Source organism: Semicossyphus pulcher, unplaced genomic scaffold, assembly GCF_022749685.1.
Source record: "Semicossyphus pulcher isolate SPU_LCO1_2020_fin unplaced genomic scaffold, fSemPul1.0.p SCAF_14, whole genome shotgun sequence".
Taxonomy (NCBI): Eukaryota; Metazoa; Chordata; class Actinopteri; order Labriformes; family Labridae; genus Semicossyphus; species Semicossyphus pulcher.
This window is the reverse complement of record NW_027211648.1, coordinates 11,436,787-11,558,682: the sequence shown is the minus strand read 5'-3', so window position 1 is coordinate 11,558,682 and position 121,896 is coordinate 11,436,787. Positions and strand designations below refer to the sequence as shown.

The 121,896-nt window shown below is 43.3% G+C and overlaps 3 protein-coding genes across 3 annotated transcripts; all 3 read left to right on the top strand.

Annotated features, from left to right (window-relative positions):
- The first annotated feature begins 3,972 nt into the window (after window positions 1–3,972).
- Window positions 3,973–58,573, top strand: aqr (aquarius intron-binding spliceosomal factor). The gene is made up of 36 exons (XM_069662382.1): window positions 3,973–4,051; window positions 4,517–4,621; window positions 5,439–5,495; window positions 5,609–5,649; window positions 5,744–5,779; window positions 5,870–5,990; window positions 6,142–6,282; window positions 6,910–6,978; window positions 7,143–7,243; window positions 7,357–7,433; window positions 8,339–8,403; window positions 11,130–11,246; window positions 11,338–11,451; window positions 12,176–12,279; window positions 15,653–15,755; window positions 17,420–17,540; window positions 17,975–18,116; window positions 20,123–20,301; window positions 21,214–21,381; window positions 23,993–24,162; window positions 25,038–25,279; window positions 25,443–25,592; window positions 26,214–26,283; window positions 28,398–28,508; window positions 28,998–29,107; window positions 32,105–32,240; window positions 35,649–35,858; window positions 38,246–38,383; window positions 38,481–38,552; window positions 39,247–39,434; window positions 39,555–39,726; window positions 45,108–45,278; window positions 51,869–51,954; window positions 56,325–56,499; window positions 57,747–57,857; window positions 58,190–58,573. Exons 2-36 carry the CDS (start codon window positions 4,538–4,540, stop codon window positions 58,454–58,456), a joined length of 4,419 nt encoding a protein of 1,472 aa, XP_069518483.1. The 5' UTR covers window positions 3,973–4,051; window positions 4,517–4,537; the 3' UTR covers window positions 58,457–58,573.
- Window positions 58,574–72,525: 13,952 nt separating this feature from the next.
- LOC138590956 (actin, alpha cardiac muscle 1-like) lies at window positions 72,526–75,316 on the top strand. The gene is made up of 7 exons (XM_069661404.1): window positions 72,526–72,561; window positions 72,997–73,135; window positions 73,408–73,732; window positions 73,813–73,974; window positions 74,090–74,281; window positions 74,766–74,947; window positions 75,025–75,316. Exons 2-7 carry the CDS (start codon window positions 73,007–73,009, stop codon window positions 75,166–75,168), a joined length of 1,134 nt encoding a protein of 377 aa, XP_069517505.1. The 5' UTR covers window positions 72,526–72,561; window positions 72,997–73,006; the 3' UTR covers window positions 75,169–75,316.
- A 1,472-nt stretch (window positions 75,317–76,788) lies between these two features.
- Window positions 76,789–79,918, top strand: LOC138591215 (gap junction delta-2 protein). Its single transcript, XM_069661734.1, has 2 exons — window positions 76,789–77,207; window positions 77,919–79,918. The coding sequence occupies exons 1-2, from the start codon at window positions 77,137–77,139 to the stop codon at window positions 78,760–78,762; spliced, it is 915 nt and encodes a 304-aa protein (XP_069517835.1). The 5' UTR covers window positions 76,789–77,136; the 3' UTR covers window positions 78,763–79,918.
- Window positions 79,919–121,896: the final 41,978 nt, after the last annotated feature.

The window sequence follows — 121,896 nt, the reverse complement described above, 5'->3', positions numbered from 1 at the left end:
TAATGTTTACCTTATTGGCCAAAGAATTCAGATGTTACGGTCCAAAAGGCATGGTTTTCTAAATTAAGCACTATAACACCTAGGTCGACATGACATGCATAAATGTCATCCACACATGCAGCATCTGATTTCGAGGTTTCATTTGGCGATGGCACTAGTAGCAAGTTTTTTACAGACATTCCTGCAAGAGTGTTTTTGCTGTCAAATTATCATTATTATTTTTACTATTATTTCTCAATGTTAGTATTAGTTGCAGCGCTAAGCAGACTATGCCGATGTGTATTCAGCAGATGAAAAAAGGTTTACAAGGGAAATTAGTGAAATTATGAAAGTAGTTTTGTTCAACCTTAGAAGTTAAAATGAAGTAATACCACAAATCAGCCGATTTAAATGTATTTCAATCATATCAAAGCACTAGATTTCAATTTATTATTTATAAAATTCCACATTTGAGAGACATTTCTGTGTTGAGTTTTGAATCCACGTGTTTTTTAAGCAGGAATAGCAGCTGAATTACAAAGAAATCACATGTATGAAAACATTAGAATACAAGCCAGCGAACTCAGCTCTGCCGCTAACATTCAGCGCCCATCAACACTTGTCGATCATCACTGTAAACATAACATTCAGTCTTTCAGCGGGCATGTTTTCATACATGCACAGGCACTGCCACAGCTTTATCATCACGCCCTAATCATCGGCAATGTGATGGCCTATGGCAGACACATTTCTTTGTGTCTTTACCGCCGTGCTTCCTCACAAAATGAATAAAGACAGGGTGACATTTGGTTTTCTCATGTGTTTTGTCAAATGTACATTTTCTACCAAGCTGACCTGCAACCACTCTGCAAACAAACCGGCTGCTGTGGCTAACATTGTCCTTTGTGCACAGTGTACCAGCCTGCGGCCCTTGTCATTGTGGCCTTGCACATGGACTTTAACTGTGTGTTTCTTCCTCCAGGCTAAACAGGCTGATGTCTGTGACTCTCTCTTTCCCCATAGCAGTGAAGCTACAGTAGAGGACCCGGGCTCAGGAGCGGCCCCACTGCACGAGCCGCCTCCTGACATTGTGGTGTGTTTGCCTCAGTGGCTGTGGGTTTGTTTGTTTTCTTGTTTGAACCCTTTTTTGTTTCTTAATGTATTGTTTTCTTCCCCTGACATACAGTGAAAGCATGTCTTTATGTTCACAGCACTGATTGTATGGAACTTGTTTGATCTGCTGAATAGCAGGCTGTCACATGCTATTGAGTGGTGTCTGCTGCCCTCTTGTGTTCACTTTGAACATCGCCATTTAGAATCATAAAAGCTTTCAATAAAATGTGTACAGTATTTTCAATGTAATTTCAGTTCAAGACGCATTACAATTATAAATATCTCTTTTCTATGAATACAACATACAACAACATAAATCTAATTCAGTAAACACTTAGTATATTATTTTGCTATGCACATAACATCTTTACTCTTCTGTCTGTGCAATGCAGTGACTTGTGTATAGTGCTCTCATAAAGGCCCTCTCCACAGAAGTCATTTTGACATGTCACTGTGGGGAAGGCAAGGCAAGTTTATTTATAAAGCACCATTCAGACATAGAGCAATTCAAAGTGCCTTACACAGTTGAAAACAGAGCATTATGACTAAAATACAGAATACAAAATATAGTAAAATATCAAAATAGGTCAAATTTGTTATAAGTTAGTTTATTTACGCTGACTCAACATGATAAAAAAAAATACATACCATTAAATAAGACCCTTTACATTGAACTTATGTAATAAAATCAGATGGAAACTTTCTATGTAATCAAAATACATAAAGTCACCATTAAGCCTCAATTATTTTATTGAGTGTATGTTGGAAATAAAAATGAACTTGCCTTTATACAAATCAAATCCTTCCTTTTAAGAACCAGTTATTTTTTTGTATTTTTGCATGAATAGTTACTTAATCAGTAATGGGTATTGGAAGTGATTCATTTTGACGAATAGATTTCACTTCTACTTGACTACTGACAGCATCGTGGACTGTGCTAAAAGTTTCAGTAACAAAAAACACCAACATGTAAGAACAGCACATGTTCTCTCACAATAAGCAGAAACTGAGGCTCAAACCAGAGACAAGAAGTCAATTTTACAGGCTTTGAAAAATTGGGTTCAGAGCCCAGATACTAGATCAAACAACTGAATCTAGAAACGACACAAAATTAAATCTAGAATTTTTGAAACAAAACTCATGTATGTAAACACTTAAACACAGGCAGTGTTTTGGCATGCAGGGTAAAGGTTTGAGGATCAAAATGTCAACGTATCTACTAGTAATTGATAGTTTACAGTACATGAGGAGTAAACAAATCTGTACATGTCAAACTAGATGAACCCTCAGTTTATGAGGGTTTATGGCTGCTGTCAACACCAGTGAAATATCCAACACCCAACAGCACTGGCCTGGTAGAAAGCTTTACAGTATGTATGCTGGATATTTTCTTTGGCTATGTACAGAACCAGTTGAGACGTTAATGTGAAAAGAGTCTACTCTACACATTCTTACCTCATAATAAAATATTTGTTTTTACAGATGCACAATTTCATTATAGTTGCCAGATATATGCACCTATTGTTGGTCTTGTTGTAACCAAGTTATGACAAAGATATAAAAATATTTTGGACACCATTACTAACACAAACAAAATTGAACACTCATTTGTTGTTAATTTATCAAACTTTCATGTTTTTCAAAAATAAAAATAGCATTTTATGTTCGAAGCAAATGGGCATATGCATATGTTCTCCTCTGTTCTCCTTGGTTTGCCAAGGACAGGAACCAAATGTTATAATTCTTGTTTCCCACAGTATATTTTAAGGGACGTGAACGCTTGTTGCTAGGGTGACGTCAGTTAGCCTCGTTAGCAAGAAAGCTAACAAGGCTCAGACGTTGCCTATTCATAATGAATACGTTAGTTATAATAGTTCTTCAAACATATAAAATTATTCATTTTAACGTATACCGGCAAAAGATTTCCGACGAGGTTTTGACTGTGTTGTTAAGGCCTATTATTAGCGGGAAAATGTCAGTTATATGCAGTTTATGGAAATTATTGCACAGTTTTCCTTTACTATATTCGACATAATACATACAAAATAAACTGAAACCATTTTTTTTATTAAGCTTCAAAGAAATAAGAAATCATACATTATTTGAGTGTTAATTAACTCATAGCAAGTGTGTAAGCATAATCACACTTTTAATAAAATCTGTTGTTTTTATTCACAATTCAAAGTGCTTTACAGAGTAAACGACAGAACATCAGGAACATTAAGAACATTAAATAAATATGCCAAAATAAGACATTAAAATACAGAATATATCAAATTTAAGATCAATAAAGTACATAAATAGCTAATAAATTAAAATAATTAAGTTAAACTATATAAGAAGTGATTTAACTTATAAGGCAGCAAATAAAGACCTGTTTTAAAAGAGCAAACAGAATGCCATAACATACACTGTTTAAAGCTTACAACAGACCTCCTACAGGATCGCGTTTTAACCAACAACCAGATTGTAATAAACCAGCAGCAGGGATTAATACACGTAGTTATTACACTATAATGTTATCCACTATGTCATTTGATTCAAATATTTTGTGTCTCCCCTAAGATTTAAGAACACACCTGCGTTTTTGATGATCATGAGTTAAGTTTGTATTATGGCTGTGTAATAATGTGGACATTTATAATACTTCTGTTGCATTTTACGGTTCCCAAGGTTATTTTTTCAAGCTGTTTATAAAATTTATATGAAAATTGTTTTAAAATTAATATTTTACAATTACTTTGTATTCACGAGTTAAGACATCATTTATTTGTTGTTGTTTTTTTAAATAGCCTGTGATAAGTTTGACAGTAGGAACGGAACACTTGCTTTTGTTCCGGGGGACGGTCTTCGAGGCGTACCCATTCAGGAAGTCAGTCGCATACATCGCGTTTTGGTTGTGTACATGCGTAACCGACCATCCAGCGGCAGATAAGCTCATGCCGAAATAAAAATAAAGGTTGGTGAGCTTATTTTATGATACATTTGTGTGAACTATGGTACCAACAGTTACGTAATTGTTAAAATGAATGTCTAAGCTAGCCTCTTACTGCTACTTAATTAGCTTTGCTGATAAAGGGAACCTGCTAACGTTAACGTTTAGCTACTAATTTTGGTATTTTCCAACGCTATATTAATAATGACAGATTACAGGAGCCTCGGTTTGTATATAAGGATTATTTAACTAAATATAAGGCCTGTTATTAATTATAATATTCATAATTGCACAAACTTCACTACTTGTTTTTCTTGACCAGCTGAAGTTTTTAGCCTAGCGTGCTAACTTTCTCAACTCTATCTTTTGTGTATAGTTGCCACATTAAGCTATGAGTTCATTACAAAAACAAAAGGTCAAAGTCTTTCGGTCTCAGTAAGTAGTTACTATTTATTTCAAAGAAAATAATGTTCCCGCTGTTCCTGATAGGCATCATTGAAGCTGCTTGAGATGGCCACCACGGAGAAAGAAACCCCGTCTAAAAAGGCTGCAGCGCCTTCTGTGTCCCAGATTAACGCAGAATATGTCACACAGGTAATTTTTGTACACTACGTGTGTGTTCAAAGCACAGAGGTGAAATATGTTGATCCATGCTGTTTCTTTTTCTTCAGAAGACTGAAATACTGTCGTTTCACCTGTAGTCATTATTTTATATTTACGTTACATTGTTATAAGGCTGTTAGGGGAACCTGAACTGTATTTGCATATAAGATGAGCTTATTACATCTTGTTTCATTCTACTGTATATGAAACGTACCAATGTGTGGAGACCTGCTATAGAGAAATTGAGGATTTGTGCTGTGGATCACATCATTTTAAGAGTAGAAGAGAGTTAATCTGATAACGTTTCCCTCTTTAATTTTTATTAATACCAGAGGAATATGTATGTGAACCAGAAAACCACAAAGTATTGTTTAAGTTGTTTACCCATACACAATACTGTTGTAGTGGCGTTCCGTCCATAAATCAAAAAAGGCCACTGATGAGCCCTAGGCACAGTAAGGCTAGACTGAAATTAATGACAGGAGATGTAATTCGGTTTTAAAATGTTTACTTAAAAAGTTTAAATTACACTTTGTTGCACGGTAGAAAAGCTTTATGCTCATGTGCCTACGCAGCTCTCATAGCAACCCAACTACTCATGACACTACTCACTATTCTTAAAGGAGCATTATGAAACATTCAAGATCAAATTATACATGCATTTTTCTTCTTAAGGGTTATAATACAACATTAGTTGTGCTATAATAAACTACATGGCTCTTACACCTGTAATGCATAATTTCTACCAACTTCTATGTTTCTTTTTGTATCTTCATGCTGCTTTGTTTTTGCTTGTATCTTGTTTCAGTTGGCAAATAAATACTGGGCTCCTCATGCAAAGAATAAACTGCCCTTTGACCCAAAGGTGAGTTATATGCATAGCTGCAATTTAAAGGTGTCGTATGGATTGTGTGTGCGTTTTAACTGTGTGTTTACTCTCACTCCTTCAAATGTTAACATCCTTTGCTATTTGTTTAGGTGATGGAAGATGTTTACGAAAAGGAGATTCTCAAATCCAAGTAAATACATATAGAGCATCTTTAACTCACGGCCGTGTTTAATACAATGAAGACTTTTTACACCCCATCTGTCTTCTTTCTTTCTTTTTTTCAGATTTGCCATCAGAAAAATTATGCTGCTTGAGTTCAGGTGGGTTCTCTTATTAACTTTACATTTTTTTAAGAACAAAAGCTGCAACTTTGTGGACAGATATTTATACATGACTATCTCACCTTCCAGCCAGTATCTTGAGAACTACTTGTGGGTGAACTACACTCCTGAAGTGTCCAGCAATGCCTACCTCATGTCCATTTGTTGCATTGTCAATGAGAAGTTCAGAGAGAACGTTCCAGCATGGGAGGTAAGGAATACAATACCTCATTTAAGTTTAGACTAGTAATCATTGCATGGCAACAGAACAATATTTTTTTGCGTAACTTTAGGACTTTATGTTCACCTTTTCTACTGTTATTACTCAAATTGATGCTTTTTTCCCTTTTGGTGTGTATCAGGTATTCAAGAAGGAAACCAGCCATTTCCCATTCTTCTTTAAATGTGTGATGGAGGCTGTATTGGCAGGCGAGGAGGCTGGCCTGACTCTGAGGGAACAAACTGTGCTGCTAGTTTTCCTGGACCACTGTTTCAACAGTCTGGTGTGTACCACTAAACCAACCATTAATGCCTTGACTCAGTGGAGAAGTATTTTACTTTGAAAAACCAAAAGTGTTATACTGCAACTTGTAGGGTCCATAAGATGTCGATTATATATCAATACCATCATTACTGCAATTAATCAGCTCATATTTGAGGCCTTCTAACCGTTGTGCCTTTCTTTGATGAAATACAACTTCAAGGAATTTCCATCAGAATTTTGATAATCAAATCTGTTCGCCTAAAACTGCTTTAAGATGTATTATTTCCCTTTTAATAAAAGGAATCCCAAAATGCCTTGTTGCTCAAGCTGAATGTAAACATTAAGGCAGTTATTAGTAACGTCCACTAGGTGGCAGTAGCAGACTAGGCAACACAACTTGGTTAAGTTCCCACCCATCTGTATCATCCACCGCCGCATTAAACCACAGGGAAGCACTGCAGATGTCTCACTTTAAAAATCTGCTGTGATAGCCTGCTGCACTTTGATTGTATCCTATAAAGGCCTCTAAATATTTTAGTTGCAGACTTTTATTATGGGGGAAGTGTAATAAAAATCTGTCATACACAGTGCATTCTGACAACTCTCTCTCTCTCCCTCTCTCTCCATCTTTGTGCCTCCCTCCCAGGAGGTAGATTTGATCAGAGAGCAGGTGCAGCAGCTCATCTCTCTCCCGATGTGGATGTGCCTCCTACCAGTAAGAAGTCAACCCATTACCCTTATTATGTTTTTTGGCTGGTTATTGGAGCCAGTCATGTAATGATGTTGTTTGATAATTTCTTAGGAAAGAATTGCCTCCTTGCTGTGACACTAATACTTCAATACAATTGGCTCCTTTTTTTGTCTCTGTCACGTTTACAGTCCAGACTCCAACACGAGCTGAAAAAAGTCCCAAAGCTGCAGAAGTTCTGGAATCTAATCAAGAAGAAATTTGATAAGATGGATGCTGACGCTGCCGAGCAGTAATATAATTTTCTCTGCTTTTGTGTTCGGATCTATACAGACTAGAAAATTGTATTTTGTGCCTGATAAGTGTCTAAGCGTTGCTGATTTGTTTTCCTTGTGTGTTCCTCAGGGCAAAGAAGGAGAGGACTTTCCTCTCAGCTCTCATTAAGAAGTTTCTTGGCGTTCTGATGTCGATTCCGCCATCAGGTAAACAGAGGAAAATGCATTTATTCCCCAATGTTGTTGTAAACAACATGGACGTCATTCAGCAAAAAAATACCATTAGATCTTGGCTCTGTTTCAGTATAACAATGTGCATCCCTAGTATGGATTCCTACTTCAAAATGCAGAGTTCATGAATAAGCACGACTGTTCCTGTGTAGTTGCTCTTTGCATGTGCTCTCTACCTTTTCCAGCACAATTAATGTACTTAGATTTTTCTAGAGCATGCTCGGTGTCAGGAACCACTTCTCTCTCGTTCTCCATGTTACCTGAATGAAACGCAATATAACCCCTTTTCATCACTTTTCCGGTTGCACCGCTCCCTCCTTTCTTCCTGATTCGTGCAGATGCCGAAGGAGCATGTGCTCCAGCTGCCATACAGCCACCGGCGCTGACTACTATGTTGTAATGCAGGCCGACACAGAGGCCCCCCCACCTGAATGCTAAAAACAGAACATGTGTATCTGTGAGTTTAGGTAGAATTCAAACCCGACAGAGTAGATTAAGATCTGAAGCACAGCAGGATCCACGTCACTCTGATACGTGCTGCATGCCTCAAACTTTTAAGTGCACGCACACACTTGAATGCGCACATACACACCGGCATGCTTAATGAAGGCTGAGGAGGACCCAGCATGCCACTGTGCTGGCAAAGCAGTGTCTCATCGTGACGCTCACATACTCAGCATGGCACCTTGGCGTTGTCCATATGCGTTTGCCTTCCTCTTATCCTTGATAGTTCCACAGCCTCTTCTCCTGATATAGCTCACAGTTCCCTGTCTGTTTTCGAGCCCTGTATGTTCATATAGCAATTACATTTTTAACTGACAACATTGCCCGATCTGAAATAAAGTTCTCACCTCCCTGATTACCTCCTTCCTCTTCCATAGGGGCGATATCCATGGACAAAGTACATTACTGCGAGAGATTCATTGAACTCATGATTGATCTGGAGGTAAGACACATGAAATCTTTTACCATCTTTATCTTGACTTCTGAGATTGGAATGCTTTATTTGAAATGCAGAGTTTAAGATGATGCACTCAGTCTTAACACAGACATTAGTTTCCACCTTGTATGTGCACCAGAGGAGCGTAGGGCTGCAGTGTATTTGCTTACTCATGATCTCCTGATGAAGGAAGCGGCGCAGACATCCGTTCCTGCAGAGCTCGTTTTTGCTTTTTGTCCTTCACATTTATAGCTAACTCAGGTCAGCAGACAGCACATAAACGTTGAGCCTCAGCTCCACTCAACGCGTCTGTGTCATTGCCGTCCGCAGAGCTGTGCAGTATTTGAAACGGAAGTCTTTGATGGGAAGATGAGAGGTTATTTTCAACCTGATGGCTTTTGACATTAAAAGGTGTCGAGTGACGTGGAGTGTCTTCCCTGTATACAAAAGGCTTGTGACCTGAGACCCACTTTTCTCTGGAATAATCACCTGAATTCATTTGAAATGTCTCACCTTTAGTTCTTATTTCATCTGCTGTGTGTTGTTGCTTAAAGGGGACTTTTTTTTTTAGCTATGCAATCAATTTTCTATTATTCTAATGTGCTTTTGAATCAGCTGAAATGTTGGCGACTTGACAAGTTAGTGCAAGAAGGCGGCCTGAGGTGAATGTCGGTGAATGACGATTGGTCGATTTCACTGAAAGCGAGTTTCTACGTAGAAACCTGCAGCTGTTCTGAACGGCCCGTTTCAGAGGCGACCTTTTTAAAAATGTCTGGAAAAACACAGAATTATGCAGTTTTCACTTTTTCACTGTGAACAATAAACACCCAAAAATGTGAAACCCATACAGAATATGAGAATATCCATTTTAAAGATATGACCCCTTTAAAATATTGAGGACATATCTTGCTGGTGTAGCAGGTAAGAAGAGGGCATATTGCAAATACAAAACAAATCGTCCAACAATCTGATCGGTTTGTTTTCGGTGCAGTAGAGAAAACAAAAAAATGTCGAAAATAACATTGCTCTCTTTTATTTTGAAATGCTTAAACACTAGTTTCACTAAGAACCTAGCAATTCTTCGTGTAACAGTTTATGGATTCAACAAAATTAATAACACAAATTACCACTCCGTAACAGAAGATGTTCGAGTCCCGAGCTGCAGTGGCAGGCTGCATTAATGCTGTGGGGACCTCATTTGACAATGATTGCTGCCCGTTTTGCTTGACAACGCTGCAGCTGATGGACAACTAGCACATTGCTGATAACAACTAATGCATTGGCAAAACCGCCGGGCTGAAGCTGCATTATTTCTTTTACGCGTGTGGTCAACATAAATTGTCTGATTCGGTTTGAGGCAGCAACAAACAGAGCAGATTGGGATGTACACACCGTTACATCCCTATTACTTGGCAGTGCTGGTTTAACCTGAGTCAATGCGTTGTTCCTAAAAAGGGTTTCAGTTTTTTGTGATGATAGTTTAGTGGCTGGAGTTGTCATGCTGTTGTAAATACTATAAAATGTGAATAATGCCACAGTCGCCTCAGTTACAGAGTAAGACTTGGCGTTTGCTGTGTGCTCAAATAGCTCATGAAGACAAGAAAGCTTTATAAACTCTCATCATACAGCTTCATTTAAAAGGATTAATTAAAGAAAATAGAATTAGACGTGGGCTTTTCAACCTTGCCAATGAGGTTGTCTATCCGAAGCGAAGACACAATGTCACATTAGAGCTCCGCTGCTGCTGCCTGCGCAGATCTCCCGTTACAAGCGAGGAAGCTCGATAGATTTCATCTGGCTGCCTGCTGACAGGCCGGCCTTGCTGTTCCTGGCAGCGGCTAGTGGCCGGCCAGCTGACGGTCTCCGGAGACATCTCCTGTCCTTCAGCGCTATCCTTTTACAAAGCCTCAGTTGCCTGAAATCCATACTTCCCCCCTCTGATGACGACCAGAAAATTAATGCAGGGAAAATAGATCCCCGTTTTTCATGCCTGTTTCATGCCGTCTGTCAGGACCGCGTTGAGATCAAAGATGGCTGCTGGGTATAAAGCTATCTGTTCTCCCTGCGTGTAGGTATCACTCGCTGCACCTGCTGCCTTTGAAGAGCCGTTTTCTGTGAATAAAATAATAGATATTCCTTCTTTATGTTGGTGTTTTGCAATTTAGTATTCCATTTCATATTCACAATGCAGTTTTTTCCTGTGCAGATCTTCTCTTTCTCTTACTCCTTTTGTCGTTCTCTCACGCTGATTGTCAATTCGTAAACACGTTCTGAATTTCTTTTTTATATATCTCTATGCAAGCAGCCTTGTTATCTGCTCTTGACAGGTTTCCTCTGTGCTTGCCTTCATGTCATGTTTGTGCGCTGCAACAAGCAAATAATTAGCGGCTGTGGAGGAGAAGGACCTGTCTTCTTTCTCCCCCCGTCTTCTTCACATCTCACTGTCAGTTTCCCTCTTTGTTTGTCACTCTATCATGTTTCAAAGCAACCCCAAGACAAAAAAAGACCATGGATCGATAACGTGTATGGTTAATCGCGGTCCAGATGCTGGGAAATGTAGTTATTATTGAGTCAATTGATTCTTTTGACCCCTGAGTGTTCAATGCAATATGTAATCCTTGTTTCTGTTATGTAGAAGCATCAAACAGCTGCTGCAGAAACCTAAACGTTTTGTATTAAAGCTAAACTGTAAGTGTGTCCTCTGCTATAAACATATTATCCTGTGCGTCTAGGCCCTGCTGCCCACCAGGCGTTGGTTCAATACAGTGCTGGACGACTCTCATTTAGTGGTCAGCTGCCATCTGTCCAGCCTCACCCAGAGAGAGAAGGAGGGACACCTCTTCTGCCAGGTACATCACACACACACACACATATTACCACGCACACATGAAATCTTCCTTATCACCTCTGCTAACTTCTGTTATTGCCTCATCACTGCAGCTGCTGGACATGCTGAAGTTCTACACAGGGTTTGAGATCAGTGACCAGACAGGAAATGCCCTGACGGGGAAGGAGATGACAACGCTGCACTATGACAGAATCACCTCCCTGCAGGTAAAGACGATACGTGAAGAGGGGCAGACAGACGTGCAGTGGCATATTCCTGCAGCTTTCTTTGTCCTGCGGGATTTTGGTTCTGCTGTTGTTTTTCATTGTTTTCTTTGGGTATTACTGTGCATGAGGTGTGATAATAGGTGTTCATAGGTGTGATAATAAATGTTCGAACGGATAGTCCAGCCCATTTTTCTTTTGTGTTATTCCTCAATAATTTAAAGGAGCAGTTCGCCCCTGGAAAAAGGCACTGTCAGTCAAAGCTGGTGTTCCCTGTAATCGATAGAAGCAATAATATTTAAATTTGGCTCCATAGCTGTGGATAAAAGTTGTACAAACAGCTCATGGTTTCACCCATTCTACATTCCTACAACACCCAGCATGCATTGTGCCCCTCCCTCTGAAAGGAACGGCCCAGCGAGAGACGCTGGAGTGAATGGCTCAGATGATGCGTACGTAGTCTGGCGGAGGTTTTCCAGGGCCCATTGGCAAAGCGGATAGGGTCCTCCAAGGGCACAGAGCCAAACTGCATTTTTTCCCACCATTAGCTCCCCATAATGGCATGATAGAACTGAGGTTGAAAATAGGTGAACTGGCCCTTTAAGGAAAAGGAGTTAAATAGTATGAATATACTGTATATATATAATATAATATATTTTTGCAGGCATTTTGTATATTAGGACATGACTCTGATTGTTTTGCTCTGTGTTGTTTCTCTCTCTTGCAGAGGGCAGCTTTCGCTCATTTCCCAGAGTTGCAAGACTTTGCTCTGGCCAACGTGGCCGCAGTAGACACCCGAGACTCCTTGACCAAACACTTTGGGCATCTCAGGTAAATCAAAACATCCGGAATGAATCATGAAATGAACATGTACGCTTGCAGCTTGTTGGCACACAGATGGAAGGAAGTGGTGGGAGGGTATGCATGACTGGACCGAACTGAACTGTTTATACTCAAATACTCGAGCACCACAGTGTTTAGCTACCTGACGACTGATGTCCAAATGTAATTCATGTCTGCCAAGAGGTGGTTCACCCTTTTAACCGTTCTGCCTCATGAACAAGTACTTACTGTATTTTCAGGGACACATGCAGACTATCTGCCTATGTTGCAGACTTGCAGTATAGCATCAGCAGCGCCGTTGCTGCCTGACTTCCCTGCTAAATGGCAGCTAGTGAGCCCTTGAACAGGCAGCTGGTACCAGCCAGAGAGAGAGGCACGCCTCATTAATTTAATCGATTTGCAGTGGCTTGAGAATAAACTCTTTGAACAGCTGTGTTTGTCAGATCATATTAGCTTGCCAAAGAGCCAAAAGCACCCACGCTTTGATGAACTGGCCTGCGTGTGGTTTTTTAACTTGTACACATGTGTGGAGGCGGTGAATAGACATTGATTTGTTGGCTGTTTGTAATCACTTCCTGGCTTTTAACCTTTCTTGGCATTTAATATGATAATAAAAATGTTTGGATTATGACCTGAGCTTTGAGAAGGTCATTTAAATCAGGCTGTTTTTGCTCTTTAACGCCCTCTAAGTGAGTTACTGATTACCTGTTGTTTGTGGAGTACGCCATGTCTTTATTTGTCATGATTGCACTGAGGTGCCATGTTGGAACAACATGAATTTCCTCTTTGCAGTTGATTTTTGTGTTTCCATCACCTCTTTTTAACTTCTCAAGTGGATTATAAGTGCTTAAAACCCACTGTACGTTTCTTTGAGTCAGGCAGAGGGTTATGAGCCAAGCTGAGCTGAATCAGGTAAAGAATTAGCTGAACCATTTCATGTTTCTCTCGAAGCTCTGCTCCTTTTCCCAGAATTAGGGTTTTGAATATAGCAGGAACCGCATTGTTCCCGGCTCCGCGACTGTCACCGAAGCAGCTCCTGGGTAACTCCAAATATGCCGATCAGATTTAACGAGGCACTTTTCATCCAAACAACTCACGCTAATGCCAGTTTATTCCAGCTGCGCTACCCACAGGCTAAGCTCCCAGTCACCCGCCGCTCTGAATTTATCCGCTAAGTCCCTCAAACACACAAACGCAGCATTATTGCATAGCCTGCCCACACATAAGCACACCCATTCTTCCACTCTCGCACACACACTTCTATCAGTTACATAAAACGTGTTGAGTGTCATTTCAGGCCAAAGAATGAATTGACTGAGAGATCAAAGGGTGTGTAAGACTTTGTGTGCTTGCAAAAACTGAAGAGAGCCCTCACTACTGGAGATGTCACAATAATTGGTGTAATTAGTTTTGTGGATTACTTCTTCAGCAGTTTGCCTGTCATTGGAAAGACTGTTTAGATTTTATCAATTTCACTTCTGATTCAATTGTGGATCTATTTCTGAGAATATTATGTGATGACAGAAAAAATACAGCGAAAGCTTGAAAAACACATTTTTTTGGACAGATTTAGGTTGCTGTAAAAGCTGTCATAGTTTTGTTTTTCTAACAAATATGTTCTCAAAAAGAGAGAATTGTTGTGCTTGTGATGTTACATTGTGGTTGTGAGTACACAAATGTCTACCTAGCTGAATGCAAGTTCTCTTATCTGACCGGATAATAATAAAGTTCCATATTATTGTTAGGGATGCACGATATTATCGACACATTATCGATATCTGCAGATTATAGCTTGAAAATGACACATCAGTATCGGCAAATATGTCATTTTTCTGCCGATAAAACAATGCTTTAAATGTCCCGAAATGCTCGATGATTCCCTAAAAAAAATTTGACACAATGCTACAACATTAACTCGGCATGAGTGTGCGGCGCACTGCCTGCGCAAAGTTATCACAATACACAAATAAAGACAATGAAAAGATGTTAAACAACTCTTAACTAGCTAAAAGTTAGCTCACATTTTCGTCATTTTACCGGACTTAACAACATCAAACATGCCGAAAATACACTCACGGCCAAAGCTGACACTAACAGAGTGTAACATAAACATCAGTGCAAAGCTAATTTACATATTCATGGTGCACATACGATAAAAAGAGTCACTCGGCGGTCACTGATGTCTCCGTAGCAGGTGCAGTAAACAAGTCCGGGCATGTCTCCCTCACTGCCGTGTTTCAGGGGGGATGCTGCATTCAGGTGCGCTCAGAAATATGATCAGACACGTGACCTTTTGTACAACGCCTCTTCTGTCTAGCGTGAAGAAGGGTGCAAGATGTCTGTGGTTTTTGGCCCCTACAGTAAGAGTAGGCATGATATCGCAAAAAATCCATTATCGTGCATCCCTCATTATTGTAATGAACTTGCGGCCTAATGTGTAACCCAGAATCTCAATAAGGGTCAAGACTTCATGCTAGAGAGGAAACTGACTGTAGTCCAGTTTCTGTTATGTCCCCATCGTTACCTTACCCTGCCAGTAGCTCAGCTGTCAGTCATGACCCGGTCCAGTCATCTTCATTACTCACAGTGAGTTGTTGTGCTGCTGTTATTTAGTTGCTAAGGGAAGAAATGTCCACATGACCAATGCCAGGTCATCCGCTGAGCCACCAGACTGCAACATTGGCAGAATTGCCACCCCACTGCCCAAGTAGCAGAAAGCATGCACATACACGGATACAGTCAGTCAGCACCACGTGTGGCTGTCCGGGCTTGTCACAATGTGTCCAGGCCCTGTCCTTCGTTGTGTACCAGACCCTGCCTGTGTCAACCTGATTAAAACAGGTCTGTATGCAGAGAGCCGTGCCTCAGCTTTCCGAGACGGAGATGCGCTTTGATTTTCATAATCCTGTCGCATCAGTGCACCCCGGCCCCTTAACACACACATGCTGACAGCGCAGGAGTGCAGTGTCAAAGCAAACAGAAGTATTGCTTTGTGCGGCAGTGCTAACAAGTACAAAGAATGTGAGAGGGCTGTGTATCTTCACACATGCAGTGGTGTTGCTGTCGTTTAAAAAAATAATCTTTTTAGAAGAGAGGTCATGTTCCGGAAAAAAGGCTGGACCTACACATCATTTCTTTCTATGAATACAATGCACCAAAGTAATGATATGTAGTAATTACTGTTGTGGACAGACTCTCAGACTGTCCCTGTTGTTATCATTATCTCCACGATTTCAGTCTGTGCCAAATCATTGTCTTTGTACAGGAGTTAGTTATGGAGTGTGCCAGCCAAATGTGTAATTTGCAAATGCAAATCTTCTTGTAGACTCTAACCCCTTGTTTATCTCATTTTTCTCCACAGTCCCAATACGCTCCACCGGGTGGCCTCGTACCTGTGTCTGCTGCCAGAGCTGCCTGAAGGCCAGGACACCTCCCATGAGAAGGAGGTTCTCCTTGAGCTGCTGGTAAGTAGTGTCAGCTAGCGTGTTTAATTATGTTTTAGGATTATCAAGTACATATCCTGTTAAGTTACTTTGATACTTAAGTCTGACACCTCACAATGGGATTAATAGCTGATAAAGAATTATCAGGTCCATCTGGTACAGTGTAATCTCAGGTAGGAAGCAGACAGGTTCATCATTTTGGTTCTAATTTATCCACAAGGGCCGTATTTGGTATTTTCAGTTAAATATGATTCTATACCAAACAATATTTAATTAATTAGACACGCTTTTCTAGTCCTGTGACCACTCAAAGCTGCTTTCACACTTCACGTCACATTCACCCATTCACACACACATTCACACACTAATGGCAGAGGCTGCCCAGCTGTCAATCAGTCATCACATTCACACACCAACCGGGAGCGATTAGGGGTACATTGTCTTGCCCAAGGACACTTCGACATGTAGACTGCGGGAGCTGGGGATCGAACCGCCAACCTTCCAATTGAAAGACAACTGACTCTACCACTTATCCACAGCCGCCCCTGAAATTGATTACATGAAACTACTTTAGTGAGTTAAGGGGCATGCTGCAATAGTTCAGGTACTATGTGCTTGTCAACTTGCAGCATGAAGGATGCATAATTGGTATCGGTGCTCGTCTACAAACAACGTTTGACAGTAGCTCACCAGTCAGCGCTACGGCATAATAGGTTTTGTGTTTTTCATTTGAAAGTCTTTAATTGGACCTCGACCTTGGAATTCATATAGTATCCCCTCCTCACTGCCCGTCCCTGCTGAATTTTCCTTCTAATCCAATTACAGCTTTATGGCTGATGTCACAAAGAGCCATTTCTTTCTTTTATTTGTTTGTATCTCTTGAAAGGCTGGAGCTAGTTTGATTGGTGCCCCTTCCTTTGCTCTCCCAATTTCCCTTTTTTCTAAACCCCTCCAGGACACTACTGGACCCTTGTCCCGCTAGTCTCCCCAACACACACTCATACATGTGCTGTAGACCTCTTCATCAAAGTGGGTGTTTCAAGGCTGTCCGGTGGTTATTCATAATTACCCACTCAGACCCTCCCCGGGTCCTCTGCGAGAAGCGATGGAAAAGAGCTGTTTCATAATTATGTGATTAGATGGTTGCAGGAGACAATGTCAGGGGACTCGTTTGTTTGCGCCTGAGGTTGCCCCCAACAACCAACGTCTCTGACCGTGAGAGTTTGATAGGAAGAGGGCCTCAGGACTAAAACTCCACCACATGGTAGCAAAACAGTCGTACTTGCTGCAGAGAAATACTCATAAATATGCTTGGGGATGAGGAACAATAGTTGTTTAGAGGCAGTGCTGCTTCACCAGTGCCAACACGTGGTAGCACAATAGAGATACCTGCAGCCTGCAGTAGAAGCTCCCTCTCTACCAGCATGTATCCAAAGAATATCCTTGGGGTTTTGACTATTGATTGCATAAATGACACATCTGAATACGCTATCCTTGGCTTCGGAAATTATAATGGCCGTTTTCCTCAATTTTCTGATTGATTCGACATGAAAATTGGCCCCAGATTAATAATTAATGCATGTAAGTGTGATTTGCAGCCCACAATCAATCAATAATCAATATTTTGAAACCAAATTTTTCTGTCTTTGTCCTCTCCGTTGCTCTCTCCCTCTCTACGCACGCAGGTGTCCCGCCATGAGCGCAGAATCTCTCAGATCGAGCAACTTAACCAGATGCCCCTTTATCCTACGGAGAAGATAATCTGGGATGAGAACATCGTCCCGACGGAGTACTACTCTGGAGAAGGTGTGTGTGTGAATTGTGATTGTCCTTTGCCAGTGTGAGTTAATGTGCGCTGGAGCACATTCTAATTCTAATTTCAGAGTCTAGCCGGTGTCTCATCCTCGTAAGTACACTCACACCTGTTATCCCCCATCCTAAGGGCACTCATCTGCCACTGAGGTGGCACCTTTTTCCTTGGGGAATCCTCTTAACATTTATTTCAAGGACACCTTTAACAGCTCTCATACACCCTTTGAAATGTAATCAACACCCCTTAAGCATATTAATCTTTGGCTGTAACATGTAGACATTCAGTAGTGTGTGAGAAACAACAGATAGATAACTTGATTATGGCCTTAAATTGACTCACAGTAAGTGTGTGTATGCAATTACCCACATATTTATATCATTATATAAACTCCATCTATCCATGTCTGTCCACTTGTTTCTGTATTCAGGCTGCCTCGCACTACCCAAGCTGAATCTCCAGTTCCTGACCCTCCATGACTACCTGTTGAGGAACTTTAACCTCTTTCGTCTGGAGTCCACCTATGAAATCAGACAGGACATAGAGGATGTGGTGTGGCGTATGAAACCATGGTGAGATGTCCTCAACGCTTTGAACTTACATGAAACTTAACTCAGAATCTCCCTTTTTCTCTTGGTACAAAAATTGAAATTGTGTGATTAACGTGTTTGAACACGTATTTATTTGTGTTGGTGTCACATAAATAGAGCCTGTATGATATGGGATTTTTAAGACAGATATAATACATTTATAATGGGGACGTTTAACTGATTACCGATACCTGACAATATAATGAATTTTTGGGCTGTAATGAAAATTTTGCACCATTTTGAGACTAATAGGTACTCAGATGGCTACTTTCTAAACTTTATGAAAGAATATTTAACGTTATTATGCATTGTCAATAGGGGTGGGAAAATTTTGATCGGCAATATATCGTCGTCCTGACTTGTGGAATACAATGATCGATATGCTGATGCCAAATAGTTTTATATTTTTACAAATAAATGGCGCTCTAAACGGATTTCCTTCATGACTCGGACAGTGGTGAAAAGAAGTTAAGAGATGCGCCAGCCACTTTTTAATCCAAAGTCCTAATTTGGTCTATAATTCTGTAAACTTAAAGGGCCAGTTTGCCGATTTTCAACCTCAGCGCTATCATGCTATCATGGGAATATAATGCCATTGTGGTAGAAAAAAATGCAATTTCACTTTGTGCCTTTTGGAGGACGCTATCTGCTTCTCCAATGGGCCATGGAAAACCTCCGCCAGATGACGTGTTTTACGTCGTCTGGCGGAGGCCAGGGAGCTTGCGAAACTACACTTCCTCAATCTAGGACGCCCGCCTCTGATGTCATGTGTCGTTCAAAATCGTCAGGTTGAAAATGTAGACTGCAGACCTGAAGATTTTTAAGACGATCCGCCGGCATATTCTCGTCGTATTTCGGATTCTGTACCACTCTGAGCCATTGCCTGCAGCTAAAATGGTAGTATTTCACTCCGGCGTCTCTCGCTGGGCCGTTCCTTTCAGAGGGAGGGACGCAATGCATGCTGGGTGTTGTAGGAATGTAGAATGGGCGAAACCACGAGCTGCTTGTACAACTTTCTCCACAGCTATGGCGACAATTTCAAATATTATTGCTTCTATGGGTTACAGAGAACACCAGCTTTGACTGACAGTGTTTTTTTCCAGGGGCGAAATGCTCCTTTATATTTGCAGACACCAAACTGCAGTGAATAAATACATGAATCCTGTGCTTGACCTTTTTAGGGGGTATATTGTATTCTTCTTCAGTTAATTACATATCATGATGTATCATTGTATGATTTTCTTGCAATATATCAATTATTGCAGAATCACTGTATCATGATATTATCGTAACGTATCATGAGTTACCCTGCGATTCCCACCCCTATCTTTAAACCAATTTTAGTGCAGAATCTGTTGACATGACACCACTTCTAAATCACCCCAGTAATTGTTTTCTGCATTATATGTTCTTTAAAAAACTTTTTCATAAAGGCACATAATGGAAAAATATATGGGATGATAATGATAGGCCTTTATCAGTATTATGGCATTGGTCCATGGAAGTTATTCTTTGTTAACATGGGATTTGATAACACAAGATTTGATATGTGTGGAAAATGTTTTTAGGGATGTACTCAAGAGGAATTGTTAAAAGCCCCATGTGTAGTAATAATAATAATAGCTACAATAAGTGTCATCATATAGAACTTGAACCCACTGACATTTCTTCATTAACTAAGCCACACTCACTTTGTCTTTAACTTCAATGGATGAAGATCCTCGTCCTCTGTCGAGCACTCACATGGTGGCATCGCACAATGATAATATTTTATTCAAAGACTGTGACATTTGGCACACCGCATTTGGAAACCCACTGCTTAACATAATAAGTGCTCCCATTATGTCAAGTGAACTTGCTTGTTGTCGCTACAAAAGTAAATAAGTAAGCAATAGTGCCATGTGCTGCCCTAAATCCAACTGATTTCACTCTTGACAGCAGCCCAAAGCGCTTGTCTCACTTCCTGTCGTGTCTGTCTGTCTGTGCAGGCAATCGGAGTACGGTGGAGTGGTGTTTGGGGGCTGGGCCAGGATGGCTCAGACCATCACCTCTTTTTCCATAGTGGAGGTTGCCAAGCCAAACATAGGAGAGAGCTGGCCTGCCCGTGTGCGAGCTGATGTCACTGTGAACCTCAACGTGCAAGATCACATCAAGCATGAGTGGGAAGGTAATCATTTGTGTGTGTCTGTCCATCATTATCTTAATTTATATTGCATGTGCAAATCTAGCTCTCTTACATTCTCTGCTGTTTTTTTGCAAAGCATTATGGGAATGAAAATATAGCATACATACTTCTTCTGTATTTAGCCTAGCTCTACATTTTCTTCCTCTGGTTCCTCTTTTTGTGTCTTCTAACACAGCAGTTTATAACCTCCATAAAGTCCTCCCCTTCCATCCCACTGAGCCTTGACTCATGACCCTTACCTGCCTCATGTCTCCGTGAAGACATGCCATCTCTGCGTAGCCTCTACCCGCCTCTTTGTTTTATTCTCTGATCGTTTTTCTTCGTGCCTCTCCGTGTGGCCGATAGGGGCCCTGTAGATAATGTTAACAGGAGCTTGTCAGCCTTGAACGACATTGATTCACTGGGAACATAGAACGCACAATGAAGCCTTCGGCAGGCTGACTGCTACAGCTCTCCAGAGAAAGATATAGGATATGTTCACACGCCACTGTATGCCAATGGTGTATGGCATTAATTAATATGAAATAAATGGGCTCTTTCAGGGAGCTCGTGCTGCAGAAGTAATGGAGCGATCACTGGATTTTTTTTAAACAGGAAATCTAATTCGTCCCAAATTGATGTCTTATACCCGCTTTTATGGCTTTACTTTTTTTTTCTTGTAATTCAGTTGAGATATGAAGTATTACTTCCTTCCATCCACTAGCCCTTTCCCCAAAGTGTAATTAGAGCCTCATGTTTTAAAGATCAGGCAAAAGCTGACAGGGCGGTTTCTCTCCCATCTCCAAACCCCGCCACACTACTACTCATTTTCCCTCCCCTCCATCACCTCTCCTTATCCCCGTGTGCTTTTGTCTCTCTCTCTCTTATTCATTTCTCCATCCTCGTTCCCTACAGGGCTGCGGAAGCATGACGTTTGCTTTCTGATCACGGTGCGGCCCAACCTGCCCTACGGCACGCGCTTTGACCGGCGCCAGCCCTTTGTGGAGCAGACCGGCCTGGTGTACGTGAGAGGGTGCGAGGTGCAGGGCATGCTGGACGACAAGGGACGCGTTATTGAAGAAGGTAGGCTCACATGTGTCCCTGCCTCACACACACACACACACACACGACATCCTTCTACCCATCATACCACCTTTACACAATCATCACCAAAGACAGATTCGGGAGAGAGGGTCAGGTTGCTGTTGTCATGGTGACTGGCACAGTGAGACCTGACCTGTTCACATTAACATTCCATTAACCTGAGGTCGACAACAACACCTGGGAGCTTTGGGCCCTGCCCCCTGCTTTATTTATTGGATTTAACTGAAGAGCTGCATTGGCTATATGTGGATGGATGTGCTTCTGTAAGAGAACACCGAAATGTGCTTCTCCTGCAGAACACAGTCGCGAGTCATCAGGGTTTCTCCTGCCTCAGAAGGGGACTTTGGGATGTGACGATGCAAGTCTGTGTTACCTTATTTCACAGAATTTAATTAAATTCATAAAATATCCTAAGAAAAGATCCTAAATTTTAATTAAGTTATACGTTGGATTAGACGAGCTGGTCCTCAAAGGCAGAATGAGTTTTGAAAGTTTTCATGTTCTCATTATTTGAATTAAAGTAAACGAATGAGGGAGCGCCATCAATGAGAATAAAACAGGAAATACATTTTTTGAATGTTTTCTTTACAAAGTTTATGTTGGGAAACACAAAAACACACAAAGCCGCACAACCCTGCAGAAAGAAGCAAACACTGGCTTCATGCCGATTCATAGAAGAGAGGGACAGGACAGTGATGTAACCCGGTCGTCCTCGCTCTTCTTGCCTCAGAACTGGGAATTCGAGTCCATTAAAACCAATGCAGCTTATCCAGCGTCGACCGCATGTGTACAATACAGCGACTGTGGATGACAGAGGGGGAGTCGAATCTTTGTATTGAAGTTTGTATTGTATTGCCTGTTAGACAGTTGATTCATTTTTATGTAAACCTTCAGAGAGGATTTGAATCACTGGGGGGAGTTTTCTTTGGCGCTCATTCAAATCTCTTCTAGGCCTCAAATAAATTCTCTAAACGGGGAAAAAAAGGTTGCCATTTAGGAACCACTCACCGCACCTCTGAAAGACGGTCTCACAAGCAGCAATGAGTTATCCTTTAGATTTGAGCACAGCTTGATATTTCATTTGTTAGCTACCATACATCGCTAATGGAAGTGTTCACATTTGCTGTGGTCAAATATAAGACTCTTACCCCTTTCCCACCAAAATGAGCGTGTTGACGCTGGTTTTTCTTACCTGGAAAGACCCGCTGATAAATGCCGATCTGTTCCCATTGCCCATGGAGTATACTCCTTTCGGTCTCTTTTCTGCTCCTTCACACATGCCGGAAACAGGGGCGATCAATAAACTTCCCCTCTGATCAGAAGAAGCTCTCTCACCTTCCATCTTGAACAGAACAAATTCGCCGTTGTATGTTGTTCTGTATTTACGCGGCCAGAACCTCAATGCGAGTCACAGCATCGCGCCGGAAAGGGAGCGGAGATTAGCGTGACGACCCGGATTTTGTGTTCCCATCATTGCCAATCGGAGCCGGGTCCACTGCAGTCATTTGACCCAGGTCTGAATGCAGATTGTAACCTTTCCCACGAAGCAAAAAAGCAGAGTGTTAGCTGGCTTTAGCTGCTTTTTGGCCCGTGGGTAAAAGGGCTTCTGAAACCGTGTCTTGTGTGTGTCCACACAGGAGAAATCCTCTCAGTCTTTCCTGGAGAGTAAAATATGCTTACAGGATCTTCTCTACTGTGATTCCTCCCAACAGCCCAAAGCGGTCAGCTCACCTGAGTCGCAGCCATGCTTATCTAAGTGTTTCCCCTGTGAGAACATGTGTCCACGCATAGAAGCACCCAGTCCCCTCTCCTCTCTCATCTGTTTGGATTAAATATGCAGCGGGCCGGGCTTTCTAAATAGACCTGCTGCTGGGGAACATGCCCTGCCAGTGTCGGCTTGGTTAAACTTTCAGTTCCCCAACAGGGATAAGTGGTACTCTGGCTGACTGGGTGAGGGGGGTGATGTCACATAAATCACCAGGCGCTTGGTGAAGGTGAGAGGATACACAAGCTGAGAGGTGCATTTTGAGACAATGGGGCTGTTTTTTCCACACAGCACGGCCTTTGCTGGACTCTATTAGTGTAGCTTGCTTGGAACCTTGGCTTAGCTGATAGTCATGTATTGATGTATTCCCACCTTTTTAACTGTCAGTGTAAAACAGTGGCACATACTTGTTTTAACTGCTCACACACCTTTGGCCCAGCTGTCCACATTGTAATCCCATGCTGTTCAGGGTGTAGCTTCCACTCCTAAGCTTTCACCTCACTCATTTTAGTAAGGGGGATTTGATGATCCCCACATAGCTGTACACAGACGACATACATGGATGGGTGCACACACTACAGGCTGACAGGAGTTCCACTCCCCTGGTCCGTACCCTGCAGCTCCGTACAAGAATCTATTAAGACATCTGAAAGCTGCCGGTCCTGCACGACACAGGCTCCCTGTGGTAGCAAGGCTGAAACCTATGGCCTGTCAGTGAGGCATCTACATTTAATTCCTGTTCAAGGAAGGCAAGGGGAGCTCTTTCTAAGTGTTTTTATTCTTAATATAAGGATAATAAAACCTCTTCCTAACACTCTCATCTAGGACCTGAACCGAAGCCAAAGCTGCGAGGAGACGCCAGAACCTTCCGCGTGTGGCTGGACCCGAACCAGTACCAACAGGACATGACCAGCAGCATTCAGAGTGGCACCGAGGACCCGTATGAGACTTTCAACATCATCATGAGGCGCAAACCCAAGGAGAATAATTTCAAGGTTTGGACTACGCGCCGAAGCTTACTGTAGATTGTGTTTGACTGCTTTATCTTCAGGCCTTGAGCTCTGGTCCCACCAACACCACCCGTGAGTGATGTATCGCACATATTACACTCTCTTGGGTATTGCAGCTGTAAGGTTGGGGCCAGGGCAAGTCTGAGATTACCACCCACTCAAGGCCCTCCCAGTGATCTCAATGAGAGACACTTCTCACTGGATATTCATGCGATACGTGCCCCCTCCTCTCTCTCACCTTTAAGAACCCCCCTTTGGCAGCTCTGTAGGTAAGCAGGTGCCCTCAGAAGAACCCTGCGTTGATAATTTCACAGATTTCTAGCAGGTCATAGAGAAGTTATCCGCGCGAGTGTGTGAAACTTTTGTTTGTCTTATGTTGTTTAGCTCCATTTTGTCCAACTTTTAAACATACATCACCTCTATGCTTTTCAGTACATTCTTATTTGCGAGCTGCTCATTACAGCTTTGTCAAACCTGCGTTTTCTAATTCCGAACACCCGTCTCCCGCCACAGCACCGACAGATGAAGTGTTTCCTTTTTTTTTATGAACTTAAGAAGCGAAGGAACTAATGAGTATTCAGGAAACATTCTTCTCCATCTTTGATGTGGGACAAAGATGAAAGTAAACATGTCTCCCTACCCAATATTTGATGCTCGGGGTATAAGACAGGTTGCAGCTCATTAAAATATAATTGACAGACATACAAATTACCTGCTGTCCCATCAGCCCACAACAAAGCTATTCTTATCCAGCTAAACCCCCTCACATGGGATTGTTGTCTGACGCTCTTTATTCACTTAGATACTTTCCAATCTATGGGTTCCGTATCTGTTACATGCTTCTGTTTCTTTTTGTGTAGGCAGTGCTGGAGACCATCCGAAACCTGATGAACACGGAGTGTGTCGTCCCAGATTGGCTTCACGACATCATCCTGGGCTACGGCGACCAGGGCAGCGCGCACTACTCCAAAATGCCGAACCAGATCTCAACGTTGGACTTCAATGACACCTTTCTGTCCCTGGACCATTTGCGTTCGTGTTTCCCGGGTTACAAGATAAAAGTCACAGAGGAGAACCGTGAACTGCAGGTCTTCCCTTTCAGGTGAAAATCAAAACATCCAATAATAAAAAGATGAAGAGATTTTAGTGAGGCTCGCTGTTGTGTAATCTGAATACTAAATATCATATTACATAACAGTATTTAATATCACATTATACTGTGGTCATAATAATCCCTCTTTTCCGTCTTCCTATTGCTGCACCAGAATCAAGTTTCCCATCCCAAACAAAGCAGACAAAGGGAAGAAGAGAAAGGCTGATGAAGAAGCGGAAGACAAAGAGGAAGACATGACCTTGATCGTAGAGCCCTATGTCACCCCTAACCGTGGGCCGTACCCCTACAACCAGCCCAAACGGTAAGAGGTCAAGGTCAAGACTCAGGCCCTGCCTTTCACAGTGTAAGAGATTCAGGGTCAAGATGTTGTTCAGTGTCACTCTACCTCTTCAAATAGCACTCTACCCACAGTATTCAGTAGCATAACAAACAGCACAAGTCGACAGCTTATTATAGGTGCCTGTGCTTGTGTCCAAGGTATCTCCTCTGACTTGTTTGCCATGTCTTGTGGTGTTGCTATTTTAGTCGTTGTTATGGCTACAATTATAGATGGAAATTTATATGCAATTAAAGGTGAAAAGAAAAGGCTCTTAACACTCCGGTACTAATTATAAAACCACATAATAAGTGCCCTTTGTGAAATTTTAAGACTCATCTGGTGGTGTTTTAGCATCCCCAGTTTTCACTTTGATATTTAAATCTTGATAACAACAACTTGTCCCTGGGGAAACTCAGGCTTAACAATCTCTAAAGATGGTCTCAAAAAAAACAACACAACCGAGCCTGCGGCGTTAAGCGTCGCTTTTTTTTGTGAAAAACTAATGAAAGCTTTTGAACACAAATGTGTTTATCAGTCAGGGCTGTTCAGCATCTCCAACTAATTCTTCATTTTACTCATATCAGCAATGTACATCTCTTACAGGAACACAATTCAGTTCACTCCTACTCAGATTGAAGCCATTCGAGCGGGGATGCAGCCAGGACTCACCATGGTGAGGACTTTGTGTTTCATGTTTTACTGTATATGAGTCTCGGTGTATTCCAACACAGAAAGATCTGCAAGATATAATGGATCTATTTGATATAGAAATTGCAACTGTTATGTTCCCTGAAGATGGTCAGGGGATGAGGAGACACTAGCGAGTTGACGTCCACTGACTGACCCACTGGCACTCGCTGCCTCCTCTCTCCTGCTCTTTATACACCTGCCTTGATTGCTTAAAGGGCCAGTTTGCAGATGTTCTACCTCAGTCCTATCATGCTATTATGAGGAGCTAATGCCATTATGGTAGGGAAAAAAATGTTGTAGGAATGTAGAATGGGCGAAACCACAAGCTGTTTGTACAACTTTCTCCACAGCTATGGCGCCAATTTCAAATATCATCGCTTCTATGGATTACAGAGAACACCAGCTTTGACTGACAGTGGCTTTTTCCAGGGGCGAATTGCTTCTTTAAAGATACAATCTCGAAGATTTAAATTTTTATGCTTCCCAATTTAACCAGACGTCTACGGCTGGCTCCCTTTGTCATGGTTCTAACTCTTGATTTTCCTCGCTGACGGTCGCTTTCCTTTTTAGACTGTTTGCCTTCATCTGAGCGTCGAGTTTGTTTCTTTTTCTTTGGATTTTCACTTATTTCTGAAGTTGTATCTGTAGTCATCGATCTTTTCTTTGTTTGTTCAGCCATAGTAGATTACTGTTTACCCACAACATTTACAGAAACCGGAAAAAACAGCCGCTTAGCTCCGCCTACCCTCTCTGGCAGACCAACCACTGCTGGGTGATGGAAAACGTGTCACTAACTGGGCGCTGCTTGTGATTTTTTTTCACAGACACCCAGTCCATAAAAATACTATATACTGCAAATGCAAAGGCTTTCATCAGTGGGCCATAGGCTCAATCACCATTGTGTTACCTCATGTATCCCTAGGCGTTATGCTGTCTGAGCAAAGACTTTAGTCAGTCCAGTGAGTGCTGATACTGCTGATGCATACTGCTTCAACTCGCTGTTATAAAGCCAAAGATTTGCAACATTCATCTCAGTGATGCACACCAAGGGAATTCCCACACAGTAAATATGCTGCTGATCGGTGTCCCTGTTTCCATCACTCTACGACAAATTTCCCTGAAAGCTTCTCTGTAATTTTACCTTTCTTAATGAAACAGTCAAACACATAAAAGGACATTGGATTACAGCTTTATATGGATACACGCAGTCCATACTCACACACACAGCTATGTCATTCCAGCCTGCTATCGTCATTTCAAGAGAAATATCGCACACAGTTTTGACAAACGCGCCATTCTGATGTGGTGATTGGAAACTGGCAGCGGGTGTGAGTTATTTATTGTGCTGCCAGCCGAGGTAAATACGGCAAGTAGGCTATCAGCGGAGTCGTAAAACAACTCTGCATGCATGTCTTTCTCCTCTCCCGTCCTCACCCCCTCTAACCTTCCTCCTTGGCGTATGTCACGGTCATTAGCAGCCACAACAAACGCACACTACCTCCCGGTCTTCCTGGCTTGGCTTTCATGTTAGGGAAGCCAAGGCGCTGATTACTGATTTATGCAGGAAAATCTAATTGTGCTTACTGTTGTAGCAGAAATTACCCACCTGAGATACTAACACCAAACTGTTCCATGAATATTTATTTAGTAAATTAGATCTTTTCCTCATTTTCAAGTGAATATTAGGATTATTACCTTGTTAACTTGTATTGAGAGTTGATGGATTACTGGCATTAAGATGATCAAAGAGGAGGCTTGAAAGATAAACTGTATATGTCCCCTTTATTTTTCTCATTGTTCAGTAGCTCTCTTTGTCTTTACTCATCCGTGCAGTCGCTGGGTCTTTGCATGCCAGGCGACACCTCAGCCTTGTTGCATTGTGTACATCTTTGCGTGGCTAAGGATGGGGCACCAGCCTAGCCCGCTCTGACATGCCCATGGCCAACCTGTCACAACCACTAGGGTGTCTCCAAGGCTAGCGCCTTTGCACCATGACCTAACTTCTTACTGTGCTTTTATTTTCTTCTGCCTCTTACTGTTAAAATGTGTTAATTTCTTCCTTCCAACCCTTCTCTACGCTTTCTTCTACGCCTCTAGGTCGTTGGACCACCAGGCACAGGAAAGACGGACGTTGCTGTTCAGATCATCTCGAACCTCTATCACAACTTTCCTGAGCAGAGGACCCTTATCGTGACGCACTCTAACCAGGTGAAGCAGCCGCTCACACAGCACAAGTACACACGAACCAACACGCAAAGGTTCCCCAACACCCTGCTTTAAAATGTGTCTGGAAAATTTAGAGCTTGTACTCAGATCTGCGCATTAATCAGCCGATAGTTATATTCAAACCATGGAGGAAAAATTATAATCTAAGCTCCCTCGTGCCCCGGTCTTCTCCCCTCAGCATTTAATCATAAAGTAATCTGCTGCTGTTTTAAACCAGTGGAAGCTTGCCAAAAGGAGGAAATATATAACGATGAAAGACCTTACTTTTGAGGAAAGTTTCCCCCTAGATTTATATTCCTTATGCAGTAAAAGACTTGCTTTATATCTTGTGAAATACCTAAAATATATTTCAAATAATAATAATGCTATATTAAGATTGGTGAGATTGAAAACTGGAAGTAAAAGCAGGTGTATATGCAGAACTAGGGTTGATTAATGACAAAATATACACATTAAATCCTTCTACACCAGGCTCTGAACCAGCTGTTCGAGAAGATCATGGCTCTGGACATCGACGAGCGCCACCTCCTGCGTCTGGGCCACGGAGAAGAGGAGCTGGAGACTGAGAAAGACTTCAGCAGGTGGGGACAGGTGGAGAGGGAACAAACACACACACAGATAAACCTTAACAAACAGAAACAACAGGGGACATTTGAGACCACTCGAATCACACATGAATGGGTGGAAGTGGATACAAAAATGGTTTGAAAACTAGCGCATATCCGCTTCAGTTTGATCAATGAAGACAACGCACAGGTTCAATCAATACCGCTTATCCTGTTCAGGGTCCAAGCTGTCATTGGGCAGGTGCCGGGGGACACTCTGGACTGCCAGTCAATCTTAGGGCTGATACATATATCACTTTGCCACCAAAATTAGTGTGTTGACATAGGATTTTCAGGCCGGGAAGTCCCGCTAATTTTCCCATTGCCAATTGGGTATACTCCTTTCGATCTCTTTTCTGGTGCGTCATTGTCTGACGTCACAAACGCACCGGAAAACAGGGGCGAACAAGAAACTTCCCCTCGGAACAGAAGAAGCTCTCTCACCTCGCTGTCTTGCCAGTGTTGCTGCATCTTGCACGAAACAAAGAACAAATTCGGCGTTGTATGTTCTTCTGTATTTATGCGACAGCAGGCAATACTTCAATGCGCGTCATAGCATCTCGCTGGAAAGGGGGCGGAGATTAGTGCGTCGACCCGGGTTTTGCGTTCCCATCAATACCGGGGCGATAATTACTGAATGCTGATTGTTAGCGGGTGTTAGTGGGTTTTTTTTACCCTTTTGGGAAAGGGGCACACAACCTTTCACGCTCAGAACATGCTAACTCCACACAGAAAGGCCCTCTTGGTTCAAGCTGGGACTTACAAACCAACAGCGCTAACCACTGCACCACCATCATGGCAGAACGAAATATAAAAACATGCATTAAACAAATAAATACTATTTAAAGTATTTAACGTAATGTACAAATCATTTAAATACTGAACAAAATGTTGAGCAGGGAAGATTCTGGAGTATTGTTAGCATTTTCCCAACGCAGGAATACATTTTAATGAATAATTCATTGAAAACAATATGACTGAATAATTAAATGAATAAATACATGAATACATAAATAGTTTCATGAATAAATACATTAAATGACTGTTATTTAGTTATTTCTCAGGTGAAGGAGCCCTCGCAGAGCTGCTCTTCCTCACAGAACAAACGGCCTCACACAAGAACCACTAGAGTCCTGTTAAGGAAGCCCCAGTACTTCCCAGCTCTCTCACAACCGTCTTTGTGTAAACTCCACCATATGTGTGTGTGTGTGTGTGTAATGCCTTGAAGGATAGTGACTCAGTCCTTACTACTGAGACATGCTGAGATGGAAAAGGAGACTTTGAGGAGGGGGGGGGGGGTGCACTTTAAGCATTCATGACAAATTTGAGAGAGTGAGATTATCTCAGGATACCCAAAACATTTACAGTTCTACATGACTGCTGCTATATTTAACATCATTATAAGATGAATCAGCCTGAACCTTTTTACTAGCAAAGCTTTGTAGCCTGCTCCTGAACATAAATAGCTCAGCGGTATGTAATATTAATTAAGGATTCATGCTGTTACTATTTAAAGTTTTCATATAGCCTACATTGTTAATTACCACCTCATCCATCTGTGGCACCGAGCAAATTGCACCTTATAGCTCTTAGCAACACTTCCCCACGAGGAAGGGAAGGGAGGGGTGATGCATGTCCCTCATTTGCTATATTCTGTGCATGACTTCAGCTCAGTGTGTGCGTATGACTGTAGTATGGATAGCTGTGAACAGGAAGTGGAATCGGCCCATGGAAGCAGTCTGTTACATTCCTAAATTATGCAGCAGCACGGACATAAAAGAAAGAGCTTTAGCTTGCAGCAGTTAATATGTTCCCGCCTGCTTGGCTGCCTCATAACAACATGCAGACTCCACACTCCTTCCACCCCACTGACACCAGCGAGAGGAGAGATCCAGAGAGTTTTAATTAACGCTGTATATGAAATGACAAAATGGAAGGCAGCGCCTAACAAAGGCAAGGCTACGGCGCCATTAATTAACAAAGCCTCCCTGCATTTCTTGATGAATCTTGTGCTGTTTTAATGAGGCTGAGAGTGCAAGATGGTTTCAGTGTCGGGTTGATCTTTTAAAATGTTTAGTTGTGGACATGCTCAGGTTCAAGGACGGCGGCTGCTGTATTCTGTTTTCTATTTGTTGGATTTTACAAAAAAAAAAAATACAATCCTCTCGACAAGCGCTGTTGTTCACACCTGTGCGTCTATTCTGGGTTTTTCTGTCTCGGTAGCCGAATACAGGTCGTCATCCTGGGAACAAGGTCACTCCCGGTTTTTATTTAATTTTAGTCAGGCAAAACAGGCAGAGAGCTGCGATTGTCTTTGCGTCATCTGCTGACTGAGGATTTTTTGCAGAGGGTCTAAAAATAGAGTTCACCTCTAGTGTTACCCCGTGACCCCTCCCACTTCCTGTCGTCCTGTGCATGCTGCGTGCCTTGATGCCACCTTATAATTACTTCTAAGCTGTATTGTTTAGCTGCACAATAGGATGCATGATAGGAATTAAATAAACCTTACGTGCAGTCTAAGATCTCCATTGCCCACTATAAGCCTCTGTACTCCATCAGGTCATTTTAACAATAGAATGTAATGTTACTACTTCCTAATACTGCGTGTCCTCAGGTGACCTGCTTTTTCAGCACCTGCTCACGCTCAGCCAAGGACACACATACAGTTGTGGCAATTGCGACCAGAATCCCACATGATCAACTTAGCAACACATAACAACCATTAGATCAATAGTAACAATATTAAGTCTGTTCTAGGACCATGCTGATATATTTAACAACCCAACGCCACAGTGGGATTGTTTATATTTGAATATTAGCACAGTTAAAAAGTGTTTCTGTAGACACCAGCTTAAACCTTAAACATTAATTGTTGTATACCAATTTATTATTTCTTAACCTATAATAATTTAGTCTGTTTACACCTATACTGTTGAGATTGTGGACTAACTCTGCTGTGCTGCATGTCTCCAGATATGGCAGAGTGAACTACGTCCTAGCCAGAAGACTGGAGCTCCTCAGGGAGGTGGGGAGGTTACAGGAGAGCTTGGATGTCCTGGGAGATGTATCTTACACCTGTGAGACTGCTGGACACCTCTACCTCTACCAGGTAAGACTATAACTTATACCCCTTTTCCACTTAAATTTAGCGGGTTGACGCAGGTTTTTCAGACCCGGGAAGACCTGCGTATAGATGTAGAGGGGGCGGAGATTAGTGTGTCTAAATGTCTAAATCTACATGCCGATTGCAGCCTTTCCCATTAAGCAAAAAAGCCAGGTGTTTTGACCAGTGGTAAAGCGGCTTAAGTGTGTATTTGTTCTTCATGTGAGGAGGGAAAGAATCACAAAATGTAATTGTCACCCAATACTGCATAGACCTAGCATCAACTGTGCTCTAGGGATGCACGATATTATCAGCACGTTATCGGTATCAGCCGATATTGGCTTAAAAATGAACTATCGGATATTGGCCAACACGCCGATATCCGCCGATATAATTAACCGATAAAATAATGGGCTGCTGCATACTTGATTAAATGCCCGACCTCGGCGCAATGTCCCCGGCGTGAAGAAGACCTGCGCGGCGCAGCGTGATGATATCTCGTGTGTCTACCTGCAGCATGAGAGAGTTAGAAGCCAAAATGTCCGTGGTGTGGAAGTTTTTCAAAGTGTCCGAAATAGATAGCAAAACTGCTATTTGCAATGACTGCTCAGCTTCGGTGATGCGAGGAGGAGCCAAGGCAAAGTCTTTCAACGCTACAAACTTGATTAACCATCTCTTGACCTGTCACCCCGACTGTTGTAACAAATGTGATAAGAGTTTCACCATTATACTGTACGCTAATTCCAATACAGAAGAGAGTTGATGATCTCTGCAATTAGGTGTGCGGGAAAAAAGTATTGGTATCTTTAATCGGCTCAATGAGTTGTAAAATATCGGCATATCCGATATCGGCAAAAAATCCAATATCGTGCATCCCTACTGTGCTCTATATTTAATCACACTAAATATTTTTGTTATGTCCTAATAAAATCACTAATTGCACAAGTCATTGCAAAAGTCCACATGATTCTGCAGTCAGCCTCTTCTCAATCCAACTATTTCATCTCTAATTATCCCTGAAATTTCTGTTTGGATGTTCAACTTGATTTTCGCAGAGAGAGAAAGAGAGAGAGAGAGTGTTGAGGTAAACCGAGAGCTATGTTGCAGAATTAATTGGAATATCTGTTTTGTCTTTTCTGTTCCCCAGACATATTCATGCCAATCAAATCCTGAGCGTATTAAACTTTCCATTCCCCCGGTCTCGCTGCTGCTTTTTGCCAAAAACCACAAATACTCAGAAGCAGTTTCAACACTTGCTGTTTATTCACCGTCCTCTTAGACTGCAGGAGGAATGCCACAGTGGACTATTGCTGCTGAGCCTCATTAGAGGGGTTCTAAAACAGGCGTTATTAACATTTGTTGCATGACGAAATGTGAGATGTATCTTCAGTGTTAATATCCAACCTTTCCTCTAAGGAATTATTATATCATAACAGTAATTTAAGACATGAAAAACAGTGTAGAGTTGCCAGTGACATAGTTTTCAGCAGCTCTAACTACACCCTAGAGCAGCTGTCCGCTGATTGAAAGCCTTAGTAAACACTTGTATACCGTTGCAGTTACCGGAGCTCTAGTGTTGAAGTTCATGTCTGATCGCGCTCATAGTGCCAGATTTGCACCTTGCCAGAAGTCCGTCAGTTGTCTCTCTCACGTACACCACTGTGGTTCCTTCTAAATGTGATGCTGCATGCAGATTGGATTCTCCACCCACACTTCATTTTAGCTGAGTTCTTGTGTTTATTTTAGCTCTGAAAACTCGCTGACAGTGTAGCTCTGTGACATCTGAAGATGTAAATGTCAAGAAGTTGTTAGCGTGGTGAATCTGTCACTGTGCACAGACTCGATGTCTGGCAGCTCTCAATGCTAACAATACAATGGAATGGTGTCGAGGGCTGGTACTTAATTGGTGCCAGTTCCTGACGGGTCTGAAATATTGACAAGCTCATGTACGAGCAGGGCTGCTATCTGTATATGTAACGTTAATTTATTCAAACGCAGCCTAATAAAGCTGGCAAATTACATAATGTACTGTTATCAAATCAAATTTTATTTGTATAGCGCCAAATCATAACCAGAGTTATCTCGAGACACTTTACAGAAAGAGCAGGTCTAGACCGACTCTTTGTTATGCTATTTAAAGAGAGGCCCAACATGAATCACCATGAGTAGCACTTAGCAATATTCGGCACATTGGCGAGGAAAAACTTCCTTTTAACAGGCAGAAACCTCGAGCAGAACCAGACTCATGTTGAACAGCCATCTGCCTCGACTGGATGGGCCGAAAATGGGATAGAAGGAGATGCAGGATAGAGACAGGCAAAGAGAGCAACAACAACATATGTTCTTGTTACAACAACAACATATGTCCTTGTTACATGATCAACAACAGACACATACTTATGGTTACAATGCCAATAATAGTGGTAGACTAGGGTGAAGATTAACAAAATGAATAAATAAATAAATTAGCGAGAGAAGCAGAGTAATGACAAAAGGCTGAGGTAATCGTAATTGTAACAGTTGTTATGTTATTGTTACTGTTATGATGACATGCTACAAATGTGGTTGGTTTTAGATTGTGTTACTGCATGTTTACATTCTGGGCTTCATGGCTGACAGGGCAAACTATTAAAAAGTTTAATGAAAATGCAGCTAAATATAATATAAGTAAAAAGGAAGCTGCATGTTAAGGAGTAACGGAATCTGAAGCAATGCAGGATGACTTTAGCGGCTGCGCTAACTACGTCCTCAGGACAGCCTTTATTTCAGTTGCTAGTCTTGGTATTTATCCTTATCAATATTGATGTCAGTATATAATAGTCTAAAAGTCTAAACAATACACATGTACACATAATGTCGATGTTTTTTATGCTCTTAATAGTCCGTACAGACAGACACTTTGCGTGCCATTAAGTCGAGTCCTCCAGCAGACTCATTAATGGTAAACTTGTTTTTCACAGGAGGTATTTATAGAACTAGGCCACCCTGCTGTTTGGTTGTAGCTGGTTTATTAGGTGCTCAGCGGGGGCACCTGTATATCAGTGATGTTATCTATTCTCATTTGATTATTTATGTGTTTTTTTGCTACGGTCAAATAATTAAAGACAAAATACTACAGGCACCATTTAGGCCGCACAGAGCCATGCAGAACACCCGCTGTGCGCTCGTACTGCACTTTGCTACAACTTTGATAGACGTCAACTAAGCGGAGGCTCGTGTAAAGCATTAATTAAAACACATGAGAAGTTATTGTCTAAAATTAAACACCGCTGTGCTGCCGCAGTCTCTAGTGAAAACGGGTAAGACTTTTGTTTCAATATAATTTCGCTACTGCCAGTCACGCTCCACCTTTTAAGCACGAAGTAAGCTTGCATCAATTCATAAGGCATGTTTTTGTGATCCCCCCCACTACAGGTGATTTCCCGCTGGGAGGAGTACATGAGTAAAGTCAGGCCTAAACAGGGCAAGAAAGTGGAGGTGCAAGCTGTGGCTGCACTATTTCCCTTCCACAAGTACTTCTCCAACGCCCCGCAGCCTGTGTTCAAAGGGCGCTCGTACGAAGAGGACATGGACATCGCAGAGGGCTGCTACCGCCACATCAAGAAAATATTTACCCAGCTGGAGGTAGGAATAACACACACTGGCACACACACGTGAGCTCCCTCGATGTAGAGCAACATCAGTAGGCTGTATGAAGGTGACTAAGTTGCAATAAGCAAAGACTGTATTATTTATATTCAACATGTTGTTTAATGTGCTTTACATTAAATATACAGCATACAGTGCCAAATAATATCCACATAAGCACACACTAAAATCTCCCATACATGAGTGACTGTGTCTTCCTGGCCACCACAGTGACAGGTTGTGTGTACTGAAAGTGATCGGTCAGACACTGTCTGTGTTTTCTGTTTGAAAGCAGCTCCTCCGCCGTGTTTGCACGCCTCTAATTATTAATCATCACGTCCCTGCTTCAGCTGCAGGAGTGAGTCATTATATAAGATACTGAACAGTACTTGACTGTTTATTTGTATATGACGGCAGACCCCTCTGAAAAGATAAGCGGTGCAACAAAGTGATGAAAGCTATTACTGCTTATCTTTTACCTCCTCCGTCACTCTCTTTCGCTCTGTTTGGCACTCCCAAGCACACAGCCCTATGTGTTATGATTCCTCCTCAGTCTATCGAGTATTTCTAAAGGGCTAACAATAACGTTTCAGATTTATGGGAACACCAAGAAGGTCTCTGAAAAGCAATAAAGAAGTTATTGGCTGGAGGTAATATCCCAACACGTGTGGTGACCTTGATTTATCTGGCTGGCCTCTGTATCACTGCATCGCAGCACCTCTCCCTCCTCCCTCAGCCTCACCCATCCTGCAGTGAAATCTGTACGCCCATTAAGAGGTATCGCTGTCTGCGGTGCGGGGTAGACACAGCTACATTCTGCTGAATTAGCTTTTCTGTCTGCTTTTTCAAATGTAAAAGCAGTTTAAGAATAAGCAGACGGAAGTAGGAATATCCTGACAGACAGACGGACAGGGAGACAGTGTGCCTCCTGGGCTCCTCCTGTATAAACATCTTTTTCCTTCTCTGCAGTCCCTCTACATCTTTCATGCTGTTTACCTCCTTTGTGTTTCTTTCTCCCTCCCCTCTCCTCTCGGTGTCAGTGAATCCTTACCATCTTGATTTCACCCTTCAACCGCTCTGGAGCCACGGGGGTTAAAAATAGGTCTCATCAATAATGCATGTTTTGATTGGTTTAATATTAATGCTAAAATAGTAACACATCAAATATTTATACCCCAGTGCTGTCCAAGTCTACTTCTGCCTGCCGCTATCCCTTCCTTACCCCTACACAGCTGGTGTGGCGACCTGAAAATAGCATGCCTGTTTACTCATGTCCCCCATCCGCGCTTCCCCCAAAGATGTATCTGTGTCGCTGCATCATGGGAAAAGAGAAGACAGTGTTTCCTAATGAGAATAGAGAGCAGAGGGATTATGTTTTAATATGTTTGATTATAAGGAATGTGGGTTGTCATCACTTTTATGTCTTGTAGTTGGGAGTTATGGGGCATCTCAAGGGAGTCAAAAGTGGAGGAGCTATTATTTCGTTAGGGTTACCACTTCCGTTTTCTAAATGTGGGTAGACAAAGATGTATTAGTTGCGCATCCGATTATTTAACTATATCCTTCTTTTTTCTATTAGAGGTGTAATTACCTCACCCTAGATAATCATCTTATCCATCATCTCTGACAGTAATCGTCCATCATTTTGTCAGTCTATCATTTAAGTTTCTCCTCACAGCCCCGCTGTATAAAAACACAAAAGCAAAACTTAACTTTTCTATTTAAAGGGCCAGTTCACCGATTTTCAACCTCAGTCCTATCATTCTATTATGGGGAGCTAATGCCATTATGGTAAAAAAATTGGCTCTGTGCCTTTGGAGGACGCTATCCGCTTCTCCAATGGGCCCTGGAAAACCTCCACCAGACTACGTAAAAGGCGTCATCTGGCGGAGGTCAGAGAGTTTGCTAAACTACACTTCCTCAATCTAGGACGCCCGCCTCCGATGTCATGTCTCGTTCAAAATCGTCAGGTTTGAAATGTAGACTGCAGACACAAAGTTTTTTTAGGTGATCCACCGGTAAATTCTCGTCGTATTTTGGATTCTGTACCGCTCTGAGCCATCGCCTGCAGCGATCAATGTCCTTGACTGGTAAACAGTAGTATTTCACTCCACCGTCTCTCGCTGGGCCGTTCTTTTCAGAGGGAGGGGCGCAATGCACGCTGGGTGTTGTAGGAATGTAGAATGGGCGAAACCACAAGCTGTTTGTACAACTTTCTCCACAGCTATGGTGCCAATTTCAAATATTATTGCTTCTATGGGTTACAGAGAACACCAGCTTTGACTGACAGTGGCTTTTCCAGGGTCAAACTGCTGTTATTCACAGAAGTCGTTAAACAAGTAGTTTTTAATGACCTTTTGTGGTTTCTGTTTCTGCCCTTGAAGGAGTTCAGGGCCTTTGAGCTGCTGAGAAGTGGACTGGACCGTTCCAAGTATCTGCTAGTGAAGGAGGCTAAAATCATCGCCATGACCTGTACGCACGCTGCACTCAAACGTCATGACTTGGTGGAGCTGGGATTTAAGGTAGACTCTCTAGATTTGACATAAAGACAAAAACCTGGTGAAGCTTGTATTTACTGCAGTTACGTAACTGATTAAAGCTGCTGATTCTTTTCACTAGTATGACAACATCCTGATGGAAGAAGCTGCTCAGATTCTGGAGATCGAGACTTTCATCCCCCTCCTGTTACAGGTAACCCTGTCCTGACTAATTTGTACTTATTATGTGGAAACTCCATGTCTGAGGCTGTGCAAGGCCTAAGCACTCTCATCGCCCAGTTTAATCTTTAACTCAGGACTCGGCCGTTTCCTACCTCACTTTCGCCTAACTTATGGGCTCCAAACACACTAATGGTGCTTGTCTTTGGTAGTTGTGCCTAATTGTCCGAGATAGTGCTAATGTTTGTTTACAGATGAGATCGTTAAGCTCATCTAACAAGCTCGCCAGAGCGCTTCTCTTTATCTCTTTTGTCTAGTGAGCCATAGTCGGAGGCTTCTGCAATGTGTACGTCACACAGAAACTGTTTATTCCTCCTGACCACACTTAGATTATCCAGCTATTCAACCCCTATCACAGATTTCAGAGATTAAATCAGCTCTTAACCTGCGATGGTTTGTATATCAGACTTGTCAATTAGCAAAATCTGGTAGCATGACGTAGATATGATTATAAAATCTGCACTGGCTCTCTGACGTGGATATTTGATATTCTAGAGCCATTAGACAAAACTAAATTCAATAAAGTTGGACATGATGGAGTGCACAAGGATGGTATACGTGAACATAGCTTGTACTTTTCAGTTGGACCTGTACGGTGTATTTCACTGACGTTTTCTCTGCAACAGGATTTGTTACGACTCATTTTTTCTGTCTTCCGGTCTCTGCAGAACCCAGAGGATGGCTACAGCAGGCTGAAGCGTTGGATCATGATTGGAGACCACCACCAGTTGCCCCCTGTTATCAAGAACATGGCCTTCCAGAAGTACTCCAACATGGAGCAGTCTCTCTTCACCCGGTTTGTGCGTCTGGGAGTGCCCACCATAGATCTGGATGCACAGGGCCGTGCACGTGCAAGGTTTGTAACCCTGGCACAACATGAAGCTAGAGTTTTGAACAAAGTAATGTCACAGAGGATGCAGTGATTGCTCTCCTCATATAAAGGACATAACTAGAGTTTAATCTTTCTGTCCCACAGCCTGTGTAACCTGTACAACTGGCGCTACAAACACCTGGGGAACCTGCCTCATGTGCAGCAGCTGCCTGAGTTCCAGGTCCCCAACCCTGGCCTGACCTTTGACTTCCAGCTAATTAACGTAGAGGACTTCAATGGGGTGGGAGAATCAGAGCCCAACCCTTACTTCTACCAGGTCAGTCGTAGTAGTAGTACACATATCATTACACAAATACACACACAGCCCAGTGTTTTTTTTTTGTATTAAGAATGTACAGCATGCAGTAATGAATTTGTGTGTCTGCTTACCATGTAGATTACACATTTAGAGCCTGTGTCCATAGCAGGGTTTTTTGCCCTGGCAGTCCCTATTTTCAACACAAAACCAACTCAGTTCAGCCTTTTCAGCGCTCAGTTTTTTGTCATTGCACTCAAAGCACTATTAATTTAAAGAAGCCAGTGTCACTTCTCCCTCTCCAACCAATCAAAACCAAGAAGGGGCGGGACTTCAGATATTACCTTTGTCAACAATACTGCAGAAATAGAATAATCCTTTTGTTTTTTTGAGCGTACAGTTTCCAGGTGTAGAGCTGCTGCTTAACGATCACTACCAACGGAAGCAGAAGTGCTGCCAGACTACTTTCGTAACCTAGCAACAGTAAGCGCCGGTGAGAAGTGCTCTGACATTAAGGTTGTTGCCGCTGCCAGCGCAAAAAAAGCCGTTAGTGGACACAGGCCCTTATTATATGATTATTTAAGTAAAACTGTGACTTATAAACTTATCAAATCAACTAAAATTATTAATTTAATGAAATTAGGAACAAATTAATAATAACGCTAACGAAACAAAACTGGTATTTAATGCTGAGGCTAGAGATGTAAATACCCTTCACCTTACAACATGAAACTGCACAGTCCCATATGCACTATTTCAATTAACACGGCTGACTGACCCAAGGATTTTGAATTCTAATCTAGATTTCACAGGAAGTCAGAGCAGGGAGGCTAACACAGGAGAGATGTGATCTCTTTGCCTAGTTCCTGTCAGCATTTTGTACCAGCTGAAGAGTCTTTAGAGACTTATGAGAGCAGTCTGATAATAATGAATAACAATAATCCAACCTAGAAGTAACGAATACATTGACTAGTTTTTCTGCATCGTTTTGAGACACTTCTTATTTTTGGCTATGTTGCAAAAGTGAAGGAAGGCTGTCCTTGAAATGTGTAAGGTGAAGGACATATCCTGATCGAATAGAAACACCAGTGTTCTGTATATCAATAGCACAGGAAAATACACAATGTAAGAAAAGCAGAAATAGCCGTGTAATAGAATTTGTGGCAGTTTCCAAGCACAATTCATCCACTCCTTTACACAGATACACACACTTAGTTCCACCAGAGCAGATAACTTCATTCCTTCTCGGCTTCCATTTCCTCTGAATCGCTTGTTGTACAGCACTTCATTCATTTTTAAATCTGAATGGTTCAGCTACCAGTCCATATGATATATTCATAACCCTGCTTAGTCTGCAGCTATAACACTGGCTGCCCAGCTCAGACCAGTGGGTTTGTCCTTCACAACAGGAGCCAGATTGTGTTTCATCATGTCATTGCTGAGACACTCAAGACTGTGTGTGTGTGTTGGCGGGGCGAGCAGGGTTGATAGAGGTGTTAAAAAAACAGTTTAATTTGGCACCACACCAATGTTACTCTCAAATTTAGCAGCAGAAGTGTCCAGTATGATAGTAACATTTTAAGTAGTGAAATGTTTGGGAAAAGAAACATGGCACTCGTTGCTTTATTTAGTGGTTCTGTGGATAAGTAAGGGAGGTAACAAAAACATCTCTCGTATCAGTATCTCGGGGTCTTGGATCGTGAGATTGACAGGCGGATCGATGCGGCATCGGCAATAATGCGGTCGTTGTATCGGACCATCGTGGTGAAGAGGGAGCTGAGCCTGGAAGCAAAGCTTGCGATTTACAAGTCGATCTACGTTTCCAACCCTCACCTACGGTCACAAGCTTTGAGTAGTGACTGAGAAAGAATGAGAGATAGGGTAAGGAGCTAGGGAATTCTGGGGGAGCTCGGAGTAGAGCCGCTACTCCTTCACATAGAAAGGAGCCAGTTGAGTTGTTTCGGGCATCTGATTAGGATGCCTCCTAGGCGCCTTACTTTTGGAGGTTTTCTGGGCACGTCCAACTGGGAGGAGACCCCGGGGCACTCCCAGAGCTCGCCGGAGGGATTATATATCCCGTCTGGCCTGGGAACGTCTCGGAATCCCCCAGGAGGAGCTGGAAACAGAGGGACGCCTCGGTCACCTTGCTTAGCCTGCTGCCACCCCAACCCGTCCCCAGATAAGCAGAAGATAATAGATGGATGGATGGATTTCACAATAAACACAGCAGTTGCTATGGCAACACAGAGTTTGGTATGAAAAAGCCTTAATTTCAGGTAAAAGTGAATTTGTCTCAAAGGTTAATAACTAAACACAGTAGAGATTTGTGTAGAAGCTGCATGGCCGCGAACACATCTCAGTGCTCCATTAATGCTGCTGCAGCGGTCAGCTGTGTGTGCGCTCATGTCCCTGAAGCTCCTTATTGTTCTTAAATCCAGACCATGTGTTCTTCTCGAGGCACCGGGTCACATGAACCTCAACTCCATTTGCCCGTTGCCATTTTCAGGCTCCTCAAGGGAATTGCTAGTATTACTCACTATGGCGGACACGCACACACACACACACACACACACACACACATGCTTAAATGCACGCACACTCTCACTCACACACATGCACTCTCCCAGGAACCAGAAGGGATAAATCGGACACTAGAGAAGCAAATGTATCCAGTGCTTGCTGAATGCCTGTCACAGCTGAACAAACACTGCCACAAGCCTGCTTTGCACTTAAACAGGAGCTGTGCACCCATCACAAGCACGCGTACCTGCGTGCACTCAGACACTCCGCGCTCAGACGGTCTGTTCCCGCTGCTTCGCCTCATTTGTTGCAGCACTTTCCATATTGAGTCTCAGCCTCATTGATAGTATTTCCCAAGTTGTCAGATGGCTCATAAAGGGTAAGATGCTTATCTAAATCCACATCTTCTGTTGTTAGAAAACGGCTTTTCTCAGCCACTAGGCTTGTTAGGCGAGGCTTTTCTGCTTCACAAGCTACATTTTAAAGTAACATAAAAGCAAAAAGCTTTGTGGGCTTCACTCGCAGGTAGTCTAGAGTTATACCTCCCATTATCTCATGTCTCTCTCACATCGCTATCCTCCATCTAGTCTCTGTCTTTTTCATCCCTTCCTTTTCTCCAGTCCTCACGTAGCCTCGGGCCATTTAGCTCAAACTGCAAGGCTTAGGTCTGACCTTGTTGATATGATTAACACGCTCTCTGGGGTGTTGCAGCATTAGATCACATTTATGTTAAATATGTATATGAGGAAGGCAAAGCTGAAAGGCCAGCAACATGTCTACTTAGATATTTCTCCCTCTGTGGGTGTGTGAGACTCCTGCATGTGTTTATGGATCCTCGTGACATTTTTTTTTCTCTGCAGCCAAACTGTGAAGCCGCTTCAGCAGGATTTCTTTTATGTATTCAGACGCACGACTTGAATTAGGGGCTCGCAAAAACACTCTTCATCCTAAATATTGAATGAAGTGGGGTCCTCGCTTCTTTATATCCTCGCTCATACCTACCATTTATTCGTGTGGTCATTAATGTTGTGAGTTTGGAGACAGGTAACAGGGGAGGAAGAACAAAGGCTGTCACTGTTTTTGATGTGTTGACTCCAGTGCAGCTGGATAGGGAACTGTTGATGAAAGCTGCATACATTATTATCAAAGATGTGAGGCTGCAGTCCAGGCTTAATTGAAACAGGATGAATAATGCATACTCTTTGCTTTTTTATTTATTTATTTTTTTTGGTCAAATTTGAAGGGCAGAGTTGAGCCTGGGTGCCAGGACGCACATGCTGAGGAATTTGTTGATTGTAAAGTGGGTGAATGATGCATGTTAGCCCTCACTCAGTCACACTGGGAGGTGACGTTGGCCTGGAGGGGCCTGGACTTGTTGGAAATTGAGATAAGAGATCTTTAATTATAGAAGATTGGTGTTTTTTTGCATGTTTAAGACAGTGTTGTTTTTCTTTTCTGAGTGGTTGCTTGTCTGCATACACTAAAAATGTATTTTAAGTACTGGGCCACGTACGCAGATATTTTTCAAAACAAGTTTTTCCCTCCTTCATTTCCAAAAATTACCCGTCCACACAAGCATGGTTTAAAAAAAATCCCTGTCCCAACGAAAACGCAAAAACACAGAACACAAACAGAAACAATGTCATGAGAATGCCACACCAGCAGGCGGCGATATAACCCGGTCACACAAAGAAGAAAAAGAGAATCGTGGCCAATCAAAAGTCTGAAAAAATCTACTGCTGGGAGTAGTGCATCCCAACGCCTCTGTTCCTCAGCAACCTCCGAGTAACTGTACATATTAGGGATAGACCGATTATCGGCGCCAATATTCGGCATTTTGATGCATATCGACGCAAATCTGACGGCCGATAAGAGTTCATTTCTTTGCAAATGTTATTTAACTTTGTTTTATTTACTTAATAAAACTTCAGGAAGTTATTTAGTTATTTATTTAAATTTTCAGTTAAATTTACAAGAGATGCTGCTGACCCTGGGAACTCCCTGCGCTTTTTGTTTGCTTGTTTAATAAACATGCTTAAAGGCATTTAAACAAAGTTAAGTGTTGGAGTTTGTATTATACAAAATTTTGACACCAATATTTTAACTTTTACTGCAAATTAATATCGGCTCCAAATATCGGTTATCCGCCTCCTTGACTACTAATAATCGGTATCGGTATCGGCCCTGAAAAAAACATATCGGTCTATCTCTAGTACATATGTGTAAACATGTACAAAGTCATGTTAGCAAGGTGAGAAGCATCACTCTTTTTGTCACGTCCGTCATTTTGCAAGGCTCACAGCCTGACGTCACAAGCCAAAAACGCAATTTACCCCGTCTACACGTCTCCGTGGAAACAGAGTTTCTAAAAATCTTCTCCTTTGCTGGAGTTTTACAAAAGATCTGTTTTCAGTGACCTAAAACTGCATTTGTGTCTGGACGAAACGCAAAGAAAAAGCTACGTTTTGAAAAATTAACATGTAGACATGGCCTTTGTAATAAAACTGTTCAGAGCCACAGCCACATCATGCCACACACCCTCCTCTCTCTCTCTCTCTCTCCATATAGGGGACCTCAGATTTGGACATTTGGTCCCGGCCTGGCTTCTGGTGGTGTTATGCTCTGTCTGAGGCAATTAATTCCAGCCCAAATCAGACGGTTACTCGTGTGTAAATGATGTGGCTTTTATCTGGCTGCAGAGTTACGCACTTGACAGGCGAGAAAGGGCAACAGCAAGATGCTAAAATACCAGGGAATGAGAACAGCCAGGTCTCAAACACAGCAGACAGCTTGACAGTGCTGTCTATTAAATCACTGTATTGTAAAACATTTTGTCTCATAGGTTTCTTACCCCCTCCTTTTCTCTCTCTATTCCTTTGCAGAACCTGGGGGAGGCCGAGTACTGCGTGGCTTTGTACATGTACATGCGCCTGCTTGGCTACCCTGCTGACCGCATCAGCATCCTCACCACCTACAACGGACAAAAGCACCTGATCAGAGACGTCATCAACCAGCGATGTGCCGGCAATCCCTTCTTTAGTCAGCCTAACAAGGTAAGGACACATGCACCGGCTGTTTTTAGCATTTATTATACTTGTTGAGGTCAGTCCTCTCTTTGTTTGACTGTTATTTTGAAAGTAAACGGTCTTGAATAAACCGGAAAAACTATTATAAACATATTTTGGTTCCAGACCTCTCGATCAGCAAACACGTCTCCGGTTTGTTCAGTTATTCAAATAGAGTGAAACAAATTCAGTCTTGTGTCTTCTGTCTTTTAGTGCGGTTTAAGTAGGTTTATACATTTTAACTACATGTTGTCCCATCTGCCCTTGTCCCTGTGGCGTGATTTCAATACCTCTTGAATTAGAGGATCTGCATAATTGTTCATTTTTCACTCTCGTATGTGATATGGCTAAAATCTTTTATCATGGTAAAAGTACTTTTATTTGATGTACCTGATTCCGATTATGATGCAATAATTGTTCTGTGCTTTCAATAAGGAAATGTTTAAAGAAGCCACACCGTACTTCATCTCATATTTGACTATTCTTTCAGCTGGGAATTCAATACAAACAAAACCACCTGCTTCACATGAGACAACACTTGAGTTAAAGACAAGACTGAAAACAGTGAAACTGAACATCTATTAAAAAATGCAGCTTTACGGTTCATGAGAAACATAGCTTGAAGTCCAAAAGGTTTTAAAGATATAATGTCGAAGATTTTCATGTAAATAAATGTCTGTTAAGTCTCTATCTATCGCTGGATGAGGTAACACAATGGTGGTTGAGTCTATGGCCCACTGATGAAAGCCTTTGCATTTGCAGTATTACAGACTGGGTGTCTGTGGCGACTTTCGCAGAAAAAATCACAAGCAGCGCCCAGTTAGTGACGCATTTTCCATCACCCAGCAGTGGTTGGTCTGCCAGAGAGGGTAGGCGGAGCTAAGCGGCTGCTTTTCCGGTCTCTGCAAGTGTTGCGAGTAAACAGTAATCTACTATGGCTGAACAAACAAAGAAAAGATGGATGACTACAGATACAACTTCAAAAATAAGTGAAAATCCAAAGAAAAAGAAACAAATTTGACGCTCAGAAGAAGGCAAACAGTCTAAAAAGGAAAGCGACTGTTGGCGAGGAAAATCAAGAGTTACAACCGGAGCCAACAGTGCACGTCACACATGTGACACTGTCTGGATATCTGGGAAGTGTGCTCCCGCAATTACCGTTTATCGCCACAGGTGCCGCCAAAGAGAACGCAACTGCGATCTTCAAGATTACCACTTTAAAGACACGACTGAAAACAGTAAAACTGACCTTTTGAAAATGGAAGCTTTAAGTTTCATGAGAAAAATAGTTTAAAGTCTAACAGGTTAACAGATGACATGTCCTACTACTCCACATTAGTCCAAATCATGTTACCTTGCAAGGCAGCTGGATTTGCAAGACATCCCATGAAATCTCCAAATCACAAGAGAATAGCTCTCATGGTGGCGGTAACAACAGTGTGTCAATTGTCTAAAGGTGGACACATTTCTACTACCCTGTTGTAGGTCATTTGTTTTCCACCCTTGCTTTTATTTGCTCCATCAAATCATGGGACCGTATAGACTGCGGCAGGTCATGAGACCCGAGTAGATTAGATCATGTTGTGCACTCTGTCCCTAACAGATTACATACCAGCCGGCTGCATACCTTTGTAAATCAAACTCACTGAGGTGTGCAGTGGAGGGAAGGCTTTAAGTGTGCATAATTTCAGAGTGGGTGTTCTGCTCATCCCCGAAGAATAGCCTTAGATTGTCTCCATCCAGCCCACGGTATCTCCCCCCCAACCCCCTCTTCTCTCTCCCCTCTCTTTCCATACCTTTCTCTGTGTTCAGCCCGCTGGCACCGTTTCCCAATCCGTTTTCTGTTTGCGCTGCTAAATGCTTTTACCCGCTCGCCTCAGGTTATGCTTTTACTCATTCTACCATTCTTTTTTCTTCCCCCCACCCACATTCACACACCTTTCTTTGGTCTCTGTTCTTTCAGGCTCTCAAACACTTAACAGGCGGTATAGGCATGCCAGAGAAAGTTGCAAGAATGGAGTGGAAATGACAAATCTCCAGTTAGTTGGGAGTGTTATTGTGCCATAGCGGGAGAGGCTGCCAGATTATGTTGTGTTCATCAAACATTTTAGTTGTTTTTTCTCTTGCTTGTGTGGTTTGAATGGTGAGCAAAGTGATTTTCCCCACTGGCCAATTAAATTTTAGTGTCGCAGTTCTATTGGTCAGCCCGAACGTACTGAATGTAAGCCCGAATTCAGTTTGTTTTAATCTTTTGGGGGTTTTATCGGGGAAATAATGCAGCTGTTATTCTCAATTCTTCTTTCTTCTGGCAACAACTATCCTAAAAGGAGCCAAAGCATTGATGGGTTTGTGCGTCTCTGGGTGGTTTCCGATTTTACAGGCTGATGTAAGACTTAAATCAACAAACTCTTTTCCTCTAACACATAAAAGCACAAAAACAAGTTCCAGCTTGTTTCTGTTTATTGATTTCCTACCAAGCAGAAAGCAACTGGATCATCGTTTCGTCTTTGTGTGCGTGGCGCTGATCCCATGTTGTGTCTGTATTTTGTGCTGTGCAGCGCTACCTCGTTGCTTTGTCTTCAAGAACATGTCACACTCTGACAGCTTGCCAGAAATTGTGCTTGGTCATGTAAAACGTCCCGCAACGTTAAGACATGAAGCGTCAGTCATTGTGCTCATGGGCTTAGTCAGAATGCATGCCAAGTGATAAAGTGACTGGGGTGACAGGCTCGCTGAGAAGGAAGATGCCCGAAGAGGGAGAAAGATGAAAAGGAAAGAAGGGGGGCTCTTGTGGGTGAAATGCTGAGCAGCTGAAAGGTCATGGCGCTGAGCATTGGGTCCACAGTGTGGCTGACAATATGTCACAATGGCTGAAGCCAAGCAGATGTCACCAGACAGACCATTTTGCCATGATTATGTTAATTAGACAGAAAAGGAGAGAAAGGCCACTTAGCACCAGGCGACACAAAAAACACACCAGCTTAAGCTCCCCATTCCTCCTGTGTCTCTCCTCCGTGTTATCAACAGAAAAGCAAGTCTCGCGCTTCTTCGTCAGAACCAGGATATGTTGAAATAGATGGGAAAACATCTCACTAACATGTCCCAGCATGCCTTATGCCAACAGATATTATATCCAGACACTTATGTGGATATGTGAATCATCTACACCCTGTTTTCCTGGAGAGTTTCTTCTGAAAAGTTCCATAATGTGGCGGTGTAACCTCTTCACATTCCAGGAGGTAATTGCTGTGAATAAGACATCGCAGGATAGGATAGAGTGAGTCACAATGAAAGGCAGGGGAGAGGTCCGTGCTTCAGCTGAGATAGTATGTCATTGTCTTGATGACAATAAAGCCGCTTTCCCACTGGTCAAAAAACCCAATAACACCTGCTAATTCCCGGCTTTTATGCTTAATGGGAAAGGTCAAATGACTCTGCAGTCATGATGCTATGCTCCGTCGGTAACTTATGCGACTCTGCAGTCATCTCATCTACAAATTCCGCCCGTCACCGTCTGAGCAGCGCTCGAACATCGTTCCAAATTTGACGGCGCCGAGATTACTAAACAGACTAAATGAGTGATAGATACAATAAAGACCTAACCAACGTAACATCTTCACTGTTTACTAACCCTTTCTCTTTCGCGTTTGTGACGTCAGACGGTGACGCAGCAGAAAAGCGACCAAAAGGAGTATACTTCACTGGCAATGGGAAAAGAGACAATCTATAAGCAGGTCTGCCAGGGTCTGAAAAACCTGCGTCAACGCGCTAAATTTAGGTGGGAAAGTGGTATAAGGAGGAGGGCCAAATAATAATCAGTCAACTGCTTCTATTAGCAGCAAACTGCATGATTATGTGGCTTTAGCACATTCTGTATATTTGTGTGTCTCATTGGATCCACACACATGCATGTGCCACAATGACATGACCTCTGTAACTCACTCCCTGGAAGATTTCTCATAAATAACTAAACACCATGCAAAATGCTACGCCTTGGGGGAGACTCTCTATCTAGGCTTCATTGTCACTGTCTGTGGGCTAATAATAACTCAGTCACTCTTTAGCATCCCTTCTCTGCTGAACAATCTGCACTGTTATGGGTTTAAAACCGTGCATTTATACCCACTTTAAGTGCACCTCTACAGCCTGCTTCAACAACGGCTGTGCCTGAGTGTGTCTGTATATGCCACATTTTTGTGAACATGTGCATGCATGCAATCCACGGCTGTTTGATTCGAACATGCAGCCTGCGACGCCTCATGCTATTGTAAAAGCGACATATTGTTGCCTCTGGTGCTGCACCTGTTCTACATAGCAACAGGGAGACGTAAATAAATATTGGACTACTACATCATCAGCCCCATCTCTACCTCTTTTTACTCATTCTCACACTCCCCCCCCCCCCCTCACACCCTTCCTGTTAGCCCAAAAAGGCTTTTAAAGGAGGTGCAAATTAGAGTTCACTTAAAGTAGCGTTAGCTAATAGGCGGTAACCGCAGCCACAGGATGATTTATTTAGCATGGTTGATCCATAGGTTGGTTGCTGTAGTTCTGGGTCTGTGTGGCTTCTCAATGGTAGCTGATGTCCTATTGATCCACTTTAGAGAGCAGATCTATAGAGGAGAGGCTAAGGCTTAGGTTTCTTATATCATGTAGTCCATATAGCCACATTTGTTTTGTATAAGTAATAACAACTTAAGGCCTGTTTTCTTCATGTAATCTCTATTTGAATGCAGTTTTACTTTATGTAAGGCTAACAGTACTCTTTCTGATTTGGACAATCGTTTTTGTGCTGACAGCATAACACCACAATAGTGGACCCTAGACTCGCCATGTCTCTGATCATCCACCTGTCATCTCTGCGTATGTTTTCTTGAAATAACATTATGCCATGAAAACATCAAGTAAATATAGGGGACAGTCAAATCAGTAAACGCCTCACAATAATAAATACATCTGAAATATGAGTCAACTGCTGTGTAAAAGAAAAATGTATATAGAGCATGTAATAGGACATGCGTTGGTGTTGTACAATAACATGTACAACCAGAGGGCTGGCTCAACAAAGCCTCAAGACTGATGATTCATCTGTGAGAGTTTCATACCAATACAAGCCGGAGAAATACTTTGAAATGTGAGTCATGTGACTCCTGTAATATTGTCATGAGAAACATTCCCAGGACTTCACCTTTCAGTGCAAGGGGCACCAAAGACTGAGCGTGTGACTGAAATCCCTTTAAAAACATACTCCCTCAATACACTGCTTAACTTTGCCATGGGTTGTGCATAGATGTTAAAGGGCCAGTTCGCCGATTTTCAACCTCAGTCCTATCATGCTATTATGGGGCGCTAATGCCATTATGGTAGGAAAAAAAGGCTCTGTGCCTATGGAGGACGCTATCCGCTTCTCCAATGGGCCCTGGAAAACCTCCGCTACATGACGCGTGTTACCAAGTCTGGCGGAGGCCAGGGAGCTTGCTAAACTACACTTCTTAAATCTAAAGAAGCCGTCAGGTTTGAAATATAGACTGCAGACCTGAATATTTTTTAGACGATCCACCGGTATATTCTCGTCGTATTTCGGATTCTGTACCGCTCTGAGCCATTGCCTGCAGCGATCAATGTCCTTGTCTGGTAAACGATAGTATTTCACTCCAGCGTCTCTCGCTGGGCCGTTCCCTTCAGAGGGAGGGGCGCAATGCCTCCGGGTGTTGTAGGAATGTAGAATGGGTGACACAACAAGCTGTTTGTACAACTTTCTCCACAGCTATGGCGCCAATTTCAAATATTATTGCTTCTATCGATTACAGAGAACACCAGCTTTGACTGATAGTGGCTTTTCCAGAGGCGAATTTCTCCTTTAAATGACAAATGCTTTAGGGGCCGCTCATCATACATACAGTACAGCTATATTATACGGGTTCATGTTTAACAGGGTCTCATTTAATCAATTTCCTTGCTTGGTATAAAGTTCTGAGTTCAAGTGCAGTATGTGTTCTTTATTATGTAAGGTGTAACACCACTGACAAAGTCAAAACACCGCTCTGTTTTTCATGTACAGGAATAAGTACACTTCTCAGGAAGACAGGATTACCAGGGTATAAAAAAAATGGCTGACAAGACGTTCCTTTTGCTTTAAAGAAAAAAAAATCTCACAGAGACACTTTTCCTCCATTGACTGAAATAATCTCTGATCCAGTCGAGCAGTGTGGCCCCGAGTACCTTGGCCCTGAGTCTCAGGGGCCCAGGTAAGAGGTTAGTGACAGCAAAAGCCGTATTAGCCCCTGCTGGCTGCCCGTGTGGCCTAAAGCGATAACAGCAATAACAAGAAAACACAGGCAGCAGCTTTGCTACCACCCCTCAAAAATACATATAAAAGAAGAATTTAAGAAGGAAAGCAGCCACGCTTCTGTCTCTAAACATTCCACTTAAATCCCTCCACCCACCTGAAAAGCACACACTCATTTACTTTGCAAAATACATCAGCTGCCATAGCTCAGTCTGCATTTATCTGTGTGTTATTTGTGTGGGTTTTTTCTTTTTGGTTTTATAATACATTTGCTTGCGTGTCTGTGCAGGTGACAACGGTGGACAGGTTCCAGGGTCAGCAGAATGACTACATCATCCTCTCACTGGTCCGCACCAAAGCCGTGGGACACCTGAGGTAATTACTTCAATGCATGTGAGGCAGAAACACTCGCCTGACCCTAAATGGACACCAACAGCTGCTGTTCGTCTACTAAACAAACTTGTCTAAGAGGATCTGCAACTTGGATACACATCCTCCGGAGGAACAACACAGCAGAAATGTAGGCACTTAGCTCTCCTGAGACAGCTGCTCTCAGGAGGCTCGCTGCTTTTGTCGCGTGTAAGCACTGACAAAAGTTTGCTGAAGGAAAAACAGCCATAACACTCCGGCTGTCTTGAAGTACGTATGAGCTTAATTTTGAAGCAGGGAGGACAGGAGCGTCCGCAGAGCTCACTTTACATCTGTCCTGGTTAAGAGAAGCCATTGTGCTCAAATGATTGGGGTGAGACTATTAAACAAAGAGCTCTGTTCTGATCAAAGGCATACCATATAACAGTCATTAAGAGGCGTGATGGTTAACTAAACTGCAGCAGTACGTCCCATTGCTATCCGCTTAACTACACTTGCTGGTCTCCGTCTCCTTATCTCCGTGTTCCCTCGTCTCCTCTCCCACCTCCTTCCTCATTTCACTGAATCGATTTGTAGCGAGACGCCCTTTCACTCCTCAGCTATGAGATTCAGGCGAGCTCTTCGCTCTTAATACGCTGCATGTTTTAATAACAGACACCCGAGGCTGAACTCCTCCACAGTACTTCAGCATGCCATGCTGGCCTCGGGCTGTGATGTACAGTAGCTGCCGTTGGAATTGCATCGCTCACAGTTTTATCACAGCTGCACTGCCTGGGCATCCCCCCGCTTTCACATCGGACAGTCGGCAAATTGGAACCCCAGTGCAACTAATAATTTATTCCTTTTGTAGCTAAATACGTGCCCCCCAACTACACCCCACCCTTGAGTGTGGTCATTTTCAGCTGCAAGAAAAAAAAAACACTTAAAAACTGTATTTTTTTTCCTTCCTCATCTCACAGATAAAGCAATGAATTCATGGAGCTGTAATGAGAAGTGCAGCAGGCCACAGAAAGTGGCACTTTATCTTGCTGGCAGCGCCTGCTCTCCTCACAGTATCATTCATTTGATCTTGTCTTACATTGGATATTGCACACTGCCTTACACACACTCTCAGCCCACTCTAAGTGGGAAGGTTGGCGAAGGTTATCAGAAGCTGTCTCTGTAACAATGTGCTACAACTTCAGTTATCCGGTGAGGAAGAGTACAGTAGCACCTTGTATATTCAAGATATCGTCTTCTTCGTTCCATGCATTTATCTTCAGCGTTAAAGCACGGTGCCTAGATTACCCACAGTGTCTCTTAAAGGGCCAGTTCACCAATTTTCAACCTCAGTGCTATTATGGGGAGCTAATGCCATTATGGTAGAAAAAAGTGCAATTTGGCTCTGTGCCTTAAGAGGACGCTATCCGCTTCTCCAATGGGCCCTGGAAAACCTCCACCATCGTTGGTGGCTCGTTTTACGTAGTCTGGCGGAGGCCAGGTAGCTCGCCAAACTACACTTCCTCAATCTAGGACGCCCGCTTCCAATGTCATGTCTGGTTCAAAATCGTCAGGATTGAAATATAAACTGCAGCCCTGAAGCGTCTCTAGCTGGGCCGTTCCTTTCAGAGGGAGGGGCGCAATGCACGCTGGGTGTTGTAGGAGTGTAGAATGAGCGAAACCACAAGCCGTTTGTACAACTTTCTCCACAGCTATGGCGCCAACTTCAAATATTATTGTTTCTATCGATTACAGAGAACACCAGCTTTGACTGACAGTGGCTTTTTCAGGGGGTGAATTTCTCCTTTAAGTAATTATGAGGTGCCAACCTCGAGCTGAGATGAGAAGCTCACCACTTCGCCATTTCTTTAGTCTCAAACTTACTTACTCGACGCTTCCTCGAGATGTCATTTGACTTTATTACATATTAATTAGTATTCCACAAATCCTATATACAGACTTTAATGTGTAAAATTGGTTGTTTTACAATAACAGAAACTGTTATTTTAATCCATTTATTCATAGTTTTAGTGTAACTTCATTTTCATTCATATCTTGCTTCTTCGACACTTCTGAATGGAGAGCTGAGTGTTTGAAAGAGCAGTGGTTCATGGGAAATCTTTCTTTGTCATTGTGTTTTTCCCACATACTGGGATCTCCGTGGTGTGCCACTAAGTCCTACTTCACAACCCTCCCCCTCCTCCTCCTGTACTCTCCCCTCTTCCTGCATCCCTCCTCATGGCAATCTGCTGCCGTGACAACCACAGGGGACGCAGCTGACCATATGACGAGCTGACCCTCGCTTTGACAGGAGAAGCATTCCTGCTGATGCACACAGGCACGGTCACATGCGGGAGCACACTCTGACAGATCCAGACACGCTCTGACATGTACACACACGCACACACACATGGGGACACACACGCTCACGCAAACATTATTCGTCCACTTTGCCCTGCCGTGTCACAGCACAGCCCAGGTGGGCGTCCCTCACTAGTGCCATGTCCACGGGCTATCATGCCTCGTGATTGGTTCATCTCTTCTTGAACTCTGTGCTCATTGGTTGCCGGCTGTTGTAGTTTGTCTCTGTGGAAATGTTGCTCTTTCAAGTTTAGAACCGTGCTTGAAATTTGCAGTTAGTTGCAGTTTCACATAAATGAGCTGTACACGTTAACTCCCTCATAAACCCGGCACAATGCTTTCCATAAGCCCTTTTTCCCTTCTGCATATTCATGGGCCTCATCATGCATATTGCAAGGATTAATCCTCTTAATCTTATGAAGTGCTCAGGTGGACACATTCCACATTTTTTGATGCATTTCAGCATCGGCATACGTCGATGTATGTAGGTGAAGTGCATGCATACAGACATCGGCGCGTGCACAGATTCCTGTACATCAAACCACAGAGCTGCTTGAGTAATCCAAACACCCCCTCCCCCTCATAAGCTTCTCTTTCCTTCTTCAGTTTGCTATTGTCTCAAAGATTTATAGACCAGTTAAACGGTTATATTTTGCATGGCTCCAAAAGTTTGCACATCCAGTCACCTAAAACACACAGCATGAGGATTTATTACATAATAAAAGGGGTTGAATTGTTCCCCTCCCTCTTTTTTATTGGTTCGCTTTGTGAAAGAGCAAATTTTTGTGGCTTTTAGAAGCCGCTTCCTCTCTTTGACCGAGTGTAATATATACTTCTTTTGTAGTGTAGCTCAATGTGTGGATGCACACTATTATAATAGGGTTTTGTACCCTAAACTATGGCTTACTGTGTGTTCGATTGCACTGTTTATTTAGCTGTTAAACTTGGATACATGAATGTTCAGTTGCATTTCTCTTACATAAGTCAGGTAAACAACCGCTCTGGATTTTTCCAGCAAAATACAACAAAATGACTCCTCTGTCTGTAATGTCCTAATTCTGCTCCACAGCAAGAAGAAAACTCCACTTATCTGCCCTCCCTTGTCGTCTCCCACCTCCCCCTTTCTTTGGCAGTCTTATATATCCCTGCACTTTGCCTTTAAAGAGGACATATTATTCTAACGTGTTGTTGAATCATGTTGGTAACGTTTGTTTCGTTTTAAAAATTGTATTCTTATTTTACTTTGATTATTTTTCGGAGCCTCTCCTTCCTCCTGAAACCAACAAGCCGTTTTGCCATTCAAAGGTTAGACCTTAGCCACGATTGGCTGACAGTATTTGGAGTGACAGCGTAGGGGGAGGGGCTGCACTGCACTGTAACCCCAAAGTTGTAGAAAACATGATTGCTCTAGTATCGGCTATTCAGCCTTATATGTACGAGACAGAATCGACAGGAGGTATCAGAATGGTAAGTTGGAATGTCAACAACGACTTGGCTACAAGCTAGTGCGAGAAGGCAGCCTGAGGTGAATGACGGTGAATGACGATTGGTCGATTTCAGCGAGAGCAAGGTTCTACGTTGAAACCTGCAGCTGTTCTGAACGGCACATTTTAAAAATGTGATTCTGGAAAAACACGGAATTTATGCAGTTTTGTCTTTTTCACTATGAACAATAAACACCCCAAAATGTGAAACCCATGAGAATAACCATTCAAAAGATATGGCCTCTTCGACTCCTTTATTTCTCCCTTCAACACTTTATTTGTTCCCATCACCTATTGCTGCTGATCCCTCACTAAACCTCTCTCCTCCTACACTATGCTGCATTTCTCTTCCTAACAATCTCTTCTTGCTTCCTTCCCTTTGATCCCTCTTCTTCAGTTTTTTGTTTTTGCCCCTACACACGATTTCCTCTCCTCTTACAATTTCACACTTTGCTCCCCCGACCCTCGCCACTTCTCTTTGATTTTCTTTCCCTGCCCTTAGTGTCAAACCAATTTTCAACTTTCTGATTTTTTTTTTCTATCGCTCTGCAGGGACGTGAGGCGTCTGGTGGTCGCCATGTCGAGAGCCAGGCTGGGTCTGTACATCTTTGCGCGGGTGTCGCTGTTCCAAAACTGCTTCGAGCTGACTCCTGCCTTCAACCAGCTCACTGCCAGGCCTCTGCAGCTGCACATCAGACCGCACGAGTACTACAGCCAGGAGCAGCCTGTACGTACACGCATGCACACACTCGATTCTTAAAGCTCAATAATCTTCCACTCCGTTTAATTCGGCTGGTAATGAAGCACACAAGCTCCAGATTTGCTAACAAAACCAAGCATGTTCCACATCAGCGCCTGTTTCCTTATAACTGCAGCACCCTTAAACTTCCCTCCACGTCATTGCTGCCACAGCCTCCTGACTCGGTCTAATCCTGCCTCTATATTCTGAGTGGTATCTCCATTCCCCTTGGTCCTCACTGCTCCCTCGTTATAGTGCAGCTTTTATGCACAGGCTCTGGTCTGTTAACAGAATTCTGCAAGCATTTGAATCAAGCACCCGGCTATAGTTAACCCTCAAAGGTCAGAAGGCAAAACCACTCTCCCAAATCCCGCCAGGCCGGCATGAGATAACTGTTGTCTGGTCACTTTATCTCGCTGACTGGCGTGTGCGGCAACAGGGGTGTCTAAAATACCCCACAGCCTCTGACACTTCCTCTGACTCTGGAGTGTTCATCCCCAGGGGGGACAGGCCTTTCGGGCACACACATGCGGCCCCTGCTTAGCCCGTCTATCTGGAGTCAGTAAACCCCTGCTGCTTACACGCAGATGCAGATTAACAGTCGGATTTGTGTCTGGCAACACTCAACTAGAACTTTGACAGGCGGCTTAACAATGCTGATTCAGAAGCATTCATAAAGATACAGGAGAACACTGCTGCTTAATGCTGCGTGAAGATCTTGCACTAGCACTGTTGGTTAGTATCAGACTTTAAAGCTTGATGTCTAATCACTGGGAAACGCATTAACACCCTGATGTTTTTACTGATAGTTTAAAAGCAATAAACCACACACAGTTAACTTTTACTGTACTGTAGCAGGCCGTTTATTCACTTTGACTTGATGCCCAAAGGGCGTCTGAGAGCTTCACCCCTGTATTTAGGAGGAAACAGCCCAGCAGATTGAATATGCTGCTCCCCTCACTCCTCAGTTTAGGCTGTAAGACTCTGTCTGCATACTAATACTGTCAAATTAAAAACTCTGCAGCCTTGAATCCCTCTGATACGTGAGCTGTTGTAGCTGCGAGCTGAGAGACATTTGCTTTCAAATAACAAGCGGGTAGTGGGCAGGTGAATGGTGAATTTCTCTACACATTTGCATTCGATCAGTAGTTCACCATGTGGTGCCTGACAGATGAAAACATCATTATGATTCCTCTCGCATCATATCCTGGATTTATTTTGTTTCCTTCCCTCAGAGAGATGCTTCTGGACAGCCGGACCAAATCATCAAGAACATGCCTGAGATGGCCAAACTGGTGTATAACATGTACATGCACATGATCCAGACCTCCCAGAAGTACAGACAGGTAAAAATTAGATTTATTAGTACCAGCATGAAAAGAGTTAAAGTCTTTTTGGGTGTTTTTAACCTTTAAACTTGCATGCAGCGCAGTAACTAGGTCAGATGTAAGAGATTTGATGTAGCGGTGCATGTAGAAAATTAACATGCTACAAGCCAAGCATATTAACAGTTAAGCTCCGGTTATTTTTACACTACATCACATATTAAAAGCATAACAAAAATAACTGTATATCCCAGCAGAATGCAGCTCGATTTGTCTGCAAGTTGTACGTAATATAATATGAAAATAAAGATGGACATCATCTTATATTGAATCTTGTTTTTCCCCCCGAGCAGCAGCAGCAGCAGAGTCTGGCTCTGCCTCCGCAACAAACCAAGGCAGATGCTGCTGTTGAGATGGCGCCAGCCAGCTCAGGGGAACCGCAGGAAGAAACCCCCATGGAGCAGGAAGCCCCGGAAGGAGGGGCGAGCTCGGAGCCAAAGTCTGAGGACACCAGTGAGGAGAAGGAAAATCAAGACACAGCGGAGCACGCTAAGATGCCAGAGCACCCCGGCAGAGACAGCGACAGTGACGGGGAGGAGGAGGAGGAGCAGCAGCAGTAGAGCATCAAGATAAGGGGTCTAATAAGGTGCCTCGGGTATTAAGGGGACCAAATGCCCCTTTTGAAAACATTAGTGGGATTTTTCTAGAACGTTTGTATTTTGTAACCATCTGTACTTTTTTATTAAAATATCTGAAATCCTTCATTGTCTGATGTTTTTTACTCAACAGTATGGGCACCCCCCTGAGCACTATAATACTCTTTAAGAGTCTCTTATCTATATCCCTCTCACATGCACACATCGACAGACAAATACGCTGTATAGTCAACATGTTTAAGCCTTGATGAAATCTCTCTGTCATGATACGTCCATCCATTCATCTGTTTCCCTCCTCTGCTTTAAGCACAGCTGAAATCTGGTTGGCTCAGCCGATACCAGCGACACAAGCCGCGACTAAGCTGCGTTTGTAGGTCAGTCGCTTCACCCAAGGGCCAGTGTGCATGCTGGGGGATTTCAACTCGCCCTCTGGATGTACACAGTCACTCAACCAGCAAGCCCTTAAATCCTCTGCCATTCATAACTTTGTGTGGAGCACCAACAGCTCACTGCTCTGCAGGATAGATCGCATCAGCTGCGTCAAATTCAAGCAGATAATTTGAGGTTTAAAAATTTGGGTTGGCAACTTCAAGCGCAGTTCTCGCTACTTTTATTTATACACATAAAAAGAAGAGGTTAACTCAGTCCACAGCCCCGCAGGCAACAACACAGACTGGAAGTCTGAAATTCATTATCATGCACCAGAGGTTGGTTGTTGTTACATCATACCTCAGGCAGGCGGAGAGAACAGGTCAGCTGCACAGCTGCTCCAGCCCGGGCCAGTCAGAAGACCTGATGGAGAACCATGTGTTGATAGATGTGGAGAGACACATTTTCTGCATTCAGTCGAGTGTGGAGCCGTGAAATGTCTGTTTTTTCCATCATGTGAGAGCAGGGCGCCCGGGATCAGAGTTGGCATGAGGATTTTGGAGTAGTAGGCTGCGTCTTTCTGTCGGCTGAAGAAAGGATTAGAATGGGAGGTTAGATAAGGGAGATAATCTCTGTCGGCGTCGTCTGAGTTTATGAATTACAGAAAAATGTTTTGGCATTGAAACCAAAAAACAAACACTGTGTATCCTACGATGCTCTTTATCACAATAGACTTTAATGCAGCAATAAAACAAATGTTATTCCATCATGTGTTTTCCTCATTCCACAAAACCCATGACAGCAAGCACGCTTCTCCCTGAGTCACATGAATGTCTGCATTGTGTAATATCCTCCCTCCCCTCGAGCCTTCCCCTTACTATCTTTCTGTTTTCTCCCAGCTGGACTCTTGAGAATCCAGTTGCCTGCGGTGCCTTGTTTTAGTCAATTAGAGCTAACTGGTGGGAAGTGGCTACTGCTGTTCGCACAACGTCTCAGAAAGGATCTGGGAGACTGGAAGGAGTATCTGCAAGGAGACCAGGAGCACACTTCCTCCAGAAGCTTTACTCTGCTGAAGGTGAACATGTCTTTTATACTCACACGACAGGTATTCATTAGGTTAATAGCTACTTCGCAATGCTTTCCCTTCTAACCTCTTGCTACGGGCTGGTATGTCACAGAGACTAACATCATGCAGTAAAACTGTTAACGCACAGTCGGTTATGAGCACAGACGGTGTGTTATTGTTCACGGTATAGTGGCTTGTAATTTGCCACATAAAAGTGCCTCATATGCTGCAGCACATTTTAAAAGAATTGAGATACACAAGGTGCAAGAGGAAGACTTTTAATGGCTAGAGAGCTGAAGTGCTTATTAAAGGTTTGCGGCTACGGCAGAGGTCAAAGTCCAGTTGTGCAAAGTCATCCTGCCCTTAAAATAATTGTAGTTTAGGGGCTTTTTTTTCTCTCTTTATAATGTGAAGGCGTTTCCCAAAAGCACGGGATCCACCGTGGGACACGCTCTTGTTGAGTGTGTAATTTATTGCCCAACCCTAAGTGACAGCGGTGTCACAACAGGAAATCACACATTATGTAGAGTCAAGGCAGAAGTGCCTTGAGGGGGAGGAGGAGGAGGGGGGGGGGGGGGAAGGATCCGACCGTGGTTTCTTAAAGCTAAAAACAGGCTTAGGGAATCTGACAGCAAACAACACTTTCACACTCGCTAAAACCATCAGTTTTACAATCTCAACTTCAAGGCTGGGGCCTCGGGGTGGATTTTTCTGCTGGATTTTAACCCACACACAAAAAGCTGCTCTCTCTTAACAGTAGATTTCTTGGAAAATGTTTCTAAAGCCGGCACATATTTCTAACAATACTCTGCATAAATCATCACATAGCATTCCAATTAGCAGTATTTCATCAGGGATTAAACAACAGGCATATTTATTGCTCGGAATAGCAGCACATGATACTCCTAGCCGCTGTGTGTTATCAGCCCTGACAGATGAAGTAATGCTCATTACCAAAGTTATGCATGATCTCTGCTGATCTGCTATTAGTGGGTGACTAATGTGCCAGCGCTGATCTTCATCGCGGCGTAAGTGGGCGGCACGGTGACTTCAACAGGCGGACGGGCCTGGTGGTTACTGCTTGGGGTTGCCAGCTTATCATGCTTTGTCAAGGCCACTGCCTAATCCTGACAAGTACATCCAGATCATCAACAGGGCACGTTTCAATCTGATAATCTCACATCAGCGCCGAAGAGGCTCGGACACTCACAGGAACACCTTGATGCTATTGTAGTGACGGAGCAAGTCTCTTTCACGTGTGATGACAAGTTCGAACTGTGTGTCTGCTAACTTGAGTTGAAGCATTTGGCTTTGCTAAACATGCATATGTCCGATTTGATTAGCAGCTCTCATCGTCCTCTCTTTCCCCCAGTCTAGGATGGCCAGTTGTGGGTCATGTTTCTGGTGCATCATCTGGCTGGTGATTCTGCTGTGCATCGGCTGGCCCCTCGCGATCACCTTAGGGGGCCTGTACGGCCTCGTCAGCCCCCTCACCACCTGCCTCGGCCTGGACAGACTCTCCGATCTCCTCCTGGAGGGGGCCAACCTGGGCCGAACCTGCGCCAATAACATGAGGCACGGCAAGCCTTTGTGCTGAGATCCATCCGGAGGGATCCGGGCCGGAGATCTAAGGCAAGATTGTGGCTCTTCTCCAGAGAAGAGCCTTCACTTTGAGGAGGACTGTTTATGTCTTTATGTGGAGATATCCTGAGATGATTGGCGCTTAATAAAGTGAGAAACTTTTTATGTAACAATAAGGTCCGGAAGGTCTGGAAAATGGATTCCAGTCGCTCTGTTAACACGTAATTAACCGTGGAGTTCACATTTGTACGGGTTTGTCAGGAAGGAAACAGGCTTTGTGTTCATGGTCTGTGTTTGCAGTTTAATTCATGATGACACTGCAAGGAGACGATAAGAGCGAATACGGCAATTTAACAATGGAAATGCTTAGACTTGTAAATGACTGTATGGGAACTTTTAATGCGATTAAACTGCTTTGAACTTGCCCTCTGTGTTTGTTGACTCACTTGTTGTGTACAGTATTTGGTGGGAAATCCATGTGGTGGAATTTAAAGGTGAAGGTAAATAGAGACCCAGAGAACACTGGAGATATGAGCGAGTTGAATTCGGTTTCCTTCAATAATTTAGTTTACCTGCTTATGGCTGTAAAGTGTCATCCGGGGTTTGGGCTTATCCCAGCTAGAGTTAAAAAAGAAGTCAGGCAGATCACTTTTAGACAGTTAACTAGGTTATCTCAACCTAGATTACTGTCTAACAGTGGATACATGACTCATCAACAATTTTTAGGAGCATTCATTGATTTTTTTTTGTGCCCATTCGGGGGTTGCATAACAAAATGTACAACATGTCCGCGAGCAAAACTGTTTTGCCACAACTTACTGAAAAAAAGAACAAACAACAAAAGCCAAGTTAGTCTGCAGACTAACAGAATTCATACAGAGAGTCAAGTCATCGAGGAGATCAGGGTTTCATTTCATGCCCTTTTAGCTCTGTTTTGGTTTCCACCACCATTTGAAAGAAATGTTAGCCCTTAAGCTGATAAATGCTCCCTTATGTTTAGTAGCTAGATGCTAGCTTTGTCGGTAGGTAGCGTACTGTGGGATTGTCAGAGCTTTTACTTCAACCAACCGTTTCAAACAGCACATCTGGATTAGATCAGTTGTAAACAAAAATATTGAATAGTGCAGCTTCAGTCTGCAATGCGATTGTTTTGGTTGTGGTTCGAAATTATTTTATTCTAATCTAATGGTGCAGTGGTTAGCGCTGTCGCCTCAGCTAGAGGGTTCCTGCTTCAAATCCCGGTTCGGACGAAGTGGGCCTTTCTGTCTTCCATGGAGTTTGCATGTTCTCCCTGTGCATGTGTCAGTTCCCTCCGGGTACTCCGGAACAGTCCAATGACTCATATTGACATACTCATTAGCTTAATTGATGACTCTAAAATTGTCTGTAGGTGTGAGTGTGACTGTGAATGGTTGTCTGTCTCTATGTGTCAGCCCTGTGATTGACTGGTGATCAGTCCAGGGTGTAACCCAACCTCTCACCCAGTGACAGCTGGGATCAGCTCCAGTATCCTGCGACCCTAAACAGGATAAGCAGCATAGATAATGGATGGATGGATGAACAGTGCAGGTAAATTATCATTTCTTATTTCTTCTTAAATTTTTTATAATAAAATTACTTTTTTTTCTCTATTAAAGAGCAGCTCCAGTCATGTTTTAAGACATATGAAATGCTCTGCTTGAAATAATAAATTGAGTCCCACGATGCAAATTGCCAACCGCCCCTCCGTCGCGCAAACACAACACGTCTCTGCCATCGTTTAGTGGCAACTTGTTGAAACTTAGCTAGCTTGAAATGTAGTAATTAGCAGGAACGTTAACGCTAGTAGTCAGTAGTGAGTTTGCAAAAATTACGATGGTGGTTACAGCTGGCTCGCGCATCGCCAAAGTGGTTGCCATAGGTTACACATGATAAGCATAGCGTCACCCTGTCCATTAGCGGGATTGGCTCCTTAAGTTTGTGACATCACAAACCCTGCCAATCTGAAAACATGTTGTTCAGCCTGTCCTTGGTACACTGCAGTTTAAAAGCTTGTCACATGCTTGTTTGTCACATAGATGACTTTGGAGCTTTGTTACTGTGCTAATTGCTATATTACACTTTATTATAAGTGTCTCCTGTAATCCATTTCTGAGCATAAAAACAAGCTGTTACTTTATTTCACAGAAATATAAAGGATCCTTATCCAGTCAAAAGCCAGCAAAGACTAAGTCTGTATCTTGTACAAATGTAAAAAGTGTTTTTGTAGAACTAAACTGACCAGACTAGGATTAAAAAAAGTTACACCAAGTGTTTGCTTCAGTGAGCAGTCAGCAAAAGTATGAAAAGCACTCTGAAAATAGTGTGAAAGTAACAGCAGAAAGTGTGAGACAGTCTTCTTAAGCAGAAACTTTGAGATGTTGTCTTGCATGCAGCGGCCCAGTGGCTGTGTGACTTTTAAAGCCACTTATTTTTCAGGCATTGTTTTTAATAATGAGAAATGTATGAAGCCATTCGAGGCTTAGAAGTTGTTCTGAAAGTTTTAACTTCCGGTTTGAAGGTTTATTTAAAGGTCTTTTTTTCACCCTCAGACTGGAACCTTTGAAAGCAAACATCTTAAGCAAAGATTGGAAAGTTTGACTTCTGCATTAATCTGATGCAGTGGCTCAAAGGGCCGCACTGAAGTTTGCACATTATGGGTTTCGTGCCTGAGTAAGTTTTGAAAGCCAACACCCAGAGGAAAGGGTGAAAAGTTCTCAGCAAGGGGCTTTTAATGTTTAACTATTACTCAGCAGTATGCAGAAGGAGAAATATCCTATGAATTATAGTGCACATGGATAGACCTGCAGGATACTGATATGTCTGACGGTGTGTTTGACTGCTTTACCCAGGGCGAAAATACTGAAAAATGTATCCGCTGAGGTAGATGGGGGTTAGAGGGAAGGAAATACTGTACGAGGGACAGGAAACTTCGGCTAATGTTTCCCACGGTTCATTCAATATCCATCGAGTGAAAACCATGTGTGATGAATACCTTTATAGTGTAATCCGCACATTAGCTTTCCTGCCAGAGTTAGACGAGACGGCACCGCTATCGTGTGTGTATGCTAAAGTTGTAGTTAGCATCTCCTAGCATAAAGACTGCTAGTGAGGCTAAGACAAATTAAATCTATTTTATACAAACAGCAGTAAAAGAGTAAAAGACAAGTTAATGTCGAAGAAAAAAGATAAAATGTGTTCATAAGTGAGCTTCAGAGGTGCTGGTAGGTAGAAATTCTGTCCTTGGAGGAAGCTGGGCTAGCTGCTTTAGCTCTTTGCGCTAAGCTAGTTTAACTGTCACCTAGCTGTAGCTTCAGCGTACAGACGTGTGAGCGGTATCAAATTTCCCAGTTTTCTTTAAACAATGATCAATTGTTTATTTTCAGAAATACACCGTTTAATTTTAAGCTTTATTTCATTCATGTTTTATTTCTTTATAACACTTGTGTGTATTTATGTCCTCTGAGCACTCCCTCCTGTTTCCTTTTTTGTTTCTGTTAGATCAGCTGCCATGAAACTTTAAATCGACCTTAAGGCGAGTTAGGTCCATGCTATTATACCATGCAGAGTCTCGGGGGGAGATCAGGCTATGTTTAATTCCATTTCTTCAAGGCTTGTTGTTAGTTTCAAACCCTGTGACTCAACCGAGTGTGCTCTGAGCGATCATGACAAACAGGGGAGGGAACGCTTGTGCTTGACCAAACATTTTAGAGGAATATCATGGTAAATTACCATTTGCATCTGGCACATACTAATTTAGTGACCTTAAGTCACCTTTGGTTGCAGTGCTGCTGTTGGGGTCATATTGCATTGTTTCAGTGGAGCTTGGAGGTCAGCGGTTACAGTGCTCAGACGAGTTGATCTTTTCAGGGAAAAACGGAAAATAAAAAAGCTGCTTTAAAACTAGATTTACCTCTTAGCCTATTAGAAGAAATCTTTAAATATTTAAACTTTTCTTAAAAAAATAATGTGACTTATTTTGTCCTGTTTTAGATACTGATATTAAACACTTTAGTAAGTAAGTAAGTAAGTAAGTAAACTTTTAGTTAAAACTTTTTTTAAGGATTCCAAAGTCTGTAAATTTGTGATTGTGTTTTTTAATTAAAGCACTCGTAACTTGAGTAAAAGTGCTGCTTACATTAATGTAGCAATGCTAACTACCTAGCGGGCTTAGATAGCCAGGCATTGAATTAACATCAGTGATGGACGGATGGATGGATGGATGGATAGATGGGCAGCTAGATAGATAGCTAGATAGATAGATAGATAGCTAGATAGATAGATAGATAGATAGATAGATAGATAGATGGATGGATAGATAGATAGATAGATAGATAGATAGATAGATAGATAGATAGATAGATAGATAGATAGATAGATAGATAGATAGCTATCTTGCTAGCTGCCCAGATCGATAGATAGATAGATAGATAGCTGCCCAGATAGATAGATAGATAGATAGATAGATAGCTTGCTAGCTGCCCAGATAGATAGATAGATAGCTTGCTAGCTGCCCAGATAGATAGGTAGATAGATAGATAGATAGATAGATAGATAGCTTGCTAGCTGCCCAGATAGATAGATAGATAGATAGATAGATAGATAGATAGCTTGCTAGCTGCCCAGATAGATAGATAGATAGATAGATAGATAGATAGATAGATAGATCGATAGCTGCCCAGATAGATAGATAGATAGATAGATAGATAGATAGATAGATAGATAGATAGATAGATAGATAGATAGATAGATAGATAGATAGCTGCCCAGATAGATAGATAGATAGATAGATAGATAGATAGATAGATAGATAGCTTGCTAGCTGCCCAGATAGATAGATAGATAGATAGATAGATAGATGGATAGATAGATAGATAGATAGCTTGCTAGCTGCCCAGATAGATAGGTAGATAGATAGAGAGACAGAAAGAAAGAAAGAAAGAAAGAGAATATTTTGTCTATAAAACTCCATCCATGTGAAGTTAGTGTTTGGACTCTCAGAATACCTTTGAATCTCTCAGAATATCAAAGACTTCACCGTACGTTCACTGCATGTTCTCGGCAAAGGCCTACATAGGCTGAAATGTCCAAGTGCAGCACATTTCCTACTTTTATGTTGTAACACTTTTGAAGCTGGTGAGACGAATAGCAAAACATGAAACGGAATCACATTTCAAAGGAACAGCCAGAGGAGCGGACGAGGTCAAACAGGGACATGCTACAGAGCAGTTAGCAAATGGCACATTGTTGTACTGAGCCATTTACGTGAGGTTAAAATGTGCAGCATTAAGCAGTGCTTTATTGATACCTGAGGGGGGGTTCTCTTTTGCAGCTGAAGCAGATTTAGCTTCATAACAGCAGATAGGGTGGAGGAATCTTGCAATGGAAGCAACATGTTGGACTTACTAGTATCTTACTGCTGTTGAAGCTCATTTACAGTTGGAATATATGCGAGACTATCAAAGAGCAAAAGCCTATTTAGCTGAACTTCTCCTTGGCGAGGTGTTTGGGTACTTTGCCTAAAAACTCACACGCTTCCCTATCAGTCTTAACTGGCACTGTGCATTCCCTGACATCCCCAAAATAGCTCAGGATTCAATACTTAGGCACCCCTATAAAGACTTACCAAAATACCCTTGCTGAGCAGCCTACCTACAAATCTGGGTAGCTGTCTATTTTGTAGCTTATTCAAATTGGATTCATGAATATTTCATTCCCAATCCAAAGCGCTTTTTAACCTCATTTTCTACCCCTCCGTGTTGAGTGATGCACACAGTGACAAAAAACCTCCCTCAAAAGCGGGCTTTAATCTGAGACAAATGCATTTTTAAAAAAACGAGGTGGCCAAAGCCCGAATGTGTGTTGCAATATTTATCCGAGTGTCATATGAGACCTAGTTAGATTGCTTTTTTTGTCCGCCCAGCTCTGCTCCCAAACATCCTGAGGATAGACGCAACTCGCCAACAAAAAAAAACAAAAAAATCGCCTGATTTTAATTCAACTTTCTCTGTTTTTCGTCCCAGAAGTCTTGGCACAGGAGCACAGCAGGCGATAGGCCTTGAAGCCAAGCTGACAGTACTGCACTGAGAGGATAGAGAGAGGGGGAGAAAGAGAGAGAGAGAGAGAGAGAGGCAAGCAAGCTGGTGAATTTTTCATTGGGGCCTGAGTCTGGCTGTGGAAAAAGCCTGCTCCTACTGGCTGCAAGGAGACCTGGGAGGCAGAAAGAGATAGAGAGAGGGCGTAAGTATAGGCCTCCCCGTTCAATTAACCGCATACTGCTCTGTAATTTCCCCCTCACATACACACACATTCACACGCACACAAAAAAGCAGTGGGTAGACTGTTCAAGGAAATGTAAGTTTGCAAGGCCTCATGAGCCCAGTTTCTAGTTTCCTATTTAAAAGTTTTAGGGAGTTTTTTTTCTTGGTTTCACAGATTATTGGACTCTGAGTTTGGATGATTTGACTCGCAGTTTCATCAGGTAAGCATTGAGCTCGACTGCAGCTGCCACATCCTTAACATTGATTGGAGAATTAGGTAGGGCTTTAGCGGCCTGAGAGAAGTTTGTATTCTACATTAAACATGGCGGCATTTGAAAAGCTGGTTCAGTGCGCTTACACTTGATATACACTCATTGGCAACGTCATCAGGGACACAACTTTGACAAATATAATGTTAAGTCTGATTGACAGTGTCAGAAAGGTTATTTATCTAACTACATATCTATTATTGATTGCTGTTGTTTGCAGTTTTTTTTTTAACTGCATTAAATTGAAAGGTGTTCCTCATGTTTCGTCCGCCCCTATTTATGTACACGAGAGCTGAAGAATGTAACAAACTCTAGTAGAGTCAAATGACAAGTTATAGCCTTAAAGCATAATGCGAGGGAGAACTGTAGTATTGGACAATATTAGTTAGTAGATGGGGCTGCACGCTGGTGCAGTGGTTAGCGCTATCGCCTCATAGATACAAGGTTCCTGGTTCGGTTTAGGAGCAGTTTGCATGTCCTCCCCGTGCATGCGTGGGGTCCCTCCAGGCTCTCCTCAGGCACTCCGGCTTCCTCCCACAGTCCAAAGACATGCTCGTTAGGTTCACTGGTTACTCTAAAACTGCCAGTAGGTGTGAGTGTGAAAGGTTGTCTGTCTCTGTGTGTCAGCCCTGTGATCAGGGTGTACCCAGCCTCTTGCCCAATGAGAGCAGGGAGAGGCTCCAGCCTCCCCATGACCCTGAAAAGGATAAGCGGTATAGATGATGGATGGATAGTTTCTACATGTGCACCTCAGGGAGAATTATTGGCTGTAGAGGAAAATAAACACATTTGAATCCTTTTTTTCTAAATAAACAAAGAAAAGAATTAAATACTGGATCCATCATTCTAGAATAATTAAAGTCTTTGAAAGGTTTCCTTATTTCCATAAGGAAATGTCTGATGAAATAATATGCAAACAAGCCCAAGAATCACATTAACATTCAACCTGCGTTTTACTCTAAACACATCCAATATGGCTTCCCTTATATAATATAATATATATAATATGACACTTTTCAGTCATTGTCGTGAAAAGGGTTGAGGTTGTTAATAAAATAGAGAAATTAACTGTATGTTATAAGACTTTGACAGCATTTTTGACCATCTTTGTAAAGAGAATCTGCAATTAGAGCAGTAATAGTTAAAGTCGAGGTTAATCCTTTTAGATCACATCCCCGGTAATACTGTGCATCTTTTTGACAATATAGGCCAAAACAAATACAGAAAATCAATTTCTTCGTATTCTTATATCAAAATCCGATCATTTTTTCTTCCGGTAAAACTAAATTTCACGCGTGCTTATGTAAGTTAGCACCAAACTATTTCAACCAATCAATCTGCAACATTTAGCCGCAGAGCACCAAGAACGTTTGGTCAGTTAGCTAGCTACTGCGCTGTGGAGAACGTCTGTCTACGCCCACTTCTCAACGATCAAATCAAATCCCTCTAATAAAATGTCCCACCTGCACGTCTTGTTTCACTTGGAAATACGTCACGATACGGAAGCTAGATACTCTAGAAATGCTGTTTCAGCTCGACTCTAACTGATGAACATACAAATAAATATGTGCGTGCAATTTCAGAAAGAAAGTATGTCAGCAACTGTTGTCTTCCTTTCAACCAATAGTCCACCCCCTTACCTTCAGTTGTGTTGGACATTCACAGCCTTCAAATCGAATATAAATAACTGACAGTGAAACTAATCAGCTTTTATTTGTTTGGGAAACGTTCTGTGTTTAATTCATTATAAACTTGACATATTTCCTTCCTTGTGTTTTGATGCTGTTGCATTTTCTTTGAGTGAGTTTCATCATGTTGTAGTCCGATAACAAACATCAACAAACTCTTCTGACCTGCATCGCTGCTCTCCGTTTGTCCTAAATCTGAACTTTGTTTCCAGGTTTGTCCTGACACGTGTTGCCCGTCAGCCCGTTCACAGAACTGATACCTCAACTGAGCATTTTAGGAAAGTGAGACTTACTGTCCAAAGTATTTGCGGTAATGAATGAACAAACTTCCGTGGTATATCTGCCGCCGCACTGACAGTGATCCAGCTCTGCTCTCCTTTGAGGTACTAACTGGGGACCTCAGCGTAAGCCAGCCGCTTGTCACTCAGTATTCAGCACCCAAGCCAGAGAGAGGACACCCAATTCCACCAAGCGATATGTCTCCTTACTGCTGTGACCTTTAAATGGCCCCTGACGCTTTGACACAGAAAAAACACGCCATGTTGGATGAAACAAAGTGCTCTCATAGCGTTCGTATTGAGCGATTTGGTGATGAACAGCTCAGATGCTAGAAGCCAGCGCAGGGGCATTCCTATATATGTGCTCATTATTGATTTAGACACAAAACCTCGCCTGCATCAGGCAAATGACTCCCCCTCAGGGTTCTTTAAAAGGGGTTGCTCTCCGTTTATGATGTGAAATTCACAGAGAAAAATCAATGTGTTTTTCTGTTCTGGGCAGTTTTGTCCTTATTATCTAATTTCCACTGCTGAGTAATGAGGTAAAACTCCTGAGGGGTCGGGTCGTAGGTAGGCCATGATGATTTAGTCTCAGCGAAGTGAAAGTCACACTGCAAGACTATTTGAGCAGCCTCCAAGTGTCTCTGCGTCTAACTTAAGCTCTGGCATGGGCCTGTCACGCCTGTGGGTGCTATGAGAATGAGCACAACAAATATTTTAGAGCTTAACAATATCCTTAAATACATCGTGATCCCTGACGCTAGCAGTGACAGCACCTGAAACGGGATGAAAAAGGACACTGTGATACCCTCTTTATAGGAAGAGAATGTTTTGGCACAGGGGCAAACTCATGTTGAAAGCAGTCGCCCACCTTTCCCTCGTGGGCCTAACAGTCGCTCTCTCCGCAGACGGACTTCGCTAAGCTCTGGTCATAAAATGTTAGCATTATTTGAATACTGGGGCAAAAGGATGCTTCAAGCAGGACCTCGGCCTACCATTCATTACATAAGAGCACAACAAAGAGTCACACAGTGAAGGGTTATGGCTCGGGGTCGGGTGACAGCAGCATATGATTCATGGCTCGCTGTGCCCTTTTGTCTTGTCCTCCTTGTGGTGGGACCATCCACTGCTCTTAGCCACTGTTGTTTCACAGCCTTCAGAGCTCACTCGCTCGCTGTCCGTTCCAAGCAGAACCGGCAATGTCATTCCTCGTGTCTTCTTCTTTCCTCCGTGCAGGATTTAAGAGAGAATATGGCATGTGTCACAACAGGAGATGTTCCTTTTGCTTTATTGTTTTGATGTTGGGAACAACACGTAGCATTAGCATTGCTTTGGATTTATCTGTAAAGGTTTCTTACACGGAAGAATACATTACCTTGACTACTGTTGCATAAAAAGGTGATTACCGGAGCGGCGGTTGGTGTTTGAGGTACTTGTATGTGTTTAGACAGAGGAAGAGAAATATGCTTGCACCGCGATAACCTTTGATATTATACTCAGGCCAAAGTATTTCTTCCTCTTATATATTGGTGAATGCAGTTAGTGAGTTCCAGCTGAATAAAAGCATAAAATGCAAATGAATAACCTCGAGCTAAAGCATGAATTCTAATATTTCAAAATGCTCTGTGTGTGGACACAGCATGCTGCACGGCCAATACATCAATAGCATACATGCAGCTCATTATAATCCTGGAAACTCATTGATTTTATGCAAATCAAATCCACAAATGCAAACATCTTTTCATTTGCCATATGGCGCGTCCAGCAGCGCGCATTTGTTTATATGCAACAGGTCCGGTCGGAGTGGGGGGACACACTTGTGCTAAAATGGGAATGTTTGGTCTGCAGCAGCAGAGGGCCCCCCTCCGCCTCCTCTCATATGTGCGAGTTTGGAGCTTCTAATAGAGTCAAACAGCTGCTGACACCAGCTGTGCAGCACAAGTGGGCTCTCCATTTGCTACTGTAGGGCTCCATGTGTCCTGCCAGTCTGAACTCATATATGTTTAGGTGACCTACAGGAACCCAGACACAAACAAAGTGGAATATTCAGAAGGAGTAGATGTAGCTGAGGTTTATGTCTCCTTTAGACTCTAAAAATGTGTCCCTCTCTGTTTTAAAGTCAGTGCATCTGCAGTGCCATTCAATGGGACGTTTCATTCTGTTTTGCTGAATTGTGTTGGTGTTCAGTTATATTGTCACCATAATTCACTAAAGTTGGCCTTCCACACATCGATCGGGGGGTTTCCACTAATATCATTCTGATTTATCGATGGAAAAGAGATCAAAAGGAAGCCTAACATTGTCTGCCCTCCACACATTGGGTGGCAGGCACAGCTGTGCACGCAGGGTTTCCCGCTCCTCGTGATGCCATTCATGGAGCGACTGTTGTCAATAAGGGCAATGAGCAACCAAATAAGGAGAAGAGGTCTCACTGCTCAGCCCCCTTCTTACAGACACTTGTGAGAGTATAAATTGGTCCGAGGCGACTCCTCGGCACCACTGGTTCACACACTCGAGATCCGGCGCCTGGTGCTGATCTGGTGAGTACCTGCAGGACTGAAGGGCAGAAAAAGACCAACAGCGGATTTATCATGAGGATGGATACAGGATTTTATCTTTGCCTAACCAAACATCATCTAACTGGATCATTTCATCACATTGGCCTCATCATTTCTTTTCTTTTGCAGTTCAGGGGATTACAAATGTTTTCAAAGACTACAAAATATTAGTTCTATCAGATTTAAACTCTAACCAAATCTTTTATAACATAGAATGTCAACAGGATTGACTATAAGCCATAACCTACTCCCATTTTCTGGTTGTTGTTGTTCAAAAAAGCGACCCAGTTTTGTTCTTTGTGTTTTGTGGGAAGGCAAAATTCTCAATCACCCAATCCAAACAAACAGAGGATTTCAATTCTGGCTCTAACAGTGCCGTTTCGTGCGTATGCGCGCGCGCACCCGTGTGTCTTTCAGAGCTGACGACATGTGCGACGACGACGAGACTACCGCCCTGGTGTGTGATAACGGCTCCGGCCTGGTGAAGGCAGGGTTCGCCGGCGATGACGCACCTCGCGCCGTGTTTCCCTCAATCGTGGGTCGCCCCCGTCACCAGGTAAAGTTAACTCTTAATAAACTCCACATACTTAAAGGAAGAGTATCACTTTAAGCTGTTTAAATCACATAAAAACAAGCTATGGCTTTGGATTAGTGCCAGATTCACCGTGCGTAATTGCGCACCAAAATTACGCATCTATATTCCACCTGATTAATGAAGAACACAGTTCATTCACTGTTTTGTTCTGCATAAAGAGGTAGTAATGTTACACTGTGACGATAAATAGCTCTCCATCATATCGATAACTCCCTTCTTCTCGCTGTTATCAGGGCGTCATGGTTGGTATGGGACAGAAAGACTCCTACGTCGGCGACGAGGCCCAGAGCAAAAGAGGCATCCTGACCCTAAAATACCCCATCGAGCACGGCATCATCACCAACTGGGACGACATGGAGAAGATCTGGCACCACGCCTTCTACAACGAGCTGCGCGTGGCCCCAGAGGAGCACCCCACGCTGCTGACAGAAGCCCCCCTCAACCCGAAGGCCAACAGGGAGAAGATGACCCAGATCATGTTCGAGACCTTCAACGTCCCAGCGATGTACGTGGCTATCCAGGCCGTGCTGTCCCTGTACGCTTCTGGTCGAACCACAGGTATGAAGCTCCTCCACGTATGTAAGACATTTTTGTGCATTGAGTCAACATGAATTACATGTTCACGTGCGCATCATCAGGTATTGTCCTGGACTCCGGAGACGGTGTGACCCATAACGTGCCCATCTATGAGGGTTACGCGCTTCCTCACGCCATCATGCGTCTGGATTTGGCCGGTCGTGACCTCACAGATTACCTCATGAAGATCCTGACCGAGCGTGGATACTCTTTTGTCACAACCGGTGAGTGTTTATGACAAACATGGGACTTCCTCTAACTTTTTACTTGCATATAATTTCTTCACTTTTTATTTTTTAAACATGCTTCACATTTGACTGACATAATCGCTTCCCCTAGCTGAGCGCGAGATCGTGCGTGACATCAAGGAGAAGCTGTGCTACGTGGCTCTGGACTTTGAGAATGAGATGGCCACCGCCGCCTCCTCCTCCTCACTGGAGAAGAGCTACGAGTTGCCTGACGGTCAGGTCATCACAATCGGAAACGAGCGTTTCCGGTGCCCGGAGACCCTCTTCCAGCCGTCATTCATCGGTGCGTAATTACGCACATACACCGAAAACGTAATTTAGTTGTAGTTACACTTTGCCATGAACTGTACAGTTTTCATACAGGTACTTTTTTATTATCTCATTTAGCTATTAATTAATTAATATAAACGATTTTAATATATGTTCTTTTTTTAACTTTAAATATGGAAAAAATAAACACAGTTTGCCTAGAGAACGATGGAGAGATATCTGACATGGTTTCCTAAACGTCACGTGCTTATTACTCATAATAGTGGTTGACTGCCTACTTATGGTCACCATCTTGAGGTCACACTTCTGCTTTCTCGCTTCATTGCCGATAAATAGTCCTGAGTAATCTAGAGCAGGGGCTCATTGTTCCCATTTGCGCCAGCTGTCGGCGGAGCTGTCCGTTTCAGCACCTGTTCCGACAGCTGACGTGGCTGTCACATGTGAGCTTTTGCCGCGGGGGAGTGAAACTCACTAACTTGTCCGCTGCGTTGGCACAGGCATGGAATCTGCTGGCATCCACGAAACCACGTACAACTGCATCATGAAGTGTGACATTGACATCCGGAAGGACCTGTACGCCAACAACGTAATGTCCGGGGGCACCACCATGTACCCGGGTATCGCTGACCGCATGCAGAAGGAGATCACAGCTCTGGCCCCCAGCACCATGAAGATTAAGGTAACTTTGACTCCATGCTGATGACTGTTATAGCTTATTAAAACATAAACATAAGATAAACACGTGTTTGTGTTTAGATCATCGCCCCTCCTGAGAGGAAGTACTCCGTGTGGATCGGCGGCTCCATCCTCGCCTCTCTGTCCACCTTCCAGCAGATGTGGATCAGCAAGCAGGAGTACGATGAGGCCGGACCCTCCATCGTCCACAGGAAGTGCTTCTAAGCGCCAGACTTCTCCCTCTTCCTTACTCTCCTCACCCAATCCCTTTCTTGTGTTCTTGTCTAATTCTTTGTTTTTACACTTAAGTGCAATTAATATGTGGCTTTGTATAGGTTTATAAATAAACAATAAAACTGGGACTTGCAGGAGGCGCAGCTTTCAACCTTTATTATGAGTGTGAATCTGAAAACTAAGGGTCTGTTCTCTCTCTGCCTTTGTCTCAGCCAGGCACGTCCTCCCGTCACGTGGGCGGAGGGGTAAAGGTTATTAAAGATTTGAATTAGAAAAGATTACAGTGAGAGCGGAGAGGATAAGCCACCTCATGAGAAATTAACCGCGCAAAGTTTCATTGATTGGAAACACCGCTGTCACGTGATCGGTAATCCTCGTTTGTCAGGTCGAACAAAGCCCTCGCTGCCTACCTGTGAAGTCGCTGGATTTGGATGATGCTCAAAACAACAACAAAGGCAGCAACAACAACAACAACAACAACTAACAATGACTGGGTTATCAATAATTCAAACACATTTCTAGCTGATCTTCCTGGCAGTTATAGCAATTCATTACTTAACATACAGTATATGGTGACATATATTTAGATTGTGTATATACGTTCAAGTAATTATGTAATTTAATATGATGCACCATTTTATTAAGGGAGATTTAAGAATCTAGAGGAGCAAATGTAAGAGTGTCTAATGCTACATTCACTATAAAGCTATAAAAACAACACATGCAATAGTGTCACTCCACACAACAGTCTAATTTTAGTGCACACACACAATGCAGTGCATTGAGTTGATCACATCTCAGAGCAATATACAGGGCGGGGCCTCATATTTTGCTTCTATTTTTAACCCTCCACACAGACAGAGAGAGAGAGAGAGAGGGAGAGAGAGAGAGAGCGAGAGACAGGCAGACAGGCAGGTTGCTTTGTAAAGCGATTAGCAACTCGGATGGTACTTTCACTCTGTCACTGTATGCAGAGCATCATCTGTGCCCGAGGTGGAAACAACAGCTCTGCCAGCCGGGCCAACAGCCCGAGACACGTGGAGGGATGCCTGTGGGCACGCAAGGCTATCCCCTCCGAGGAAGGAAAACTGGGTCCATTTTAAAAACTGTTTACTGCATGGGTGTTTGAGATATATGCATATAGAAATAGGCTTTACTTAAGTCATGACATATGCTGTAAACACCACACGTGTATATCATAGTTCAAACACAGCAAGTCACCTTGACCATCGTGCCCAGTGCGTCCACAAGCCCTGTCCCGGAAGGATGGATATTATTACATGCGGTGCACATGTGCCTCAGTAATGAGTTGACCACAATACAGCCAGGGTTCGATTCTCACGTGGAGCCACCTATGCTAAAAAGTACGAACTCAATGTGTTAAAGGTTGAAAGACTCAAAGACGCACAGCAGTGTCCACAGAATGGTGCAAACCATACACAAAAGTGAAATATTGAAAATCAGAAACCCTGGCACTCCTGGCTGCGCTCCACCGACCTGTCTGCGCGTACGTGACGCATGGGAGGGGGGAGACTACTTAAAGGCGGATTAACGCTGGCAAGACATTAAATCCAACCTCCCTCCATCCAGACGCAGCGCGCAGCCCATCAACCTGATCTGAAGATCGAAAATAGGAGGGCTTATAGTAATCAGCCCTTTAGACTCCCATGACAAGGAAAAGTGTGGCAACGTCGTGGGAGCGCTCGGCACACACAGCAGGACGCTCACTGGCGCTGCGCGCTCAGCTCATAACCAAGCAGATAGCGCGCAGACAGACGGAGAGAAGCGAGGACGGCGGCAGCATCCCGTGACGGATGCATTTTTTTTGCTAAAATCGGACGCTTTGGAGTCTGACTACACCGAGAGTCAGAGAGAAGCAGGACGGGAAATACGGCGCTTTTTTTTGGAGGGATTTGAACAGAGTGCCGTTGTGCTCTAGTCTTCTCCGGATGCTCAGAAATGGGGGAATGGACTATACTAGAGAGGCTCCTGGAGGCTGCTGTCCAGCAGCACTCTACTATGATAGGAAGGTAAGATGATGAGAAAAACCAAGAACAACCGAAGAATCGCAGCAGCCTCCAGGATCGTCTTTAGCATGGTTCCCAGTCCCCCGTTTCTGTCTTGTGAACCAAGGATCTTCTGTAGCATGGTGCCCAGTCCTTCGTGTCTGTGTTGTGGATTTTTCTGTCTAGTTTCACAGATTCCCTTTTTTTCCTCCACCTCCTAAACGAGGCAGCTAAGTAAATCAGTTGACAGCTGTCTTTTCAGGACCTGGGATGGTGCTGCAAACAGCTTAAACTACACTACAATTCACGTGTCATCTCATGTGTTCACCCATCCACCTTTTTCCATTTGATGTTTGTGTGTGTGAGTTTGAGTGGTGGTTGTGCAGAAATGGGAGATGTCTTTCATTGACTGAGCTCACACATGTACAGTCAAAGCAACGCCGATTGCTTACATGTCATTCCATCCATACAATCACGACACAAAAAAACCACACAGACGCATAGAGACACAGAAAAACGCATAACAACACTAAAACAGTAAAAAACACACATAGAATCCATACGGGCGTCCTGTTTCAGCACTGGACAGCTCCCTAAATCCTCACACACAAGCACAATTGGACTGTGAGCGCTCCAGCCTCAGAGGCAGCGCACAAATGAACCAAATTTGTGTCACTTCACGCTCACATACTTACACTTATTTTCACATTGTGTGTTTGTTTGCTTGCCTTTTAGGATCCTACTAACAGTGGTGGTCATCTTCCGGATTCTAATCGTAGCAATAGTTGGAGAGACTGTCTATGATGACGAGCAGACCATGTTTGTTTGTAACACCTTACAGCCGGGCTGCAACCAGGCATGCTACGACAAGGCATTCCCCATTTCACACATTAGATATTGGGTCTTTCAAATCATCATGGTGTGCACCCCGAGTCTTTGTTTCATCACGTACTCGGTGCATCAGTCGGCCAAGCAGAAGGAGCGGCGCTACTCGACGGTCTATCTGACGCTGGATAAGGATCAAGATTCTCTGAAGCGAGACGAGAGCAAAAAGATAAAGAACACCATTGTAAACGGAGTACTTCAGAACACGGAGAACTCCACCAAAGAAGCCGAGCCGGACTGTTTGGAAGTCAAAGAGATCCCTAATTCGGCCATGAGAACTACAAAGTCCAAAATGAGGCGGCAGGAGGGCATCTCCAGGTTTTACATCATCCAGGTGGTGTTCAGAAACGCGCTGGAAATTGGCTTTTTGGTGGGTCAGTACTTCCTGTATGGATTCAACGTCCCGTCCGTGTACGAATGTGATCGCTACCCCTGCATCAAAGACGTCGAGTGCTACGTGTCAAGACCCACGGAGAAGACAGTGTTCCTGGTCTTCATGTTCGCGGTGAGCGGGTTTTGCGTGGTGCTCAACCTGGCAGAACTCAATCACTTGGGGTGGAGGAAAATCAAAACGGCCGTGCGAGGTGTGCAGGCTCGGCGGAAGTCCATCTATGAGATCAGAAATAAGGACTTGCCGAGGATGAGTGTGCCTAATTTCGGGCGCACTCAGTCCAGTGACTCTGCTTATGTGTAGCTCGAAAACCCTGTAAAATAAAAAAAAAACCCATGATGGACATGATGGACAGCTCCGCACGCCTAATTCGTGTCATGACTTAAAGAGTGGGCAGATTTGTTTTGATTTGTTGGTCTTTTAAGGACTTCATGGCGAGCGTGGACTCCACGTTTGTTGACTTATTTATTATTGCACTGATGCAACTTTTTAGTAACGTTTATACTCTGTAAGATGCGTAAAGGAGACCATGATATAGCGTGTTCACATATTTACTCTTTGTGGGCTGTTCTGCTGTACTTGAAGAGAGTAAAATGCAAAAATTGCACTAAGAGGTGAACACTTGAGAGCTTGATGACCTTATCCAAAATGTGCTACAGACCTGACGGTGTTTTTAACACTTTTTCTTTCCATTTCTTTTGGCACCAACCCAAATAAATGGCACCCTACACAGTGGTTAAAGGACAAATCTAACATCCAGATTTATATATGTGCATAGATATATAAATCCTTACTATGGTTGAAATAAATCAGCGTACTTCATGTTTTTTTTTGTTGCCTGTGTTGCACCACTGACCTTAACATATGTAACCATTCCATCGCTTTATAGCTGACTTGCAAAACAGTATCTGGTAAATTTGCTGCAAACGCTAACGTCTGTGACTTCCTTAATTTATGACACACCAAAGCGCCCACTGCTTTTATTTGTGAAGTGTTTTCTTGCTTTTTTGTGTAATCAAGTGCCATACTTGTATATAAACATGATATATATGTAAACATATAAATATATAAATATATAATAATCATCATGGAAGCTGATTCCCTGCTTGGATTTATGCTAAATGCCGCCCCGAGTTTTTTATTTGCTTTAAATGTATTTGTTGTGATTTCAATGAAAAAGAAAAATACTAAGATATACAGTTTTCTCTGTTTTATTTTGCAAATGACTGGAAAAAGAAAAGAAGTGCTAGTCTTTTTTTATAAACAAGAAGTAAATGTTTCCCCCCCCGAATCAAAGCTGATCTCAAAACTGGACTAATAGCACAAATTGACATTTTTATCAAAGAACGGGCGATTTCAATCTGCTCTGGTGCTACAGTTTTTCATAGAATGGTTTTAAATGTAACCGAAACAGACCAGAAAAAAAGCAAACATCTCTTTTTTTTCTGTGGAAAATAAAAGTGGGATTCATGTACACCAGAAATGTGTGAGGTGCAGTACTTTGTGTCTGCTGAGTGACCTATCACACAGTGATGCAGTGAAGATGTTAGCCACACCCACTCTCTACAAAAAAAAAAAATAGAAGAAGAAGAAACCACTGCAGGACACACCTTGTGCAGGATCTCATCACTCTGCAATGTAGCAGTACATCTATGCTCATTAACGGAGAAGTTTTATACAGCACGCATCAAATCCAGCAGCCCTTATGGTGATTTATGCATTCAGAGTGTAAATGTGAACTTTAGTTTGTGACTTTCCTCCTACTCTGCAGGAATGACAAAAAGCTGATCATGATTCTGAGTAGTGAGGGAGCTGCCCTTTCCGCAGCTCGGCTCATCCCTTCTTCTCTCGTTTGAGCAAAAGGATGCGAGGAAGCAGCGGCTGAACTGAAAAGAAAGGTTGTGTGCTCCCGGTGAAGGTCAAAATGAAAACAAAAAGATGGGGAGAGAGAAAAAATAGAAAGGTGCTCAGGAGTACGCTCACACACAGGGAGAAAGAGAGGAAGTAATAAAGACACACACACACAGATAGAGATGAGGTATCTGCAGCTGACCGTAGAAGGTGATCGGGGAAGGGCTGGTTTTCTTCATGATTCTCCTGCCAGGATGACTCTGCAAAGCCGGGAGAAATCAGAGCGCACCGGTGCTGGCACATCCATCTCCAACTCAGCGGGGACCCGCGGCTTCTCCCTTAGTCATGAACATGAGAAAAAAAACAGAAGAAAGATGAGACGTTTGTTAACTTGGCTCTGATGCAATGCAGTGCGTCCTCTCCCTTTTCCTGAGCTTGTTTGGGCATTCAGTTATTACTTCAGTGGCCTGCTAACAAAACCTTTACAGCATTAGGGTCCAATATGAGCAGGATCACAGAAGACAATCATACATTTACTCCCACAAAGGAAAAAGGAAGAATGAAAAAGACAGTAGTGTAAGGGCAGTGTTGATTTTTGATTCCTTAGTCGTTTTAATTTCCTGCAAAATTCACATTTCTGTGGTTTGTGTCAATGCAGTTATTCATGCTGTCATGCATGCGCACTGTGAGTGTTGCAGAGCTCAGCACAGATTACACTGCACCCGTGCGTCTGCATGACATGCAGGCCACATAGAGAGCAGTTTGCAGGTGGACATCATGATGATCACATCGAACACAATGCACACATTCTCTATGAATTTAACAAGCAATCTCAAGCACCTATGCATTCATCTACCGGCCGTACCTACCACTGACAACTGCAGCAGAACACACACACACACACACGAGGCTGCACGCGAGCTATTTTAAGACTACAAGGCAACACACAGCAGGAACACCTCCAATTACATGTGATTTCAGGTGCTCAGGATGAAGGCAGGGATATTTAGGGACACGTACCCCCTCTCCCCCCTCCTTAATGTGCGTCACTGACAAAGAGGCACCCTGACATTAAAGGGGAGGTCTCGTCCCTGGGTGCGAGTGAAGGCGCTTGGATCATCAATAAACCGCTTTTTATGAGGAGCGTGAGCCGGCTCATCACGGCTCTGTCTTCAGTGCAGATTAGTGTGCAGGTGCCGCTGTTAAAAATGTCACTCCACTTCTACTTTAAACTCCTCTACTTCTTCTGCAGCAGGTTCATACAGTTCAGAGTTAAATGTATTCATATCTCATATCTGCACTTGTATGGAGAGCACAGCATGCACAAAAGCACTGAAATTCATATAATTAAAGACTAACAGCAGGAAGTGCAACATAAATATTCAATATTTACATGTCGGCACTGAGAAGAAAGGTCTGCTTTAAATGAGTATAATGTGATATCATATTCTGAGGTCAGCAGGCAGCCTGCTCACGCTCTCTGTTCAGTGCTGCTGTATGAAATGTGGAGTTCAAAGGGAAATGATGAAGAGACGAAATCTAACGTGTGCAGGTTTAAAAGTTTCACCATTTAAAAAGCGACACATTTAAAGTCACATTAGCGCAAACGCCGAGGTCCAGATTTGGAGACATTTTGTCCAACAGGACTTCCGCTCTAAAATATTCATCCCGTAGGGGAAATAATGAAGTCCTAACTTCAAAGAATGAATTATTTGTCGATTTTTCTGGAGTTTTCCTCATTTTGAAAACACACACATGTGATGAGAGCATCCAAAATGATCTCTCAAAGACGCACATACAGGTCTGTGTTTATTAGTCCAAAGCAATTACATGAAACCTTTGATTTTGCTCTGAACATTTACAGAAGCGAGAGCTGCATTATCCTGTATTTATCTGCATAATGGTTGAGCTCCAGGCGTGAGTCTGGGAATACTCACGCCTGGTTTGGTTCCATTAGCAGAGATACATTAATGAGAAGAGAGTGCACGCTTTGGTTTTGGGCTCGCAGGTGTGATATATGTAGTGTGTGTTTTTATTTGAGGGACAAGGCCAGACTGGCGCAGGTGAGTGATGGAGCCGGAGCGCTGACACCTTTATTAACAATCATGGCAGCCGCCTTTCATCATAGTGACACGTCCCCCAGGAGGAAGGTGTTAGACGAGGACATGTTGCACTGATTCTAAAGCACAATCAGATCAATCTTAACAGAAAGAGGAATCACTGAAATGTTAACATGCTTTTATTTTGGAGGTGCTGGTTGAGCTCAGCTGGTGGAGGGGCGCCCCGTGTACGGAGGCCACGTATCGACGCACTGATCATTTGGTGCGTGTCATCCCTCGCTCTCTACTCCCCACATTTCCTGTCTCTCTTCAGCTGTCCTGTAAACCATGCTTTTATTTTGAAATGTTAGAAATGTGGCTGATTTAACCAGAAGTTTCACCCCCCCAAAACAAGCATGTCCTCCCAGTGTCTCCTCTTCCACCCATCTGAGCAGAGCGGGCCGGCTCCGGGCGGCGCTGCTTTAATTCTCCCTTCTTGCGCAGATTACTGCATGAAAGGGGGGAAAGCAAAGAGTAGGAAAACAGTGAATGTGGGTCTTTTTGATCCACTCAGCCAGAAGCAATGAAATTAGCCTGGTTACCGCAGCACATATGCACGGCATAGCATGGCACAGGAAGATATGGCAGACGCTGAAACAAAACACTCTTGATGTTCGCGTCCGTGTGGGGGAGGGAGCGGTTTCGCGTTTGCACGCTGTGACCAAGTTTCCAACTTGCCAGGGAAGCAGGAGCAGCCGCCGTTTTCTGGCTGTAAAGTCGTTTCCCCTCGTCTCCAGCCACAATACATTCCCCCCCCCTCACTGCTCCGCTGAGAGGCAGAACACCAAACTTTTGTTATGAGATCTGTGCTTTGTGCGTCTGTAAAACTTCCCCTGCTTTAATGAAATCTTCCCAGCACAAGGACAAAAGGACGGAGAGTTTGTGCAGGCGGATTTGGCGGGCTGGTCGGGTGCTGGTTGAGCCGTATTTGCCCATACAGATGGATTTGGTAGAAAATAAGCACTGGCAGTGACAAAATATACCTGACAGACCTGACAGCAGATTAATTTCTCATCCATTTTTTAATGTGACCCCAGGATTAAGAACATTAGGGGATTATACACAGATTTGTCAACTGGAGGATCACGGTGGGACAGACAGCACCTGGGTGAGGACACAATGCACCCAAAAACCCTGACGTGTCCCTCCTCGCTTTCGCCAGGTAGGTCAGGGTGATGGTGAGTTCATGTGATGTTGGAACTTTGGGAAATAGATAACTTTCCCTGTTTGGCTCATTATTTCCTCTACATTCAGCATTTTCCTCCAGGAACCTGCAACCTTTTACATCTTTTTCCCACAGTGCACCAACTTCCCCTCGTCGAGCAGTTTGTCATTAATGCAAAACAGCAACGCTGCAGCAAAAACAAACAATTTCCTGCTTGTGACATCTTTAATTCCCCACCGAGAGATGACAGCTCACTCTGACACCTACTGCTTGTTCGAACTTTCAATGCCCGCTCGCCTCCTCTGCATTCCCTAATAGCTTGTTCTACACGCGGCCCATCGACCCTGATAAATGTTTAGGTTCTGCACCATTACACAGCCAATAAAAATCAGTGGCTGGCAAGTCCTAATCACCGGCCAATTGGACTCGTAGCGATATATAGGAGGAGCAGAGTAGCAGTGTGTGCGCTCGGGAAGATGGAGGAGACACAGAGGCAGAGGTATGGAGATGTAATTTACAGCTACACACTGGAATCACACACACACACACACACGGGGAGGAATATGAATCACTTGTGTGTGTTACAGGCTCGCACGGACAGGAGATAATACCCGTCCTGTAAGATGTGCGGCTGCAGAATAAAAAGAGCTGCTGTAAAGAGAAGAAACGCACACAATGAGAGAGAGAAACAAAGAAATTAAGCACTACTGTGTTCCCTACAGCGCTGTGGATTCATGTGTAATATTACACACTGTGGGCTGCCGCGCCACCGCGCCATTTGTTCATCATCTCCTCCACCTCGCTGTGGTTTACCTTTGCACTCTGCATGAACCACGCCGCCGTCTGATTTCTCTAGCTTGATCACTCTTTCCTCCTTCCTCGACTCCTCTCCTTCCTCACTGCCTCGTCCCCCTGATGAGGAAGCTGCCTCTCCTTTTCTCCCACCTGCTCCTTTCTTCATTCATCCCCTTTTCCATCACCCTTCCTCTCTCCTCCGTGTGTTTCTATTCTCTCTCTCTGTGTTCCTACCTCTCCCACTCCTTCGCCCATCCCCCCGCTCCCACTCTGATTTGATGCCACTATGCTGCAAGTCACGTGGTTGTCGTTTTACTGAGCCCCAGAGGAAGGTATGAGATCAGACTTTACATCGGAGCTTCTTGTCAGCCTTTACTGATGCAGCACTATTTAGAAACAAAAGACACAGTGTTTAATGTGAAGGTTTAATGTGGCTACAGGTTTGCTGTATGTGCAAACACAAGCCAGAAGCAACATAAACACGAGAGAATCTGCAGCATGAACAGATAAAATTTGAAACATAAACAGGCCTAATATTTGAATCGCCTCTTCTATAGATAATAAAGGATTACAGGTCAGACTATGTGTGATAGACTTGAATTAGCAGTGCAGCATCTTTTTAACCACCCAATCTAAAGGTGTACGTATCCACCATCACATTCCACCTGGTAATGTGCACACGTGCATCAGCCTCACTTCCTGCCCTCTGCACGCCCCCACATTCACCCATAAATGATCAATGCAGAGCACCTCGTGAATCTTAATGCATACAAAGAGCTGATCAAAGGCTCTTTACAAGTGAATCACGGAAACAACCGGGAGGAAGACGAAGAAGAAGAAGAGACGGTGCTGCTGAAATATTAAGCAGACTGTTTGAAAGGTGCAAATAACACCGCTAACGTGGATCTGTGAAGTCACGTTTGATATTTAGTGAAATTGAATGTTTGAGGGGCATCAATACACAACCTAGTCGACAAAACGTACGTACACATCACGCGTCAAGTTTGTGTGTGAAGTAGCGTACGCCATTTTCATGCCCCGTTTAGCACGTAAGCAATAGCTGTGTCTCAATTCGGCGGCTGCATCCTTCAAAGGAAGCGGGCTACGGAGGATGAGTCATTTGCGTAGAGCGCTAAAGCTGGACTGAAATGAGACAATCAGGTCTACGGAGGATTTCCCGTTTGCGTCACCTGCTGTTCCCGCGCTTACCCTTGAGTCAACAAATGCCGCTCCTTTCGCCTAGCAACAGGTGGCTAGCGGGCTAACTAGCTATCATAGCTAATGGCGTGTAACTTATTTTAAAGATACTTTATTTCAAAGCCCCTTTTGTTTATTTAATATTTGTATCGATAGCTATTCGACTGATTTAAAAGTGTATTCCTCAGAGAGTCCGTCTTCTTGTTTGAAGTGGCGCGCAATGAACCTTGTGGGGCCACGAATGATGCAACCGACGGATCCTTCGTGGCTCGGGAAAAGGAGGACACATTTGAGACCGCCTCTGAAGGAGTCTTCTCAGCCGTCAAATACGTCCTTCGAAGGATGCAGCCCCTGGATTGGGACACATCTCATGTTCATATATGAGAGCCCTGATTAGTCTCTGCTGGAATTGTCTCTGTAGTTGAACACAATATAGTTGATCTAATTAACATGCTTTGGTATTCATGGGGAGCATTCTAGTAAGTAAAAGCTGGGGTAGGCTTCCTTGGATAAGAGGTAGATCATCTGTCGACTGACCCAGAACATATAAGAAACAATTGTAATCTTTATTCATCACGATGCAGATCCCGGCACTAACCACGTTCGCCCGTCGGCTATAAGCTACAAATATTCCCAATAGTGTCTGAGCACATTTGGCCAAGATGACCTATGAAAGGACACACGCGCACACTCACACCAACATTTCCCATAAGCCTCCAGGAACACATGCTGCGCTGCTCTCTTCAGTGTTTCAAATGGAAGCAGGGCTTCTGGGAAATTGATGCAGAAACGTATGCTGGCATTCTTGTTGCTGAGGCGTTAATTAGACTGAGAAATCTTGTCTTAGTCTCCTCCTTCCAAGCCGTCCACACTCACACACACACACACACACCTCCCCCCACACTCTGCGAGCCAGAAGATGTCTGAGCTGTGAGCCGCTTGATATGTGGGCATGAAATTCCGGTTGATCAGAAGAGATCAATTGTAATCTTAGTGTCATTAATTCTCTGAAGAAGTTGGTGTAAATGTGCGAGTTGGATGAGATTACAGCAGCGCAGCTTTGGCGAGTAGCAAGTGTTGATTGTGCTAATGACTCTCGCCTTCTTCCTGCCAGCTCATCTTTACAGCCAAAAGGTAACACTGCCATGATTTCATTTCACAATTTACAAGCTGGATTTGGATGCTGCGAGAAAAAGTGGAGATAAGAGTCAAATTAAAAACACATAAATATTCTGCAATAAAATCTTTATTACTGTTAAGATCAATAAATTACACTCCGAAGCATCAAGAAGTGGTCATTAAAGAATGCATAAGGAAACCAGAAATCAATGTGGCTTTGAGAATGTACTGTGAGAGTACAAATACAGCTTTTAAGAAGTATTTTGCCGCAATTAAAATCCTGCAACTTACGTGAAAAGAAGAACAAAATGATAGACGATTGGTGGTGCAGTGGTTGGCGCTGTCGCCTCACAGCTAGAAGGTTCCTAGTTCGAGTCCCTCGGATGAAGTGGGCCTTTCTGTGTGGAGTTTCCATGTTCTCCCCGTGCATGCGTGGGTTCCCTCCGGATACTTCGTCTTCCTCCCACGGTCCAAAGACATGCTCGTTAACTTAATTAGTGGCTCTAAATTGCCAGTAGGTGTGAATGTGAGTGTGAAACGTGTTCTGTCTCGATGTGTCAGCCCTGTGATTGACTGGCGGTCAGTCCAGGGATGTACCCTGCCTCTCGCCCAATGACAGCTGGGATAGGCTCCAGGGATGGATGGATGGATCATTATTGATAAGGATACATATAACCCTCAAAATCCACAGGATTCGTCTCTGGCGCGTTCCGTGTGCGCCGCAATCTCCAGAGTCGCCCATTCAAGTCACTGCTCGTGATTCCACAGCACGCGCCGCGGTCCGTCTCCAGGACGGGTCTATTTTTTACGGAGGCCGCTTCAAGCACGCATCAAGCTGGACAGAGCAGATTGTTCCAAACAAGAAGTTACACATGAAATCAGCATAAAGCATCCAGTCATTTCAAAATAAAACACCATGTACAGACCGGTACAGACTCCCGCTTTTGTCCATTTTCATAACAACAAAACAGTGGTGTACTCAGACATTATAGAAGCATAAAAATCATAGAATGATATTCAAGCGAGCAGATAATCAACCTCGGAGGTGCAAACTGAACTGTTGTTTGTGCGTTGCTCTGTTTAACATCGATGATATCGCGTGATTTCGCAATTCTCGCACGATAATGTAGCTCTCCCATGATCTTGTGATCTCGTGAATCCAGCTGCTTGGGCCAGCGCTCCACTGCGCTGTGGATCAGAGACGCTTCCTGTGGGCGAGGGCTCACGCCGTCTGACGGAGCAGAACCGCGGCGCAGACGGAACGTGCCGGACACGGATCCTGTGGGATCCAGGCGTAAAGCTTACATTAATGCTACTAAAAGTGGTCCCTATACTAGTGCACCCTTATATTTAATGATACATGCTGATTATTATTATTTAATAACGTGAATCTGTAAACCAATGACTATAAATTACGTCTCCATCTGCTCTCATTGAAGCCAAAATACCCCCCGTGACGGGCGCGCTGGTGACGTTATTTGGAGCCTGAGTCTGCACAGTAGAGATCGGCCGGTGGAGGTGTTAACACCCCGCCCTTTCCGCTACCAAAACACACATTCAACTTACCGAAAAACATCAAAGATCCCCCACGTCAGCCCGGTCAACGGCAGAGCAGCTTCTTGTGTTGGTCTGAAGCAGATATTCATAGCTATGGATCGTTGAATGAGTGTAGTGATTGTGTTAGCTATGTCTGCACTCGCCGTTCCTCCTCTGCTCTGCTACCCCAGAAACAGATCGGCAGCCGAATCAAATAACTAACTAAACTTGTGAGAAAAATAAACACTTGGACATAAATCAGCATGATAAAAGGTAGCTTTAAAGTTTCTGGGGGCGCTCGAAATGTTTGGTTTCACTTTACGGGAGCTGTCATGTCGTCCATCTTTTATTTCAGTCTATGCTGTGAAGTAACAAGTAACTAAAGCTGTCGGATGCATTTTTGTGGCGTAAAATGTGCAGCATTTCCCTGAGAATGTGCTGGAGAAGAAAAAAGAGCACAATATGAAGCGAGTCATATAAAGTACAAGTAACTCAATTTCGTACTTGAGTAAACGTTTGTATGCTGTCACGTTCCATCAATGGAGAAGTAAGTCACAAATCATTACGGGGGTGGTAGGTCGAGTGTGAACCTGCACGAGGCCAGCGCAGGCAGAGGAAGGTCCTGTGGCCTCAGGGTGCTGATGCAGTGGAATCCTTAAAGAAATGGCTTAATGGTATTGTGGGATCGATACGGCAGCAGCAAACAGATGGGCTCTACCTGCTGAAGGTCTGTTTCTCCTGACATCAGCTGATTTATGTCGACACGCTGCTGTCTGTCTTTACACGTCGTTTGGTCTTAACACTCTAATGTCTGCCTGTGAGACAATTTCATTTTGTCTATTACAGCTTTAGTTGTTATGGGCAACACTGTGATCTTACAGTATTACAAAGAATCACTACCCCAGGCTACTGGAGCTAAGTTATGTTAGCATAGTAAGCTTGTGTGGGATAGCATGCTAACCTGCTAGAACGTAGGATAATTTCAGATTAAATACCGACATCAGTCCTGTTGTTAATGAAATAATCATTGACTTAGCTTATTAATACATTCATTTCTTATACATTTATTGGTTATATTAGCCTTCAGTTAGCCAAAAATGTTGGCTAATTGAGGATCCATTTGACTTTGTAGCACAGGGAACTCATAGTGTAGCATGTGTAGAGTGCAAAGTGGGTTTGATCGTACATACCGCTCTCCAAACATCCCATCTTTTCTCTCTATCTTCTTACTTTCTGTACAACGGCATGTAAGAGGGGCTGAGTTGCCGTGCCGTTCCAGTGAGATCTGCTCAGGCTCAGGCTGGTCTGGGAGCTCACGGCCTCGGGAGGCACAACTGGAGACAAGCTGGTCTCCCTCCAAACAGATATTTGGGTTCACATGACCCGAGCGAACAGCTGTCCCCCACAGTCCTCCCCTGCAGCGCCGCTGCACACTGCGGAGTGGGAATGTCCTCATGTGCGGGCCATGATTCAGACAAAGCGGTGCCCTTTCTTGCTCACACAAATACACACACATGCACAGTAAAACTGCTGCGCCCAGGCATCATGGACTGAAAGCTGTGTACACATATAAGATGAAAGAATCCCCTCGTGAATTGCTGGTTTGTCGCTTCCAAGCAATGACTGTATATATAGATGGACAACGCGTCTCCATCTGCTCCCATTGTACGAAATTGATGCCAAAATAGCCCCTGTGATGGGCGCAGCCATCTTGCGATGGTGACGTCATTTGGAGCCAGAGACTGCGCAGTAGAGATTAGCGGGTGGAGCGGTCGTAGCCACTTCCGCTAACCAAAACACACACTTAACTTACCGAAAAAACAGCAATGATCCCGCACGCCGGCATGTTTAACAGCAGAACAGCTTATTTGAGCTGGTCTGAGGTTAACGTTCACAGGTATGTAAACTTCAATGACTAGTGATTGTTTTTGTCACGTTTCCTCTTGCGGACTGCCTCCACTCTGCTAATCCAGAACTGAGCGGCTGCAGGAGCCGTATTGGTCAACAGAGCTGTCAATCATAATTTTTCCAGCATCAAATAACTAATTAAAACTAAACTTGTCAGAAAAATGAACACTTGGACGTAAATCAGCATGATAATAACGAGCTATAATGACAGAAACCATGTTTGAGAAACATTTATCGGGCGTGTATTTTGATTTTATAGTTTGACCCATGTCCAACCTGTTAACATGGAGGAGGCGGGCTTTATGACCTATACTGCAGCCAGTCAGCAGGGGGCGCCCGAAATGATTTGGCTTCACTTTTAGGGAGCTGTCATGTCGTCCATCTTTTTATACAGTCTATGCTTCCAAGTGATTACTTAGATTAGACAAGATTACAAACTAAAATATCTAACAAATGTGAAAGTCGAATTTTAATGCATGGCCAGTCAATCCTGATTGGTCCATATAAGTGATTGCAGATTATCTGTTCATGCAGGGATGTATTGCTAAGACTAAGAAGCTGATTGTGAAAATTTACAGGCCCTTTAAGGCTGTTTAAGTCGGGCATTTTTCAAACCCGGTATATTGGAGAGACCCTGATGAAGCTGCCACAGAAGACCAATTCCAGTCCTGCAGCTGCAGTTATTATTCAGTGTCTTTTATTGCTCTCCGCACATACTGCTCTCCCTTTCCCCCTACACTCAGAGCAAAGATTTTCCCACCTCGAGTACACAGAAAGAATATTAACAACACAGCATGTCTGAGCGAACCCAATGCCCTATTATTGGCTGCAAACATTAAACAGGACAGTCTGAAGCGAGCCCAGTCATGGATCCAAACAGTCCATGGATACTGTATTTCTGACACTACATCACTGCCCTCCTACCCCTGCTTATCTGATTCATGTGACAATCAAAACTTCAGCTGCCTTGTGACCACTTTAATGCCACACAGGAAAAATGGACGCCGCCTGCATGTGAGAGACAAGCGCCATCAATCGTACAGTAAGTCATCTCAGCTAAAGGCACGTTGTGCGTGTGTGTGCGCGGATGGAGGGGTATAGCGTATAGGGAAAGAGGCTGGAATTGGTTATCAATCAGAGCTGCTTCCCCCTCTCTCTCCCTCCGTCTCTCTCTGTTTGATTGCCTTTGCATGAGGGAAGGTTTTAATTATGTTTTCTTTTATTCAAACGATTAATCCTGAAGCACAGTGCACCAGGGTTCCCCCTCGGGAGACGTCACACATCTGGCAAAGACTGCGCTGTCTGGGTTACTGGAGCTCCCTACTTTCTCCCTTTTTCTGTCCAGAGGTGCCGGGTACAGATTCACTGACTTCATCATTTCAGCTCTAAACATATTACATTAGTTAATATATGCAAATGTATGTAAACGGTGGCACTGCGTACATGCACAGTAAAGAACACTGATTTATTGCTGCCTCCATATGTTTTACGTCTTCCAAATGCACTCATTATTGTAGGAATTATAACCCATGCAGTGCAATGATGTGAGCCATCATGCGTCTTAGGTTGTAGGCCTTCTATAAAACACAAGACAACACCACATGCACTTTATGAAAAGGCTCAGTCAATCCCGGCTTGGCACTCGCCCGTCACATGACGGAAATAGAGTGTGAAATTTCTTCTCAAACATTCATGAGCGCAGACCTGCATTACATCACCTCTGTACCTCATCATGTGTGGCGTGATTCACAACAAGGCCAGAACAAAGGAAACGTGAGGGGAGGTTAAAAAAAACAACATCCTAATGGAGAGAAGAACAAGAGACATGGATGAAGCCACGCCGCTGTCTCGTCCTGCTAGACAGACATGACTTCACCGCGGCTTCCTTACGTGCAGATATGACCTCACTCGTGCACACGGAGTCGATGCCACCCAGCATTAGTGAGCAGCAGCCCGAATACTTTCATGCGAGTTGCTCCCCTCCTCTGCGGGAACCTGCAGCACTACAAGCTGTCTCCAGCCTTTGATAAATGATGTAGTGTTTACTACTACACAGGGTACAGACGAGGAGCCCAAATCCCAAAAAACGTTTGGGATTATCCTGAGCTGCATAATTCATCCGAGCTGAGGTGGAAATGCACTCGAGCAGGAATATGTCTGGCTGGAGATATGTATCTTTCAGAGCTGAGCCGTGTATTTACAGCGTTGTGGTATACAGGCCGGGTTTCATGTAGACGTCTCATGTCATTATATGGACTCATACTCTATTCCTTTTAGTGCTTATCTTGATTCAAACTTCGGGAAAAATCCATTATATTTTAATTTGTGTAATATTGATCATTCTAAATTTGAAGAGTGTTTGCAAAACCACATGAGCTCAACGTAGAAACATGCAAGACTACTGATCCACCAACCGATTCCACCAATGGTCCCTGTCAGTGGGTGGGATATGTTAGGCAGCAAGTGAACTTATTGTCCCAAAAGTTGATGTGTTGGAAGCAGAAAAATGGTCGACCGTAAGGATGTGACCGACTTTGACAAGGGCGGAATGTTGATGGCTCAGAGCGTCTCCAAAAATGGTCCAAGGAAGGAAAACCAGTGACTGATGACAGGGTCATGGGCGTGGCCATGGCTCATTGATGCGCTTTGGGAGGGAAGGCTGCCCCGTGTGGTCCAATCCAACAAATGAGCTACTGCAGCTCAAACTGCTGAAAAAGTTAACGCTGGTTCTGATAGAAAACACACCGTGCATCACAGTTTGCTGTGTATTTGGCTGCATTGCCGCAGACGGGTCAGGGTGCCCATGCTGACCCCATGTCCACCGCTTAAAGCACCTTCAATGGGCAGGTAAGCATCAGAACTGGACCACGGAGCAGTGGAAGAAGGTGGCCTTTTACATCACGTAGATGGCCGGGTGCGTGTGCGTTGCTTACCTGGGGAAGATGTGGCACCAGAATGCATAGGAGTGTGATGCTTTGGACAATGTTTTGCTGGGAAACCTTGGGTCCTGCCATTCCTGTGGACGTTACTTTGACACGTACCACCGACCTAAACATTGGCGACCTCGAACACCCCTTCATGGACACCGTATTCCCTAATGGCGGTGGCCTCTTTCAGCAGGATAACGCACCCTGCCACACTGCAAACATGGTTCGGGAACGGTTTGAGGAACAGGACGACGAGTTCAAGGTGTTGACTTGGCCTCCAAATTCTCTAGACCTTGATGCAATCGAGCATCTGTGGGATGTGCTGGACAAATAAGTCCTATCCATGGAGGCCCCACCTCGCAACTTACAGGACTTAAAGGATCTGCTGCTAACGTCTTGATGCCATATACCACAACACTCCAATTATTTTGACATTTCTCATTAATTTAAGATACTAACTCATCAATCATCAGTGAAGATTCTTTTTATTTAAAATGGTACCTCAGTATTTTGACAAAGTTCCTCATTATTTTAAGGTTTATTTATGATTCAGGATCCTTTATTTTCTCATAACCAGGCATATATTGGCTTCCACACATCCTAGTTTCATCATAGAATTCCAATCTGTGAAATGGGTCCAACTGGTTCGCAGCATTATTTCCAAAGATGGAGGATTTTGGAACCCATAACCGATATCCTACATCAATCATCACAGGAGGTAAATTCGATAGCATGTCATAGAGTGAAATCTCTCTCAAACATATTTTGCTTATATAAGAAAATCAGACCAAAGTTGTCTTCATCCAGATCCAATGCCCACAACTCTCCATCGGTTCTTCAGTGTTTCTTTGCTTTTCTACCTGCAATGAGGTTTCTTGTACTTATTAGGCATCAACACATTCAATACGAGCTGTATCACTCTCATAAAATTGCAACTCACTGATCTGCATAGTTTCGATGGTGACACAGTTTGCATGACCTTGTTTGTTGTCCCCATTCTGGCACGTCTTTCGCCATCCTGGCCCTCTCCATCCACCCACCTCTGGGTGCTCATGTCTGCCAACCACGCAAACACTCACTGTCACTCATTTTTTTCCGTCAAAAGGCTGAGAGCGTTCTCTCAGGACTGATGTCTCCAATCAGCCAACCCGCTTCCCCCTCTCCTCCTGCCCCCATGTCCCAGTGTACACACAGTGGCCCACTTCAGCATCTCTAGTGACAGGAAACAATCGAGGGTTGGGTGGGGTTGTGGTAGAAAGTGAAGTTGTTTGACGATGCTGACAGATAACTGGTGACGCAGGATGTCCTGATGTCCGTCTCCAGAGAGGTGGACATGATGACAATTATACAATACCACAAACATACACAGAAACCTCCGCTTGGTCCCTTAAGTGATGATTCATGGATGTCTTCAAAGTCTCATGGGATCGTCTCCTGAGTCACTCCTGAGTGTCCAAACCTCCACTCAGTTTGTGACATACTTTCTCATCATTTCTCTTGTATATTGTAGCCCGCGGGAAAATCATTTGGGCGTTGACACTTTTGTTCTGTGTTTCCAGGGCACAAGGGCAGCAACTTTTTTACAGTTTAATTTGAAATTTCTCTCTGGAGGCGTTGACGGCAGGCCGGCTGGATAAGGAGGATTTAATGTGTCTGGTTGAAAGGCCAAAGGCTACTTCAGGGATTATGCCTGTGACTCTCCAGTAACAGAAAGCTCAGTGCGTCTGCCATACAGCATCTATCTACAGACGCTTTTCATGAAACTACGACTCCTGTTTCTTCTTCTACTGCATTTTAACCAGATATATTTACCTATCCTGTGTATCTGCTGTAAAAAAAACCCTGCACTGCAAGTGGTCTATTTTTATATCTCATAATACAGCCCCTCCAGGAAATTGCGATGCAACCAATTGTCGCAACTTTTACTCGATCGTCTCTCTTTCATGACAATCTATACAGTGTTTCTGTTGTAATAAAACCAACACTCGATGTGTTCTTGTGATTATTTGTACACGTTTCTGTGATCGTTTTAATTTCGTTAATGAAACTGACAAAATAATGTTCAGCAACAACGTTTTTTTCCATGACAAAGACGAGCTAAAAAAAGATAATTGATAATAAAAACTCTGATGACACGTATGTTTTGTTTTCGTTAAAGAGATGAGGCGGGACTAAACTGTGCTCATCGAAAAAGGGGCATTTTACGAGTCGCTTTCTTTGCTTCAGTCTAATCTCTATCTAGGCAGGGACGTGGATTTTAGGAAGGTACTGATAATATAAGAAATGCCATAACAGTTGGATTTCACAGTGTGAAAGTGCAACACCTCTCTGTGTTTACCTGTAGACAACAGCAGCTGCTGGACCACAGAGGCATGTGCAGCTCCTTAGCTCATTCCAGAGGCTTTTAACACCTTCTGCATCTTTCAGTGGCCAACGCATCTGAGTGAGTAACACATGTCACGCTTGCATGACGGACTCAGCTTGTTGCTGTTCGCGTGACGGTGCTATGGTGTCGTCTACAGTGACCGGGCTGCCTGTTTACAGCAGGGAGATAAGAGCTGCTGGCCTGCTTTCTCACACTACATTAGCTGAAGATGAAGAGTCTGAGATCTTATTTGCTCTATTCAGTGGTAGCATAAAACACGCACTCATATCAGGCCTGATAGCTGTCTAGTAAGACACCACTCCCGTCAGCACCATAAGTGGGACAGACCAACCAATACAGTGCTGCGAACACAGCACAGATTACCCTCCTTCCGTCCTTCGTTACATTCTTCCTATCACAGATCTGGAGCGTCTCCTCTTCCTCATGTCTCTTTGATTACTTGTTTTCTCATCAGTGCCAGAGCTCAGCTGGGGCCAACGTGCCGTTCCCGTCTCTCGTCCATGAGTCTGATTCTGGGAGATGCCAGAGGCCATTCAGACTGCAAACATACTATACACAAGCATGCAAGTATCTGAGAGCACACACAGACAGTACAGATGTTGTCATGGGCGTTTATGGGTGACAAAGAGAATCAGACGGTGAGTCACGTGGTGTGCACTAAATGGACTATTAAATGCACAATACGATTAAATATTAACAATTGACACAGGAGACAGTTAACACATTTTTAAGCAGTTTCACATTTAATTTTGGCCAGTGGACAAAACTAAGCTGTACTTATTATTGTCTTAAGTTGGTTTAGCTTACAGTTCCCCACGACTGTATATGACGCGTCTCAATCTGCTCCCATTGTACAAAAGTTGTGCCAAAATAGCCCCCGTGATAGGCACTGCCATCTTGCGATGGTGACGTCATTTGGAGCCAGAGACTGCGCAGTAGAGATCGGTGGGTAGAGCGGTCGTAGCCTCTTCCGCTAACCAAAACATACATTTAACTTACTGAAAAAACAGCAAGGATCCCGCACAGCGGCGTGTTTAACAGCAGAACAGCTTTTTGGAGTTGGTCCGAGGTTAACATTCACAGGTATGTAAACTTCAATGACTGTAGTGATTGTTTTTTCCTCTCGTTTCCTCTCACAGATCCTCCTCTGCTCTGCTAATCAGGAACAGATCGGCTGCAGCCGTATTGGTCAACAGAGCTGTCAATCATAATATTTCCAGCATCAAATAACTGATTAAAACTAAACTTGTGAGCCAAATGAACACTTATTTACGTCACATGACGTAAATCAGCATGATAATTACTAACTATAATGACAGAAACCATGTTTGAGAAAAATGTATCGGGCATATATTTTGATATTATAGTTTGACTCATGTCCCATCTGTTAACATGGAGGAGGCGGGCTTTATGACCTATACTGCAGCCAGTCAGCAGGGGGCGATAGAGATGTTTTGGCTTCACTTTTAGGGAGCTGTCATGTCCTCCATCTTTTTATACAGTCTATGTTCCCCACTAACAGCATGTATTGGGGTCCTGTTTGCAGTCGAAACGTTTTAAGGGTTTAACGTATGTACGCAGTCACAAAACTTTGGTACGTCTGTATGGGGTCAAATAATGGTCAAAAAGTTCGCAAAATAATGTTCACAAATTATCTCACAGCCCACAGTTATATTTCACGTTTTGAATGCATGTGAAATCTACATGTGTAAATGCATAAAAAAAATGTGTCCTCACACATTTAGGTTTGTGAATTTGTAAACAAGTTTTGCAGGTGTAGGGAGACAAGATTTGCAAATGTGTTAAAAGTTTTTGGAGCTGTAGAAACTGTAAATGGACTGTACTTATATGGCCCTTTTCTAGTCTTCGGACCACTTAAAGTGCATTTACATTGTTTTACATGTCACATTGACCCATTCACACACGTATTCAAACACTGATGGCATTGATTTCCAACATATCCAAAATCCAATCAGTATGGCTTGGGATCAAACCTCCAACCTTCTGATCGAGAGATGACCGACTCCACCACTGAGCCACAGCCGCCTGACATTTCTGTGTGTGGACTTTGAGATTACGCAGAGTCTGAGTTACAGACGCACACATTTACAAAGTCACATCACAAATTTTGAATGATCCTTTACGCCTCAGCTAACCAGCCAATCAGCTCGCCTTCACACTGACGATCCAATCAGAGGAAGCTGTCCAATCAGGGTGCAACTGATATGACCCAATACGTCTGTTAAGTAAATAACGTGCATTACATAACAAAAGAAGCCAACTTGACCATTCGTTTTCAGATCTTTTTTTGGCCTTTGCACATATTCACTAGGACAGTAGATAGAGTCGGAAAGTCACCCTCTGACTGAGCTGTATTTGAAATGTAGGAATAGAGAGCGGGCTGTTGGAGCCCAACAGTCACTCTCCTTCAAGCTTAAATAATTGCTCCATTATATTCATTTGGATTTATATTTGGAGTGGGTAGGCCACATTTTGTGATTCCATCTCTTGTACATGATTGATATAATTTGCCATGTCAGTATGACGTTGACAATTTGCTGCATGGGTGAAGTGGCCCGGAGTGACGCACAGGTACAGGAAAATGGAAACCCAGAATGACTGATGACAGAGTTATTAATAATGGCTCTGTTGAATTACATTGATAAAACTAAACTGCTGCGCATTAATGGAGCTGTGTGCGATTGAGTGGTTGCCAATTTAGCTGAATTATGTAATAGGCAGTCACTCTGTACCCGGAAAGAGTTGCTATGGTTTCCATTCTGAAAAGCATTTTTTTTTTTTCCACTTAACCTTTGTTTCCCCCCTTCCTCGCGTCTGTTTGCTGTTTGTGCACCTGCTGAAGATTAAAGCGCAGTTGACGGTCCGGGGCTCTTATGAATGAGGCAGGGCTGAGACGGAGCCTGTTTCCATTAGCGAGCATGGATTTGTGTGCTCAGGACTCTGTGTTCCCTTTTACCCCCCCCGACATCACCTCTGCTCCACAGGGCCAATGTGTTCACGCTAAAACCTGAAATCTTCCCATAAAAATCACTTTAAATATTTGTTTCTTGACGCAGCATCTCATTTCGCTCTCTGTTCCGACACATCCTGCAGTGTCTAGCTTTGTCCTTTCCTGCCCTCACATTGTAATACAGTAGTTGGTATTCCACACCGCGCCGCTTATACTCGGTGTAATACAGAAATGTCATTCAGCTTCACGCCTCTTTCTCAAACATTACCATACAAATAAAGGCAGGAGAACAAAAGGATCAGAATTTATGTTCTGCATAAATCTAAATAACAGCACCAGTGAGCTTCATGCATCATAACCCCGCTAATGATAACAGTAAAAGCCATAAAGGGCTGTCCATTGCTAACATGCAGGATATGGATTGGACTAAATTGGCCTAATAAATAATTCTCTCTTGTTGGTAAGCACATTCTGCGAGGGGATTAAAGAGTGCATCAGGCAAGTTTACATTACAGGTTCAAGAGTTCAGCTCCGGAGTTTATTACCGGATAGAACCATAATAAGTTATACAAACACATGCGGTGGTCTGTGTATTTTTGTTTAAAGGATTTAAATATAAAAAGTAAATATGGGAGCTGCACAGTGGTGCAGTAGTTAGCGCTGTTGTCTCACAACTAGAAGGTTCAAATCCCAGTTCGGGGGCCCTTCTATGCGTGTGGGGGGGTTCCTCCCCTCCTTCTGCCTGTCTCTATATCTGTGTCCCAATCCAGGGGCTGCAGCCTTCGAAGGCTGTATTTGAAGGCCGATTGCGTCAAAGAAGCACGTAGAAAGCTGTCCCAATTCGAAGGCTCCTTCAAATGCGTCCTCCGTGTCCCCGGCCGCCAAGGATCCATCGGGTGCATCATTCACCGCCCACTGTATCCCAAAAAACAAAATGGCAGACGTGGCCGAGGAATACACTTTCAGATGTAATGTTTTTGGTTTTAACTCACTCGAATAGCCAGCCTTACACATAGTTAAAAAAAGAAAGGGCCCTTGAAACAAAATAATAAGTTAACTTACTCAACGTTAGTTATGCTAGCTAGTTAGCCTGCTAGCTACTCGATGCTAGGGCAACAGCAGCGGCGTTTGGTGACACAAGGGTAGTCTCATTTCAGTTCGGCTTTAACAGTCTACGCAGGTCTTGAATGGAGCATGCTCCGTGGACCGCCTCCTTCGAAGGCTGCAGCCCCTGGATTGGGACACAGTTTATGTGTCAGCCCTTTACTTCCTGCTATTATCTACACTGTGATTGACTGGCAACCAGTCCAGGGTGTATCAAAGAATATCCAAGAATCAATTGTATTTATGAAGTCCAAAAACTAAAATAGCAGATCTGCCTGAAAGGGCCTAACATCTGGAAAGCATGCGATATTTGATATCGATACATCATTGATTCAGGTAAAAAAAATAAACCTTTAATGGAAAAAATAAATTAAAGAAAAGAGCAGGAAAAAATGGACACCAAGCAAGTATGGATAGACAGACATGCACTAGATTTCATATGAGCAGAGAAAATATAAATGACACAGTGACATTATATGTGAAAGAACATTAGATAAAGTGAAAGTGTATCCGTTTGCTTCAAAAAGGTGCATCATGGAATATGTTGGATCACCTTTCTGACAGCAGAAGCGAGGGCCTGCTCTGACACATTGTAGGGACTTCCTGGCAGTTATACCAACACTCATGCCAGCTCATGCAGAGATCGTGTGGAGAAGTGAGAAAATATGCACGAGTTCAGTTTCTCTCTGGAACTCTCCTCTCATATTTTGTACATATGAAATCATAAATGCCTTGAAGGAAAACTGTGCTGCTTATCCCTTAAAATAATCATTATGATAAGAGAGATGTGTAGTTTGATTATGGTGCATCCTCAAAAATCTATTGTTCTTTATACTCTTCTGTATTTTCCTGCTCAAGTCGACCAATATGCAGATTTAGCTCAAATACAGCCCCCCGCTGTTAAAAAGAGCCCGGATTCTTCTTCCATTGATGTTTCAGATCAGTACTTCACGAGGATTATTTTTGTCCAAAATGCTAAAATTCCATCATCTCCAAAAGCAGCCGGCACAATAGATGGAGAATTTTCAGCTGCGGTGACTTTAAAGAGCTGTAACATTTTGGGATTCAACACACAAAAAAAGCGTTTGATCCACACTATCTCCCTCTCCTCATTTGGAGCATGGCTTAACTGAGCCGAATGAAAAGCAACACTATCTCATTGTTTCAAAAAGCAGATTATCTGTGACTTCAAAACCCCCACTTTAGGCAATGCAACACATAGTGGCGCTGTATCCGAGCCACTACTCTGTTTCACGCCATAAAAGATTCTGAAAAAGGAGACAGTGTTAATCTGTTTCCCGACGCGAACCCACTGGAGGAAGGTGGAATCCGCCTGTTTTGTTTTGAGCTGCGGTAACACGGCCCGTCCCTATCCGTCTCCATCCTTGCATGCATTATGTGCTTTCTGTAGGTGAGTCACGCATGTTTGTGTGGACAAGAATGTGTGTGAATGAGCCTGCCAAGGATTTCACGCTGTTACTGACTGCTACCTTGTCATTCACACTGTGTCAGGGGGATGAGTGGGTGAAACGTATTGTCTCAAATGCATGAATGTGCTATTATGCGAGACACACGAAATACTGATGGTAGCTGGATTGTTCCCTGTTTCCTGTCAAGACTCTGAAACTTTCCTCTTACTTTGAGCTCTTTCATCCTCCTCTAAAGCCGCTCTCACCTCGTCTGCCCTGCCCCCATTTTCTCTGTCCTCCTACATGAAATTGAAGATTTACTGCCCTTATTGCAAAGTTGTTCTCACCTTTAGAGCTTCTGTTTCTGCAGGATGGAACAAAACTTAGGTAACTCATTCAACACCACATCTGTTACGTTTGATATAAGATTCACAAATAAACAGATTCTGTGTCAGGACTTAATCACTTCAAAAAAGCTTTCAATGTCTTGCATATTAACAAAAGTCCCCCACCAAATCAAGGAAAAAACCTGCATAAGCTGTTATATATAGTAATATGTTGGGCCGTAACATTTGCAAACGTGAATTGATTTGAAACCTCTCAGTTCATTTTCATTGGGCGTTATCAACGGGTGCAGATCAAAATGTATTGTAACGCTACATCAAATCAGACCAACAAAACCAGGGACGTAGCATAGGCTGCTATGCTACGTAGCTACTACCTACATTAAATCCATTGAACTTCAAGTTCAATATCAGGGCATGCTTTGGTAGCTATTACTTGATATTTTATACGCTACGCAAACTAGTCCACTTTTGAAATCTGATGCGAAACCAGACTTAAACGTTGCACATCAGTGTTAGCCATCTTGTTTTGCTGTTTAAGAACATTTGGCCAAAATGTAGTATATGTAGTATGCAAACAAATGCTAAATTTACAGTATGCCAAAAATACCCGGATGTCGTACTGATTCCGAACAAATCTCCAGTAAGCCTGCCTTGCCTACTGTATCCCACAATGCAAAGCGCTGGAACGTCACAGCGGTTGAAATGGCAGGCGGCAGCAGCATTCCCGAAGAGCAGGAAGGGGGCACTATAGATAAAGAAGCGGTGGTTTGCTTTTAACAGGCTATTGTTTACTTCCTCTGTCCAAAACCGGAAACTGGTGCCTGCCATTGCATACTGCAAAATACATTTCTACATACTACCACCGAACACAGTATGCTGCATACTCTACATATATATAATGTGAAGTAATAGATACTGTACTATAGAGCATACAGTGTTTGGTTTTCCATTTCGAACCCCACCCTATTTTTAGATAAACAGCTGTGATTGGCCCGACCTAAATCAGGTCAGATGGAAATCAGTCTGAAATTAAATATGAGCTTACAGGTTTATCTGGATGCAGGCTACACGTCTCTCCAACTCTACGTGATAAATAAAATACCAACCTTCAAAAACCCACATTCCCTTTTGGTGTTGTGATTATGTTGGTGAAGAGTGGTGATTAAAATGTAGCTTTAAAACTCTCACATTAGCCATAGCAGCATTAATATTGTGCTAACAGCCTACTTATCAAACCACTCAGTGAGTCCTCATGCCATGTGCCCACTCCTGTCTTTCTTTTGTCACCCATCTGTAAATATTATAACAGCACATTAATATTCAACTTAATGCCAATACTACACTCAACATTCAACCTAACAACATTAGCAGCTAGATCATAAATTAAAGCTTTAAGCTAGCCGCTACTCTCGCTCCTGATGAGCACCTTTACTCTTACAGGCTCTGACGCTGTGTTGTACGTCTTATGAGGACTTACTGTTGATCTTTCACTAATGATACTTCCTGGCAGGAGGCAGAACAACAATGTTACTAATCTGATTGCTACTGTACAGACTCAGCTACCAGTGTAGCTGTGAAGTCTTTGTCACTGTATAGCCTTAATTAATTTTAACCTTTGGTCCAAGTTATGTTTCTCATTGTTTTCTGACTAGCCATCACTATAATGTGTTCCTCAATACTGTGCTACAGCTTTACAGTTAAGCTAAGACTTTAAAAGCCAAATCATGTCTCACACCAAAGCTGGCTGGACAGCTGTGCACTTACTTGCAGGGGGAGGACAGAAGGGCAAGACTATTCCTGATACTTGACCTTGAAAAAACACCTCAATAAAAAGTTTGCTACAATAATTTCGCATAAATAAAAACAGTTTTTGACATTCCTGTCAGCAGGTTGATGTCATTGTCTGTTCTCCAAAAACATAAAAAATCACTGGGATTTATTATGATTTATGATGTGACAACACTAAGTTGGCTACAGGAAAAAAAACAACTTGTTTACTTGAGCGTAAAGACGCGTCGTTCGTCTTCCGCGCTTTAGTCCATCAATTATTCACCTGCAGTGATTTGCATTCTAAACAATCAGCACCTATACCTCTGTGTTATATTTCCTGCATTACACAGTATATTATCTGATTAAACGCTGCAGATTTCTGCTGTGTCACTGTCTAACCGCCTCAGGGCCGCAGCCTCCTCCCTGCCTTAGTAACAGATATATCTTTACTCAGAAGTGGCCCTGCACAGGGGCAGGACATCAATCCGCTTTGTGTGCGCAGCCGGTGCCTCGCTGTGCCTCGCCGCTCTGCTTCTTGCCTCTCTGGGTGGGGCCTCTCCTCTCGTTATTGAATTGTCTGTGGCTTTGTTTTGGCTGGCAATCTCTCCTCTTTTTTCCCTCTCCGCTCCAAAATCATGGCCCATTTATTCTAACCCAATTATTATTGAAGCCTGGCTGAGCAGAGTGATAGATGGTACTTTGTGAGAGCAGGGCTATTGCTGACACACATACACACACAGAGCAACACACAGGGTGCAGAAATTATCCTAATTTATGAGGGATGACAATTTTATTAATTAACGTGGCGTCGAGAGGCAATAAAAAAAGATGTGAACATGAATAGCCGGGCTAATTGGGCGATGAGTGTCAGGGAGGGTTTGTGTTTTATTGTGTGTGCGTTGTTTCGACACGGATCATAAGTCACAACACAAAGCAGAATAAGACGACTGAGGGGAGTTTATGTGTAGAATGAAAAGCAGAGGAACAAACTCTTGTCTTCAGTGTGACGCATTAAAAAGGGAAAGCCTCCAACAGTTCGACCCGCTGATGGTCACCTTTAATCAGCCCAATTCTCTCACATCGCGCATGCTGCAGAGATTGCTGGTCGGTGCTAATCCCACTGGATGATCCTGTCTGCTTGTTAGACTCAAACAGACTGGAATCACAGCACAATGACCTTCTCTTTACCTGCCCTGCTAACTAGCTCACTGTTATGCTGCTGGCGATAATGAGGACATCACCTACTTGTGTTTGCAGCTGTCCGTTTATAGAGGTCCGGTCTGCGAGTGCTGCAATGAATATTTGTGGATTGTACTGACCAAAAACGATTTCCTGTACACTGTGTAATGTTTTCATTATATAGCAATAAATTCCACGGAAAGACCAAAACTAATAATGAATGTGTCTGTTTTTATTCATGCTTTAGCTTACATCTGCACCCAATGCTGTCCAACGACACTTAGAATACCTTTAACATCACATCTGCAGTATTTCAGTATTTTCTTAGTACTTCTTCAACACAGTGAATGTAGCTTAATGACTTAATGACTGCACTTATCTAGTGCTTTTCTAGTCTTGCGACCACATTAACCCCTTCATATACTGATGGCAGAGGCTGCTACGTTTGCAATTTGGGGTTCAAGGACATGTCGACAAATACACTGAGGGAGCTGGGAATTGAACCACCAACCTTCCCATTAAAAGACGACCGACTCCAACACTGAGCTACAGCCACCTCCCCCAAGTGTGAAACAAATCAACACCATTCTTAATGGTTGCCATATGGCCAAAAGCTTGCAAAAGAGAGGAAGTGGACATTGGCATTAATATATTTTTTCTTATCTGTGAGAAATGTGACTCTTTTATGTGTGTTGATAGTAGTTTGAATGAGGTATATGCTACATATTGTCTGCTAAATACTCTTTAGTAAATGATAAATGTTTTTACCACAATACAATATTGACCTTATGTTTGTAACAAAGTGTCACATGGGGCGCTGGTTTAGCTGAGTGGGTAGAGCAGGCGCCCCATATACAGAGGCCACAGTCCACGACTCAGTGGCGGCAGGTTGGATTCCCACCCTCGGCCCTGTAGGTGCCGCCGCCAAAGAGAGTACGAAACTGAAAACTTCGAGATTACTATAAGAATATGTCTCAACTGTACTTAACCCCACCCTGTTTTGGATAAACAGCTGTGATTTGCCCGACCTGAATCAGGGCAGACGGAAATCTGTCTGTTCATCTGGATTCACACTACAAGTTTCTCTCTACTGGATAAATAAAAACATGAAAAAAAAATTAAAACACACATTTTGCTTTTGGTGTTGTGATTATGGTGGTGAAGAGTGCTGTTTATAATGTAATTTGAAAATTCTCATATTGGCCTAAATCATCCTCATAGCCTACTTATCAAACCACTCAGTGAGTCCTCGTGTCCTGTATAAAAGCTTGATGATTATCCACTCCCGTCTTCTTTTGTCACCCATCTGTTAATATTATAACAGTATTATTATGCCAATACTACAATAAATATTAAATCTAACAACATTAGCACCTAGATGATGAATTTAAGCTAGCTGTTTGTTGCATGACATCCTCCAATGTTTTCCCCCAATATTTCCTATCTAATAACGGCAAAAATGCCCAAAACATAATCTTAAAAAAACCCCCAACAATAAATAAATAAATAAAAAAGTGCCACATTTCTCATGTTTGAGGGCAAAACGTACGTTACCACGAGGGTCCATGTCCGCATTGTTTGCATGTAGCAGGGGCTTTGTCTGTTGACCCATTCTTTCTACAAAACGAAAATATTTCTACACAGCTAATTTTTTTCAAGACAGAAAAAAACTGAAGAATTGGTTAGAAAGTGAAATTTAATAGCTGAAATAAAGTATCACTTAGCTTTGAGGCTAAAGCCTGTTAGCACAAAAGCTACCATTCTTTATCCAATACAAACACTCGACTACTTCAAGGTTTGTTCCACTCGAACTGTAGTCGGATAATTGTAAGCCAAATATTATCCTCTCCAAGGGCAGTGAGAGCCGACAGGAAGTCAGGGTGTAATGAACATATGGCCATGATAGCTTGTAAGCTAACTGTCTCCCAGCTCGCTCCACAGAGAGGCTTACTCTCCTGGACTGTAGGAGAAGCGCTGCCTGCATGTCAATGAGCCCGATTCCCTGTTAACCAACTCAGTGCACAGGGTCTCTTGTCTCACACACACTATAGCTGCCATCTGCACCCTGAATGGGCTCCTCTGAGGGTGTGTGTGTATGTGTGTGTGTGGAGTAGGGGTGGTAGAGAGAAAGAGAGAGCTCTTCAGAGGATGGGCTGCAGTTAACCCCGTGCACATGCTTGTCTCAGAGCCTGCTGCTTTGAGCGGCAGAGAGATCATTGAGAAAAAGGTCTATTTTTAGACATGAAATAGGGGATAAGCATGGGCAGTGTGTGTGTGGACGCCCGCGTGTGTGTGTGTGTGTGTGTGTGAGGCTGTTGATTCTATGGGTGAGCATGATGTGTAGTGATAGTCTTTTCCAAAACAACGTAGCAGTAGAGGCACAAGCTATCTTAAACTTCACACGCAATCATATAAGCCACACATGAATCCTGGAGAAACACACACACACACACACACAAATCTGGATATCGTCCTATTGTGCCTGCAGCTAGGCCTGACAGTGGTGTTGGACTTACATCACACACACACAGATACACACACACACAAACGCGCACAGCCTCCCTAGCAACGGAACACGTGACGCTGCTATTGTATGCCCAACCTTTTCACGTTCTCGCTCTCTGTCTCTAATCCATGTCTTTCATCCTGACAGGTGCCAGCGGCTGGTGAACCAGGCTGCAGATTGATGATTAGAGTGGGCAGAATGGACACATGGACTGGTACCAATCTGAGGTCATGTAAAAGTCTGTTTGTCCGTTGGGGAGGAAGATTTTAGTAATTGCAACTGGGGCGAAAAGTTCAGCTTCTGCTCAGAGGCAACAGTACACACACAATAATTAAGGCTTTGCATATAATCCTATTGAAAAACATGGAGGTTTGTTGTGGAGAGGAGATTTTATTTTGCATGGCCTACAGAAGTCCCAACCTGAGGACCAGGGAAGGTGTTGCAAGATAAACGGGTCATGAAACAATTTACAGAATAGGGAGGCTGAAAAAAAATGCATAATGCTTTTATGCTAAATAAAATGTTCTGTACCTTTTGAGACATCACTTTAATCTTTACTTTTATCCCTTATGGATCAGCTGGTGGCCGAAAACTGACCCCACACAGCGATTCTCCAATCATAACATAGCATAACAGGAAAATAAATGTGTGTTGCCTTCTATTAGCGCTGAACACCGTTGTTCATTCAAAGCCATGACTTCATCAACGATGTTTTGGTGCAGGTTATTTGGTAATCTCAAAGTCTCTTTCATTCTCTTTGGCACCACCTATGGCGATAAATGGTAATTGCGGGAGCACACTTCCCAGCTCTTTGGATTTTCACTTATTTTTGAAGTTGTATCTGTAGTCATCGATCTTTTCTTTGTTTGTTCAGCCATAGTAGATTACTGTTTACTTGCAACACTTGCAGACACCAGAAAAGCAAACCAACCACTGCTGGGTGATGGAAAATGCTTCACTAACTGGGCGCCGCTTGTGATTTTTTCCCGCAAAATAAAAATCTTAGCGATTATTATTTTAAAATGGGATCTCCTGTCGCTGCGTCAGCTTGAGTCACATTTGGTCCATTCCATTTCCCTGTGATCCAGCAAAGTTACTCATCTGATTGGCTTCGATCAGTTGGTCAAAAGTCATCACCATGGTAACGCCCCATCCAATGAAAGTGATAATTTGCATCCCAAGAGATATATGGCTCACTTCTTTTTTTTACCGTAAAAAATTGTAGTGTTTGGAATAAACTTAGTTTGTTAGCTTACCTGTAAGCTAAAAAATGTTAGCATGCCAGACAGCTTACTACTGTTACTGCGGCAGTACTTATCCAACATTTCTTCCAAAACTATAGAGCAGTTAGCAATGTTATTTTTAGGGGTTAAAGGTCAAGTGAGAAAAATACAAGCTTGGTAGGGGCTTTGATGTTATCGGAGGTATAAAAGGAAACAGACTATAAACACACCGCTTTCTGCGTCATGGTTAAAGTGTCAACACTGGGAACATAAGCAATCATACATGCACAGGCACAGACACCGAATCTATCACATTAGCATATTTCATTAGCATGCATGCATAACGTGCTCACTCACGCTTCCCAATCTAAACAGTTTCCTTCATGTAAAGCGGCATGTAAACATTAATGTATTCAAATGGAGAGACGTCTCTCTGAGTCTGTAATCCCGCTCAGTCTGACACGCAGCATATCCTCTCCAAGACAGATCAAAGACAGACAAAGTGGTAATGCTTCAGCAGAAACCAAAGTCTTTTCCACCGCCCTAGCAGCCCTGATCGATTTCTCAGCAAACCACGATATCAATCCTTTTTTGTAATAACTCCAAACATCCATCGGGGGCCAATGTTGCCACCCCCTCCCCCCACCACACCTTGGTCACCCAATCTCAAACACCACGCTTCTCTTTCATCTGTGTGCCGCACCACCGGCACCAGCTTGTTTTCATTCCCTGCCCCCTTCAAAACAGTGTCCCCGGTCTCGACCTTTCCTACTGATTGTGCGCTGACCCTGCAAAAAAGCAAAGGCGTTCTTTCGGTTTTAATTATTCATGTGTGATGAGAGGCTCCGGCTTCTTTCCACTGGGAGCCAAGAAAAAAAGGCTGCTACAGTAAATGTGTGTGTGTGCATCCATGAACTTACTGTACCTTTTTGTGTCAGTGTGCCTGCTTCCATCTAAAGCATAAATAGTAATCTTTACAATTTGGGTCTTATTTTCAGATAATTATTCCCAGATCCCAGCTATTAATTTTATCAATGCAATATTATTGTATCCAATAGAAATGATGGGTAACATTACCAAAATAAGAGCCATGTTTTAATAATGCAGATATATCACTTAAAGGGCCAGTTCGGCAATTTTCAACCTCAGTCCTATTATGCTATTATGGGGAGTTAATGCCATTATGCCGCTCTGTGCCTTTGGAGGATGCTATCCGCTTCTCCAATGGGCCCTGGAAAACCTCAAGTGGCCAGGGAGCTTGCTAAACTTTACTTCCTCAATCTAGGACGCCCGCCTCTGATGTCATGTCTCGTTCAAAATCGTCAGGTTTGAAATGTTGACTGCAGACCTGAAGATTTTTTAGACGATCCACCGGTATATTCTCGTCGTATTTCGGATTCTGTACCGCTCTGAACCATTGCCTGCAGTGATCAATGCCCTTGACTGGAAAACGGTAGTATTTCACTCCCGGGCCTCACTCTCACTGGGCCGTTGCTTTCGGAGGGAGGGGCGCAATGCACGCTGGGTGTTGTAGGAATGTAGAATGGGCGAAACCACGAGCTGTTTGTACGACTTTCTCCACAGCTATGGCGCCAATTTCAAATATTACAGAGAACACCAGCTTTGACTGACAGCGGCTTTTTCCAGGGGCGAATTTCTCCTTTAAGGTCAGGAAACTTTATAATAGTTTATCTAAAATGTGCAATTTACATCTACATTTGATACACGCATCATTAATGTACAGTATGGTGAAACATGCAACAGCCTCACTGAATGCTATGCCTCCATTAAGCTGCTCGAACTTGTCCAACTTTAAAGTGATTACTTTTCACACCAGGCAGCAAACTCGCTTCTTTCCCCGTGACACCACTGTCAACTCCACATGACACCTCCAGGAGAAGCACGAATTTAAACTCCTTACAAATTTCACCATTAGGCTGACAAATGAAATGCAGGCTTTAAGTCGGCGGTGCGAGCCTCAAAAGCTGGTATGGAGTGGATGGAAGGAGATTATAAAGGGGGTGGGGGGGGATGGGGGGCTCATCTCACCGATACGGGGAAGAAATCGCTGACAGTCAAGGCGATGCAGAGCGTCACGCTTCTGATGCAGAAAGTCTGGGAGTTCATTACCCCGCATATCATCACCGAGCACACTAAGGACCCCGGAGCTCTTCACATTCCTCTCGCTTGTGTCGCTCTTTCGTTTTTTACACCCTGTCGTTCTCACTGTCTCTCTTTCTGTTGCTGAAGATGATGAAAAACAGGGGAACACACAGTCATCGTTATACACCTCAAATCCCTGAATGTCATGGGATTGTCAGGCAGAATAATGGCCGCTCACTCACAATGCTTAAGCCGTGTTGAGGTACAGTAATATGGAAGGGAGCAGAAATAATGTACCATGTTAATTTTGTGCATATCTGTTTATTTGCGTCAATATATGAATCATAAAGCAAAGTTAAGGTGTTTTAATCCTCTTCCAAAAACACCTGCATGACACCATGACTCAGACCCTTCGCCTCCGCATCACCATGGCGACACCACTCCTCTCGCCAGGCGACAGGGTCACCCACTCAGGCGAGCTCATTAGGGCTGTTGTCACGTCGGCCATGCAGCCCCTGGGTGCCTTTGAAGATGACACTGTGTGTGTGTCACTGTGTGCATATTGCATGTGTGCCCTTGTGTCCTCATGTGTGAAAGCAAGTGAGGTGTGTGTGTGTATTTGTGTGTGCGCGCGCGTGTGTGTGTGAGGATAAATCAGATATAGTGGGACAGCACTGCTTTCTTAGTGGTAGCTTGTTATTCACATCTTCATGGTAATCCCACATTTCTTATAAACAAGCAGAGATATGGGAGCTGTACAGGGTCAACTTATCGTCTCGACACACACAAACACAAACACACACACACACACACACACACACCAAATAAAACCCCGTCCCCGTAGAGTAAACAAAGAGAAGCTCTGAGGAAATTTAACTGAGATTGATTGGTTCAGAAGATTTCAGAGCAGCTTTTGCCAAAGGGCAGCGGTGATAGCAGCACTGAGATGCTGACAAATGAAACAAACGACAACAAATAAGACAAATGAAAGCCAGAACTCGCGACAGGAAAAGTTTAAGTTGAATGATTTAATTCTGCTTGTAATGAATTTATTTCTTTGTCATTTGCTCAGGGCTCATCTGAACCTCTGGGGTCTTGTCTTTACTTATTAATCAGCTGTGACTTTGTCAGAGTGTGGCAGAACGCTCAATAATAGATTGGGAGGGAAGTCACGTGACACACACACAGAAACACACACACACACACACACAGAATGTACATGCCATCGTGCCAGCTGTTCAGACGAGAGAAGAATAAAGGGACAGGAAACAAACACCCGGTTTGGGATGTAATTACATAAAGGCTCCTGGGAGCTGCTCTTATTCTAACTCGTCCCCTGGCTCAGTCAGCTGAGGTAATCGAGCAATCTGCAGAGTGAGACTGAGTGAGCAAAACCACACCTCACTTATCAATCACCCACGCCTCTTCTTTGAATTATTTGGGATTTTCACCAACCATGTTTGGATATTACATCTTGTCAGTCAGAAGTGTTGATGACTGTAACTGCCTTAGCTGTAAATTCGCTAGAATGCAAATATTTTAAAAAGATATAAATTATTAAAAAAGATAAGATTCTGTCTCTTATTTATTCAGGGTGCCTTCCATCATAAACATGGTAAGCCAAACATATCGTATTCAAGCTATTTCCTGTGTAATAAAGCTGGAATCTACTTCCTTGTATAGGGGCTAGCTTACTTATTAAGCTAACATTAGCTCGGTAGGTTTGCTAAAATAATACTGGAACTTTCTTTTTAGTGTTTCAGCAGATTTGTTTTAAAATGAGTCTCGTTAATGGGGTCTTTAACTCCAGTGGTGGAGTAAGCAACCCCACCAGTATAATCAATGTAGCTTCTAGACATAGAAACAAAGGAACAGCTGTGCTCTTTTGATGCAGTGTTGAGCTAAAGATGGTAAGGACAAAAATTCACCCTGTTTGACTGCGTAGGTTCCATAACTCTTGGTAATTTTGAACCACATAGTCTCACTTTTAATATTATACGTGAAAACGCTTCTAGAATAAGGAGTAAACAGTAAGCAGTCGCTAACGTTAGCCTGAACTCTATAGCATCTAGGAACGGCTTTCACATGCTGGAGGAGGCAAGTCATGAACTGTTTTTGAAAGTTACCACACATATAAATGTAGTTAATAAAATATATTATGCTACTTGCTGTTACTGCTACTTGGATCTAAAATGACAAGTAAGTAGTTAGCAAGCTAGGTAGGCTGACATGCTAACCGTTGCAGCTTACATAAGAGCAGATAAACACAGTATTCAATCCATTCTTGACAGTTTTGCTTGTATGTTTTTGGTTTTGGCTATACAATAGACAGCCAACTCTACACTCCACAATACAACATAGAAAAATGTTTTAACTACAGCCACATGAAAGAGGCTTTGTCTAGAAATACAAAGCTCTGAATGCGTGCTATGCTAGTTAAGCTTGCTAAGAGCACAATTGGACAATGCTAGCTCAGGGGAGGGGTTTAGCTAGCAGTCAATATGGTATAAAGTTTGCTTAAATGGAACTGAAACTGCTTAATGATGGTGCTCAATGTTTTTTTTTCTTCTTCTCTCACAGCACTTGTATTGTCATCATACGTGGCTGTCATTTACAGATGCACAGACTTGAACTCCTATGGTTTCTTTCTTGTGCGCTCTCTGAACGAGGCAGACTGTGCCGGCCAGCCTCCAGAGTGGATTCACTGTGACACTGTCTCTTCGAGGGCCTCGTGAAGAGAGGGCTCGGCTCCCTTCTGAATGGCCTGAGAGCTTGTCAGCGGCTGCCTGTCAGCACACAGTCAGGCCGGGGACGTTTGATGTACCGCATGAGGATGAGAGGACAGATGGGAGGGAGGAAGAGACGAATGGAAGGGAAATGGAAAAAGGGGCTAAGAGCAGGTGAAAATAACACATGTACCAGGGGAGGGCAGCCATTACAAGGTTTATTATTCCCTTTACACCTCAGATTTTATGTATGACAGGCCAAATCTAGGATAGGCAATGTTGAATTCGAAGAGAAATTGTGACTAGTAGACCCTTTTCTTTACAGGATATCGCAAGACAAGCAGGCAGAAGTGGGGTTGCTAATTAGACAAGTATTGACTTGGATCAACATTTGCTGCATAACCTTGGGGGGTAGAGAGCCGGAAAAGGGAAAGATTTTCCAATTCAAGCCTGACAATGTCACGAACTGAAGACAATGGGGATGTAGACAATGCTGCAAATTTTAATAAGGTCTTCTTTCAAGCCAGGCTTTGAAAGCACAAAAAAAGGCGCAGTGTTCAGATCCCACTGGGTGTCAGGAAGCTGTAAAACTTACAGCCATATCCCACTATAATGACATTATAACTTCCATTTTAAATGCACCATGAGATTGACCAAGGAAATTCTAATTACATGCTGGTTTGTAGTAAAATGCTCAACCTCATACTTATCATGACCTACATTTTAAAAAGCAGTGGAAACCGGTGGAAGCAACCTCTCTTGGCTTCTCTGTTCTCGACCCTTTTTTGAAAGGGCATAACTGTTTCTGTTTAAATTACAGGAAGGCAATAAAAGATATTTACACGCTGATGGGAGTCTCGTAATAATAGTTCTCCTCTGTTCTTCATAAATGATAAACCAATCATACCGAAATTAAGAACAAAGAAGATATTTTCTGTGTAAAGTTACAATGTTTGCGGCAGCCACTGTCACAAATCGCATTTGTTGCAGTCTAGTACATAATCAGCTAATGGGTAGTGTAGGTGACTGGCCTCCGATCTCTGGTGCTTTGGGCGTGCTCCAGCCACACTGGAGGCACTGCACCATTTGTTGCCCTAATTAAGAATTCATTGGCCACTAACGATGAGTTCTGACCTCCATTTCCTGCACCTTTGCCTCCCCCATCGTGTAGTAAATCAGCCGAGAGGGATAGACTCGACACACACACACAGACAGAAGGATTGGTGCAGCGTGCCATGCAACAGAGAAAGGAGGAGGAATGAAAGAAGGAGGAAGGAGAAAAGGCAGGAGGATGTAGGAGAAGGCGCAGTTAGGGATAAAAGATGTAGAGGAAGAAAGGGAGGAAAGAGTTGGCCGGTCTCCAAAACTCGCCATATAAAATGCAGAGTAAGACTGGGATTAATACGGAGCCTTGGGGGACGCCTCTGGTTCTGATAAACGCATCCAACTGTCTGTCTGAGCTCTGTTATCTGTTGCACGGCGCTGCATACACCACTGTTATCCCTGTGGGAGACAGGAACACCACTAATCTTCCCCTGAGGTGACACTTGCACCTCGGCACTCCCCAGATGTTGGAATGCTGATCCCTTTTATTACTATTTTCACCGTCGCACTCGTCGATAGAGCTGCTGGAACGGAGATTTATCGGTTCTGTTTACTGAACCACCGTGACTAATTGCTGTTTATTTATGCATTATTGCAGTTATCTCATATTTGAGTCAGCTGAGTCAGTGGGTGACAGAATTTGATTGACAGGTGGTAATTAAACCAGAAAAGGATGAATTGATGGGAGGGATTTAAAGGGACATTCTGGTATTTTTCTAACTTACTTTAATCAAGGAGGCAAATTTTGGTGTTTGACACAGAGACAAGCATTTGAAATGTTTGTATTATGTGGAAGTGATTGATAAAAGCTTGAAGGGTTCTCACACTGTTGGCCCCAATGTGTGTTATTTTGGCTGTTCTGACCCACAATCCTCTGCGCAGTTACATAACGTAGACTGACATGCCATACATGTCCCTGGTAAGCTCAGCAGAGCTCGACGAATGGCATTTTGTATGTTTGTTCAAGGTGCAATGTTATGACCAAGTAAATGAACATTTTTTCTTAATTGAAATGCATTTAAATTTTAACAAATAATTTAATTGAACTGACCACAAATTATTTGTAATTGTTGTGTAAGGAGCTTTCGGCCTGTGTTGATTTTGGTGACCCCTGTGGATGAAGCGGTACCTCTTATCTCTTTGCCAATTTTGTCCTGTACATTTGTATGTTCCGCCAAAAAATGGCACATATCACTCGCTGTTAGACTTTGACCTGAAAGAAAAAAAAAGGGGTGTTTTGGCAGGGTGTAATTAATCGCCTCACCTGACACCTACCCCCCGGCAGTGGTTACAGGCATTAAAAATAACAATATAGAAATAATCAGTCTTGGCGCTGATGGCTTGGTTTGCTTTTGTAGCTCATGTAGAGGCATCAGTATTAATTTCAGTCTGTTTCATAACCAGCTAAAAAATCCTTACACTAGCTTTAAGTTGAAATGATGTTTTGCAGCAATGCAACCATGGATTCCTACAGAAAATAATAATTACTTTTACTAGATATCTATACGACATATTTCAGGCTCCAAGATTTCATAAAAATAACCTTGGAAAAAAAATCCTTTTTAGTCAGAATATTTCATTTACTATAAGCATCATACAGCTAAAGTTTTGCAAAAAGCAGATAAGTTCAACTGTCAACTGGTATAAATGTAAAGTTAAAGGAACAGATTTACATTTTAGTCAATACACTTCATTACTTTTGTGTTAAGAGTCTAATCTAAGTGAGAAGATTTTTACCACTTTCTGATAAATACAAAGCTAGCTTACCGTAGGAAAAAACAATAATGTGTTATTTTTTCATGGTGTCATTTTTGTATTGGTAAAACAAGTGAGCTACAGAGTTGCTGGTACTGCACGTTGTTTTTAATCTCTTTTAAAAGAGCCAGGCTAGCTGTTTTCTTTCCAGCCGTTATGCTAAGTAGGCTAACTGATGTCAGATGTGCGTCTCTGCTCTGCGGATTCATTTTCATCTCCTCCTTTCACATCCCAGTCTGTACTTGGATTGGTGTTTATCAGGGATACTGCTGCTCTTATTGCTGCAGATGGCAGAAAACAAAGAGATATATCCTCGGCATAAGCACTTCCCACTGCCAGAACAATGTCAACTGATTTAAACAGCCTCGGCTTTTCTGTCACCACAGGCAGGGCTGGGGCCGGCGCAGGATATGCTTGGCTGAATATGAGCAGGACAGATTGCTCATTCACGCAACACAACGGCAAAGACAGATCCTTCAAAGTCCCTCACTTTCACGCGCACATCCAAATGCACTGACTGGCACGCAAACAAGCACACTGTACCGCTGACACACACACACACACACACAGTGCTCAGCATGATAGATGGGGAAAGACACAAAGGTCAGCAGTCAGCAGGGCTTCACTTAGACAGGACTCGGGTTCTTTTACATCACCTTGACTTAGGAGATGGAGCTGACCCAAACCGATCCTTGCCACCGTTGTTGCACTGCAATATACAGCACAGGTCAGCAACTGTTTTAAAGGGATAGAGCTCTAAGAGGCTTCCAGTAGCCCCAGTGCTATTTAACCTGCGCTGTGCCGTCCACCGTCCTGACTGACTGTGTCTCATTTCCCGTCCTCTGGCATGTGAAGAAGGGATCCCATGTGGTCGCGAATGACACGTGCGTTTATCTTGCCCACGTTTGCAGATCAGCACTCCCGTCAGCGTGGCGGTATATCTCGCTGAATAGCTACCCTCTAGGGGAAGTGATATACAGAACATATCATTCACATCCATGCAGGCGCACATGCACGCACAGGCTTGATTACACACATGTCACAGAGATGGTGAGGTGACTGGTTGTCGCACAGCACGCACTGCAAGAGAATTAAAGCAAACAAAGGCAGTGAAATCACCGCACATAGAAGCTACTGTTCAGGTCGTTTTCAGGTTTGCACAATTGAGTGAAGACGTTTCAAATTCTTTAATTTGGATGAAAACTGAGGAACAGTAGAACCTGTTGCAGGGCAGGCTGTGGTTGAGCTCCTCTTGTGTTACTTTGTTGTGATCAGACGCTATCACACATGCAGCGCAGTGCACGGATCTCATTAAAGCTCCTGTAATTGGGCTGACCTTGATGGGAGGCGTGATGCGTCAGGGGTTGGGAAAAGGGTGTGGCTCAGTGGTAGAGTCAGTCTTTCAATTGGAAGGTTGGTGGTTCGATCCCCAGCTCCCTCAGGCTACATGTCGAAGTTTCCTTGGGCAATATGCTGAACCCCAAATTGCTCCCGGTGGCATAGCCATCGGTGTGTGATGTCTGCTTTAGACTAAGACTAAATTCACACTGTATTTTCCTCTTGAACTGGTAGAGACCAAAACTGAGCTAAAAGGGAATAAGCACAAAACCCCAAATAACAGCTACTGTCGCTCTATTTATAACATGTTCTTCTCTTTAGCTTATAGAACCTCGACCAAAATACTTTACCACAATTATCCAAAGCAATAATGCAGCTATGTGACAAGAATAAAAGTGAAACTAATGATGTAAGAATTAGGGCAGCAATTTTTCGTAAAACAAATGTATTTGTTTTTCAAAGGATAAACTGGAGTAAATGGCCATGAAAGTACTGTTAGTTGTTCTACTTTATGCGAGTGCATAATAAATCCCTGATCAAAGCTCATATTTAAGCAACATTGTTTGAGAAAACAGAACTGCTTTTCTGATTAAATGGGCCAAGGCAGACTGTGTGTGTTCGCTCCGTGTGGGTTGGAATCTAGCTGGTTTTTTTGTCTCCCTTGCCAATCTGCACTGAATAAAGCAAAAACACTATGGCAAATTGGCTTTTGAAAACATGGGTTCACTGTAAAGCTAACTGACATTGTTGTCGTCTGGTGTGTTTGCGGCTTAGCTCTTATCCTCGTAATGGCAGGGGACGGGATAGCATGACCGCGCACGTGCTCAGCATGCTAACCCTCAGGAGGAACCACAACCACACGGTTGGCGCTTCTTCTCTGCGAGGACACATGAAGTGGACCGTGAGGCTCACCGGCATAAGCTTGGCAACCTGCAGCCTCAGGTTGGCAAAGGAGGCTTAAAGTAACAGGATTGGGGGAGTTTACAATCTGAAGAAGGGATAGTAAAGTGGATTACAGTGTAACTGATCCAAGATCTTTTTACCGGCTGTGTCTCATCTCGCATCTGCAACTTGATGCATGTATTGTAGTTATGCAACACAGTGTGCATGTGGATTCTCTGCGTGAAAACTCATTTGTGCCTTGCGTCAATCATATTTACAACACAGGACAGTACATCAAACCAAATCATGTACAGGATGGAATCAAGAGTCTGCATGCATGTTATTCTGTATGTGAACGGATGCGTTGTTGTGGTGTAAGAATTCCATCAGCTGTTCCAGGCTGCAACATGTCATCTTTAACTCATCAGCTGGCACCGTGCATGCGCTGAAGTGTTGTTTCCCCAGCTGTGGATTAGCAAACGAGGGAGCGGAGATCTTCTTGGCCATGGCTGCCGGGGCGGCGAGAGAGACAGTGTAATTAGCGCTCAGTGCCAGCATCCAGGGCAGATCCAGTGACTGGTGGGAACCCACTGGGACGGAGAGGAAGACGTTGGCAAAAACGGCTGCAGGCTGACTGACAGTGCAGAGGACGGAAGAGGTTGGGAAAACAGAGGGAGAGAGAGAGGCAGACAATAATGAGCTGCAGCTCCGGGCTTCTGAGTTTTTCTTCCTCTTTTCTCTTTCCTCCCTCTTTCCGCCTCGGCGTTGCTTCTTAAGCCACGGGCCTGCAGTGCTGCGGTGTCCCTTTTAGTGCATACAAGTGTCTGTTTTGACTACGCAGAGAGGCAGAGGGGACGGCGACAGAGGAACGCTCATTGCAATAACACCCATTTCCTCATGTTTTATGCATGTCCAGTCAGCATATTCATTCCAGATAATAGGAATGCAGCGAAAGCCTGCTCACATGGAAGGCCTTTTTTGCATGTGCAGTCAATGCAGTTTAGGGGATTATGTTTAGCATGCATACAAGGAGGCTGACTACAAGTGATTTTAATTCAAACAGCATGTCAGTGTTAACATGTCAGGGACAAGGAGCCAATTAGGGGCATCCATTCTGCACCAGCTAAAGGAGGGGAAATATGTGATGCTGTAAGGACAAAGGTCAAACACATTTTCCATGAATAAGATAGCAACTTAGCAACCTTACACGCACTTTACGGCGCAGTACACATAACAACATGGGTGATCCCCTGAGAGCGGACACTGACTGACATGCTAATGCAGCAGAATGAAAGGTCAGTGTGACGGAGAGCCGCCCTCTCTCCTGGGAAACACCTTGACAAGAAGAGTGCTGCTGTTTGCTTGTGACGTGATAGACTGTTACACATATATGCAGTAAAAAGTGCATGAAAAGTGTGTGTGTGTGATAGAGGTGAGTTTTTTTTAGGTGTGTTCCCGCCGGTGCCAGGCTGCTTAAACAGCACATTGTGATTAACCTGCAGGTCAGTCTGGTGGTATTAAGGCCATCACTCCAATCCCCACATATCCATCACAGGGCGTCAGGCCTGGATTTACAATGCTAGCCCGAGCCGCACAGGTTAAGGCTGGGCTTTAAGCGGGCAAGAAGCCCCCTGTTTTTGGCTCTAACTTATAGCTCGTGGTGCTATTTGGCGCAAGATTCATGGCCCTCCTCCCTGCAATACTTCAATACTTAAGACTGATGAAAATCTGCGATCAATAAGCAAATAGGACCTGAAAGGGCAGCCGGGATCTTAATTCATTGGCGTGCTGGACCGGGATGAGCCGCGGGGTGATGGGACTCTGCATGTAGGTGTTCCATCAATCGTGGAGCTGGACGCCAGCCGACCTGCTCCTGTTTGGACTGTAAAAGCAGGGCGTGGAGGGTCTTTAACGCCCCATTACTGTATATTAAATCTCACTCAGAACATATTTGCCAGGCGACTCTGTAACTGTTAACAAAAGATACATTCACAGTAGAAACCACGAGGATGAGCCAAAGAAACCACAGAAAACAGAACAAAAAGAGTCTACTGACGCACACGAAGAGGAGGCCCTGCTGCACACGGATGCAGAGTATCAAACATACTCAAATGTGCCGGTTTGTCTGTGAGGAGAAGATTGATGAAATCAACAATTCACAGCTGTCAGAGGACTGCAGGATTCATGGTTACTAAATCAGAGCAGTTGAAGATTTATAACCGGGCTACAGTCTAATCCCTCACACCGGAAATCACACGCTCCTCCGGCACAGAACTGTGTCAGAGGTCTCGAGGACAAATATAGAGAAGACACGATGAAGGTGAGCGGAAAATATTGCACCAATTTCCTTCTTTCTGCAAGAAGTAGGGATGTAAATAGCACTAAAACAGGTTGCAATATTATATAGTATGTTTCTTTAAATGTTGCACTTGCAAAACTGTAAGTAGTGATGTGTAGTATGGAGTAGTCATGAGTCAATCGTTTGAAACAAACAACTCTTTTTACTGACTCAAGAGCCACGAGTCCTCATCTCCACTAACTCGTTCACTGACTCGCCCTTCTAGCCGCTACTAGCCACTGCAACCTGCGAATTTGAGGCGAGACTACCGTATGAGCCCCATATGAGACCGCTGAGCCCTGTGAGAAAAACAATCAGTTTGGCGCTTGTTTCAACTCAGTACTCGCTCCCACAGTCCGCCCCGGAGCTCGCTCCCTGCCCTGATCTGAAGGTCTGACCTGAGTTACACGAATCAGTCAGTCAGTACCCGCTCTCCCAACAAGCCCAAGCGAAATGACTCGCTTTACAATCAGAAACTATCAGTTTCATGTAGTTCTCCTTGGCGGCACCTGTAGCGACACTTCCCAGATATCCAGACAGTGTCGCATGTGTGACGTCCACGGTCGGCTCCGGTTGTAACTCTTGATTTTCCTCGCTGAGGGTCGCTTTACTTTTTAGACTGTTTGCCTTCATCTCGAGTCGAGTTTGTTTCTTTTTCTTTGGATTTTCACGTATTTTTGAAGTTGTATCTGTAGTCATCGATCTTTTATTTGTTAGTTCAGCCATAGTAGATTACTGTTTACTCGCAACACTGGAAAGAGACTGGAAAACACGTCACTAACTGGGCGCCGCTGGTGATCTTTTCAGCAAAAGTCGCCACAGACACCCAGTCTGTAATACTGCAATAAAAAGGCTTTCATCAGTGGGCCATAGGCTCAGTCACCATTTTGTTACCTCATTAGATAGTGACTTAACAGACATTTATTTAAATGAAAGTCTTCGAGATTATCACTTTAATGTTAGCGGAGTGCTAAACTGGAAGTCTCTAGTGCGCATGCTCTATGCACACTTGGGCCGGTGGGGGATTTAAGCTCTGGGTAACTGACTCAAGTGACTCGAGTGACTTGAAAACCTGACTCTCTTTAGAGAGTGACTCATACACACTCCACTGAGTAAAAAGAGTCGAACATCCTATCTCTAACTGGAAGATGTAAGATCTCAGAGAGATACCAGGGAGAAAGGAAGATCACGCCTGAAGGAAGAGCCACCATTTAGAAAAGTTATAAACCCTGGTGTTCGGACTGATTATAGAACAAACTAGATACTTCAAACATACTGAGGCCTTTATTTCATATCCTACTCTGCTGTGAGTTTTAACGTCAGTTTTTTTTTTTTTTGGCTTTGTATGACTTTTTATATTTAGAGAGATGACAGTGGATAGTGCCGGAAATGGGGGAAGAGAGAATGGGGGATGACACGCGTTAAAGGGCCGAGGGCAGGAGTTGAACCCGGGGCCGCCGCATCGAGGACTATAGCCTCTGTATATGGCCGCTGATTTAACTGCTGAGCTATACCGGAGCCATTGAAGTCAATTTAAGGTGTTTTGATGTCAATTTTTGAGGTTGATTTTTAAGGTTGATTTTTGACGTCTGTTTTTTGCTGCTGCAGCAGGGACTGCATACATACACATGACACACAGACGCTTTTTCAAATGTAAAGTATCTGTATCTATATCTTGAAGTGACACACTGCCCGAACA

Bases quoted from the DNA above. Each gene is read 5' to 3' on its own strand.
- aqr (XM_069662382.1), top strand. From the start codon at position 4,538: ATGGCCACCACGGAGAAAGAAACCCCGTCTAAAAAGGCTGCAGCGCCT. The intron at 6,283-6,909 runs GTGTGTACCACT...CCTCCCTCCCAG, and splicing joins ACCACTGTTTCAACAGTCTG to GAGGTAGATTTGATCAGAGA. The intron at 15,756-17,419 runs GTAAGTAGTGTC...CTACGCACGCAG, and splicing joins AGGTTCTCCTTGAGCTGCTG to GTGTCCCGCCATGAGCGCAG.
- LOC138590956 (XM_069661404.1), top strand. From the start codon at position 73,007: ATGTGCGACGACGACGAGACTACCGCCCTGGTGTGTGATAACGGCTCC. The intron at 73,136-73,407 runs GTAAAGTTAACT...CGCTGTTATCAG, and splicing joins TGGGTCGCCCCCGTCACCAG to GGCGTCATGGTTGGTATGGG. The intron at 73,975-74,089 runs GTGAGTGTTTAT...CGCTTCCCCTAG, and splicing joins ATACTCTTTTGTCACAACCG to CTGAGCGCGAGATCGTGCGT.
- LOC138591215 (XM_069661734.1), top strand. From the start codon at position 77,137: ATGGGGGAATGGACTATACTAGAGAGGCTCCTGGAGGCTGCTGTCCAG. The intron at 77,208-77,918 runs GTAAGATGATGA...CTTGCCTTTTAG, and splicing joins CACTCTACTATGATAGGAAG to GATCCTACTAACAGTGGTGG.